Here is a 142,903-nt window from a genome sequence, read left to right as displayed (position 1 = left end):
CAACTTGAAGATATAAAAGTATAGGGGCGAAGTCTAGCCTGGCAACCAGGTCAAAGTCTGATGATACCTCCTGGTGGGCGTGGCCTTCTCGTAAGGAGGATCCTGGGAACTTCCTCCCTCTCTCTGTCTTCACCTTCTTGCCAGCGAGTCATGCTGGGGCCTGTGCAAGCCCTGGAGATGCGTCCACCACCACTGGATCCACAAGACCACTGGCCTGCCATCTTCCTGTGTCATTGCACGTGGCTTCGTGAGTCTGAAGAGGGATTTATAGACTTGAGTTGGACTTAGGGACTTGAGTGGGACTGGGCTGGGGTGTTTTCCTCATACACAATTACTCCTTGATATAAAGCTCTTTCTTGTACATATAGGAGTGCTAGTGAATTTGTTTTTCTGGTCAACCTGGCCTATCACACCCCTGAAGATGGTGACCGGGGTCATCACTGAGAAGTATTACACACGCCTGGGCAACGATTCCATTGCAACAATCCAATCACAGATACAAAGAAATCACCGTTCCTCTCAGCAAGAAGCTTTGCACTGAGATAGCAGGCTGCATCACACAGATGATGAAGCAGACTCAGAGGCTCCTGGAGAGGTAACTCCCTCAAGCTGCAGGAAGAGGAGAGAGAACGGAGATAGTTATGTTCCTGAGGTCTCAACCTGGAGCAGGAAATTGTTAAAATTGTTCCAGACCCTACAGAAACGGAGTGCTCTTCGTCTTGGGCAGTCTGTCCAACCTGCAAGTCACTCAGGCCACAGCTGGAATGAATTTTAAAATACCACATGGAGCCATTTGAATTATTCCACGATGTTTTAATAGTTTCAATAAACCTGGAACACCCCCCAAAATAGAACAATCAGTAAAGTCCATGTGATGGTGAAGGTTTTGTGACAACTTGGCTGGGACCGAATTCTCAGTGGTTTGGCAGTTAAGACTGTGTAACCCCTACCTCATAGCTCCCCACTAGGAGCCCTGGTGGCAGAGTGATTATAAATTGGGCTACTAACTGATGTCTGAAGTTCCAAGCTGCCAGCCGCTCCTCCGAGGAAAGATGGGACTTTCTAGTCCTGTGAAGAGCTACAGTCTCAGAAACCCACAGTGGCAGTTCCACCCTATCCTATAGGGTCTATGTGTATCTATGAGTCTGTAAGTCTCTGTGACTCGATGGCAGCGAGTTTGGTTTTTGGTCATCCCTTACTAATTGCCCTAATATAATGGTATCCCCTCCATAATGGGATCTGCTGTGAGCAGCTAATCAGTTGTAAGAAGATTATGGTGGGAAATAGCACCCCAATTCAGATCAGAGCCCTGATGCAATCAATTGAAAGTACGTTTCCTCAGGGGTGTGGCGTGCTTTCAATATAAATGGGCTCTGTGGAAAATCTTATTTGCTTTTCCAGGGTCTGAATCCTGCACCTGGACCATCAACCTCCAATTCTTGGGATTTGAGCCAATGGTCTGCCACATTGCCTGTCAATCCTGGGAGCAGTCAGCAGCCTGCCATCTGTCCAGCTAGCCTTGAATTCATTTGACTCTGCAGCCACAAGCCTGGCCTGCTGACCTTGGATTCATTCACCTTTGTAATCACCAGTCTTCCACCTTCCAGATGATCCAGGGTTCACCTCCCACGCTACCTGAGAGGCCTCCAGCCTAACATCTGACCCATGGACTTGGGACCTGCCCCGTACTTTCCCACTTCGATAACTGGGGGGAGTCCTTTTCTTGATATAAATTTATCTATCTAGAAACAAATAAGCAGAGCAAAAATGAAACACTGCCTGATCATGCACCATCCTCACCCTTGTTGCCATGTTTGACCCCATTGTTGCAGCCACTGTGCTGATCCACCCCATGGAGGTCTTCCCCTTTCTCACTGCCCCCCACATTACCAGGCATTATCCCTTTCCAAGGGACTGTTTTTTCCTGATAACATGTCCTAAGGATGTTAGGCAAAGTCTTGCCATCCTCTCCCCTAAGAAACGTTTCAGCTATATTTCCAAGACTGTTCTACGACAGTTCACAGTACTTTCAGTACTCTTTGACAGCACCATAATTCCAACGCCTGGATTCTTCTTGGGTCTTCCTGGCTCAATTTCTCACTTGCGCATGCAAATGAAGCCATTAAAAATGTGCAATGACTAGGCTCAGGTGTGCCTTAGTACTCAAAGGATATCCTTGCTCTTCAACACTTTAAAGAGCTCTGGTGCAGCAGATTCCCCAATGCAATGCGCTGTTTGATTTCTTGACTGCTGCCTCCGTGAACATTAATTGTGGATCAACGTAAGATCCAATCTTTGAGAACGTCAACCTTTTCCCCATTTATCATCATGTACCTGCTGGATCAGTTGTGAAGATTTTCATTTTCTTTACATTGAGTTGTGATCCACACTGAAGGTGAAATCCTTCATCTTCATCAGCAAGTCCCTCATGTCCTCATCACTTTTTCAGCAAGCGCAGTTGTGCCATCTGCGTTGTTGTGAGTTCAAGTAAAGGATGACCACAATAGTGTCCAGCAAAAAATGGAAGCCTTTTATTAGGCTAGCCATTGCAGAGAATTAAGGCATTCTCCTAAACTGCAGTCCCCAAAGCAGTTGCAAGCAAGTTTATAAAGACTAAAACCACATTCCGGTTGGCTCGCTCATTAGGGACTTTCTGGTTAAGTGAGCAGGTTTTACAGAAGCAAGAATTGCAAGATTAACTATACCATCCAGAAGCCACAATAGCAAGATTGATTATAACGTTCTGGTTGTGGCTACATATGGTACATTTTGGGAACAACAGCCAGTAGGGCTGTCCCAGTGTGAGGGAAAGGAGAGCAGGTCGTCTAGCAGTCAACAAAATGGAGTTAAAGTAGCGAGTTTGCCTCAGCATTCCAAAGATTATTAATGAGCCTTCCTCCGATCCTGATTCTGCATTCTTCTTCACAGAGTACAGCTTCTTGGATTATCTGGCTCAGCATACAGATTGAATAAGGATGGTGGAGGGATGCCTCCCTGATGCACACCTTGCCTGATTTTAGACCATTCAGCAGTCTTTTGTTCTGTTTGAACAGCTGCCCCTTGGTCCGTGTACCGGCTCCAAATGAGCACAGCGACGTGTCTAGGAATCCCATAGTTTGGAGTGATCCAAACAGTCGCATGACTTGGCATAGTCGGTAAAACACAAGTAAAGATTTTTCTGATATTTTCCACTTGAATCAAGACCCATCTGACATCAGCAATGATAGCCCTCTGGCCACATTCTCTTCTGAATCCAGCTTGAATTTCTGGCAACTCCCTGTCTATGTACTGCAACTCTTCTCCAATGACCTTCAACAGAACTTTACTTGCATGTGATATTCATGATATTGTTCGAAATTTTCTGTATTCTGTTGAGTCACTTTTCTTTTGTGTGGGTACAACTATGGCTCTCTTCCAGTTGGTTGACCAGGTAGCTGTCTTCCACACTTTTGGGTATGGGGGAGTGTTTCCAATGTTTCTTGAGCTCGCTGAAACATTTCAGCTGGTATTCCATCCATTCCTAGAACCTTGTATTCGGCGGATGCCTTCAGCGCAGGCTGGTCTCCCCCTCCCAGTACCACTGGTTCTTGACCACATGCAACCTCTTGGAGCAGTTGGCTGGCAGCTAGTTCTTTTTGATGCAGTAATGCTGTGTATCCTTCCATCTTCTGTTAATGCCACCTGCATCGTTCAATATTTTATCCATAGACTCTTTCGATGTTATCATTTGAGGCTTGAATTTTTTTCTTCAGTAGCCCTAGGAAATTAATACACACCTGACCACGGTTTGTTTGGGTTTTTTTTTTTCAATCACCTCATATGCAGGTGAAAGTTGGCCATTGAATAAGGAAGACCGAAGAAATATCGATGCATTTGAACTATAGTGAAGGCAAGGGATATTGAAAGCACCACGGAGAGCCAAAAGAACCAACAGGTCTCTCTTGGAAGAAGGACGGCCAGAGTGCTTCTTAGAGGCAAGAGTGGCTAGACTTCGTCTCATGCACTTTGGACATGTTATCAGGAGAGACTAGTCCCTGAAGAAGGACATCATGCTTGGAAAAGTGGAGGACTGGGAAAAAGAAAAACTCTCCATCGCATGGTGGCTGCAACAATGGGCTCAACAAAGGCACAGGATCGGATGGTGTTCTGCTCCGTTGTACACAGGGTCACTGTGAGTCTGAACCAACTCTATGGCCCCTAACAACAACAACAACTCCTGGGACCGTTGAAAATATTGGATTGATTAGTAGCCTCAGTCCTCGTGTCTCCATCTGAATTCTAAAAAGTTACAAACCAGTTCCTTGCTATTGGTTGAGCATCTACAGTATGATGATGCTGAGGACATATGAGGGGGTACGCCCCCCCAAAAAACAGAATTGTGCTCAGTGGAGCAGATCTTTCATAGTACGCATTTTCCCCACTAGCTGAGCACCAAGCAACTCACTCTGAGTTAGTGGTGCGCCCAGAGGAAGAGGGGGAGGGGGCAGAAAGCCCATGTTCTACTAATCAACATTCGCAGGTGTCATCCTGGGTATGTGGCCAGACACGTCTTCTACTGGGACATTGCTCTATGGATATCTTTGGGCTTGATCCTTTATGAGAAGCCACATCTGAACCACTCTAAGTTGAAATTTAAGAGTGAAAGATGTTGGTAAATCCAGATTACTTATATTTTTAATCTGATTTGTATCAAGTACCATGTTAGGGCTTGAATGGTATCTCCTCAAAACGTGTTGAAAGGAGTCTTGGTGGTGCAATGGTTAAGTGCTTGACCGGTAACTGCAAAGTCGATAGTTGAAATCCGCACGAGGCTCCGAGGGAGAAAGGGCTGGCCACCCACTTCCATCCACATCACAGCTCAGGAAACCCTACGGGCGGTTCCTGCCTTTCTCGTGGAGCGTGTCAGAATTTGACTCCAGGGTACACTGGAAGAGCAAAATAAGTGATCGGGGTCCTAACTCCTGGTCCCTGTGGGTGTCATTCCAGTCGAAGGTCAGGTTTTCTTTGTCAGGCTAATGGAGCCCTGTCGGGGGAGGGGAGTGTTTCAAACCTGGTCACTTTTGAGATATCAACAAGAGCACATGAGATGCGGGGATAAGCAAGCATAAATGGTGGGAGACGGACTCCACGTGGAGCGTGCCCAGCCACGAGGCACGCCGGGGACACCGAAATTGAAGGAAGGACTTTCCCCGGAGCCAACAGAGAGCCTTCTGCTGCAGCTGGGGCCCCCTGCCTTTGGACTTCAGCCTCCCTGATCTGCACATTGTTTATTTGTTTGCTTGTTACCTAACCATCCACGTGTGGTACTTCTATGACAGCTGCAGAGGGAGCTAAGACACGGGGGTCTGTTGACCACCATGTGATGTGAGTGGTTTACCAAGGCCCTCATCCCAAGGCCTCTCCTTCTGGCTCTGAGCCCAGAAGGAAGTGTTGGCGAGTGACATGTGTGTGGAATCCCAGTGGAGTGTGCCCTGAGGGAAGGTCCTGACATCTTATAAGTTCTGGGTAAGTGGCATCTAGCGGGGTGGCCTCTCTCATAGTACCCTGTACCTCCTTCCCTATGCAGTGGTACCGTCCTGGCTCTTTATGGGCACCTGCCATCCACACCTCCCGGAGTGTCCTGCCCCTTTATCTCAAAGTCGTTCCTGTTGCAGGTGTGGAAACAAAGGAGAAGTGGATGACAGACGACCTCCACGTCTAATTGCTTCCTGTCCCAACAACCCTATGCCCATAAGGCCTGGAGGTTCTTGTCCTGAGGAAGGATCTCTCCCACCTGGAAACACAGCACGGAGTCCAATGAACCTGCAGCTGAGAATGCCCCCTGGCCACTTTGGGTTCCTCATGCCTTTGGGTCAACAGGTCAGGAAAGGTGTCACTGTACTGAGTGGTGTGACTGATAATAATTACCAAGGAGAAATTGGACTGGGGCTACGTAATGGAGGTCAAGAAGAATATGTCTGGAATCCAGGAGATCCCATAGGCCGTCTCTTAGTACTACTGCCATGCCCTGTGATTAAAGTAAATGGTAAACTATAGCAACCCAATCCTGACAGGACTTATAATGACCCAGACTCCTCAGGAATGAAGGTCTGGGTCACCCCACCAGGCAAAGAAGCACAGCCAGCTGAGGTGCTGACCAAGGACAAAGGTCATACAGAATAGGGAGTAGTAGAAGGTAGTTCTACCTATCAGTTACGACTACTTGATCAATTGCAAAAGTGAGGTTTGTGATTGTCAGTTTATCCTCTATATGTGCTTATTGAATATTTTTCCTTTGTTCATATACTATGTATTAGATACCATTAGATTAGATTCAGTGTGTTTCATTTATATGTATGATAGATATGCTGCTAAGTGTAAATGTGATTTCATTAATGTCTAGAAATTATAGATGGCTAAAAACAATTGTGTACAGGTGCCAAGTTGGCAAGGGATGGACTGTGATCAGTAGGTTTATTGTGCCAATCTGGCCATTAGGAACATGTGGGGATTAATCAGGTCGTAATTTGATTGGAAGGTAAAGAGATAAATGGCCTTCCCTCTCTCTTACTCTCTGGTGATTGGAGCGTGCTGGAGCGTGCTTGCTGCTGCTATAGCTAGTTCTCTGCCCCAACCTGTGAGCGACACTACCTGTGGGCCAGGCCAACCCATGGATCGTGTCACTAGAGCTTGAGGATCCTCCAAGAGCTGCTTCGCCACACTGCCGGGTGCGTGCATCGCTTGAGCTTGAGGCTGGTGGATTCCGTTGCCTTGCATTGCTTTTGTTTGATATCCCATCCAATCCTGCTTCACTAAGCTAATGAGCTACAGACTGCTGCTGACCCACCTGCTGCCTGTTGCCTGTGGGCAGACTCTGCTTGTCTTTCCCAAGGGAGAACTCTGCTGTCTGCTTCCCTGACCTTGGACCCAGCAGCCCATGTGAGTTGAAGGACTTCCAGTAAATTAAATGTTCCACAGAAGTAAGTTGAACTGAACTCTCTGTACTGCTGTGTGGACTAATTAGCTTTTATATTCCTTCTTGCTGTATAAACCTATCCTATTATATATACTGTTTCCCCTAAAGTAAGACATCCCCCGAAAATAAGACCTACTTACAGTTTTGCCTTTCCCCGAAATATAAGGCATCCCCCCGAAAATAAGGCCTCCCTGAAAATAAGGCCCCACAAAGCTACCATGACTCTGGATTTTGGACCTAGTGGTGGGGGCTGCTGTGCAGCTCATTGTTGGCCGCAGTGCAGCTGGAGCAGACAGGAAGTGCGAGGTCTCTTTTAATAAAACAACAAACAATAAATGTGTACCGTATTCTTCTTCATGGAAAAATAAGACATCCCCTGAAAATAAGACCTAGCGCATCTTTGGGAACAAAAATTAATATAAGACACTGTCTTATTTGGGGAAACAGGGTATATAAAATCATAAGTGTCCTGGTTTCGTTTCTTGAGTGAACCCTGCCTAACACACGCCGAATGCAGGAAGATCACAGGCCAGTGGGTGGAAATCTTGTGGGTCCAGTGGTGGTTGAAGCATCTCAACATTGGCAGGGGTCTCCACGTGGCTCCTCCAGCTCCAGGCCTCTAGCTCCATCAGCGTAGCTCCATGTGGCTTGTCAACAAAAATGTCTCTGAGAGAGAGTATGTGTCTGGCCTCCAGTGAGCTATTTATCTCCTTAGAGCCTCCAAGTGAGGTCATCAAGCTGCTAGCCGATTGACACGCTGGACTCCACCCCTTCCTCAAGTTGACAGTAGATTATGTAACTGCCACCCTATGACATTATCCTTGATGGCCCAGCTTGAACTCAACCTATTCCAGCTGGTGTTTTTTGGCTCATGGACACATCCTTCAGATGTTTGCTTTCACGTGGCTGCCTTTGCTCTGTGTCTCTCTTCTCTCTTTTATAAGGTAGGACTTACCTTACTTCAGTATGACCTTTTGTTAATTTAAATGATAATATCTTCAAAGACTGGATCCCAAGGAGAGTCATGTTCACAGGTTCCAGAGCTACGCCTTCACCATATCTTTTTTGAAGAACACATCCAATCTTCAACAGATGGGGTTGCTATATGGTTGCTTTGTTGGCTTGTATCGACATTGTCCAGAGAATGGAACCAGCCTTCCCAGCCTGGTACCATTTTGAAGAACTTGTCATTACATCAGGCACTTGCTTAGTAAAGAACTTAGTAAAGAATCCGCATGGGTTTATAAAGTCTGCCCATTGCTGTACTGAGGAGCAGTGTACTTCTTACAGCTTAATGTAGGTTCTTCATGTGTGTGTGTGTGTGTGTGTGTGTATGTGTGTGTGTGAGATCTTCTTGTCTAGATTGTGCATTCATGAGTGTGAAGACTACGAGGGGGTACTCCCCCAAAATTAATTTTTTTCAAAGCTATGCATTTAATATGTTTTTAACAAAACAACCTTATCACCTGCAAAGTACTCTCCATTACACTTAATACATTTTTCAAATCTGCGATTCCATTCTTTTTTTTTTTCTTCTCTGTGATTCCATTCTTGGAAATATTTTCAAACTCATCTGATGGATGACTGACAGCACCGCCTTCATTTTTTTCTTGACCTCTTCTACTTTGTCAAATTGCTGTCCTTTCGTGTCCCTTTTCATGCGTGGAAACAAAAAAAAGTTGCACGTAGTGAAGTCAGGTGAGTAAGGTGTGTGGGGGCAAGAGAGGCATGCTGTTTTTGCCAAAAATTGGCACACCAAGATGGCTGTGTGAGCAGGTGCATTGTCGGGGTTGCAAAACCAGTCCCCCGTCTGCCACAAATCAGGCCCTTTGTGTCTCATGCTGTGATGCAATCTTTTCAGAACCTCTAAATAGCAAGCTTGACTAATAGTCTGACCTGGCGGAACGAACTCCCGGAGCACTACAACTTGACCTTTTCATCCTTTTGGGAAGTCGGCGGATGTCCAGAACGAGGCTGGTCATCAATTGACATTTCACCTGTTTTGATACAGAAAACCACTTGTACACTTGAGTTTTTCCCATGGTGCCCTCCTTATCATCTGTGTTCAACATCACAACAGCTTTCCTGAGCAGGAACCAACATTTCATAGCTGCGTGGTGTTCTCTTAACTCGGCCATCACACGCAAAGAAGAGGTTTGAGCGAAACTGCTTTTACGGAAAAAATTCACTGTGACCAATGAGAATCTTCCTTGGGAATCACAGGCGTCTAAGCCCTAAATCAGAAGTCTCAGACTGGGAGGGTCATTTCTGTCAACTGCCCTGCCTTACCCCTTTGCCAATGTTCCTTCGTCACTCCCTGTCTGATACATGAGGAAGGAAATGGGTCAGATCTTGGCACATCTTGTTTCCGAAGACGGCCAACCACTCTGTTAATAGAATCCAGTCCACCTCTGAAACTCTCCCTCAGGCAACCCCCAAGGTATTTGCATTACAGTGCAGCTTGCTTTCTTCAAAAGTGATTAGAGTACATTTGCTCGTGAGGGGAAGATGAAGAAGGAGACAGAATCGTCTAGATATCTTGGGCACCTCCCTTGAGAGGTAATTAGCGTTTCTTGGAAATCATTCATTTTCAACTCTGTCATAATTTTCAGCAGCGGGTTAAGTCGCTCCCCTATTAATTAGTGCAAAGATTCATCAACTGATGATGAGAGGAGATGGGAGGAAATCAGAGTGGGGAACTGAAAGGATGGATTAACTCCAGACATTGATTCCCGCTGTGGCTGTCTACGGCTGGTTTGGTTGACGTTTAAAGGAGAGATTATCTTTGACCGGTGACTTGGTTGGGGCTGTGAGAACAAGACTCACTGCCACACATCGGTCAATGGCAGGGTGAAATCTCCCCCTGCTGTGTGAGGTCTTCCCAAACCGGCCCAGGTAAGAGTCGCTTCTTTTTTTCTTGGTGTTCTGAGAGCTGTCGCTTGTAAGTTCGTCCCTCGTGTCTGGTCTGGGGACATAGCTATGGGGTTGCCTGTGTCTTTGCTGTCTTTTACTCTTTTAATCTTCTCAGGGAGAATATAAGCTTAGAATGGAGATCAGAGGCATTCCACACATGCCGAGAACTGAATATTAATTTTAATCAAGTGATTTAAGAGATCATTACTTCTGTCTTCTCTTGGATGGAGGATTTTTTTTTTTTTGGTGTCTTCTTTGGTTGTCATTGTTGAATTATTTTTGTGCATGATTTTCTTTATATGAAACCTTTATGTCGATAGAGATAGTAACTAGATTAATAGTTATGGCAGGGGAGTTTGGGGGAAATGGGGAGCTAATAAGAATGGGTACAAGAATGAAGACATGTTCTAAAATGGATGGCGATGATGACCACACAACTCTTTTTGAGATATGTAAGCCATTGAATGGCATGGCATGTGAAGTCGATGGCCATGAAACTGTTAGAAATAAATAAATAAAAGGAGGGGGCATCACTCTTTTTGTTACTGGCGCAAGTGTCCAATGGAAAGTTCTTTCCCTACTCAGTCAGGATGACGAAGCAGGGAACCAAGCTTATCATGCACGTTCAAAGAGAACTACCTTGCGAGGGGGAGACATGGAGGGGCCTGTGTGAGTCGGTGTTGACTAGAGAAACAAATTCAGACACTCATATGTGTTTAAGAGAGAATTTTATATCAAAGAGCAAATGTACATTAAGAACACATCCCATCCAGTCCAGATCAAGTCTATAAGTCTGAAATTAGCTCATATATCGATACTAGTCCATACACTCCTCTTTAGACTCATGCAACCATGCAATGATGCAGAATGCAGGAAGATCACAGGCCAGTGGGTAGGAAATCTTGTGGATCCAGTAGTGTTGGAAGCGTCTCCGTGCTGGCATGAGTCTTGAAGTGGCTTCTCCAGCTCCAGGGCTCTGGCTCTATCAGTGTGGCTTCATGTGGCTTGTAAACAGAAATATCTCGCCGGGAGTGTCTGTATCTGGCCTCCAGTCAGCTATTGATCTCCTTAGCGCCTCCAAATGAAGTCATCAAACTGCAACCTGATTGACAGGCTAGACTCCACCTTTTGCAAGCTGACAGAAGATTATGTACCTGCCACAGGGCCTAAGGCAATGCAGCCCAAGTCTCCCTGAACAACAACAACAAAAAGAAATATTTTTAAGGGAGTTTAGTCCAGAAGAACATTCTGTATATTCATGAAAGGAGGTGGAGAATTCTGGAGACTGAGTCCCAATACGTGGGTTTACGGTAACTGGGTTTGCAACCTGTGATTAAAATGGGGGCAGGGCTAAGGCTTCTGGATGGGGTGTCATCACTGATGATGGGATGTTGTGCACATGTTGGACAGCCAGCCCTTTGGGTCAGAGTCCTCTTCTCAGGCATTCTTTACTCTTGGGTTTAACTCCAGGCCACAGGTGTATGGTCTGCTTTTCCATTCCGTCTGAGCTGGCCAAACGCTGAATGATGCAGACCAAGGAGTGCAATACAAACATGTAGCTTTTTAAAAAAAAACAACATTTTATTAGGGACTCATAAAACTCTTATCACAATCCATATATACATCAATTGTGTAAAGCACATCTGTACATTCTTTGCCCTCATCATTTTCAAAGCATTTGCTCTCCACTTAAGCCCTTTGCATCAGGTCCTCTTTTCCACCTCCCCCCCCACTCCCCACTCCCCACTCCCTCATGAGCCCTTGATAATTTATAAATTATTATTTTGTCATATCTTGACCTGTCTGGCGTCTCCCTTCACCCCCTTTTCTGTTGTCCGTCCCCCAGGAAGGAGGTCACATGTAGATCCTTGTAAGCGGTTCCCTCTTTCCAACCCACTCTCACTCGACTCTCCCAGTATCGCCCCTCACACCCCTGGTCCTGAAGTTATCTTCCGCCCTGGATTCCCTGTGCCTCCAGCTCCTATATGCACCAGTGTACATCCTCTGCTCTATCCAGACTTGCAAGGTAGAATTTGGATCATGGTAGTTGGGGGGGAGGAAGCATTTAGGAACTAGAGGAAAGCTATATTCATCATCGGTGCTACATCGCACCCTGACTGACTCATCTCCTCCCCTAGACCCCTCTGGGAGGGGATCTCCAGCGGCCGACAAATGGGCTTTGGGTCTCCATTCTGCACTTCCCCCTTTATTCACTATGGTAAGATTTTTTTTTCTGATGATGCCTTATACCTGATCCCTTCAACACCTTGTGATCGCAGAGGCTGGTGTACTTCTTCCATGTGGGCTTTGTTGCTTCTGAGCTAGATGGCCACTTGTTTACCTTCAAGCCTTTAAGACCCCAGAAGCTCTCTTTTGATAGCCGGGCACCATCAGCTTTCTTCACCACACTTGCTTGTTCGCCCGCTTTGGCTTCAACGGTTGTGTCGGGAGAGTGAGCATCATAGAATGAAAATTTAATAGAAGGAAGTATTCATGCATTGAGGGAGTGCTTGAGTAGAGGCCCAAGGTCCTTCCGCCACCTTAATACTAAACCTATGAATATAGACACATAGATCTATTTCCCCATCCTCCTATATATATTTGCACATGTACATGTCTTTGTCTAGACCTCTATAAATGCCCTTTGCCTCCTAGCATTTTCCTCTATTTCCCTTTACTTTCCTCCTGCCCCACTATCATGCTCTGTCCCCACCTGCGTTACAGCTATACCTCTTCGTTACCTTACCCTTGATCATTCCCTACTAGGCCTGTCACTCCCACCTCACCACCAATTTGGATCCCTTGTTGTTCCCTTGCCCCTGGGTTTGTTAACACTACTTCCTTACTCCCCACCTACCCCTATCCCAAGTCCCCCCAAAACTGTCAGTCCCATTGTTTTTTCTCCAGATAGTTCATCCAGCCTATCTTATTTAGACAGACCTGTGGGGATAATAACATGCACAAAAACAAGACAGAGGAAAACAAAGCAACAGTATACAACAAACCACTGACAAAGAACAACAACAACAAAAAAAACACATCAAGAAAGAAAAGCTTGTAGTTAGTTCAAGGATCGTTTGTTGGCCTTTAGGAGTGTTTTCCAGTTCAGTCTGTTGGGGTACCACGCCCTGGCCCCAAAGTCCACTTTCAGCATTTCCTGGGGACCTTGCCGCTCCATTCCCTTGCTGTTCCGCTGCACTCCCCCAGTGCTTTGCCTCGGTGTGGGATCAGGTCAGGCGCAATTCCCACCCTGTGTCTCTGATGCTGTCCCCTGTAGCGCCATGGGTCAGTGAGGGGCATCATGTCTCACAGTGGGGCTAGCCAGCAAACATGTAGCTTTTACAGGGGAGGACACACATCAGTTTTTCAAGGGCAAAGAGGAGTTGAAACTGATGGGGCCTCTTGTGCTGTGCCACACATTTAAAGGTTAACAGGGTGCAGGACCTGATGGGGCCCATAGGCATGGGCAAACCCCTCAAAGTCACCTGAACTCCAGAGCGTGTTGCTGTGAACCAAGGCATGGGATTGCCTGTCGCTGTGGCCTTCAAAGCCAAAGACCACATTAATTTGGGGGACCCTAAGATTATTCTACAAGCACAAAACAGCAGGAAAGAGAAGTGGGGTTTGCTACCTCCACAGTCCTCCAAGAATCCAGTGAAAGTTTTTTAAAATCCAGCAAGTTATTTATGCCCTTAACTATGTGACCAAAAATATAAGATGGTTGACAATGATCACAGGAATTAGTTGACACCCCAAATATTGTGACCAGAAGGAGACTTCACAATGATCACAGGAAATAAGGATCTATACCCACATTTCTCCAATGTTTTCCAGCCTCTGCCCCTGAGGCCTCGTGCTCCATTGTCTTACTAAATAGGGGTTGCTTTGTGCCTGGCTACTGATCTTAATCGCTTTGCTTATGGGCCTTCCTGAGTTAGAACATCTTGACGGATTGAGCTGAAAAGTCATTTTACTGTAAAGGAAGGGGCTGTTACATTTTGGATTTCTGTCAGAGTACTAGCCCTAACACATCATCACAGGTCCGGTAGGCGCAGTTGTACAGCAATAATAAGTAAAGATTCTAGTACAGTCATAGAGAGCGTGAGATACAGAGGAGAGATTGAAATAATAGAGTCAGACACATTTCATGGTAGCATGCTCACCTCAGCCTCACTTGGTGGTCCACATGGAGAGAGAGAGAGAGAGAGAGATCTTTATTGCTAACCAAGGTTTTTATATTCTCTGGGGACGTGCAAGCCCCCTCATTACAGGGGAGGACATACGTCACAGGGAAGGGTCTGCTATAGGTAATAGAGTAATGGGAAGTGGGTGATCTAGGGCTATCCACATAAAAGGAAGAGGGGGGACTGGGGGTACATATGTGACAAGATGGGCGGACCCTAGATTCAGGGAGGCAGCCTGGCTTTGGATGTCACTGAGTCGGTTTGACCTGTTCTCTGGCTCACTACAGAGACCATTATCAGCAGGAACCAAAGGATGACTGAAAGCCATTGGGGAGAAGTAGCCCGTTGTCCTTTAACAGCAGGGAGCGGGGCCTACCTGTGGTGGGACCAAGGCAACTGACTGCCTTCAGGGAGGATGTCTCTAAGCATCTGACCTCCCACCATGTGCTGGCAAATAACCTCTAATGTTTGGGATGTCTTTGGGGGAGACAAAGCTGGGGGGAAGTCTCTTTATAATCCCACAGCATTTCCAACACACCAAGCTGTAAACTATGTTATATTGCTAGTATTTTGGTTAACACGGAGCTCACCTGTTCACCTCTCCGGCAACATGGGGGTGGAAGAACCCAGCTCTTCCATAACCTGTCTCACCTTGAGGACTGTGCCACCTTCGTGAAGGAGACATAGCGACCAGGCTGGCTGGAAACGTATGTGATGGCAGGAGGCGGACAGCTGAAGCTGTGATAGGTCAGCCAACCTGTAGATGGAGAGGAGGACTCTAGGCTCATGGCTCAAGTATTTCTCTCTTGCTCCAGGACAGAACTGTCTTCTGTGACCTTTAAAATACTGTTGGTCTCTTCTTTCTTACTCTTTATTTTAATTTTTAAATCTTTATATTATTACTATCTTCTTTCTGCTTTTTATTTTTGACTGTTTCTGTTAAGTTTCCCAGTTTGTGAAGCTCAGAAGGAGTGGATGCAGAGAGGCGATAACTGATGCAGGGGTTTATGGGGACGGGGCGGCAAGGGGAGGGGAATTGGGAGGAAATAATGAATACAGGAGGGGGGAGGGAGCACTAGAACCGATTGTGATGATGTATATACAGCTCTCTTAAAGAGCGATTTAGCTATGGAAATGTATGCTATGTGAATATTATATCAAGAAAACTACTAAAAAATATAAAAGAAACCAGATTTGACCAGTGGTTACCATGAAGGAGGAAGAGTTTTTCCTTAGGGGGCACTGAGTGTATGTTAATGGCAGTGGAATAATTTAAGGATATTGACATGGATGGTTGCACAACATGAAGCGTCTAACCAATGATGTAGAATTATACACACAGAAGTTGTGGCATTGGAGATGTTGTGTATATATTTTTAATAACAGTTAAAAATAAATTAACACTAATAGCAATGAGTACAAGGTAAAAGCAAGTGCTCTAAAATTGATGGGGGTCATGATTGTATAACTCTTCTTGATATGATTGAACTACTGACTTGTGTGCTATGTGGATGAAGTGCCAATACAGCCGTTCACTTGTTGGTTGGTTTGTAAAGATGGGCAGGCTTCGGTGCAGGCTCTGTCTGGAGCAGGGAGGGGCTACTGGGCAGAAAGGAGGAGGAGAGGAACAAATGACTCAAAGATCATGCTGACCTCTGAGTGGCCTGAGAAAGTCCGCAGAAGCACACAGGGAACGTGGCCAATCACTGGGCTGCGCTTTCCCTCCCGGGTTCCGGCTAAGGAGGTGCGGAAGCTGGAGGGTTCTCTGGAACCGCCCACCCACCCACGCCCACTTAGGGCGCTGTTGATCATTGTGTTCCTTGGTTCAAAGACATTGTCTTTATTTAGTTACAGTGTGTTTTGGTACATTATACTTGTTGACGTGACACATTGTATTGATTGATGCGGGGATGGGGGTGGTCAAGGTGAATGTAATCTTGCTAGACTAGTCACTTAAAAATGTTTGAAAATGTGAGTGAGTGCAGAGTGGAGACTCAAAGCCCATTGGTAGCCAACCAGACACCCCTTACTGAAGGGTTGTGGGGAGGAGATGAGCCAGTCAGGGTGCAGGGTAGCAACAATGAAACATATAACTTTCCTCTAGTTCTTAAATGCTTCCTCCCCCCCCCCCCACTATGATGATCCCAATTCTACCTTGCAAATCTGGCTAGACCAGAGGATGTACGGTACAGATAGGAACTGGAAACACAGGAAATCCAGGACAGATGACTCCTTCAGGACCAGTGGGTGAGAGTGGCGATGCCTGGAGGGTGGAGAGAATGTGGGGTAGAAAGGGGGAACTGATTACTAGAATCTACGCATAGCCTCCTCCCTGGGGGAGGGACAGCAGAGAAGAAGACAGGGGGAGACTTCGGACAGTGTAACATATGACAAAATAATAATAATTTATGAATGATGAAAGGTTCATGAGGTAGGGGGGAGTGGGGAGGGAGGGGGAAATGAGCAGCAGATATTAAGGGCTCAAGTAGAAAGCAAATGTTTTGAGAATGATGATGGCAACAAATGTCCATATGTTCTTGTCACAATGGATGTATGTATGGATTGTGATAAGAATTGTATGAGCCCCCAATAAAAGGATAAAAAAGAATAAATTAATTGGCAAATAGAAAGCTAAGAAAATAAAATAAATACACGATTCTAAGGGGAAAAATGTTACAACAAAGGAAATTACTTCCAGTGATTGCAAAGGTGCTGAAGTTTAAATGTCTCTTTCCTTGTCCCAGGAGGAGGGAGAGGGAGAATTTAAGACACTGGCTTTAGGCGCATCCATTAAACAAGGATCTCTGCCCTATGAATTTTCCCCAAAGATGCTTCCTGTGACTCAGCAAGCGAGCTCCCAACACATACTCTGCTTCACCCACCCCACCCCCGACTCTGACAGGTATTAGCTTTGTGCTCTGAGCTACTCATTGAGGTGGAAGAATTTTAACTAAATAGCATATGTGACACTTCTTTGGGGGGAAGCCAAGAGCATAGCAGAGGGAGGTAGCTGTTTGAAGCAAATCCTATATACCAGCCAGAGACATCAGACTGTCTGTGTGGTGCTTAGGGTTTACTCACTGCAACAAGAGTTGTACGTGTACACAGGGACAAAGCTTCAAACTCCCCACACACATTAATGGTGGAGATACTGCCCCCAGGGAGGCCTCCACTTAGCTCCCAAATCAGAAGAGCACCTTTAAATCTCATAAGCAATGAAGCAAATATTAAGCAAAACAGTCAATGCTACCAGTCTGGGGAAGATGCTGTGTCAGCATCTTGGGAGGAAGATGAGCGGCTTTCAAGGAAGGCCGTTGGTTCTGGGTGCCGTGGTCAGCGGCGTTCCCTTCAGCTAAGGGACCCTGTCAGTATGCGGCTTGGCCCTGAATGCGTAATGGTCACCAAGTACAGGGAGGTGCCGGCATGTCCCCTCACGCTGAGAGCCTTCAGTCGCCTCATAGGCACGTGACAGTTGGACACTGAATAAGGAAAATCAAAAAATGAACCGATGCGTTTCCATTGTAGTCTGGCAAAGAACGGTGAAAACACCACGGACGGCTGAAAGGACAAAGCCATCAGTCTTGGAAGAAAGATGTCCAGAGTGCTCCTTAGAGGCCAGGATGGGGAGACTTCGTCCTATGTCCTTTGAACATGGTGTCAGGAGAGGCCACTCCCTGGAGAAGCAGCTAAAAAGAGCAAGGCCCGCAGGGAGATGGGCTGACGCAGCGGCTGCACCCTGGGCTCAGACCCAGGAACCATTGTCCGGATGGCGCCGGGCCTGGTAGGGTGTTGTCCCGTTGTGCACCGGGTCGCCATGGGTCTGATCCGACTCAGCAGCACCTAACACACATATGTATACATGTACACACATATATGTATACATATGTGTGCATATATATACATAGATACACACACATACATACATACCACAAGCCACTGGTGGTTGGCTACTGAGATAATTATCTGAGCAATTAGGAATGTTCTTTGGGCAACTTCCTTCTTTAGGACACAGCCGTTACAGGGCTCCAGGGGTCAAACTCTCAGGTTACATGTGACAGACTGTTGTGATTAGCTACTGTCAAGTCAGCCACCATGGGGACTTGGGGACCGCAGGCACATGGAGTAAAGCCCTGCCCCGACCCGCACCATCCCAGAGCAGCACCCTCCCCGATACCAGTTCCAGCTCAGACGTGGTGACCCAGATATTTTTATTGGCAAGTTTTCAGTAATCGCCGTTTTCCTTCCTGGTCTGTGTTCTTCTGGAAGCTCTGGCAAGCCTTCCCTGACTCCACACGAGCAGCATCAGGCGGGAACTGAACCCCGGTCTCCTGGGTGGAAGCAGAGACCGCTCCAGCTGAGCCGCCTTTTTAGCGTAGCTATGATTGTGAGCATCATCATGTGCAATGCCTGGGCATCGACGGATGAAGGGAAACCAGAGACGCGCCCCCTCCCCCTCCCCCCCCCCCCCCCCGTGCACAGTGACGTGGGCAGGGCGCCATGCTGTCCTCCGATGTCCACTCAGCTTTGGTCTAACAAACCCAAGGGTCTGCTTCTAAAGCATCTCCCGCCTGGGCTTCAAGGGTCCAAAAAGGAGGATGAATTGAAAGATAGATGTGCAAAATGGTGTGTCAGATGAATTGAGAGAGAGCAGCATTCTGAGAACTCCTTAAAATTCTTGGAAATTTGGTGGGGGGGGGGGACGGGACTGTGGGGTGAGGTCAGACACTTAAAGACATCCTCCCCAAGGGCAGTTAGTCACCAGACTACAGGGTTGGCCTCTAGGGCAGTTAGTCACCAGACTATATGGCAGGCCTCACTCCCTGCTACTGGGGACAATAAATGATTCCTCCCTGAGGCCTGTGACCAAGCTGTTCTCACCCCACCAATGACGATCTCTATCAGTTGAGTGAGGGAACAGGCCAAACTGACTGTGACATCCAAAGTTAAGTTATCCGCCCATCTTATCACATGTATACCCCGAATCCCTCCTCTTACTATTGCATGTACGTCCCTAGACCACCCCCTCTCATTACTGTATTACCTATAGCACAACCCCTCCCTGTGACATATGTCCTCACCTGTAATTAGGGGGCTTGCATGTCCCCGGAGAATATAAAAAGCCTGGGCTAGCATTAAAGATCTCTCCCTCCCTCCACGTGGACCATCAGGCGGGGCTGAGGTGAGCATGCTACCATGAATCGTGTCTGACTCCATTTATTTCAATACTTCTATCTCTCATGCTCTCTATAACTTTACTATGATCTTTACTTATTATCGCTGTACAATTGCGCCTACCGGACCCGTAATGATGTGTTAGGGGCTGGCTTCCCCTGACAGGGGACTGTCTCCTAGAGCCGTGGTGGTTAAGTTCTGGGTTACAAATCAGAAGGCCAGAAGTTCCAACCCACGAGCCACTCTGCAGAAAAAGAGATGTGTCCATCTTTCCATGAAGGTTCGCAGCCGTGGAAACCCTGTGGGGCAGTCCTCCTTTGTCCTGTCGGGCCACTATGAGTCAGAACCAGGCCTGGAGCCGAACTCACCCCTGTGGGTGAGCTTTCAGCCAAATGGCAGCCATAAGGTGGACAATAACACGAGGAAGGTCCTCACTCTTAGAACAACCGCCTCGGGAGATTGAAAGGGCAGCACTTGTCCAAGGAGAAAGCTTTGAAGGCAGGAAGAGATAGGAAAGAACTACAAATGGGAATTGTGGGTCCTGGTATGTGGGAAGAGTGCTGTCCTGCTGTAGGGGCTGCAGCCCTGTCAGGAAACACAATTTGTAGGAATTGTTGAAGAAAAAGCTAACTTGCTCTGTAAACTTCCAACTAAACAAAAGATGTTAATGAGATCGTGCAGGACAGGGTGAGCCCTAAACCTAGTCACTGCTGAGAAGTGTTGTGGTAGTTATATAATCCGTGTCAACTTCAGACTATTAAGAGTGAAGGGGTGGAGTTTAGCCTGTCAATCAGATCGCAGCTTGATTACCTCATTTAGAAGCGCTAGGGAGTTAAATAGCTCATGGGAGACCAGACCCACACTCTCTGCTACACATTTCTGTTGACAAGCCACATGGAGACACAATGATGGAGCCAGAGCCCTGGAGCTGGAAGAGCCACTTGGAGACCCATGCCAGCATTGGCATGCTTCTACTGCCACTGGATCCACTAGACTTTCCACCACAGGCTTGTGGTCTTCCTGCACTCAACCTCATTGCCTGGGTTGTGTGAGTCTGGAGAGGAATTTATAGATTGGTATCAGACATGTGGGCTAATATCGGACTTATGGACTTGATCTGGAGTGGGCTGGGATGTTTTCTCCATATTCAATTGCTCTTGTATATAAAGATCTTTCTCATACACATGTGTCTCCCCAGACTTGTTTCTTTAGTTCACTCTAACACAGTACTTTGTACTTCATACTTTACTTTATTCAATTTACTTTCTCATTGCAAAACTCCTGGATTTTCCATTTGCAGGTTTGCCAGAGTGAGCTGCCAAGCCTTTGAAAATCTCACCTCACCTCCAGCAACTAATTCCCTAAATGATTCTGCGGCCTCTTGTCCAGGGAGTCCATCATTTGGCCCTGCCCATCACCTGTTGGGGAGGGCCGAGACGGACTGCCCCCTTACTCTCTTCCAGGGAGCATCCAGGCCCCAGGTGGGCGGAGTGAGCGGGGTGCTTTGCAGGAGGATGACAGAGCAACTTGCCCAGAGCTGCGGGGACACTTTCGGCACCGGGCTCATTCCCTTGCTTACTTAAATATACAAGTGACAGCAATTATTCCGGGAAATAAGGAGGCGTGATGCGTGGCTGTTCTCAGAGGATAATAAGCCCACTGCTCTGTCATCCTCACACCGCACGGCGTGCTGGCAACCGTGCCAAACGCGGCTCCCAGGCTGCTCTGGGGGAAAGGCAGCCGGCAAAGGACGGCTGTCCAGAGGTCGTGAACAAGTACGTCTTCGTCCCTTTATTCACACGATGGGTCTTCAGGGAACTGGTAAGCGTACAAACAACGGGAGAGGTGTTGTATTGACCCAAGAAGATTTGATGCATTTGAATGGCGGTGCTGGAGTAGACCCATGAAAGCACTCTGGACGGCTAAAAGGACAAACCAACCGGTCTTGGATGAAGCAGGGAAACAGGGGGAGGCCCACACCTGCCACACTGGCCTCGAACGTAAGAGCCATTGTGAGGACAGCACAGGACCGGGCGGTGTTTTGCTCTGTTGTGTGAAAGGTTGGGGCCAACTGGATGGCAGCTAGCAGCGGGAACAACATTGTTTGGACCAATAAGAAAGGACAGAAGCTTCTAAAATATTTTCTGATGGTTTAATCTGCCTGTAAGTCCCCTACTTCAAGCAACAAGTTTTATGACTTGTGAATCCCGTACTCAACCACAGGGTCCCCCTGGACACGCTAGAGTCAGTCAACAAGCACAGCTGTGAAATCGCAGGAGCTGTTGTTACATTTAAAAATCTCCAACTGTGCAAGGTTGTGTCATGCATGACACATCCTCCATCTGTCTCTAGACACTTCGGGTGGTGATGTTTGCGGCTCTCTCTCTGGCCTTCCCCCTCAAGACTTCTGTGCTCCTCCGTGGAGACCAAGCAAACGACAGTGCCAGCAGCCTCGGGGACTCCAGTTGGTTCCTTTTCTGTTTCCTTGTGTTCGGGGAACTAGCAAAGCAGCAGAAGGGGCAAGATCAGGACCATAGGGTGGACAGGGTAAAGTTTCCCAACCAACATCCGGTAGGAAGCCCTTGCTGCCCTTGAAGAGTGAGCAGGTGCATTGTCGTCGGGGAAAGCAATTCCCCACAGCACCCTCCCTGGCCTTTTTCTCACCAATTCCATTTTCAATTTTCTTCTGCCTTCTTCAGAATAAGCGCCCCGAGTCTGTGAGTAACAATTGTTACCAACGCAGGTCTCCTTCTGCTCTGCTGAGAGACGAACAGAGACTGGGTGACAGTGACTTGGGAGCATGACTTGGTGGAGCGAGCAAGGAGCAAGTCAGGACTAGAGCAGCCAAGACAAGCTCTTCCCCCAAAAATGGGTTTACAGTTTTCATATCTGGACACCAGGAAGCCAATCGAGGGGGCTCATGAATATGTAACAGATTTCTCAGAGTAGTATTGAATATGCATTAGGGCAGGGTTGTTAGTCTTAACAGGCTGTGGCTTGTCAGAACCCCTCACCTTCAAAGGTTTTACGGTCGGTCTGGTGACATCTTTCCGGTGACTTTTTGGTTCCTTGACCTAAGTACTTCCGGGTGACCTGAAGGAAGTGTTTTTCCATCGTGGCTAGACCTGGCCTGGCTGTAGTTCATACTCATCTGCTATGATGGGATACTTTCCTGAGAGGAAATGACTTCAAAAGAGACAGGATATTGTTAGGTGGGGGCAGGAGGGAATCACTGCCATGGAGTTAATTCCGGGGGGTGGGGTGTTGGGGGAGGTTTCCAAAGCTGCAGCTCTTTATAGGAACGGAAAGCCTCGTCATTCTCCTGAGGAGCAGCTAGTGGTTTTGAACTGCTGATCTGTGGTTAGCATTCCAATACGTAACCCACTATAAAAAAAAACTCCAAACTCCCTGCCCTCAAGTTGATGCTGACTCATAGGGACCCTGTAAGAGAGAGGGTCTGCCCCTCTGGGTTTCCGAGTCTGTAGCTCTCTGTGGGAGTAGAAAGCCTCTTCTTTTTCCTGAGTGGCTGGTGGTTTCAAACTGCTGAACTTGCAGCAAGCAGTCCACTACATAACCACTGCAAGCCACCGGGTTAATCATGAGAAATGTATAACGTACCTATCCCAACATCCTGGGGCAACATCTCGTTAGCCTAAGCATGGGTTCCTTGTTTGAGCTGTGGAGTTGGCAGCGTGACACAGGGCTGAACAGGTTAGGGAGTGGTCTCATTACAAAGAGTATCCCCTAGGGCTCCCCACAAGCAATCACCCTAAGCTCCTGCACTGCACGCTCTGCCTTGAATGGAAGTGACCCACAGGCCCCTGGTTTGATTGGACAAGTAGATGTTTGAGAGACCGCATCTGCATCCGCCGATCACAGAGATGTGGTTAGGCATGGTTTGCTTTGGATAAACCTGTGTGTGCACGAACTGGAGCCCGAGGGCGCTATTGACCCTGGTACACAAAGAGTCCATTAAAAAATCCATCAAACAGACAACTCGGCCCCCCAGTCCACCTAGAACACAATCGAGTTACAATCGACCAGTTTCCCCCACACACAGACAGAAACAAGTACCAGTCAGTGTCCGCGAGAAGGAAGCCTCCGCGCTTGAACTAATTTCTGACATTCGCGAAGTGAGGTGGGTGTGTTCATCTTTCCCTCTTTCTATGTGTCCAGAAAGGAGCCCTTGTGGCTTCGTGGTTATGTGTTGGGCTGTTAACTGCAAGGTCGGCAGTTCAAAACCACCATTTGCTCCGAGGGAGAAAGACAAGGCTGTCTACTCCCATAAAGCGTACCCGTCTCGGAAACCCACAGAGGCAGTTCTACCCTGTCCTATAGGGTTTCTCTGAGTCAGAATCGACTCGTGGCGGGGAGGAGTGTGAGTTTTGTTTCGTTTTGCCCAGAAAGGGCAGTTGTTGGCTGTAATGAGGAAGGTGGTCATAAAAGAAGGTTTGACATGAGAAGGGAGCTGAGATTCGCTTCCTTGTGGTGCCTTACAGGGATGGTGTGGGGCATTGACACCCTCCGGTTCAAAATGCTTGCAATCAGAGAGGAAATAGAAAAGGCAGCCTTGCCCATGCTTGGCTGGGCTAGAAAAGTAAACGCTAAGGCGCCGGAAACAAAGGGGGAGCAGGATGGACAGGAAGTCAGCAGCTGCCAGGCATCCTCGGCCACTATGCGAAGAAGAGCTTGGGCCCGGAGGAGACAGGGCTCTGGACCACCCGGAAGAGGCACTGTCTACCAGGAAGGGTTGACTAGGAGGACAAACTGCCCTGCCAGTGGTCAGGAAGCCAGTCCTGCTCAGCTGTAACTCTGAGTGAAGGGGCGGTGGGGGCTCTCCCAAAGAGTGTTCATCACACACCAGGCCTCAGGTTGCATTTTAACAGCACTTAGCAGACCAGAAGCTGCTCTGCCCAAAATTGTGATTTGCTGGAGTACTGTGTTGGTGGTTCTCGAAGACCGAAGAAGAATCAGTGCATTGAATGGTGGTTCTGGAGGAGCATTTTGAAAGTACCAGAGACTGCTCAAAGGGAGAGCAAATTGGTCTTGGAAGAGGTGCAGCCAGAGTGCTCCTCAGGGACACAGATGGCGGGACTTCATGGACATGTTGTCAGGAGAGACCAGACCCTGGAGAAGGACATCGTGCTTGAGAAAGCGGAGGGTCAGCGAAAAAGAGGAAGACTCTTGATGAGATGGACGGACACAGAGGCTGAAACAATGGGATCGAACACAGGAACAATTGTGAGGATGGTGTGGGGCCTGTCAGTGTTTCACTCAGTTGTACACGAGGACACTGTGAGTTGGAACTGAGTTGACGGCACATAACAGCCACATGGTGGTGGTACCGCAGGAGCCCACCAGAAATCACCTGTGTGTAACCAGTGACACTGACTTCTGTGTAAGAAAGAGGTTGATATCAATAAGTAATTTTATATCAAGAAGGCAGCCCAGCCCGGCTCAAGTCCATGGGCCCGAGGCCAGCAGAGCCCTCTTCAGACCCACATTGCTGCAGGCCAATGAAACAGAAAGAGGAAGTAGGAAACAGGGAGCTTACAAGGTAGTGGGTGCAGAGGTGGCATGGCAGGGTGCTGACAGCCCCACGTGGGGCCACCCCCAGAGGAAGACACAGGATCCAAGCAAAGAAAACGGTGAAATGCCAGGGAGACACAGAGAGAGGTTCCTGGTGTCTGTCTTATAAACAGGCCATACCCCCAAGAGAGCATCATCGGGTTGTGATCTGATTGATGGGTAGGATGCCACCCTTACCCTTGCATCCTGGTATAAGTGGACCTAAATTCTAACCAATTCACACCAAGTAAGACCGTCACCCCCAAGCATGTCAGCAGAGAATCCACACCTGACAAAGCTCCAAGCAGCATGGGCTTTCCATCAGAATGCACACCAACATGAATAAGGACATCTCCATGAATAACAGTGAACAAAAAACACCATATAGTAGAGAAACAAAGACTCCAGGATTTTTTTACATGATCAGATATGAAACATAAAATAAATGTGATAATGTGTTTTAATAAAAAGAGAATGAAAGCCAAGTATAGAGAAGAACAAGAAATTATCAAGAAAAGGGCCACATGGATTTGAAAAAGAACCCATTAGAAGTTGTGGGAATAAAAAACATAAACACAGCTTAACATTACAAACCCCATGAGTATGTTAAACAGCTGGTTAGACAGAGCTGAAGAATTAGTGAGCTAGAAGATAGAACCAAAGAACTTGGAATGCAGTAAAGTTAGAAATTGACTTCGTCTGTGGGAAGAGATAACAGAGAAGCTCAATATCATCAGTTAGAACAAACCCAGGGGCCAGCTGCAGAACAGACCACCAAGTGCTCCCATGCAAGTTGAAGTTGAAGCTTAAGCCAAGTAAACAAATCCATGAAAGCCAAGAATGGCCTTGAGTATATCCCACTCAAATGTAGAGACCACCACACAAATAGATTTGACACGTGGAACACTAATGACCGAAGACCAGAGGACTTAGAGCAAGGACATCAGATTCCAAAAAAGCGAAGGGGTCATTTAAAAGACGGGAAAAAAAGAAAAGTCTAAACCGGATGTCATACGAGACTCTAAAATTTGCTCTTGAGTATAAAAGAGCTAAAGTGAATGGGGGAAATGATGAAGTAGTAAAAAAACAAACAACAACAAAAGAATTACAATGAAAGGTGCCTGGACTTACTGCTAGAAAATCCAAAGGGAAGAACATCCTTGGCATTTCTCAACCTGAAAGAACGAAGGAACAATTCCAGCCTTGAGTTGCAGTACTGAAGGATTCTATGAGGGGGATAAAAGAATTGAAAGACGGTGTTGTTTTTCGTTGCCATTGAGTGGGTCTCAACTCATAGGGACCCCATGTACAACAGGACAAACACCCCTAGTCCTGTGGCATCCTCACGGTTGTTATGTTCAAGCCCACTGGGGCAGCCACTGTGTCCGTCCAGCGCACTGAGGGCCTTCGCTCTTTGGCTGCCCCTCTTCTCTTCCAAGCATGATGTCCTTCTCCAGGGACTGAGCTCTCCTGACAATCTGTGAGCAAAAGCCTTGCCACCCTCGCTTCCAAAGAGCTTTCTGACTGGACTTCTTCAAAGACAGGTATGTTTGTTCTTTTGGCAGTCCGTGGCAAGTTCGATATTCTTTGCCAGCACCATCATTTAAATGCATTGATTCTTCTTCGGGCTTCTTTATTCAATGTCTACTTTCACGTGCATAGAAGGTGACTGAAACTAACATGGGTTGAGTTAGGCGCACCTTAGTACAGTTATTTTTAATACAATGGTTGTGTGTTCCTTCATCTTCTTTCATGATGCTTGCATGGTATGGGAAGCATGGAAAAAGATGAAGGAATGCACAAACACTGCCCTAGAAAGAACTGGTTGACATTCACCCATGTCCACAGGTGGCATGTGATCAAGAACGAATGGTACTGAGGATGAAGGCCAAGCTGCACCGAAGTCACTGATGGAAAACAAGGCCTGCAAAATTGTCATAGTGCCAACTGAAATGTTTCAATAAAATGATGCCGCTGGAAGCACTCGGTACTTTATGCCAAGAAATTTGGAACATGGCTACCTGGCCAACTGACTGGAAGAGATCCATATCTGTGCCCATTCCAAAGAAAAGGGGCCAAACAGGGTATGGGAAATATCAAACAATATTATTAAAATCAGATGCAAGCAAACTTTTGCTAAAGATAATTCCAAAAATGGTTGCCGCAGTACATGGACAGGGAGCTGCCAGAAATCCAAGCTGGATTCAGAAGAGGAGGTGGAACAATGGATATCATTGCTGTTGCCAAATGGACCTCGGCTAAAAGCAGAGGATACCAGAAAGAAGTTTGCCTGTGTTTTACTGACTGTGCAAAGGCGTCCATTCAAGCGTGTGGGTCCTAGCGAGTCATGGCTATCATTGTGACGGAGAGAATTCCAGGACCTGAATTGGGCGCCTGTGGAACCTGTGCATAAAACACGAGACAGTCATTCAAACAGAACCAGGGATATACCGCATGGCTTCACATAAGGAAAGCTCTGTGTCGGGTTGGATGCTTCCACTGTAAGTATTCGATCAGTAGGCTGATTATATGAAAAATAAAACAATATCCGAGTTGGTGGAAGGGGCATTGCCCATTGCTCTACGTAGGTGGCACAGTTTTGCTTGCTGAGAGGGAAAAAGGGTCATGCACGTCCTGATGAAGACCAAAGACTACAGTGTTCAGAATGGATTACACCTCAACATAAAGAAAGCAAAATCCTCAGGACTGAAGCAATAAGCAGCGTGGATAAAACAAATGGATATAAAAGAGGGACGTTGTCAAGGATTTCATTTTCCTTGGATCTACAATCAGCGCCCAGGAAGCAGCAGTCAAGAAATCGAATGACACATTGTATTGGGAAAATCAGTGGCAAAAGACCTCTTTGCAGTTTTACAAAAGCAAAGATGCCCCTTTGAGGACTGAGGTTGTCTGACCCACATCCAAGGTCTTTGCCATCTCCGCATTTCCATGCAAAGGCTGGACAGCGAATGAGGAAGACTTCAGAAAGATGGATGCCTTCGCATGGTGGTCTTGGTGATGAATATTGGCTATACCACTATAGTGTAGTGAGTTACTCACTATGGCCCTTCTAGCTACATAGTCTGTAACTCCCACCAAACTCGGTGTGACTATGCAAATGAGGATTTCTGGCCCACCAAGGAATTGGATAGCTTGCCAATAATGTAAATTAAGGGCGTGGCACACTTATTGAGGTGGGGCCATGCAAATAAGGTATATGAAACCTTAATGAAGGACTGGGCCGTTTTGCCATTCCACCAGTAGGTCCTCAATCCCATCAAGAAAGAGAGCCAGGAGTATACGGATCCATTGGACTCAGGATTCTTGTGCCAAGAACTTTCTGGATGGAGGAGACAGAGAGCTATTCTACCAGAGACAGCAAGAAGCAGTGGCAGAGAAAACAGCAGCAGAACCAGGAAGCTTACTGGTAGAATGGAAAGTCTCTGGTTTCCAAGAACCCCACCTAGAGCATTAGAATGCTGGTGTTGTGTTGTGTTGTCAGGTGCTATTGAGTTGGTGCTGACTCACAGTGATCCTATGGACAATAAAAGAAACCCTGCCCTGTCCAGCACCATTCTCACAAGTGCTCCTATGTGAGAGCCCATTGTCGCAGTCACTGTGTCTGTCCATCCATCCTGTCAAGGGCCTTCCTCTCTGTAAGGAATTTTGGGGTGTGAAACAGAACCAAAGATCCAATCGGCAAAATTTAGAAGCAGGCTTTATTGGGAGGCTTGCGGGCGGATTCAGCAACTCAGGGGATTGAGCCTTTGAAACCACACTTTGGGAAATTTGGGCTGCGTCTTTATACCCCTGCTGGCAGGCACAGCTGGGAAGGGTCCAAGCTGGGGAGGATCTGTGCACACAGGTGCTTCAGAAGGGAGAAGGTCTTTGACCTTATCTATATGCCAAGGACTGCTAGAGTGGAGTGTGCATATCTTCAGAAAACATTCTGGCTCCGGGAGGAGCCGGCTCCAGGAATTTGAAGGTTGAGCAGGGGAGGGGGAGATCAGTGAGAGAGGGAGGTCAGTGAAAGGGAGGTCTATGAGAGGTGAATTCTGAGAGACAAGCTGAAGGCACCAGACTCAAAATGGAGTCCCTGTTGCCAAGACCAGGCATACCCAACTCTGCCTTATAGTGAAAAGGGGCGGCATCAGTCTCTTCTGTAACTCCTTCCTGCGGACATAAGGAAGACGAACTCATACCAAGGAGGGGATTTGGGGCAGAGTACTGGAATGCCTGGCCTGGCACAGGGTGGAGAGGCTGGTATTGCTGCAGCAGCATCTGGTGGACTGCTATACGGGTGATCTCGCGGAGCCGGTTTTGCAGGAGCTGGATGAGACAAGGGGCAATTAAGAGCAAAATTATAACTAAAATTATGGGTCCTAGTATGGGGCTAGGAAGGAGGACAGAGAGGAGCTCCACCAGGAAGAGGATCCGTCTGTTCTGAATCTGGTGTTTTGCAGCTTACGGTTTAGCTTGTTGAGGGTCTGGACTCTAGTTTCCACAATTCCCCACTCATTGATGTAATAACAGCATTCCTCCTGGAGGAAGAGACAAGTTCCTCCTTTTTCAGTCGTGATGAGATCTAAAGCGTGGCGGTCCTGCAAGGCAACTTGGGCAAGAGAGGTTATTTGTCTCTGCAGGGAGGCTAAAGACTCGGCAGAGGCATCGACTGCCAGCTGGAAGCATGCGGATAACTTGTCTGCTGTGATGATAGAGTGTCCAAGGGCCCCGCCGCTGAGTCCTACTGCACCTGCTGCTGAGGCTAAGGAGATGCCCACTGCTATCGGGAGAAAAACTGCTCTTTTAGTACGGCGACTGTATACCTGGATGTATTTGTCCTGGAACTCAGCCGGAGTGTGTGTAGTGAGCTGCGGAACCAGAGTGACGGGCAGGCGCAAAGGGGTAGAGGTAGAACTGATGTTCAAATGCTTAGTGAGTGTATGGTTGCACCAAAGAAAAGTCCTTCTGGGGCTGTTAGTGGTTTGGAAGGGATTCGGGTGACATTACATGTCTGTGCAGACGCATTGGAGTAGCAAAAGGGCACTTGAGTGTTTTCTGGTTGGAGTCTAAGAAGGTTGCGGAGCAAGGACAAGTATGGAAGGTACGAAGCTAGCGGAGGGCAATCAGTTGCAGGAAGAGGTGAGAAAAGGAAAGGTCCTCCGTAGAGTATTTCGAAAGGACTGAGGCCGGACGGCTCCCGAGGGGCTGTGCGAAGGCGAGTAAGAGCAAGAGGTAATAGTTGAGGCCAGGACAGCCGAAGTTCAAGTGAGAGTTTGGTGAGCTGTTGTTTTATGAGACCGTTAGCTCGCTCAACCTCACCAGAAGACTGGGGTGGTAGGCTGCGTGGAGTTTCCAGCAGATGCCCAGTGAGGCGCTAACTGCCTGCTGCACCTTAAATAGGAAGGCTGGGCCATTGTCCGACTGGATTGAAGCAGGCTGGCCAAAACGAGGATTGGTGTTTTGAAGAAGGTGAGCGGTGATGATGCTTGCACTCTCAGAGGAGATGGGAAAGGCTTTGATCCATCCTGAAAATGTGTCAATCATAGTGAGGAGATATTTAAACCTCTTATGCTTTGGCATGTGGGTAAAATCTATCTGCTAGTCCTGTCCCGGTAGGTGCCCTCGCATCTGGTGGAACTGTTTACGAGGGTGTTGAGCTCCCTGGCTATTGGAGAGGGCACAGATGTTGCATTTTGCATGCTCTGTGTTGATAGTGCCCCATAGTCCAGTGGGGTGAAATATGGGGGTTAGAAACTTGCAGAGAGTTTTTGGTCTGATGTATAGAGATTGTGAATATCAGTGATGATTATTTCCTGTTGTAACTTTGGGAGAATGCATAAGTTACATTTGTGTACCCACTCTTTTCGTTGAGGAAGAGAGCAATACTGGGTGTTTTCCTGATCAGTGTAAGTTGGAATGTAAGTAGGCGATAAAAAGCATACTGAGCTAGGAGTGGGAAAGTTGTTGGGCTAAGTCAGTAACAGGATTATGCTACGTGAGTGCAAATAGGAACTGGGAGTCTGGGTGAATAGGAATAGTAAAGAGAGCATTTTGAGATGCAGGAAGGTAAAGTGGGTGGTGCTGGCAGGGATTTGGGACAGGAGAGTGTAGGGGTTAGAGACCACAGGGGTGATGGGGACCACTGCAGCATTGATCAGGCGGAGATCCTGCATCAGGCGATATTGTCCACTAGGTTTCTGTACTGGCAAAACAGGGGTGTTACATGGTGAGTTTACAGGGGTGAGCAGACTTCGTTTTAATAATTTGCCTATTATGGGCTTTTTACATTTTGCCTGAGGATTGTGGGTGGTGTGTAGTGTGGAGTTTTCACTTACTGCTAAGCGAAGTGGCAACCTGAAGAAAAAGAGTGGCCAGTGGATCGATGATCCAAAGGCCAATTTTATTTCCAAAGTACAGCTTTATATATGAATGAGGCGAGGGTCTATAGCTTGCATAGTGTAACAACAGCATCCTGATAAAATTGCTCTAAGCACAAACAATTTCGTGGGACCGATTTTATTTTAACAAGGGCAGCTGTATTCTCAGTTTACTTAATGTATTTTAGAACATGGGAAAACATAAAGACACAGTGTCTTAAGAGAGTTACCAATACACTTCAGTTAAAACTGTGATTCTCTATAATTTCCCCTTTTTTTATTTTATAGCTAACACTGAAGAGTTAAAAGGCAGTTATCTGCTGAAGCTGTAGTTTTCCCAAAAAGCTGCAGGGCACAGAAGCAGAACATTTGGTTAAACTGAACTTTATGCAAGGTTGGGATCATCCTGCTTTTTTCTGTGTTTATTGCAAACCTAGACCAGTTTTTACCCAGAACAATCGCACCTTCCTTACCACCTAGAACATCCTCAATTTCGTTATCACTCAGAACAATTTCAACTTCTTTATCACCTTCTCCATCACATCACATCCTCATCACATCCTTATCACATACTCTGTCACATTTCATCACACTCTCTTTCGCTGCCCCTCTACTTTACCAAGCACGATGGCCTTCTCTCCTAACAACGTGTCCAAAGAACGTGAGACGAAGTCTTGCCATCCTGGCCTCTGGAATAGACATGAGTGTAAAGGATGGAAAAAGATACACAGTGAACCCATTCGAAAGCTGGCTAGCCCCTGTGTACAGCAGAAACCCGTCGGGAAGGGGAGACTGGGGTGCAGGACCAAAAGGAAGCTGGTGTCTTAATTCACCAAAGAGGAGACCTTTCACTTAAAATATAAACATATTCACTCAAAACACTGCCATGGAGTCGATACTGACTCGGTGACCCTGGAGGTCGGGGGAGAAACTTCCCCTGTGAGTTCCCAAGACTGTAAGTCTGCATGGGCACGGCAAGGCCCGTGTCTACTGGAGGGTTGAACTGCTGACCTTGCAGACTGCAACCCATTGTGTAACCGTCATGGCACCAGGGCTCCTAACATATTCACAGCAACGGATCGATCCTAGGAGTTGAAAAACTATCTTCTTGCGTGCATCCATTCGAGCAGTCTGGTAATACAGGAAGCAAAAAGGGGGGAGGGGAAAGTGTAGCATCACACGGAGAAATCCACCAACCCCTCCTTGCCTTTGGGGGGGTTCTGGTGAGCCTTTTCCAGCCCAGGCATCACAGCCCTACGGACTTGGAACTGACTCAACAGCGATGAGAGTCTGCACCTCTTTTCCCCGTGACTTATCAGTTGTGGAATAAGCAAAGAAAAACCCCAGGAGAGATCATATATTTGAAAAACAAATCTAATGACCTTGAACTAATGGCCATGTAGAGAGCCTTGGAAACAGCTACAGAGCACGCTCTCGTGTGCACGGGAATGAAACCATTTTGCACACGCCAAAGGAACGTGCTTGAAAGACGATAATAACAGCGCCCGCTAGAATGGCCAGGTGAGTCCCTTTTTTCTCCCGGAAGGATAGAAGTGTATCCACGCACCGCTGCATGACTCTCCACTTCTTCATAGCTCGTATCTGAAATGCCGTGTTCCATTCATTCAAAACCAGACAGATTTTTTTTAAACCATACTTTACAGTTCTTCACAGAACACAACCTTGGAAAGCTGGTTGATTCTAAGCCATAAGCATCCTGAAAGCAAGGACGTGCTCACGCACAAAAGGATGGGGCGTGTCCAAGGGACCGGGAGCCAATGGAAAGTGTTCCCACTGGCTAAAGCCACTTGGACAACACAATAAATCATACAGTTCTGGGTGATAGCAGAGAGTATCTAATAAATACACACGAGTTCATACTGACATAAATAATTTAGTAAGGGGGAAGAAGAGGCCAATCTTCTTCCTTATAGACAGATTCCATGTTGTATAGGTAGATATCCCCATTCCAGGAGGTGGAGCACAATTTCCCAGCGGCCACCCCCTTGACTTTGAGCTGGATGGAGTAACTCATCTCCAAAGGATGGAGTAGTGAAGGGGGGAAATGAATGCTTCACAGGCAACCCCAGTTCGTAGAAGGCTATGGATGACAGTGAACGCCCCCAACCCATTTGCAGGACCTGCCCTTGAATCCCCTCTGCCCACGGACCAGAGATGTAAACTGCCTTGCTATCAGATGCCAGGAAGCTTTGGGAAGTGAACGAATACAGCTGTAATTAGGTTAAAATGTAACACTTTATTACTTTTGTCTCCTTCTTATGGGAATAGAAAGCCCGGTCTTTCTGCCACAGAGCAGCTGGTGGTTTTGAACAGCTGACCTAGCAGTTAACAGCCCAACTCATAACCACTACCCCACCAGGGCTCCTTTGGGTCTTTTCTTTCGACCCATTTAAAATGTGTTCTGGTATTATTCTTTTTCTGTTATCCGTTTTTCTGTTTTCCATTGAAGTTTTCCCTCTTTTATTTTGTCATGGTGGTTGCGTTTATTTCTCGTTTTTTGCTTTTATATGTCTTTCTTCATATGAAATCCTCTGCCTGCCATCAAGTCAACGCTGACTCAGAGCAAACCCCCCACCCACCCACCCTGTGAGTTTCTGAGACGGTAACTATTTATGGGAGTAGAAAATCCCATCTTTCTCCCTAGGAGCGGCTGGTGATTTCAAACTGCTGACCTTTCAGATCTCAAACCAAAGGACAACCACCACACCACCAAATCCAGGATCCATAAATCTAGAGAGACAGGAACTGGGTTAACAGTTTGTTGGCGTTATGGCTGGAGAGGGGTGAGGAATGAGGAGCTAACAACCATCTGCGCAAGAAAGAAGAAAACTTTCTAAAAGTGATGGTGGTGACAATTGCGCAACTCCTTTGAGTCCAGGTGGACCACTGGGCGCACGGTATGTGGATTACATGCCGATCACAAAGGTTTAAACTGGAGTGTGTGTGTAGGGGATTAACAGAGAAAGTATTGCTGCCAGATTCATAAACCTCCCTTGCATGCATGTAACCAGACAAATGAGTGAAGCAGTCATGTCCATGGTCAACCCCGATGCGCACTGCTTAGATCACTGTTTAATGTACCAAGGGGCTTGCTGCCTGCTTACAGCTGCCGTTCATCTTCCATCTGGCAAATCCCTACACAGCCTCAGGTTCAGCCTGGCGTCTTTCACTGATGTATTAGAGATTTAGGAGGTTTTGACCATCATCCGGACAGAAATAAAGTGACTTGGGCCAAGGCGATGGCTGGGATGGTACCAAGTGACTTTATTCTGATCATTGAAAAAAATTTTTTTAGAGAGTCAGTGGGTTCCTCAAGAGCCCTCGTGGCCTAGTGGTGAAAAAAGGTTGTCAGGTCAAATCCACCCTGCGGCTCCTTGGGATCGGCCTCTGTAAAGATGAGCGCCTAGGACAGCCCAGGGGACAGGTCTGCTCTGTTACATGGGTCACCGTGCCGTCAATAACGAACAGCGCTGGACAGTGACAGCAACGGGCCCCTGGGCGGGTTGGCCGAGGGGTTCTATCCCAAGCATGTAGAGGGAAGGAGGTGCCTTTCCTTCAGACAGGGGACTGCAGGCGATGAAGGCAAGGAGAGTAGAATTGGGGAGTGGTGGTGAGGGAGGGTTCAGACTCTGACATTTGCGGTGCCTGTTAGACAACCAAATGAGATACTTGAGTGTGAGCCAGGTGCTCAGGGGAAGAGTTCAGGGGGACGCTACCCACTTCCGTCGCCTTCTCTGGTATTCCTAAGCCAGAACACAGGCTTGGAGCCCCAGTTGGGGGAGTTGGGAATGAGCATCCCTAGAGGTAGGCTGAGAAGCGGGGAGCTGGCACGCGGGCTGGACCACGAAGGATGAGCAGCAGCGTGCCAGCCGAGGATGTGCCCGAGGGGAAGCCGATGAGCTGCCTCTGTGGAAAAGACGGAGCGGCGTTCCCGTGGGACTGCCCTGGAGGCCGGCCGGCCATTTTCTGGTTCACCGTGTTGTGGTGACAAGTCCAGCCTCCAAGGCCACCTTTCTGTCTTTAGTTCCAGTCCCACGGACTCTTCTAAGCTTGCGCAGGTACATTAATTTCCATGAGTCAAAAACCAAAGCAAAACTTCCTGCCATAAGTCAATGCCAACTCAGAGGGACCCTGGAGGCCTCCTTTCCGAGTGTAGGTAGAACTGCCCTGCGGGTGTCCATGACTGTCACTCTTTACAGGACTAGAACGGCCTTTCTCCCTCAGAGGGGCTGGTGGTTTCGAACTGCCGACCTTGCAGCTAGCAGCCCAACGTGTAACAAGTATGACAAATGGTGCTTCCCATCTCTGGGGGTTGTTGTGGGAGCCATTGGGGTTAGCTGTGGATGGGTTAGTCACCAACTCAAGAGACCCCAGAAACCATGAAACAAAATGTCACCGGGTCCTGATGGTCCCCAGGCTCGGGGGCAGATCTGCTGTGATGCACAGGGTTTTTCACTGTCTGGATCATCAGGCCTTTCTTCCTAGTCTGTCTTAGCCTTAAAGCTTGGCTGAAGCCAACCAACACTCTAGTATCATGCAAGCCTTCGGTGACTAGTGAGCGGTGGCTGTGCGTGAGGTACAGTGGCCAGGAATGGATCTCAGCTCCTCTGCAAAGTTGTCCCACCTGCATTTCCTTCAAAATAGACTCAAACTCACTGCCATCAAGGAGATGCTGACTCATAGTGGCCCCACCGCACAGGGGAGAAGTGCCCCTGGGTTTCTGAGACTACAAATCTTTGCAGGAGTAGAAAGCCCGGTCTTTCTCCTGCAGAGTGGCTGGTGATCTTAAACTGCTGACCTTGAGGGCTGTAGCCCAACACATAGGCACCACGGCACCATGACTCCTTCAAGTACCCCAGCAGCCCACAAATCCTTGTCTCTGGACGAGAGCACTGATGCCTGTCCAGCTGAGGACAGTCTGCATACAGCTCTGTTCAGGTGCCTCTTGAAAGGAGCTTCATGTGTTTTCTGTTTCTGAACAGGGTCAATCGCAGGGACTGGAACATGAACCAGCAAAAGAGGATGCATCCTGGCGGATACTTTCCACTGGTTGGAGCAGAGAACAATGCATGTCCTTTTGCTGGACCTGCTCTGGTGTGATCGTTATATAACTGTCAATTTGAGGCTTAAGAGTGTAGGGGTGATTGGAAATGAGGGTGAGTGCAGAGTGGAGACCCAAAATCCATCTGTAGGCAACTGGACACCCCCTTACAGAAGGGTTGCAGGGAGGAGATGAGCCAGTCAGGGTGCAGGGTAGCAACGATGAAACATACAACTTTGCTCTAGTTCTTAAATGCTTCCTCCCCCCACTATCATGATCTCAATTCTACCTTACAAATCTGGCTAGAGCAGAGGATATACATTGGTACAGAAAACAACTGGAAACACAGGTCATCCAGGACAGATGATCCCTTCAGGACCAGTGATGAGAGTGGCGATACCTGGAACGTGGAGGAAAGGTGGGGTGGGGAGGGGGAATCTATTACAAGGATCTACATATAACCTCCTCCCTGGGGGATGGACAACAGAAAAGTGGGTGAAGGGAGATGTCAGACAGTGTAAGATATGACAAAATAATAATTTATGAATTATGAAGGGTTCATGAGGGAGGGGTGCAGAGAGGGAGGGAGGGGGAAAAGGGCTCAAGTAGAAAGCAAATGTTTTAAGAATGATGATGGCAGCAAATGTACAAATGTACTTGACACGATGGATATATGTACGGATTGTGATAAGAATTGTATGAGCCCCCAATAAAATGTTTTGTTTTTTTTAAGAATGTAGAGGTGGAGTCTAATCTGTCAATCAGATCATAGCCAATGAGGCCTCTGTGGGGCCTGGCCTTCCCTTGAGGATTCTGGGAAAACTCTGGGATTTCCTCCTTGGAGGGAAGGCACACTCTCTCTCAACCCTTGGAGACTCACTACTGACAAGATTGACTCCCTGTGAGACATCCCTGAGGAGAAGCCACATGGACCTACCCTGATGCAGCCCTGGGTGCTGGAGAAGACACATGGAGACCCCTGCCAGCACTGTGATGCTTATAACGAACACCACTGGATCCAAAGCCTTTCTAACCACTGGCCTTTATAGACTGGTATCGGACATATGGGTTAATACCAGATTTATGAGCTTGAACTGGACTGGGTTGGGATGCTTTCTTAATGTACAATTACCCTTTCTATAAAACTCTCTCTTATACACTTAGGAGTGTCTATGGATTTGTTTCTCTAGTCTACCCAGACTCACACATTTGGCTTCCAAATGTTTCTGTGTTTGGGGTTTGTAGTACAGTGTCTCTCAGAGGTGTTATGTCAATGGAGGTCACCCTCTTGAAGCTGTGTTGTACTCTTTTCGGTTTTTCAGTATATGAAACCCAGGAGTGATGAACCTATAGAGACATCAAGTATAATAAGGGGGAGAGGGGGGAGAGAAGTGGGGGGAAAGGGAGACGAAGTCAAGAGTCTGCATAGAAAAAGAATGGTTGGAAACCGAATGTGTAGCAAATGTAAAATTCTGCTTGACATGACTAAAATATGGAATGAAGTGTTTTATGTATTAAATCCCCACTAATTACCCTCCAGTTCCCTTTCCCATCGGATCAAAACACTGGTCTGGGTGGTCGTAAAAGGAGGAAAAGAAACATTGAAGCCTGCCCCTCAGTGCTCTTGGAGCCTGGGCTAGTTTCAGACAGGGTAAAAAAATAAAAAAATAAAAAAAATAAATCCCCACTAATTAATTAATTATCCTTTTATGCACCGTGTTGTTCAACAGAGGGGCAGTTTGCTTTAAAACAAACAAACCTGCTAAGCTAAATTAAATGTCTTGATTTTAAAACACAGTCTACATGTTTTCATGATGTAGATGCATTGAAGACTTGGTTACCATGCCCATATGTGATTGAGCGAATCTAAATATAGAGGTAAAGGACTTCAGCCCTGGTATGGGATGGCCCTGGAGTGCCAGGTTGGTGCCAATGGATAAGGTGCGTAGATATTAACGGAAAGAGTGGAGGTCCAAGGGCACCCAGAAGTGCCTCATGAGACAAGCCCACCCATGACTTCTGAAAGGGCGTCTCCTGAAACTCCGAGGAGCACAACTCCACTGGGAGGCACAGACGGTCGTCAGGAAGCAGGATCAACTCGATGACTGTGTTAGCAGGGTTGTCTGCCAAAGCAGTCCGCGATGCTCAAATGTGCGTAAGAAAGCACTCTACATCAAGAGGCCACCTGATACCGAGAAGCTATCCAGCCCAGTCCAACCCAAGTCCACAGTCCGATGCTAGCCAGAGCCCTCCTCAGACCCGCAGAGCTGCAGGCCCAGGAGGCAGGCAGGTGAAATGGGAGGCAAGAGGATCATAGGCCAGTATATGCAAAGTCCCAGAGATTCAAGGTCAGTGGAAACATGGTGGGACATCCACAGCTCTCAGGGTCGGATGGCCCACATGGGACCGCCCCTAGAGGTAGGCACAGAGTCCCAGCAAACAGGAAGGTGACAGGGCAGAGAGAACAGGGTGGGGGTCCCCATTGTCTCTCTTATAAAAAGACCATACATCCCAGGAGGTATCACCAGGCAGTGACTTGATTGGCAGGTTGGACTTCACCTTGGCACAAATGCAAGTTGACAGAAAATCGAACTGCCACAAAGACCATGGTTATCAGATTAACCTGGGTTTGACGCCCAGCTCCTTCCATGAACTGACTCTGGCACAATGTAATCTGAAAAGGAAGACGAGGATGTTTGTCAACAACAGCAATAGACGTTTAAGAAAAATGAAATCATATCAGCAGAAGTGCTGAGAAAAATAAATACACTTTCCATTGGGATGCCTTTCGGAGATAAATGGAGGACGAGATTTTCATTGTTAGAGGCCTGAAAGAATGCCTCTGTGAAGCTGCTCACTGCAAGAAATGCTACAGGGGCCCATTCAGAACGAGGTGAATTGAACCCAAAAGGAAAGAGAGAGCTGAGAGAAACAGCAGTGAGCCAGGGAAGGGAAGTGGAGTGGGCGAACCTAAATAAGCAAGGACAGTGCAAAAACAACCACCATCATTTGGAGAACACAAAGGTCAAGAAGAGCATGACACATACAATGGAAGGGAGAATTCCAATGAAAGCCTTTTACGGTTTGGTTTTATTCCCGATAGAAGGTGGAACACCTTTGTGTCTGGGAGAAGTATGCCAGCATGCGCCTGAGAAGTGAGGCTGGCGAGACCTGGTGTCATGTTTCTTGCACAGGTCATCAGGAGGGACCCACGCCTGGAGAAAGACATGATACATGGTAAAGTAGAGGAGCCGTGGAAAAGAGGAAGCTCCTTCACAAGATGGACTGCCCTCTGGTGCCTGCCGATCCTGAGAATTGTTAGCAGCCTTCCATCTTACCGCTGACCTTGAATTCATGTATAGCTGCAGCCAGCAGCCTGTCCTCTGACTTGCTGAGCTTGTGTTCCTCTGTCCCTGCAGTTGCACAAGTCAAGGGAAGCCTCCAGCCTAACATCTGATCCATGGACTTGAAACTTGCCCACCTCTACCACTGGGTGAGCCATTTCTTTTAAATAATCTCCCCCATCCCTTCTATCTTCTCCGACAAGGTTTCGGTGCTATCCATGGGTTTTCAGTGGCTACTTCCTCTGAAGTGGAGAGCCTATGCCTTCTTCCTAGTCTGTTCGTAGTCTGGAAGCGCCGCTGAAACCTGTTCACTTTGGGGACTCCGCTGGCCTTTGAAGGACCAGTGACATAGACATAGCATCACAGCACCACACAAAGCTCCCCAGTACAATGCATTACATTGAGTAAGTCTATGCACAAGATATCTTCAAAGTGTTGAAAAGCAAGAGGGTCACTTTAAGGATAAGGTGTGCCTGATTTAAGCCATGGTGTTTTCAATCACCTCTTATGCACGTGAAAGCCGGACATTGAATAAGGAAGACTGAAGAAGAATCCAGGCATGTGGGCTGTGGTGTTGACAAAGAATCTTGAAAAGTACCGTGGACTGCCAATAGAACAAACAGATCTGTCTTGGGAAAAGTACAGCTAGAATGCTCCTTAGAGGCAACGATGACAAGATCTTGTCACACAGACTTTGGACATGTTGTCAGGAGAGACTAGCCCCTGGAAAAGGACATTGTGTTAGCCTGGGTTGACTGGAGACACAGATCCAGAGATACTTATATATGTGTAAGAGAGAACTTTATGTTAAGAAGTAGTTATATATCAGGAAAACATCCCAGCCAGTCCAGATCAAGTCCATAAGTCCGATACTATTCCATAAATCCCTCTTCGACCTCATGCAGCTACATGCAATGATGAAGAATGCAAGAAGATCACAGGCCAATAGTGGGTGCAGAGTCTTGTGGATCCAGTGGCAGTGGGAGCATCATCAGGGCTCTGGTGTCCATCAGTGAGACTCAATGTGGCTTGTCAACAGGAAGGTGAAGCAGAGAGAGAGGAAGTTCCCAGAATCCTGATCAAAGGGTCATGCCTACAAAGAGGCATCATCAGGCTGTGACCTAATTGACAGGCTAGACTTCACCCCCACACTTATTTGTCAAGTGGACATGAAATCACATAGCTACCCCAGACAGCATGCTGTGTAAAGTGGAAGATCAGTGAAAAAGAGGCCGGTCCTCGGTGAGAGAGATGGACACAGTGGCTACTCAAACACAAGAACAACTGTGAGGATGGTGCAGGACTGGGTGGGGTTTCATTCTGTTGTAGGTCACGATGAGTCAGAGCCAGCTCTATGACACCTAACAATAGTAACAATCAATGCTGGGATGAGCTGTCCCAGATGAACAGACCACCAATGGCTCATATGTAAGTTGAAGTTGAAGGGATGTAAAACAAGTCCACAAGAGCCAAAACACCGTCGTGAGTACATCCCACGCGAATTTCAAGATCAGATTAGACTCATTGAACACTAACGGCAGAAGCCATGAGGAATTACGGTATGACGTCAAGAACATCCTATGTAACAAAAGGAAACGTTCATCTCAATGTTCAGCTCAAGAAGGCAAGATAAAGTAGATGAAACATGCAAGGACGTGGAGTTAGAAAATAAACAAGGAAGAGCACACCCATCAGATCTCAAGCTGAACGAATTGAAGACATTTCTCAGGTCTCGGGTGGTGATGTTGAATGATTCGATGGGCAAGATATTCAATGACACAGAAAGTGTCAAAAGATGATGGAATTCACAGTGTCACTCCATCAGAAGTAACGGGCCCGTTTCCAATCATTTCAAGAGACAGTATATGATCAAGAGCCAATGACAATGAAGGAAGGCGTCTAAGCCACACTGAAGGCACTAGTGAAAAGCAAAACTCCAGGAACTGAGAGGATGCCACGTGAAATGTTTCAACAGGCTGGCAGAGCGCTGGAAGCACTTGCTCACAGATGCTGAGGAATTTGGAAGGCAGCTACCTGCCCAACACACCTGGAGAAGGCTGTACTTACGCACATTCCCAAGAAAGATAACCCAATAGAAAACAGACATTATAGAACAATATCATAGTGGAGCCCTGGTGACACGGTGGGTTACTTGTTTGGCTGTAAACCAGTGCAAAACCACCAGCTGCTCCTCGGGAGAGAGAGAGATGAAGCGTTCCACACCCAAACAGAGTTCCAATCACAGCAACACACATGGGCAGTTCCACCCTGTCTAGAGGATTGATGGCAATGAGTTTGAGTTTTGTTTTGTTAATATTACTATCACATGCTGTGGGAAGCAGAGGAATGGGAAGAGCGTGTATGCGGAGAAATTCTTTATTCGCATATTTAAGACGCCTGGAAGGGTAGGGTTCTGGGTGAAGGGAGGCCTTCACAACTTTGAATTAGGGATTAGTTCCAACCATATTCCCATAATTAATATTAATCCTCACAATAGCCTCCCATCCAAGCGCTACCTTAAAGTTACCTCTTACAAGCACGTGGCTGATTGCTATCTGGCCGGCAGCTTTAACTACAGGAGCAGACATGTTACAATTGTTCTCCCTGCTGAGCAGACAGTCACTCCCCCTTACCTGCCCCCAGGGTGAGGATACAGCCCACTGCATTGTGTATGTGTTATGTATATGGTTATCTGTACAGGAGGGGCTTGCATGTCCCAAGACTATATAAGTTGATGTTAAGAATGCATTATCTCTCGCTCCTGCTCAGATCTGGTGCCATGGTGGAGGGGAGCACCCCAACACTTTTGTCTGTCTCTTACTTTCTTCCCTTCAATGACGCAACCATCCCTTAGGACCCATCCGGATGTAGGCCTGGATCTCACAGCATGCACGTAAAATTTTGCTAAAGATAATTCACCAATAGTTTCGGCAGTCCACCTGCAGGAAGGTGCCAGAAATTCAAGCTGGGTTTAGAAGAGGGTGTGGCATGGGGGTGCCATTGCCTACCTCGGATGGACGTTATCTGAAAGCAGAGATTACCAGCAAGATGTTTAGTTGGGTGTTATGGACAATGAGAAGACACTCAACTGTGTGGATCATAATAAGCTATGGATAACATTAAGAAGAATGGGTATACCAGAACACCTTGTTGTGTTCAGGCAGAACTTGCACATGAGCCAAGAGGCAGTCGTTCCAATAGAACAAGACATGTGGTTTAAAGTCAAGGTGTGCCTCGGGTTGTGTCCTCACCATACGTATCCAATGTGTGGGTGGTAGTTATATAATCTCATGTCAACTTAAGGGTATTAAGAGTGAAGGGGTCGAACTGACTACCCAGAAATAAAATCATACAGACAACTGATCTTTGATGAGGGCCCAAAAATATCCAATGGGAAGCAGATGCCCTCTTTAACAAGTGGTGCTGGAAAAAATGGCTATTCACCTGCAGAAAAATGAAGGAAGACCCTTATCTCACTCCATGCACAAGAATAAACTCAAGGTCGATGCCAGACCTTCAACTTAAATCCCAAACTATTAGGGCCATCAATGAGGGAATTGGGACCAACTTGAGAACTTTGGCACAGGGAGTACATAGGCTACCAAAACTAGGGAGGGACACAAACACAGAGGAGGCACAAATTGACAAATGGGCTATACCGAAGATAAAACACCTGTGTACATCGAAAGAATTCATCAAGAGAGTAATAAGAGAGTGCATGGACTGGGAAAACATCTTTAGCAATGACACATCAGACAAAGGCCTTATTACTAAAATTGACAATACTCTGCTAGCTTCAAAAAAGAAAAAACTAATTGCCCTCTGAGGAGGTGGGCAAAGGACCTGAACAGAAGTTTCACAGGGCCAGAAATCCAAATGACCAACAAACATAGGAGAAAATGTTCCTGATCATTAACCATAAGAGAAATGCAAATTAAAACAACAATGAGATACTACCTAACACCCTCAAAGATAGCCCAATTCAAAAAATCAGAAAGTAACAATTGTTGGAGGAGCTGTGAGGAGACAGGAACTCTCATCCACTGCTGGTGGACCTGTAGGTATGTACAACCACTATGGAAATCGATCTGGCGATACCTAAAACAGATGGAAGTGGAGTTACCATACGATCCAGCAACCCCCCTACTGGGCATATACCCAGAAGAGGCAAGAAACAAACCACAGTCAGACATCTGTGCTCCAATGTTCATTGCAGCACAGTTCACAATCACCAGGAGTTGGAAACAACCCAAATTCCCATCAACTGATGAGTGGATTAAGAAGCTGTGGTACATACAATGGAGTACTATGAGTCGCTAAAAAGCAGTGATGAACGTATGAAGCACATCGCTGCGTGGGAAGAAGAACTGGAGGAAATCATGCTAAGCGAAGTAAATCAAACACAAAAGGACAAGTACAACATGAGTCCACTGGGGTAAGCTTTAAAAAATAAAAAAATGCAAAAGGGACATAGGGAAAAAGCTACGGCATACAAATATCCCTGGGGTGAGGACCAGGTAGTATGGCAGGGACCAGACCAAATACGGATACATATAGCAGACAACTAAAAAGGAGGTGGGAAAAGAAATAATAATAATAATAAAAAGAAATGGGTAGCAGGGGCACAGGGCACTAACCCACCCAAGGGGCGAGTATTGTTTATATCTCCAAAGGGAAAGATGAACCAGACATCAACCCAGTGCTCCAAGATGTGAATGCAACATGCCAACGTGGAGTAGGGAACCAGTGAAGAGGTCTGGGCGGCCAGCCCCAATCCCAACTACTACATGAACACCTTCCTCTCCCCTCAGAAGAATTTATTTCAAAGGACTGCACTGAATCTGCAGCTCCGGGAGAGGGACATATCTGATCGGAGCACACGGGAACAGATGAGGGGGAGGAGGAGAGAGTGGAGCATATCCTGGCCCACCAGGCCTTGAGGAAAATGTTCCCGATTAGAGCAGCCAGTCCACAGAGAGGACCACAGGGCTGGCCCTTCTATGAGACATGATGTCCCTCACTGACCCATAGCCCTACAGGGAACAACACAGGGGACATAGTGTGGGAATTGCACCCGATCTGATCCCGCCACACCGAGGCAAAACACTAAGGGGTGCAACAGAACAGCAAAGGAACAGAGTGGTGAGGTCTCCAGGGAATGCTGAAGGTGGACTTCAGGACCAGGGCATGGTGTCCCAACAGACTGGACTGGAAAACACTCCTAAAGGCCAATAAACAGTCCTTGAACTACAAGCTTTTCTTTCTTGTTGTGATTTGTTTGGGTTTCTTGTTATTGGTTTGTTGTTGTTTTGTTGCATATTGTTGCTTGGATTTGCTCTATCTTGTTTTTGTGCATGTTATTATCTCTGCAAGTCTGTCTAAATAAGATAGGTTACACGAACAATCTGGAGGAGAAAGCAATGGGACCGACAGTTCCGGGGAGACAGGGGAGAGGGGGAAGTGGGGGGAAAGGTAGTGGGGTTAATAAACCCAGGGACAAGGGAACAACAAGTGATTCAAATAGGTGGTAAGGAGGGTGTAGGAGGCTGGTGGGGCTTGATCAAGGGCAATGTAACCGAGAGGAATTACTGAAACCCAAATGAAGACTGAACATGATAGTGGGACAAGAGGAACATCATAGGAAATAGAGGAGAGAGCTGGGAGGCAGAGGGCATTGACAGAGGTCTAAATAAAGGCATGTACATATGCAAATACATTTATCTATGAGGATGGGGAAATAGATCTATGTGCATATATTTATAGGTTTAGTATTAAGGTAGCAGAAAGACGTTGGGCCTCCACTCAAGTACTCCCTCAATGCAAGAACACTTTCTTCTATTAAATTGGCATTCTATGATGCTTACCCTCCCGACACAACCGCTGAAGCTAAAGTGGGTGAACAAGCAAATGTGGTGAAGAAAGCTGATGGTGCCTGCCTATCAAAAGAGATAAGTTCTGGGTTCTTAAAGGCTTGAAGGTAAACAAGTGGCCATCTAGCTCAGAAGCAACAAAGCCCAAATGGAAGAAGCACACCAGCCTGTGTGATCACGAGGTGCCAAAGGGATCAGTTATCAAGCATCAAAGAACAAAAAAATCATATAATTGTGTGCTCACCTCCCTGATACAATTGCTGAAGACAAATGGGTACATGAGCGAATGTGGCAAAGAAAACTGATGATGACTCACCATCAAAAAATATAGCGTCTGGGGTCTTAAAGACTTGAAGGTAAACAAGCAGCCATCTAGCTCAGAAGCAACAAAGCCCACATGGAAGAAGCACACCAGCCTGTGCGTTCAAGAGGTGTTAAATGATCAGGTATCAGTCATCACCATAACAAAAAATCATATCATAGTGAATGAGGAGGGGAGTGTAGAGTGGAGACTCAAAGCCCATTTGTAGGCCACTGGAGATCCCCTTAGAGAAGGGTCTCAGGGAGGAAATGAGCCAGACAAGGTGTGATCTAACTATGATGAAACATACACCTTTCCTCTAGTTCCTAAATGCTTCCTCCTCCCCCACTATCATGATCCCAATTCTACCTTACAATTCTGACTAGACCAGAGGATGTACACTGGTACAGATATAAACTAGAAACACAGGGAATCCAGGGCGGATGATCCCTTCAGGAGCAGTGGTGTGAGTGGCGATACTGGGAGGGTGGAGGGAGGGTAGGGTAGAAAGGGGGAACCGATTACAAGGATCTACATATAACCTCCTCCCTGGGAGACGGACAACAGAAAAGTGGGTGCAGAGACACGTTGGACAGGGCAAGATATGACAAAATAATATTTATAAATTTTCAAGGGTTCATGAGGGAGCGGGGAGCAGGGAGGGAGGGGACAAAATGAGGAGCTGATGCCAGGGGCTTAGTTAGAGAGCAAATGTTTTGAGAATGATGAGGGCAACTAAATTACAAATGTGCTTGATACAATCGATGTATGTATAGATTGTGATAAGAGTTGTATGAGCCCCTAATAAAATGATTTAAACATTTTTTAATTTACCAATTTTAAAACACTGGACCAAATTAAAAAAAAAAAAAAGGTGAAGGGATCAAGTCTAGCCTGTCAATCAGGTCACAGCCTGAAAATGCTTCCTTGTGGGCATGGCCTTCTGTGTTCTTTCCTCTTCCTGTGAACAAGCATGTGAAGCTATGCTGAGACCTGAGCAAGCCATGCAGCAGAGACCTGCAGAGCCAGCACTGAGATGCTTCCACCTCCCCTGATCCACAAGACTTTTCACCCACCGGCCTGTGATCTTTCTGCACTCGGCATCATTGTATGTGCTGCACGAGTCTGAAGAGGAATGTATGACCTAGTATCGGACACATGGACTAATATCAGACTTACGGACTTGATCTGCACTGGGCGGGGATGTTTTCTCAATAGACAACTGCTCTTTGATATGAAGCTCTCTCTTACATACACAAGTGTCCTTGGATTTGTTTCTCTAGTTCACCCGGCCTAACACACTGTCTATTGAGAAAATAATCTAAGAAATGGGACTATATGGAGGAGAACTCGGCATTGGGATTGGAGGAAGGCTTGTGAACAACCTTCGATATGCAGGAGACACACCTTGCTGGCTGGAAATGAGGAGGACTGGATGGAAGGCCTTGCTGATGAAGACGAAGGACTGCAGCCTTCAGTACGTGTTGGGAGCCATCCCAGCCCTGCCGTCTAGCAAAGCTCCAGCCTGGTGGAGGGAGCATCTGCAGAGCAGACCTTCCCAGGGAGGGTTTCCAACATCCCTCAAATATTAACTGTTGTTAATTCCATTTTTGAGAAATTTGTGCGTTGTCATGTGTACCGTACCTGGAGTGGATGCGAGGGCAGTCTTGAGAAGTATGAATAAAACCAGATGTAAAACTTGCTTCAATATGATGGGGGTTTCCTTAACTGAGGCATTGGAGAGGCTTAGACAGCGAGACATCCTTGGGAATTCTGAGAAGGTTATGTGGGAATTGAGTGAGGAAAAAAACCCAAAGCTGAGGTCAGAGGAGAAAATGAAACCCACCGAAAAACCCTGGATTCCATTCAGATGAGGTAGTGGGAGACTCTTTTGGCCTCTCCGATTCAGAGGGCCTTATAGACTGCTTCCCCAAACTGACGCCCCTATACCTTGGACATAGAAGGAGAGAGGATGGTTCACATTAATAGAAAAGACATAAAAGGAGAAACAGTAAGTCTCTGACAAAGAACCAGTCGGTTTGGCCCCCATGGTGCTTCAGGAGTACAAGAAATAAGAGACATAAGTAGACTATGGAACAGTTACCATAAGAGAGCTTATAAAGGAAAATATTTGAGAAGCATTTAACTCTGCTTGTAGATATTTTTAGAATAAGGTAGGCTTTGAAGTAGCACATGAGGTAGTTTCATTGTGTTAAGTTACTCAACCAGGAAAGAAACAGTGTGAGCAAAAAATAGGGCAGCGAGTAGGATATGCGTCTAACCACATTTCTGAAACACCTCCATCAAGAACAGTGTGTGGTGTATGAGACAAACAGTACAGGAAGAGGACAGAATGTGACAGAAAAGAGTACAGACCGTATATGGTCTTTTACCAGGTTTTAGTGGAAACAATAAGGGTGACTTTGGAGTTAATCATAAGGCATTGTTTTTAGGTAGTGGTCTGCGAAACTTTTCATGGCATAAATAAAGCTGTTTGGAAGAACTCAGCAGAGATTGCTTCCTCCAGCACATCGCTCGTGTCTGTCTTGTCTGTGTTCGCCGACTCCACCCCTCCTTCAGGCATCCAGTTCAACCCTCCCGGAGCTGGCCTCTGGCAAGTATGGCTTATGAGTCAGTGTAAAGAAACTCAAATCCTCACAACTGAACCCACGGACCACACCATGATGAACAGAAAAGGCGAAAATGGTCAAGGGTATCATCTTGCTTGGATCCATCATCAATGGTCATGGGAGAAGCAGTTGAGAAGTCAAACAATTATGCAAATGTGGAAGTGAGTTCAAATCGGGAACCAGGATCTGAGGGGAGTATCCAAAATCCACTGCACTCCTCTTTGCCTAAAACAAGTGGTGTGAAACTGGACTCTTTAAAAGTACTCTTTACAACAGCTGCCAAGGGTGTAAGGCACCTAGGGGTAAATTCATCTAAGTAGGTGGGAAATCCTTGCGTGAAAATGATGAGCTTTTCTGAAGAACACAAATGGGTGAGAGATCCTGCCTTGTACATCTGAGAATTCTTCCTTAAGCAATTAAATGCGAATGTTGTTCTCTCTCGTTAAGTGCCATCGAGTCGGCTCTGACCCATGGCGACCTTATTGTGCACAGCAGAATGAAACACTGCCCAGTCCTGCGCCGTCCTCACGATTGCTCCTGTGTCCGAGCCCATTGTTGCGGCCACTGTGTCCGTCCATCTCGTTGAGGGCCTCCCTCCTTTTCACCATCCCTCCACTTTACCAAGCATGGTGTCCTTCTCCAGGGACTGGTCGCTCCTGACAACGTGGCCAAAGCATGTAACATGAAGTCTTACCATTCTTGCCTCCAAGGAGCAATCTGGCCTTACTTCTTCCAGGACAGATCGGCGTATCCTTTTGTCCGTCTGTCGTACTTTCAGTGTTCTTCTCCAGCACCGCCATTCAAATGTTACTACTGAATGCAATTCCAAGCAAACTCGGCCTTTGAAGAACTTGTAAGTGGGTTCCAAAACGTCTACTGCTGCTGTTGTCTTGTTAGGTGCCGCCCAGTCGGTTCTGACTCCTAGAGCACAACAGAACAGAACACTTCCCCGTCCTTTGCCATCCTCACAACTGTTGTGTTTCAGTTCAAAGTGTAAATGTCAGAACCCAAAGCCAAGCACAGTGAAGGACATTTGAATATGGCCCAGGGAGGGGGAGGGGAAGAGACTTGTCTGTCAGTTGCCTGGACTTATTATGAAGATATTGTCATGGAGACATTGGTGTGGAGATAAATATACTGTGAATTAGAAATGGGAACACCAATATAGATTCCTTGCACATATAAAAACACACAATGTGCGAAGATGGCATTACGAAGGGATGACTAACAGGGCCTTGGGGCATGTTATGCCAATGCACCAAGGTCCTGATGTATGTGTTGCTTACATCTTTATTGCTGGAGCTTAGTAGTGAAAAGAAAAGAGACCCTCCCACCGCACATCAAACTCCAACTTCTACACACCCAACTGGCTTTAAAATAGCCCAGATACGTTGGGCGTTAGCCACTTAGAGCTGCCTGTAAAACTGTGCCCACCATCTGCGAGGCCTAGATAAGACGGAGTCCTGGCATTGGAGAACCCGGCTGCTGCTTTCCCTCGGACCTCTCTGACCCAGAGACGCCCTGCCACACAGCTGCTGTAGGAAAACACCGAGAAGGAGCACAGATGTGCCCTTGCCCTCCCACTGGATCCTGCCCCTTTGTGCCAGGAAGACCTCCTGCTGTGGAGGTCCTCCCACGAGTTCCACGCTCCAATCCAATGGACAGTTTGGTGTGGAATGCTGGTAACCTCATGGTGACGTCTTTTTTCCTTGGTCAGCGTTTATCCTCAAAAAGAACATTTCAAGATCTATCATCATCATCATCATCATGATTCGTTAGGTGGGTGGTTTATGTTTCAGACCCTCAACTCTGTATTCCACAATTCAAACCCCTCATCAACCACCCACCCCCACCCCAATTACTCTTTTCCCTCTTGTGGACCTCCACCCCCCTTTTCACCCAAGTGAACCCATCACCCCTCTAGCCCATTGCTTCCTATTCTCTCCCTTGACTACCCGCGCCCCCTCCACTCAGTGAGCTGCAGTCTGTTCCCTTTGGTATGAAAGTCTTTGTCTTTGCTTTTATCCTCATGGTTGTCCTTTTGGGATTGGCTAATTGCACTCGGCATAATGTTCTCCAGGTCCATCCATGCTATGAGCGGCCTCGCCCTTGTTTTTCAGCAATGCATCTACCATATTGTGTTGTGTGTATGCACCAAAGTCCCTGTCTTAAATTACAAATGCTGTCTGTGATAAGAAAATATCTCTATGCCTACACGGCCATATAGAGAATCCAGTTAATACAACTGTTTTCACATTATGCACCAACCACTAGAATCAGTCGTGAGGAAGTTAAATAATTCCACCAACTTCTTCATCTGAAAACAATCAAGTGTGCCCTCAAGCTTCCTACAAGACAACTGGTTCGCCATATGAAAAAAATTAAACTGTAATCCCTTTCTAATCCTCTCCACAAAATACATTCCAGGTGGATTAAAGACTTAAAGGGGAGAACAAAACTTGAAAATGTTCAGAGAAAAAAAATGAGAGGCCAGTTTTCTGGTCTCAGGGAAAGAAAATCTTTGTATTCAAAAGACCCAAAGCATAAAGGGAAAGGTTGATTACGTGAAAAATTAGAACCTAGCCACAGCTGTGAGTATGTTACAGTCATTCTGATTGTAAGTCAGCTATTTGTAAGCATAATTGATTTTGCTGAGGGCTTCAGATCACTGGCTGTGGTATTTTAAGGTGTGGTCAGCTATTTCCCTAGAGGCCCATCAGCAGTTTAGAATGTTGCTTACCTCTCAGATCGTTCCTGTGTTAGTCTGGGTTGAATAGAGAAAGAAATTCAGAGACACTCACATGTGTATAAGAAAGAACTGCATGTACAAGAGCAATTGAATATTGAGAAAACATCCCAGCCCCATCCAGATCAAGTCCATAAGTCTGGCATTAGCCCATGTGTCTGATACCAATCTATAAATTCCTGTTCATACTCACAAAACACATGCAATGCTGCCAAATGTGGGGCAATCACAGGCCAGTGGATGGAAAGTCTTGTGGATCCAGTGGCCTTGTAAGCATCTCAGAACTGACAGGGGTTTCCGTGTGGCTTTTCCACATCCGAGGCTCTGGCTGCCATCAGCCAGTCTCTGTGTGGCTTGTCAACAAGAATGTCTCACAGAGACTGAGCCCGTGTCCTACCTCCAGCGAGCTATTTATCTCCTTATCATCTCCAAATGAAGTCATCAAGCTGCGGCCTGATTGACAGGCTAAACTCCACCCCTTCACTCTTAAGTGAGGTGATCAGATTTTAACATTGGTAAAGCGGGACACCAGCGGGACACCATTGATAAAACTCCTATCCTGGAGAAATAGCCACATGGCAGCCGAAAACCGTGTACCCTAGCTTGTTGTGCATTCTTTCCAAAAATCAGGACTTTTTAAACGCTGCGGGATGCCGGAAAAATTGTTAAAAATCGGGACTGTCCCACCAAAATCGGGATGTCTGGTCACCTTCCTCTTAAGTCTCAAACTGACAACAGATTATGTAACTACCACACTGCCCAAGGTAGACTTGAACCTTCAGTTTGCCTGATTATTGGATAAGGTATCATCTGGATGTAAGTTGTGAACAAGGCTTATAAGCAAGACTGCCTCGGCTGTGTTTCAGTGGAACCGATTCTGTTACACATGTATCATGGTAATGTCTCCTAGCGTTCAAAGAAGAATTTGGAATGTTGATGGCTGTTGAAACCCAGCTTGGGTTCAAATTGACTCCAGGTCAAAACCCCCAGAAGCAAGGTCATACAAAGCCGAATGCAAGGTCAACACTGGAAGAGGTCTCGTTAACAACTCCGGATAAGCATGGATGCAACCTTGCTTGCTGGAAGTGAGGCAGACTTGAAGCCCTTGCTGATGGAAATCAAAGATGCAGCCGTCAGTGTGGGTGACAACTCAATGAAAAGAAAACAAAAGTCCTAGCAGGTGGACCAGTAGGTCTAGCAGACAGACAGACCATCATGGTAATCTACGACAAATGAAAATTTTGCTGTCAAAAAACCTGAGCCTACAGCTCAAAACAGTGATGGAAACAACGTTGGATACTGGATGGGGCTGCTTTCTGCTATTCAAGATATCTGAAATTCACGAGTTCTGGAAAAGGTACCGATTATCATCATTGTGGTCTCCTTGGCTTATGTAGCTCCTTGCAAGAATTCTGCATATATAGTAATTGTGTAGCTATAGAATTCCAGATTGTCCTATTCCCGCTGTGTCCATGATTTTCAATATTCTACTTGTCTTTTTTTATTCAAGATATTTTTACTCAAATAGAAATCTCTGCCTGTAGCTCATGTCTAGACAGTGACTGGTGTTCATTAAATGGACCCTTGGAGCCTTCATTTCTTTCCAATCCGTTTAAGTCTGATTGACCCCACTTGGCTCAAGTTATGAAGGTGAATTGAGCATAAGTCTTTCTCTCTAGGCCTTCACAGTCCAGTGGAGAAGACAGTCATTCTGTGAAAATACAATGTAGGAAAGTCCAAAAGTAAGACCCAGGCCACGGCCATCAAGCTGACTGTGAGTCAGAGTGACCCTACAGGACAGAGGAACGTTGCTCCATGGAGCTGCAGAGGCTGGGAGTCTCTGTGGAAGCTCATGGCCTTGTCTTTCTCCCGAGGAGTATCTGGCGGGCTTGAACTCCCGACCATCCCGTTAGTAGCCCAACACTTAACCCGCTGCATTCTAATTCAGTCAAGGGGTCCTGGAAGACGCCACTCAGACACACATTTGAACAAGGTTTTCAAGGAGGTCAAACTAGGAGAGGCAGCGATGCAGGCCAGACAAACCTCAACAAGGACGTAAGAGACATGCCAGGGTAGAATGCACGAGGTGACTACTGGTAAGCTAGGGGGTGCAGGGCGCCTCCCAGGGAAGTCAGAGAGGGCAGGGGTGTGGCCCACACGACCCGGGAAGAAAGAGGTAAGGGGGAGATGCTCTCTAGAGATGTCGCTCCGCAGCGGGGACTGCTTCCTTGGCAGACATTAGCCATTTCTCCAACCTTAGAACTCAGGACAAATGTTGCCTTGACCTCTAATGGGCAGTCACTGCCTGTGATGTCTCCTGGCGGGTTGGTCAGCTCAGTCTTCCCAACCACCTTTGTTCCCAGAAAGGTGAAACGATATGTTAGCCTGGAGCCCACTGGCACCAAGTCCATTCCAACCATAGCAGTCCTACAGGACGGAGCAGAACTGCCCCCTCGGCTTTCGGAGCTGGAAAGGAGCCCCAGAGACAGACTGAACAATGCGTCAGACTGTAGTTCCAGCCCCCCAGCCATGGCGCAGGAGCAGGAGGAGGCTCTCTGCTGCTGGAAACCTCGTACAGCCTCAGAAACCCACGGGCCAGTTCTACTCTGTCCTACAGGGTCACGGAGTCAGCTCTAACTCAGTGGCAGTAGATTTGGAGATGGGGGTGGGCGGGTTCTTTGGAAACCTTTGTGGAAATAGTTGCCTCTGAAATCAAGAGAGCCGTGCGGACGACGCATATAGAGGTTATGTTGGCACCACACTGTCGTCGGCTATGAGTGTGCAATAGCGTGATGCAGATGCTTGAAAGATCTTCAAGGCAGGCATTCCCCAAGTGTGACCCAGACCATCCTTCTGTGCAGGTGGGTTCCAAGCACAGCCTTTTGGTCAGCAGGACCTGCCACACCACCAGGGCCCCGTGCATGCTGTATCATTCACAATAACACACACACACACACGCATACTGTGGACTCCTCTTGCTACTTCAATAAGCGACTAAATCCTAAGAGAAAATAAACACTAGCGCTGGAATGTTGTAAATGGTCGGAGACGCAGAGGACCGAGAGCTCGCGGAATGAATCTGTAAAACAGCAGAGGGCTACAGCTCGCTCAGGCACATAGCAAGGAACTGAGCTGTGTCTTCTCTGTGTACTCCTGCTCAAGTTTGGGAATACATGACTGGTTACATTTACTCAAATTGTTTCTAAGTCTAAAAAATGTCACTCTCAAAACTACATTACCTAAGAAAACAAGTCATCTGGTGCTGTAAAGATACAATCTATAAAGCAAAGAACAAGGACCAAACAAATTCCAGAAATCACACACTCACAAGGAATGTTTGCATTTCCTTGAGAATCAACGTGATCAGAACACGCTGACCTGAATGTTCATCCTTAAAGTCTTGATTTGTATCCAAGTTCTAGCCGTTTTCCGGCTACCCTGGAAAACTCGACTGTTGATATGCTTTGGCAGTGAAGCCTGAAATACTACAAGAGAAAAGGGTGTGGGGGCGGGGCGGGGGTACAAGATAAAAGTTGCAAACCGTTCCGAAGGCCTTGTATAAATCAAGATTTCTGAGCAAAACAAGCCCTGCTGAGCTCAAATCCTCAGGAGAATCTGGGACAGTCTCAGTTCAACCACAGACTCTTTGTTCCAGAGCCAAATGTGCCCAGATTGAGAAGGACCCAGTTTGGAATCTGTGAGCAGAACAGCGAGTCCCTGACCCCTGGGCAATCCTTCACAAAGCCTACTGGAGATCATAAATCTAATTCACCCTAAGACTTCCCCAGCCCAACACCCCAGATCTCTGCCTTGAGCCAGAATTACAGGAACTCTCAGAGATTATATTTGTTCCAGTGCAAAGGCCCAAAACGCAATCATTTTTTTATTACCAGTAAAAGAGGGTCCCTGAATTGTGATTTCACAAACAAAACAAGAACCCCATGATAAAAACTCAATACTCAGTCTTTGAGTCAATTCTGACTCACGGTGAGTCTCTAAGGCAGGGTAGGACTGTCCCTGTGGGTTTTTAAGCCTGTAACTCTTTATGGGAATAGAAAGCCTTGTTTTTTCTTCAACTGAACAGCTGATGGGTTTGAACATATAACCTGCGGTCAGCAGCCCAGTGCATAATCCACTAAGCCACAAGGGTTCCTTCCATTATAGATTTTTTTTTTAATTTTCATGATGCTTAAGGAAGGCGATAGTAGGAGCCCTTTTGGCATAGTGGCTACTAGTTGGGCTGCTAACCACAAGGTCAGTGGTTCAATACCACCAGCTGCTGCTTGGGAGAAAGGCAGGGCTTTCTACTCCTAGAAAGAGTTACAATCTCAGAAAGCCACAAGGACATCTCTACCCTGTCCTATGGGGTGGCTATTAGTCAGTCTGGACTCGATGGCAGAGATAAAACTCCAAGGGGTCCTTTAAAACCGGGGTCCCTTTCTTAGTACCAGCAATACTGTGCTTTGTCCCTAACACCCCATGTAAATAATACACACGTGCAGACGACGTGCATGACGCTCACAGGAACTGAATATGGGGGGGTTGGGTTGGTTGGAGAACTTGAAGAGCAGGCACAGGAAAACTCAGTCGATTGTTTATTGTTGTTTTTTTTCTCAGTCGATTGTTTATTGTGTCCTCTTCGGCCGGACTTTGCCTAAAGGTCCTCATGCAATCCGCACAGTTTAATGAAGGTGCTATTATGGCCTAGTGCAGGGGTCCTCGAACTTCTGAAACAGGGGGCCAGTTCACTGTCCCTCAGACCCGTTGGAGGGACGGAGTATAGTTAAAAAAACGACTATGAACAAAATCCTATGCACACTGCACATATCTTATTTTGTAGTAAAAAAATAAAAGAAGGAAAAACGCCCAGCGGGCCAGCTAAATGTCCTCGGCGGGCCGCAGTTTGAGGACCCCTGGCATAGTGGTTCAGTGCAGATCAGCAGTCCAAAACAACCAGTCTCTCCTCCAGAGATAGAAGCAAAATACCAAAACCCCACCACTGCCATTGAGTCCATTTCAACTCCTTTCAGCCATGTAGCCAGAGCCGGACTAACCGCTCCATAAGGGTTCCCAGGCTGTCATCACACGGCCTCATCTTTCAGCCACGTAGCAGCGGATGGGGTTGAAGCTCCAACCTTTCATTCAGTAGCCCAATGCTTAACCCATGGCATTACCGGGGCTCCTTCAGGGCTCCTCGGAGCTCCCCTGATCAGTTTCCAAAGCCCAGTTCCCAGGGTGGGAAAGACCCGCAAGTTTACTGGAGGATAGAGAAGCATTTTGCAAGTGGAGATGTGGAAGTTGCCTGAGGCAAAAGGAGATCGAGTCTCTCCAAACATGGAAGAAAGGGAGGAAGGAGTTCAGGGAGTTTGGGGTGGAAGGACATTATGTTTATTCGTGAAAGGAAGTGGGAATTCCAGGAACTGAGGCCACATGAGCAGGATCTGGTAAGAGGGTGCGTTTCACACAGGTGTTCAAAATGAGACTGCAGCAAAGGTGTCTAGGTTGGTGCCCCCACTTATTATGGGGTGGTGTGCATAGGCCAGGCTGCCAGGTCTTTGCGTTCCGGTCCTCTGCCTGAGTGTTCTTTGCTCTTGAGAACATGGGAGGAGGTTCTGCTCCTGCTTCTATAATTAGCCTCCGTTGGCCAAACCGGTAAATGCTGCAGAGCAAGGGTGTAGGACAAGACTACATTATTCTTGTAAGAGTCACTGCCATCGAGCCGATTCTGACCGATAGCGGCCCAATGGGACAGAGTAGACCGACCCTTGTGGGTTTCCGAGACTGTAACTCGTTCCAAGAGTAGATCGCCTCATCCTTTACCTGTGGAGTGGCTGGCGGTTTTGAACTACTGACCTTGTTGTTAGCAGAGTAACACATGACCACTAAGCCGCCCAGGGTCATTTTTGTAAAGGAAGAAAGAAGTTGAAAATTACCTACCTAGGCTAATTTTTCTATATGCCACATGCTTAAACAGCAAACGGATGTGGGGTGTGGTAAGATCCGAAGTGTTGACCTGGAGACATTTCTTAAAGTCATCCAAACTTAAAATATTTGGGTGGAAGAATCTAGCCTCTTTCCTAACCTAACTCAAGACCCATGACACACTGGTGGTTCCAGCACAAGCAACCCAGAGGAAGACGGGCTGATCTCCTGGGGAAACCACTGCCAATCAGGTAAAACAGGGACACCAACATGCAACAAGTCTACTTCATTTGGTTGCTGAATATGAATATGGCCCATCTTACCAACCACATGAAGTCCGTTGGCCCTCAGGTGTTAAGTAAACTGAGAGAGAAATGTGCATTTCAGGAAACGCAGGCTGACCCCTTCAGAGAACTTGTTCATTAAAGAGCCCCAGAGCCAGTCGAAGGGAAAAACTGATAGCAGAGATCTTGCCTCCATTGGGGGATTCTCTGACCTATGAAACCAAATATTCACTCTCAAGAAATCCTTGATCAAAATCATTCCACCTGCCATTTTTCCTTCACCCAACGATGCCAATATTTTCTTTGGCGCTAGACTTCAAAACCAAAACACCGAACTTGCTGCCTCTAACAAGTGTTTCAACCCTGGAGCAGCAGAGCCAATTCACTCACTCCGAATTAAAGAGAAAAAGAGAAGTTTATTAAAAAGCAACCTCAGTGGGGAGGCTGACAGGCTGTCCTGATGGCCTTTGTTTGAAATCAGAATACATGGAAATTATATGCCTTTTGATTTTGGAATTCACATGAACTCAGGTTTCAGAATAATTCTGGGATGTGATTGTTGACCTTGGGCAAGCAGTCTCAGGATGTCTCTATTGACTCACTGCCATAAAGTCGCTGCTGACTCATCGTGACCCTATAAGACAGGGTAGAACTGCCCCTGTGGGTTTCTGACACTGCACCACTTTACAGGAGTAGAAAGCCTCATTTTCTCCCAAGGAACGGTTGGTTTTTTTAACTACTGGCTTTGCTGTTAGCAGCCCAATATGTAACCACTATGCCACCAGGGATCCTTTGTTGCCTAGCCAGAGAGCAAAAATTAGCTTTTCTTGGGTGTATGTTCAGCATTACCTGGAAGCTCTTTTCAGGAAACATCATATTTACCCATGAGCCACACGATACATTATAAAAACTCCAAAGGAACTGAGATGAGGGACAAGGGAAACTAGGTGTGAGTTGGGCCAACTCATAGTTAAAGCTGAGCTACATAGTGTGGGACACAAATCCACAATATGGACTTGATTCCACGGAAAGGCTTATTAGCTTGAATCTCAAAACATAAGGCTGTGTGGAAGGGCAGAGGCTCTCTGGGGAAGCGATGCCCTTTGACCTTGGTAAAGGGGGTCAGACAAAGGCTCAATCCATCATGTGAACATCAGCCAGTGGGTGGTTTCCTCTGTTTCTCTTTTCCCTTTTGAAGCCCCATTGTCCTTAGCCGCTTCAAGGCACTTGCTTTTTCTGGAGTCAAAATGGTCTCCCCAGTATGAGGATGACTCAAAAACAGATTGTGGTGGCAATTGTACAATACTGCTTGATGTGATTGAACTATGGAACGATACCATATTTGTATTAGCTCTCAATAAAATGGGGTTTTTAGATGATACCTTATCTTAGCTCCCAATAAAATGGGTATGAGCCCCCAATAAATTGGGGTTTTTTTTGGGGGGGTGGAAGTTTGTGAAAGAATGGGATTGAGTGATAATGAAATTTCCCCACCAACTTTTTTGGAGTTCCCTCCTATGAATCCTGGTGGACAGTAGTTAAGCATTGGGCTTAACCTGCCCCTCCACCGGAGAAAGACAAGGCTGTCTGCTCCTATAAAGACTGGTAGCCTCAGGACCACCACAGAACAGTTCTACTCTGTCCTAGACACTTGCTGTGAGTCAGAATTGACTTGCAGCAATGGGTCAAGGGTTGGGGTGGGAGTGGCGTGTATATGCAAGTAAGGAGAGACCCATCTCTGGAGAAGGACATCATGCTGGGTCAAGAGGAGGGACATCGAAAGAGAAGAAGGCCCTCAATGAGATGGACTGACAGAGTGGGTGCAACAATGGGATCCGACGCAGGAACAATGGGGAGGGTGGAACGGACCTTGCAATGTGTGGTTCTGTTGTACACAGGACTGCTATGGGTCAGAACCAACCCCATGGCACCGCTCAACAGCAGCAGCAACAAGTTCTCAGAATAAACTTTCTGCTCAAATTTCAGTGAGTTTTGATGATTTTTAGCGAGCCTTGCTCACCAAACACAGTTCAGTTCAATGAGTGGGTGCCTGCCCACCACCTGCTTCTACTCTCTAAGATAGAGCCAGTTTTCAGTAAGCACCAGACAGAAGTGCAAGTCAGCTAATGTCGAGGACTTTGTTTGCATTAGTCAGGCATCCGTTGCCTCGTGCCGTGATGCATAGTTGAAGTAAGCGTGCTGCTTTGCTTAGTCTTATCATGGGTGGTGTTGGGTGTTCATGGCGACCCCATGTGACCGAGCAGAGCTGTCCTCATAGGATGTTCTAGGCCCTGATGACCACAAGGTCAGCAGTTAGAAATCACCAGCTGTTGCTCGGGCCAGAGATGAGGCTTTGTGCTCCCGTAAAGATGTAGTCTCGGAAACCCACAGGGGCCATTTTACCATTGTGCTGTCGGGTCACTGTGAGTCAGGATCAACTCCATGGCAGTGAGTCTATTTTATTGTAATCTTCAAGGGGGCAGAACAATAGATCTTGCTCCAACAGAGCAGCTGGGTGTGTTTGAACAGCCAACCTTGCCATTCACAGCTGAGCACTTAATTTTTGAGCACAGGGGACTATTTCTTACTGGCAAGAACAAAAGCTATGATTTCAACCAAGCTACCTTTCAAGGTGAGAAAGTCTCCCACCTCCAGAGCTGTCTACAACCCGACACGGTAACGAACTAAAGATTACACGGATTTGTCATGATACTCGAATGTTTAAAAAGCAAAACTTGAACTTGTCATTCAACTTAAAAGATGGCAACTTACACAGAAATAAAGGAGCTTCACACTCAAGAGTCAAACCCACTGCTGTGCAATTCCAGCTCAGAGTGACCCTATAGGATTGAATAGAATGGTTCCTGTGGGTTTCTGAGACTATAAATCTTTACAGGAATATAAAGCCTCTTCTTTCTGCCCAGGAACTGGCTAGTGGGTTCGAACTGCTGACCTTGCAATTAGCAACCCAATAAGCAACCTGCTTCACCACCTGGCCTCCTTAACTATGAAAATTTAAACCTACTAGTCATAAAGAACTCAGATCTTGCCTGGTATAATAATACGCCTCTCTGTGAAGAAAAGAAAGGGTCCATTCCTTTGGTAAAATTGTTTGCCCATCATGTACAGAGGACCGCGTGAGGTTCTCGAGATCTCAGGCTGCTAGTTGCCACCAGCTTGAATCCAAACGCATGGCAATGACATCAAGTGTGCTGACGTCAGTCAGGATGTCACTCTAAGGACTCAGGTGCGCCTGACTCGCACCATGGCATTGTCCATTTCCGTACACGTGTGTAAACGCTGGCACTTCACAGGGAAGACTGAAGAAGGATGGATGCATTCATCCGAGTGACGGTGCTGGGGAAGAACACGGAGAGAACCGTGGACTTCCAAAGAGCAAACGCATCTGACTTGGAAGTACGGTCAGCAAGCTCTTTAGAGGCAAGTGGCGATACTCCATCTCACACACTTCAGACACGTTCGGAGGAAAGACAAGTCCCTGGAGGAGCACACCATGCTGGGTGGAGGGACAGAAAAAAACAACCAGGAAGACCTTGGACGAGATGGATGGACACAGTGGCTGCAAGGATGGGCTCCAACCGAACAACCGTGAGGACAGTGCAGGGGCAGGCGCTGTGTCCTTCTGTTGCGCATCGGGCCACAGTGAGTCCAAACCGAATGACCGCTCCTAGCAGCAGGAACAAGGGTTTTCAATGGATGGGGTTTGGGGAAGCAGATCACTGGGCCTTTCTTCTGGGATGCCTCTGGGTGGACTCAAACCTCCCACCTTTCAGGTAGCATCAAAGCATCTGCAACCATCAGGTAGCATCAAAGCCATCTGCAGCACCCCAGCACCCCAGGACGCCTTGGGAATCTTCCAACCCAATAAAGCCACGCAGAGCCTGTAGAGGGTTTCTGAGATTGTCCATCATGACAGGAACAAACAGCCTGCCTCATCTTTCTCTCATGGAGTAGCTGGTGGGTTTGAACCTCCAACCTTGTGTTTATCAATCTTTTTTTTTGAGTTTATCACTCTTGATGATGGAAAATACAGGAGAGAAAGAATAATTAATGATGTTTATTATTAATAGATAGGAATAATTAATAAAATAGAATTCCAGCAAAACATCGTTTCCAGCTTTAGGAGGGAATGAAATAGATGTCGGACAAAGATGAGGTGGCAGGTTTGAGGGAAGAGCCACTCAAGTTCATGACTGCCCTTTTTCTATGAAGGAAGAGGTGAGGCTGTCTGCTGTATGGGGCCTCAGAGAGAGGGAAAAGGGAGGTCTCCATTGCCAAGAGGACGATTGCAAGCCTGCAGGACAGAGCAGAACTGCCCCCATAGGGCTTTCGAGGCTGCAATCTGGCGGAAGTAGAAGAGGTGGAAGTGGAGCAGCTGGTAAGTTAGTTCACCAACCTTTTTGGTTAGCAACCAAGTGCTTTAACCACATACCGCATGGAGCTTAAATTCTGAGCACCAGGAGCCCTGGAAGAACTCTCATGGTGTAATAGTGGCACATTAGGCTGCTAACTGCAAGGTCAGCAGTTTGAGGCCACCAGTCGTTCCCCAGGAGAAAGACTAGGCTCTCTACTTCCGAGAAGAGTCGCAGTCTCAGAAACTCACAGGGGCAGTGCTACCCTGTCCTATAGGGTCACTGTGAGCCCATATTGACTCGATGGCTGTGAGTTTGTGTTTTCTGACGAGCCCTGATCGCTCAGTTTGTTACAAGTTAGACTTCTAACTATAAGCAGTTTGAAACCACCAGTCACTCAGTGGGAGAGAGATGAGGCTCTGCACTCCCATAAAGAGTTACAGTCTCAGACAGTGTAAGACATGACAAAAATAATAATAATTTATAAATGATCAAGGATTCAGGAGGGAGGGACGAGTGGGGAGGGAGGGGGGAAAATGAGGAGCTGATACCAAGGCCTTAAGTGAAGAGCAAATGTTTTGAGAATGATGAGGGCAACGAATGTACAAAAGTGCTTGACACAATGGGTGTACGTATGGATTGTGATAAGAGTTGTATGAGCCCCCAATAAAATGATTAAAAAGTAAAAAGGTACCGTCTCAGAAATCCACAGCGCAGTTCTGCCCTGTCGTATAGGGTCCCTCTGAGTTGGAATCGAGTCGATGACAGTGAGGACGGCAGAAAGCGAGGGATAGTAGGGAAAGTGCAAAATTCATTTGCTGAGTACGCACACCGATGAAGCCTCCGCTGATTTCCTTCTGGCCATCAGCCAGGGATGGGAACGTCTTGCCTTCAGGCAGAACACATTTAAAGGTGGATTACCGGTGTGCAGCGGGGATCTCGGCAGCGGCTGCGACGAAAGAGTTTGGCACGATGTCTCACACCATTTTGTTGGTCCAGCCTACCAAGAGGCCAGAAGGTAGAACTTACGCCGACTACGAATCTGTGAATGAGTGCATGGAAGGTGTTTGTAAAATGTATGAAGAGCATCTGAAGAGGATGAACCCCAACAGTCCCTCGATTACATACGACACCAGCCAGTTGTTTGATTTTACTGATGAGCTGGCGGACCTCAGCTGTCCTGTTTACCGAGCTGATACCCAGACATACCAGCCTTACAACAAAGACTGGATTAAGGCGAAGATCTACGTGCTCCTTTGTCCGGCAGGCGCAACAGGCTGGGAAATAGTTGAGTTGGAAGCATCTGGGGCGGGGGGTGGTGGGGGGAGGAGGGTCTGGAACACAGCCGTGTACAGTGTGCTGTAGTGGGGGTTGTATTGCAGTAGTCCTGTGTCTGTCGTGTGGACACTGTAGCCAGGAGTGAATGTGTTCAACCTGAACTTCCTGTTGATTCCCTCACTTCCCCACCTTTTCTTTTTTCTTTCTTTTTTTTTTACTTAAACATTTTTACGATGGCTTACAAGAGAACTGTTCCTTGTCAGTTAATGTTAGTTCCGAATCTTCCACGGGTTCATATCCACTGTAGAACCTTCACTGTGTTAACCCTTCCGCAAGATGGTAGTGGGGGTGGGAGTGGTAACAACAGCTAGTTACATCCTCAAGATACAAATCCTAGCCAAAAATAAATGCTCTTTAGTTATATTTTCAAAAAAAAAAGAAAGTGGATTACCTCCACCCTTCTCCAGCCAATCCAGGGAGAGGCTGTCTTCCTGAGGGACTTGCCTGGGTGTGTCCTTGATGGATATTGCGGTGCTGGGGCTGAGGGCCCTGGACCAAATTTGTAATTTCTTCTTCTAACGTAACCTCGGTCCCGATCTGAGTTCCTCTCCCACTTCTGCAGTCCCACCTACAACCGTGGTGAAGGTACCTGTTGCCAACCATGCTTTTGCGCCCGTTTCCTTTGTTCTCCGTGTTCCATTTCAGTGACGGAGTGGCTGTGAATCCTTGGACTCCATTATGACCTCATGGTCTCCACCGTCTGAATCGTGTGTCTTTGTCTGTGTCCCCTTTAAGACTTACTAAATGCTCTTCTTAAGTCATATTTGAGATTTGGAGGTCTCCTTCATCCCCTAACACACTATGAAGATTTAAGTGATGAGCGTTAAGAGGGTTATTGTGAATTATGGGAAGCTTGACCAAGGACAGCTGGAAGAGATGAGGGCCCAGATGCAGCTGGGCACTGCAAACCGGGAGAAGAGTCAACAGTCGGCAGTTGTTGAAAAGGACTGTGGGAAGGGGCACCCGACCAGAGTAAGATCTGGACTCTCTCCCTCCCTCGCCCACGCTACAGCAGGAGAGCTTGCCAAGCCTTTCAAAGGTCGTCCTTCTCTTGTTGGTGATAAGAACAAAGGCAGTGAACTGGACAGAGTCAAGAACACAGCGTAGCACTACAGAACTCCCTCTTCACAGTGCACCGTTAGTCGGCCTTCTCTGCCTCCAATTCAATATTATTCCACTCCGTTCACATTCTCCCAATCCAACCTGCCAGGATGGTGTGAAAGATTTGTTGAAATGAAAATACAGTTTCCTAGCTGGCTGGATTTCCCCCCCTCCCTTTTTTTAATTTTCACATTTATCCTCAGATCAGAAAAAAAGAAAAAGAAGAAGAAACATCTGCTTTGAATTTCTTGCTAGGGGGTAGAGTAAGTAAATTTTGGCAGGGGATAAATTTGACTTTATTGTTAACTGTCAAAAAGCATCAAAGAAAAATCTCTGAATTTGTTGAAGCAGAAAAGAGAGCGTGTTTTACTGAGGTGGGGGTGGGGTGGGAGTGGGGGTACACAACTCTCGGCGGGCAGTACAAAGGAACAGTACACCAGGCTCTGATTGCCGAGCCACATGGCAGAGTTTATGTAACCCCCCCACAGCCCCCAAAAATGCAGCATGACCTAAACTACAATTCTCTCTCAAATGACTCCTTCCTCACATCAGTTCATCTCTTTTAAGGCGTACACTCCCTGACGGTGGTCTACGCAGCGGTGTCAGAGAACGTTGTTGTCGTGTGTGCTGGGACTGACTTCCTGAGAACTCCTCCTCCTTGTCTCTCCTCCCATTGGCTTCCTCAGTACCAAGTGGCTGGCCTTTATTTCCCTATTTGTTTTAACTGTATTACTCTTTTGGGTTAGTTGTTTCCAAGTGTCTCTTGATTTTCATCCTCTTCTTGCTTCCAAATGGGACCTTAGGTGGAGGCCACTCAGAAGCTTTTAAGGCCTCAGTAACTACACACCCAAGTAGGCTATAGAGCAGTGTCTCTGTGGACGATGTGAGGCCACTTGACCTTGGTGTCCACTGGAGACCTTGGCCTCAAAGCCTCCAGGCCCAGGGCCTCGAGCTGTTTATGTCTAACCAGTTTCCATAATTGGCCCGACTGTGTTTATTCATGGATATATTTGCATTATAGGTAAATACACACATAGAAAGAGCCTCCATTATAGGTAAACACGCACATAGAAAGAGTCAAACCTATGGGTATGTGGAAGAAGTATACCAGGCTGTGCAATCCAAGGATTGCAAATAATAAGATCCAAAACTGGAGGAGGGAACAACACCCGTGCCTAAATTCTGAACACCTGGTTTGTGGAAAGCTATGGTTGACAGCGGTACCCCCAAATACGTTTACCGAGTCCCTACATGGGGCGTCCCTGGTGAATCCCCCATGCACAACTTCTCTAATGTCAGACAAAAGGCACGTCAAGTGGATTTTGGCAGCTGTTATTTAGGCTGGACCATGACACGGTGTACTTTCATCTCCCTCTGGACCCGATGCAAACTTACTCTAAATCCTTAATAGTCTCTGCTTCTCTTAGATTGAGACCATCTTATATGTCACGGTTGCTGGGGTCCCGTTTATTGTTTGCCCGTGTATCTGTACAGGGAAACCGGGATGATGGAATTAGAGTAGCTGGATTGATGACTGGCTGGTTGTAATAGTGAAAGGCAATTAAAAAGAGCAGGCGTGGCGATCAGAATTAATATCCGCTAAGACAGATTTTATGTCAAAACCCACCATAAGAGATGAGGAAGGGCACTATATAATGATTAAAGGGTCGATCAAATAAAGGGCTTAGCAATAATAGATAGCTATGCTCCTAGTGAGAAAGCCTCAGCATACATATATCAAACTAACCACTGGGAAAAATAGACAATTCTATAATAATAGTAGGAAGCTTTATAGATCAATTTCAATGAAGGACAGAACAATTAGAAATTCAACAGAGCTAAGAGATAAACACAATCAACCAACTTTATATCATAGACATATATAGAACAACCTACCCAACCACAGCACAATATGCACTCTTTTCAAATGCTCATGGAACATTCTACAGAATCTAGACCCTGCGTTCGGTTGCACAAAAAGCCTTAATAAAAATTTGAAAATCCAAATACTACAAAGCATCTTCTCAGATCATAGTGCTATATAAAATTAGAAATCAAAAACAGACAAATCAAAGGGGAACAAAATACATGGAAACTGAATATTACTTTGCTTAAAAACTACTGGGTAACAGAATTAATGAAACTGCAAAATATAAAATCAAATGAGGTTCAAGACGGCATATCAAGACCATTGGGACACAGCAAAAGCAGTACTTTGAGGACAATTTTAGCAATAAGCACACACATCAGAAAATAAGAAAAAAATCAATACCTTCACCCAACATTTCCAATAATTAGAAAAGGAGCAGTAAAAGTCAGCCCTCGGTAACCAGAAGGAAAGAAGGGGGGAAAGAAAGCACTATATTGATGACTATGCTGATTGGACCCACTAAGGAGGATGTATCACAGACTCTAGATTCATTGGTACAATATCTGCGTACAAGAGGTTGGGAAATCAAACCAACAAAGATTCAGGCACTCTCCGCCTCAGTAAAATTTCTAGGGGCCCAGTGGTGTGGGGCCTGTTGAGGCATTCCTACTAAAGTGAAGAATAAGCTATCGCATCTGTCTCCCCCAACAACTAAACAGGAGGCACAATGCCTAGTGGGCCTCTTCAGATTTTGGAGGCAACATATCCCTCACTTGGGTGTTCTACTTCAACCTATTTATCAAGTGACATGAAAAACCCCCTATTTTGAGTGGGGCTCAGAACAAGAAAAGGCTCTTCAACAGGTTCAGGCTGCCGTGCAAGCTGCTTTGCCACTGGGACCATATGAGCCAGCTGACCCGATGCTGCTAAAGGTGTCAGTTGTAGATAAAGATGTAGTGTGGAGTCTTTGGCAGGCCCCTATTGGTGAATCACAGCGTAGACCGTTGGGATTTTGGAGTAAAGTCCTGCCATCCTCTGCAGACAACTACTCCCCCTTTGAAAAACAGCTGTTGGCCTGTTACTGGGCCTTGGTGGAGACTGAACCACCTCACCATGGGCCACCAAGTCACCATGAGGCCTGAACTATCCATCATGAACTGAGTATTGTCTGGCCCACAGAATCATAAAGTTGGACGTGCACAGCAACACTCCATTGGTAAATGGAAGTGGTATATACGAGATCGGGCCAAAGCAGGACCTGAAGGAACAAGTAAGCTGCATGAAGAAGTGGCCCAAATGCCCACAGTCTCCACTCCTGTCACATTAGCTTCTTTCTCCCAGTCTTCACCTATGGCCTCCTGGGGAGTTCCTTACCATACTTTAACTGAAGACCAAAAAAGTCATGCTTGGTTTACAGATGGCTCTGCACGATATGCAGGTGGCACTCATAAGTGGACAGCAGCAGCACTACAGCCGCTTTCTGGGATCTCCCTAAAGGACAGTGGTGAAGGGAAATCTTCCCAATGGGCAGAACTTCGAGCAGTGCGCCTAGCTGTTCAGTTTGCATATAAGGAAAAATGGCCAGATGTGAGACTGCATACTGATTCATGGGCTGTGGCTAATGGCTTGGCTGGATGGTTAGGGAATTGGAAGTACCATGATTGGAAAAATTTTGACAAGGAAGTGTGGGGAAGAGGTATGTGGATAGACCTCTTTGAATGGGCCAAGAAAGTAAAGGTAATTATATCTCAGATGAACGTTCACCAAAGGATTACCTCTGAAGAGGAGGACTTTAATAATCGAGTGGATAAGATGACACGCGCTGTGGAGACTGTTCCTCCTCTTTCCTCTGCCACCCCTGTTATTGCCCAATGGGTACATGAACAAAGTGGACATGGCGGCAGGGATGGAGGTTATGCATGGGCACAGCAACATGGACTTCCATTCACTAAGGCTGACTTGGCCACTGCCACTACTGAGTGCCCCATTTTCCAGCAGCAGAAACCAACATTATGTCCAAGATATGGGACAATTCCTCGGGGAGATCAACCAGCAACTTGGTGGCAGATTGATTACATAGGACCACTTCCATCATGGAGGGGGCAGCGTTTTGTTCTTACTGGAATAGACACCTACTCTGGATACGGATTTGCCTTCCCTGCATGCAATGCTTCTGCCAAAACTATTTGTGGACTTACAGAATGCCTCATTCACCGGCATGGCATCCCACATAGCATTGCTTCACTTCACAGCAAATGAAGTGCGGCAATGGGCCCATTCCCATGGAATCCAATGATCGTATCATGTTCCTCATCATCCTGAAGCTGCCGGCTTGCTAGAACGATGGAATGGGCTCCTAAAGACACAAAATTACGGCGCCAACTAGGTGGCAACAACTTGCGAGGCTGGGCAATGTTCTCCAGGAAGCTGTATACGCTCTAAACCAGCAGCCAATATATGGCGCTGTGTCTCCAATAGCTAGAATTCATGGGTCCAGGAACCAAGGGGTGGAAGCTGGAGTGGCACCACTCACTATTACTTCTAGTGATCCACTTGAATCATTTTTGCTTCCTGTCCCAGAAACCCTGTGTTCCTCAGGCCTGGAGGTCCTGGTCCCGAAGGAAAGAACTCTCCCACCCGGAAACGCAGCACGAATTCCACTGAACTGGCAGCTGAGAATGCCCCCTTGGCCACTTTGGGCTTCTCAAGCCTTTGAATCAACCGTTCAGGAAGGGTATCACTGTATTGAGTGGTGTGATTGATCCTGATTACCAAGGAGAAATTGGACTGGTGTTACATAATGGAGGTAACGAAGAATATGTCTGGAATCCAGGAGATTCCATGCCCTGTGATTAAATGGTAAGTTAACAGCAACCCAATCCTTATAGGATGTCTCATGACCCAGACTCCACAGAAATGAAGGTCTTGGTCACCCCACCAGGCAAAAAACCACAGTCAGCTGAGGTGCTTGCTGAGGGCAAAGGTAATACAGAATGGGTAGTAGAAGGTAGTTCTACCTATCAGTTACGACTACGTGATCAATTGCAAAAGCAAGGTTTGTAATTGTCAGTGTATTTTCTTTTTATGTACTTATTGCTTATCTTTCCTTTCTTCATGTATGATATATCAGATACAATTGGACTCAGTGTTTTCATTTATATGTATGATAGATGATTGATGATAAGTGATTTCATTAATGTCTGGAAATTACACAATTATATATGGCTAAAGAATTGTGTACAGGTGCCAAGTTGGCAAGGGGTGGCTTGAGGTAGTTTACTGTGCCAACCTGGCCAATAAACACATATGGGATTAATTGAAGGGCCTTTCTTGTCTCTTGCTCTTTGATCATCGGACCAGTGTACGGCTGCCTTGCTTGTTCTGTCTCAATTTACAAGCTACACTACCTGTGGGACACCTAACCATGGACTGTGTCACTGTAATTTGAGGTTCCTTCAAGACCTACTTTGCCACACAATTGGAATTTACATCTCTTGAGCTGGGGACTGTCAGACCCCGTCATCTGGCTGACTGTTGGTGACCTGCCTTGCTGTTTGCTGCCTGTGCCGGTATAGCCTGAATTGCTCTACAGAGGACTACCTGGTGTCCCTCAAGACTTGAAGGACTGCCAGCGTCTCACAACTGTCTCCCGGGAGTGAGTTGCACTGAGTCATTTGTACTGCTTTATAATTGAATTATTTCTTGTTATATATCTATCTGTATAAATATATATAAAATTATTAGCAATCTGGTTTTCTAGAGAACCCTAACACACCCAGTCTTTCATGGTTGTCTCTCAGTGCTGAGTGCCATAATCGCATGGATGCCCACATTTGGATTGGCTTAAAGACTACGGCATTGCTTCATAACCATGCAATACCTGATTTCGTTCTTTTTGAACCAAACCCATACTTCCAGTGAGAGATCTATTTTTTTTATTAAAAAAGACCTTAAATATATTCATCTATTCAATTGGAAAGTATCCAATAGTGGTCACTGATTTTCCAAATGATCTTTTGTGAGTTTATGCCAATTAAACAAAAACAAAGAATTAAAGTACCAATAGTTTACATAATGGGCTGAGGTCCCTGAAGGGGGCTCCCTGTATGCTCCACAAGCCTCAAATCGCTATCAATACAGAGTCACCAAGTAATACATCTTGAAACAACTCTTGGGTTTGTGGACATCGAGAGTCCAAATGACTGCTAGTGCTAAAGTCCAAATCTCCCTTTCTCAAGGGTCACAGCAGGCAATGCACCTTCCCAATCCTCCTGATACCAATCAATGTCTAATAACTTTTCACACTGTCAGAGTAGAAAAGATGATGCGTTTTATTGAAGGGATTACCCCACTCAAGTCGGGCAGCACAAAGTGAGAGTACTGGATTGCTGAGAAGGCAGCAATTGCTGATTGATAAAAATATTTCAGTTTATTGAAGGAATGACACCCAGCAGCACTTTGTGAGGATTCAAGGAGCCCTGGAGGTGTAGTGGTGACTCAGTGGGCCACTAACCGCAAGGCCAGCAGTTTTAAACCACCATCCAATCCACAGGAGAGATTTCTACTCCTGTAATAAGTGACTGTTTTGGAAACTCACAAACACCCCCTCCACTCTCCCGTTGGGAGGTGTGGTCGATGGTACTGGCTGGCCCCATTGGCTAAATTAAGCTCACTTGGCTCAGATTGGGGTCCACCTAGGTGTACTGCCCCTTCCTGGCGAGGAGCCTGAATTTGGAGCACGCTCAGTAGACAACCTGATCCCTATTCTGGCTACCTAACAGGATGTTTGGCCTGAGTCTACAATTTAGGTGGCTGCTCTCATCAATATAAAGGCCATTTGTTAGTTGCCTGTGTTGGGTCAGACACACGTTGGGGACATTAGGAACAGCCTGACCTGCCCTTATGGGACCAAGACAGCTAGCTTCAAAGGGCTCCAGGACAATGAGCCATCTCTTAGGTATCAGGCGGAAAGATCAAGACACCATCTTAAGGGAGATGGCTTAAGGCCCTACAGCTGCAGCTCCTGCCCCCTCTTCTTTTTTTTTTTTTTAAATGTTTTATTAGGGGCTCATACAACTCTGATCACAATCCATACATACATCAATTGTGTAAAGCACATATGTACATTCTTTGCCCTCATCATTTTCAAAGCATTTGCTCTCCACTTAAGTCCTTGGCATCAGGTCCTTTTCCTCTCCCTCATAAGCCCTTGATAATTTATAAATAATTATTTTGTCATATCCTGCCCTGTCCGGCGTCTCCCTGCACCCCCTTTTTTGTTGTCCGATCCCAGGGAGGAGGTCACATGCAGATCCTTGTAATCAGTTCCCTTTCCAACCCACTCTCCCTCTACCCTCCCAGTATCGCCACTCACACCCCTGGTCCTGAAGGTATCTATCATCTGCCCTGGATTCTCTGTGCCTCCAGCTCCTATCTGCACCAGTGTACAACCTCTGCTCTATCAAGATTTGCAAGGTAGAATTTGGATCATGGTGGGGGGGGGGGAGGAAGCATTTAGGAACTGGAGGAAAGCTGTATTCTTCATCAGTGCTACATGGCACCCTGACTGACTCATCTCCTCCCCTACACCCCTTTGCAAGGGGATCTCCAGTGGCCGACAAATGGGCTTTGGGTCTCCACTCTGCACTTCCCCCTTCATTCACTATGGTAAGATTTTTTGTTCTGATGATGCCTTATACCTGATCCCTTCAACACCTCTATACCTGATCCCTTCAACACCTCATGATCGCACAGGCTGGTGTGCTTCTTCCATGTGGGCTTGTTGCTCCTGAGCTAGATGGCCACTTGTTTACCTTCAAGCCTTTAAGACCCCAGATGCTATACCTTTTGATAGCCAGGCACCATCAGCTTCTTTCACATTTGCTTACGCACCCGTTTGTCCTCAGTGATCGTCTCATGGAGGTGTGTACCCAATGATATGATATTTTGTTCTTTGATGCCTGATCCCTTCAGAACCTTGTGATCACACAGGCTGGTGTGCTTCTTCCATGTGGGCTTTGTTGCTTCTGAGCTAGATAGCCACTTGTTTACCTTCAAGCCTTTAAGACCCCAGACGCTATATCTTTTGATTGCCGGGCACCATCAGCTTTCTTCACATTTGCTTATTCACCAGCTTTGTCTTCAGCGGTTGGGTCAGGAGGCCCCTCCCTTCTTGTTTACCCTCCTGAGCAGCTTAAAAACTTGCTCTTCACCACAGATAGGTGCGACTTCTCGGGTCCCACCACGTCCAGGAGGAGCTCAGGGCTCCTATCTCTTTCTCTGCTCTCTCCTCCCAGGCCGCGCAACTTCACTGGCTCCTTGCTGGAACCAGTGAACCCACCCCCCACCCCCAGGAGCTCAGAATAAACTCCTCCTCCTCTCTCACCTGGCCTGTTTATCTTTGCAATCAGCCTAATCGCAGGTGTAGTGGTTATGAGTTGGGTTGTAATCACATGGTTGACAGTACGAAACCACCAGCAGCTCCAAAGATTGACTGGGATTTATTCTCCCAAAACAGTCTCTGAAACCCAGAGGGTCACTGTGAATCAGCACTGATTAGACGGAAGTGAGCACACGTAATCGACTCTTTAGATGGGGAATCTTCACCCCAGGGGTCCCTGGATGAGCTGTGAAACAGGGTTCATAAGCTCCCTGAAATTGGACTAACTGAATTTTCACATGCCTGTTTGCACAAACTTCCTATAGCTTTTTAAAGGACATCCATATCAAACCCCTCCCAATCACGAATCATAAGTTATTTTCTTATGCAAATCTCCTATTAGTTCATAAAGGGCCAAATGCCTTTTAACCTTTAACCTAGGGCTACTCTCTTTAACCTTTACGTAAGGAAAGTTGGGCAAAACGGCCCTGTGCTTTTTCCTCTATGGCTGTACTGTCCGAAAATGCAGGATTCCAGCCAAAGCACAAGAAGTCCTGGCACTGCGCACGTCCATCGGGTCCAGGTTTGGAAGCACGTCGGCAGACTCCATCTTCGCGGATAACCGATTGCACGATTTGGGGCAAGTGAAATTCACTTCTTGAGCACGGAAGGCAATTTAAATCGCCCAGCGCGGCTTTCATCTCCGGGTAAGGCGGAGCTCCCAGAGTCCAGACCTTTGTGATTCACTCCGCAGACACGCAGGTTGGGCCACCTTCCAGCTGGCCCACTTCCGGAGGCGACGGTCTGACATTAAATTACTCTCAGCTCACTTCGCGCGTGGCATGAGGAAAGGTGGCATTCTCGTGGGCCACGGACTATCAGCCCTCCGGCACCCCACACGGGAGCATCTTCTCAGAAGTCTCCAACCCCATCCGCCCTCCCTCAAGAGCGTTTCGCGCCCAAACCCTACAAACGCTGACGGTCTCCACCACGTGACTAGTGCGCCTAAAACGCCAACGCCCACCGGGAGCCCAGGATCTCCCCGCCCCTCCTGGCTCAGGCCCACGCGTCCTTGCGCATGGGTGCGGGAGATGCGCATGCGTGCGGCGGTCGCGCGCCACCCAGTTCCCTTTGGCCGTCTTCCCGCGACGGTTTCCTAGCACTCGACGCATGCGCCGCCCGTCGCCACGCCCCGTGGAAGGAGGTGCTGCCGGCGAAGCCTCCGTCGCGCCTGCGCAGTAGCTGAACGCGGGCGTTTTTTTCCTTTTTTTTTTTTTTCTTCCCGGAGTTGGTTTTGAGGGGTTGAGTCGAGTTACAAAATGGCCGCCCGGAGTGTCTAGAACGCTGTTGCCCCGGCGGCGTTTGACGGAACGGCCAGCCTTCCTCTCACCCCCGAGCGCAGAGGCGAGCCCCCGGGGGTCATGGTATTTGGGACTTCGGGCTTGGCAACGACGACGTTCTTCGAGGCCCTCCACACACCGGAAGCGACCGAGCTCCCTCGGCCAGGAGACCCGCAGCCGCCTCAGCCCCGGGCGCCGAGACCCCAGGCCTGCCGTGTCCGCGCCCAGGGCCCAGCAAGTGCGACGACCGGCGAGGTGAGGGGCGACGGGGGGACGGGGGGGCGGGGCGCTGCCACGCAAGCCTGCTGTTTGTGAAGCCGGCGGCCGAGCGGCCGACCGCGGTGTCCGGCGTGGCCCGGCGCGGGACCCCGGCGGGCCAGCGGAGGTGGGAGGGCGAGGACAGGCGCCGGGCCCGCGCGGCCGCCTCCTGGGGTTGCCCCTGTACCCGTGCCCCTGCCAGCCCTTTCTGAGCCCCGTGCCCCCTTCCTCCGCCCCGGTCCCGGTCCCGGCTCTCTGAGGGGTTTTCCTCCGCCCGGCGCTGGCGTGTTCGGTCACCGGCCTGCGGGCACCTCACTTATCGTCGTTGGTTCCTTCTGGTGGATTCCGACTCCCAGCAACCCTACCGGTCATAGAGGACGGCCCCTGGGGACTCCGAGGCTGTAAACAGCCGCACCTTTGTCCCGCCGATCGGCGGGTGGATTTGAACCGCCGGTCTTCCCGTGAGCAGCTCAGCGCCCGAACCTCCCACCGCAGTCGCGTGCTTTCCGACCCACAGTGACCCCAAAGGACAGAGTGGACCCGCCCCGCAGGCTTTCCAAGACCGATCTTTCTGGAAGCGCGAGCGGCCACCTCTTCCTCTCGCGCTCGGAGCGGCTGGGCGTGTGGAACCTTGTGGTTGCCAGCCTGGCCCCTGATGCCGCTTCTGAGTTCACCCCAGGGGTGGGTCCATCCCAGAGACCAAGTGGCCTCAAAATCAAAACTCAGTCCGGCTCAGAGCGACACCGTAGGACAATAGAACTGTCCCTGTGGGTTTCAGAGACTGGGATGGAGTAGAAGGAAGGCCCAGCTTTCTCCTGTGCAGGGAGGTAGTGTGGTTGCTGGCTTCAAACTGCCTCCAAGACTCCCAAGTAACTTACAAAAAAGTTTTCTTTCCTTTGAGGTTCACTTTTCCTGCCATGTTACTTTTGTTCTTTGGGATCATTCAATAACTTGCTACTTTTTTTTTTTTTGGTACTCAGTTAAGCTCAAAGTTACCCTCATAGCAAGCACCTGGCAGTTGCTACGGACCAGGCCTTGTTCCGAGTACTTTTCCGAAGAGATCATTTTTCCCTTCCTGGGTAAAAAGAATTTTATTGCCCACCGCGTCTTGCTCTGAGCAGCCCTGGTGTCGTGGTGGATTACATGTTTGGCTGCTAACTGCAAGGTCCACACTTCAAAACCACCAGATTACACATTAAGAATACATGAGATGGAGTCTTGCCGTGTTCCTTATAAGGAGCGTTCTACTGGCTATACTTCTTCCAAGACAGATTTGCTTGTTCTGTTAGTCCATGGTACATTCATATTCATCAACACCGTAATTCAAACCCTTCAGTTCTGTGGTCTTCCTTGTTTTACATTCACTGCCTTCCAGTCATTCCTGACTCCCAGCAACCCTATCTGTAAGGCAGGGTAGAATGCCCCTTGTAGGTTTCTAAGGCCTTAAATCTTGACAAGAGCAGAAAGTCATCTTTCTCCTCTGAAGCCCCTGGTGCCTTCCAATTGCTCAGGGCTCCTTTCTTATTCATGTAACCTCCAACCAAACACACTGACTCGGAGCAACCTTATAGGACAAGGTAGAACTGCCCCTGTGGGTTTCCAAAACTAACTCATTAAAGAGAACGGGAGTAGAAAGCCTTATCTCCCCCCCCCCTGAACTGTTTCCAAGTCTTGATTCATACCTCAACTTTAATCTCTGCCCTATATTTTAAGTTCTGGCAGAAAAGTCATCTTTGATAGGCATTGCTTCTAGCAAACTTGTTTCTTAACTAATAACATTGATTAGACTCCTCCCGTGTGCTAGGCACGCTTCTAAACTAAGCTCTTTCCCTTTATCTCATTCATTTTATTGATCTCTGTCCATTTACAGACCAGAGGCTGTGGCACAGGTACTGTGTAACTTTGCCTCAGGTAATAAGGGGCCCATCGGATGAGTGAGTGGGGGCATTGCATGTTTACCTCTAAATAGATATACTTACTTGTGTGAGAAAGGAAGTGTGTAATACCCCAGCTTACCTACTCAACTGCTGGTCAAGCACTTACCTTGAGTGTTTGGAATAGATCAGTAAACAAAGCAGAAGTTCCTGCCCTCAGATTATAGGCTGATTCAGCACATTTACTCTAGAAGATTTTGCAATGCCAGCTATCTCTTCAGTTGGAAGTAAAACTCAGAAACCAACACCATAACCATCAAGACTCATAGTGACCCTATAGGAGAGAGTCGAGCTGGCCCTGTGGGTTTCCCAGGCTGCAAATCTTTCTGGAACACACAGATTGATTTCTCAGGTAGAGCCATTCATTGATGGTTTTGAACTGTCAAAACACACAATCCACTATGCTATTGGGACTTAATTGAGGATAAATGTTCAAAAGGATAAGTTCATATTTTATTCCTGCTGCTCTTTTGCACTTTCAGCCCTTTTGTAGCTACAGTTAATCTCAAATAACAGTAATGGCCATTTCAACTCCTCATCATTTCTGCCCTCTGGTGGAGATCGTGAATAAACTGAGAAATGGCGGGAAGAACCCGCAGAGTCCTAGCCTAGCAGATCAGTATTAGTTGCAAAGGATCCTGTCCTGAAGTACCTTGTTCATTTTTGTTAGGATTCCGAAGGTTGATAGCAAAAGTTGACTGATGTTATAGATTCTTGGATAATGGCTGAAAAATACATGTGTTTAATCTAGTGCTTTGTGTTTTAGACCTTGGACTATACAGTAGTTCATTCTATTTTCAGATAAAGAGAACATACTTATAAAAAGAAACATTCAAATATTAAGGTGTTGTTAAGGAACACTAGTGGCACAGTGAGTTATTTGTTGGGCTACGAATTGCAGTCAGTCATTTGAACCAGCTCCAGGGAAGAAGTTGAAAGCTGGCTGTTTTAATGAAGATTAACAGCCTTGGAAACAGGGAGCATTCGGGCTCTGTCGTAGCGGGCCTCTGATTTGGAATGGACTGGAGACGGCAGTGGGTTTGGGCTGGAATTTTTGTTTTATTCTGTTGTTTCAAGTTGAAAGACCCTGTGTAACCAATCTACAGGGGACCAGATTTGCAAGGCTTTTGGAATGCCAGCATTGGGATTTTATTACCTAGATACTAGACAGCAATGGGTAGTATGTGAGCTCTTTATCACCTTGAGACTCCAAGAAAATTTTTTGTTGACTGGTGGTACTGAAGGCAGAGAAGGAGGGACACAGTTTTCAGGAATTAAATGTTCAATTTTAGAAAGCCTGTTTTCCCATCAACAAACTTTAGACTTTGCACAACATGAAAGGAAGGGCTTTCTTATTGTGAATGTATTTCCAGTAGTTTATTAACTTCTTTAGAGGCATTCTGATTGCGCTGTTGAGTAAGCATTGGAATACTAACCACAGAGTCAGTGGTTCAAATCCAGCAGGTAGTCCTTGCGAGAAAGATGAGGTGGTCTACTCGTGAAAATGTGTAGCCTTGAAAGCCCAAATAGGGTGGCTCTGAGCTGGAATCAAACCAACAGCATTGGATATTAGTTTCATTAATAGGCTATCTTAAAGAGAATTTTTAATGTGAAAAGTGTTTTGTCTGTAAGATTAAGACTTGGCCTCAAGACTTTGAAGGTTGACATTGTGTTAAGCAATTGTTGAGGTCATATCATACTTTAGGTTTAAGATTTTTAAAAATGATTATTTCCTTTTTTGATTTTTAAAAATATTCTAATTTTGGTTAGTGTATTAAAAGCAAAACATACCCTTATTCAGTAAGTTTTACATGTTCACCTCTGCATTTAGAATGGTTACTGTCTATACATGTCATCCTTCTCCCTGTGTCTAGTGAAATTATGGTTGTTCTGAATCATAGCGACTCTGTATCCAACATAGTGACACACTGCCCTATTTTGAGCAATCTTCACAATTGGTCTCCTTTTCCCTTTTTTGATGGAGCTGTTGGGCAGAGGGAGGACCCATGCTGCTTGGGTGTTTTCCTGCTACCTCCTAGCACCAGCCCACCTAAAATTGATGGTGCAGGAGCCAAGCGCATCCCCTCCCCTCCCACTTGCACAGAGTTCTCACTACAGCCATTTCCCTTGGTAGCAGAAGGGTTTGGGTTGCATTTCATGAAGGAATTGATTTTTAAGTTTTTTTATAGGAGAGATGTCTTGATCTGGAAAACTTAAGCTGTTTCCTTTTACTTTTTTGTGTCGGGTTTAGAAAAATGGCCAAACGAATCGCTGAGAAGGAGCTGACAGACAGGAATTGGGATCAAGAAGACGAAGCAGAAGAGGTAAGAGTTGTATGCGTTCTTGCTGCTCAGATCACATTCATTTTGAGGTTCCTCATGAAATTATGAGGATAAAAATTAAAGGGCCCTTTAAGTGCATCTGAATGGTAAGTACTGTGGTTCCTTATAATTTAGCATAGAAAGTCACTAATTACATGGGGGTGGGCTTTTCCACTAATAGCTACATAACTTCTCCTTTTTAGAAGTAGCTTTTTCCTGAGTTTCATAAACTTGCCCTGTTCTGAAGGTTATGTGATCTGGGGTCACTGATGTTTTCTCGGTGCTGGCACATAGCTTTGAAAAGCAGGTCACTGACACCCTCTCCTGCTGCCAGGTCCTCGGCTTTAACTGCTAGGAGCTGGAAGTTGCCACCCTCGTTCTGTGCTCCTTAGAGTGGATCTGAGATCCCCCCAGAGCAACGATTGGTTACTGTAATACCGTGTGTCTTTGGGTTGTCCTCTACTTCTTGAGAAAGCCTTCTGATTTTCCTTCCGTAAAGAATAGGGCATGACCTATTTCTAGTGCCCTCTCAACAGTCTTAGCCTCCAAGGCTACACAAGTTGGCCTTTCAGATTATTAGAATAAAACCAGAAAACCAAGGCCTTATTGCCATGAAGTCTAGGCTGATTACTAGCGACCCCGTGTAGGGGTCCCCAGACTAAATCTACCTGAGCAGACAGCGTCGTCTTTCTTCTCGTTAAATTACTGACCAAGCAGTTAGCCCAGCACCCAACTCATCGCCAAAGTTTCCAAACAAAACTTGTAACCATGTTTCCAAGATTGTTTTTAGATGGCTGTCTTCTGTTTTTTTAATCTTCTGGTTGTCTTGCACCTCAATAGTGCCTATTCAAACAACATCGGACTATAAAGGCCCAGAATCCCATATTCGTTATAATAGCATTCAAAAATCCTGACAACTAAACATAGCAAGCAGCACGTACATCTCATGGCCCTTCTGTGCAAAACTGCCAGGCGGGTACTGGCACAGTGTACATGTAACCTGCAATACATGACTTGGTGGTCATAATAAATGCCTGTGTTGCTGGCTTATGTGTGTGCTGTGTTGTACTTTCTGACTGAAAGGCTTTGACACCTGGCCAAGCAGCATTCCACTTAGGGTCTGGCACTTGGAGTATGGTAGCATCGTCTGTTTAATTTTCATTTGACAATATCACCATCAAGTGTATCGTGGCTCCCAAACACAGAGCCAATGCTGGTAACGACAGCAGGAGGCAGAGTTGAGGTATCCATTTGGAAGCGAAGGAAACGTTCATTACACGACATAAGGTGGAAAACTCATGGCCATTAATGTTGGCGGTTTAGGTGTGGCTCATTCAGCAACCATGGCGATCCTCAAAAACAAAATCTCCCAACTGAAAGGATTCTCTAAGGAAAGCCACTAGCCCAATGAAAATCCCAGAGGGGCCTGTGTCTGTTACGGAGAAATAGCAGGTGGTGGTTCTGTGGGGAAGCACTTAGCTAATCACAGTTCAAATCTGCTCCACCGGAGAACCTTTACAGCCATGGTGCAGTGCTTCTCTGTCTGTCAGAATTAAGACCTCATGGCAGTGGGTTTTGCTTTTTTTGTTTTGAGGATCAAACAAAAGGGAATCCCTCTCAGCACCTTGACAGTCACTATGTGAAGCCTTGAAGCTTATTTGAAAGGCTTAAAGAAAGAGCAGGACCAGACTACAATAAGATGTTGAGGCAACAACAATTCATATAGTGTGCTGTTCACAGGAAGTATCTGTCGTGGACATTAGGCAGTGCATGACTCGGATGTTTTCCTTTATGAGTATATGGGTGACAGAGTTATTAATGTGTTGACAGGGCTTCTAACATTTCTGACTGATTTGGCATAGTAAATCTTAGGTTGTGGGTGTTTGGGGCTGTTTTATAAAGGGTTGCTGGGAGGTGGAACTGACTTGACAGCAGCAGCCTTTTGGAATGCCAGCATTGGGATTTTATTACCTAGCTACTAGACAGCAATGGATAGCATGTGAGCTCTTTATGACCTTGAGGCGCCAAGAAAATTTTCTGTTGACTGGTAGTGCTGAAGGCAGAGGGGGAGGGACACAGTTTTCAGGAATTAAATGTTCAACTTTAGAAAGCCTGTTTTCCCATCAATTAACTTTAGACTTTTCACAACATGAAAAAAAAATTTGTTTCCTGCTCTGGAAAAAAAATGCGGCAGAATCAACTGTGGTGTTGAACACTGCTTAAAAGGACAGTGCTCTGGGAACAGACTCGTTCTGGACGTATGGACAGATGACATTGTCTGCTCGTAGTGCACGTGGAGTTCATTCCACCGGGTCAGACTTTTCATCAAAAGCTTGCTATTTAGAGGTTCTGAGGAGATTGCAGAACAGTGTGTGACAAAAGCCTGATTTGTGGCAGACGGACTGGTTTTGCCACCACGACACCACCTACTATTGCAGCCATCTGTGTGCCAGTTTAGGGCAAAAACAGCATGCTACTCTAGCCCCACGCACCTTACTCACCTGACCTCGCTCCATGCAAGTTCTGTTTCCACGAATGAAGAGGGATATGAAAGGATAGCAATTTGACGACATAGAAGAAGAGGTGAAGAAAAAAGAGGGAGGTGCTGTCAGCCATCCAGACAGATGAACTTGACAAATGTTTCCAAGAATGGAATCTCAGATTTGACAAATGTATTAAGTGTAAGGGAGAGTACTTTGAAGATGATAGGTGTTTTGTTTAAAAAAAATTCATAGCTTGGGGAGAGGGTTCGTGTGTGCGCGCACCCCCTCATGTATGAAGTGATTGAATGTACCATGTCTTTGGTCAGGTGCATGTTACTGTTCAAAGTGACATCTTTGCTTTTCAGTACTTTAAAAAGAGGTCTTGTACAGCAGATTTATCCAATGTATTATGTCTTAATTTTCTTGATTGCCTCTCTCAGGAGTGTTAATGGTAGATCCAAGTAATATCAAATCCATTAATATTTTCTGCATTTCTCATATTATTGGTCCAGTTGTGAGGATTTCTCTTTTTATTTTTTTAAAGATCATTTTATTGGGGGCTCTTTCAGCTCTTTGAACAATCCACACACATCATTTGTATCTAGCATATTTATTTGTACATATGTTGCCATCATTATTTTCTAAATGTTTACTTTCTATTTGAGTCCTTGGTACCAGCTCCTCTTTTTCCCTGTCCTTACGGCCCCCTCACACCCTCATGACCCCTTGATAAATTGTAAATATTATTTTCTGATCTTACACCAATCACTGTCTCCCTTCCCCCACAGTTTCTGTTGTTCCTCCCCCAAGGATGTGTGTGGTTATGTGTCAGTCATTGTGATTGGTTCCCCTATCCTAATTATTATTTTTAAAACTATAAACCAAACCCACTACTATTGAGTCGATTCCAGCTCAATCCCTCTACGACAGAGTAGACCGCCCCTGTAGGTTTCCAAGAAATGTAAATTTTTATGGGAGCGGAAAGCCTCATCTTTGTCTGTGGAACAACTGATGGTCTCAAACCACCAACCTTGTGGTTATCAGCCCAACACTTAACCCCCTGCGCCACCAGGGCTCCTCATGCTTATTGCCATCGAGTCACTGCCGACTCATAGGGACTCTTTAGTAGAACTGCCCTGTAGGTTTTTGAGCCTGCCACTACTTACAAGTATTTTCAAACGATAGAAGGTTTCCAAGGTTGTGAACTTTAAGGGCTCAACTCTCTTTGGAGTTAGCAGACCAGCGTTTCCCCAACAGTGCCATCCACTTGCTGCCAGCAAGTTAATACAAACTCATAGCAACCCATAGGACAGGGTAGAGCTGCCCATGTGAGTTTTCCAGACTAACTCTATGAGAGTAGAAAGCTGCCTCTTTGTCCTCTGGATCGGCTGGTGGTTTTGAACTGCTGAACTTACAGATTGTGGTTCAGCACATAACCACAAGGCACCAGACCCCTAACAGTACACAGGGCTCCCTTTAACTGAAGGTCTTGAATGTTTTGTGCCTATTGTACAGGGTGAACGAATGCGCGCATGCATGCGTGTATGTGTGCACATACGTCTCTGGAGACTGATTTGAAGCCTAGGTGTGTGTAGACTGGGACATTGCTGATGCGCCTAATTAGAATTGAAAGCTAGATAAGAAGTTAACCTCCCTCCTCTGTCATCTTTGTTGTATGTTAGCAGTATTTGAAAACCAGTTTCTATGGAAGTGTGTTCTAGCTTTTTTGCTCACTTTTGGCCTTAAATCCTATTTATCTGTGCACTCCTGCAGGTGGGAACGTTCTCAGTGGCCAGTGAAGAAGTCTTGAAGAATAGAGCCATCAAAAAGGCAAAACGTCGAAGCGTTGGATTTGAAGTGAGTGCTTTTCGTGTCAGGTGTGTGTGTTGAGTCCTGGTGAGATTGGGGTCTGAGCTGCAGAGTGTGTCTACCTCCAGGACAGATGGGCCAACCGAGATATCCCAGAGCATGGGCGCTCTCATGCAAGTCCTTGCTAGGGGCCTGAGGGATGTAGCTTTACCAACTGTGACTTCTGTGCCTTCAAAGGGGCGTTCTTATGATTGAGGAAATGTTCTAGACAGGTGACATCTTTTCTGAGGAAAAGCTAGTGTAACAGTACAAATCACTGAGATGCTGGACTGTGTACTTGTTTCCCAAAGAGCAAATTTATTGATAAAAGTCAGCATATCTGTACAACACTGGGACCTGCCTTATGAATGAAACATTTGGGGAGGGGTTGATGGGGGAGACACACCTAGGGTGTAGGGAGCCCGCCCTGCTAGGGAGCCAGACTGGAGCACCTCTCCATCAGTAGGGACTCTTCATTTTTAAGGTCACCCATTGTTGCTTTTGTTAAACCAGTTTGTACATTCTGTGATGGTTCTAGAGCCAAGTTGCTGTCAGAAGTTCCCCAAGTAGTGATAAATTGCCACGTGGCTGTAAAGTCTGTTACGCTGTTGTTAGATGCCATTGAGTCGGTTCTGTTCGGTAGTGACTGCAACAGAACATGCCATGCTCACAACTGTTTCTGTGCCTGAGCCCATTGTTGGAGCCTCGTGTCTGTCCATCTTCTTCAGGGCCTTCCTCTTTTTCACTGCCTCTCAACTTTACCAAGCATGATGTCCTTCTCCTAAGGACTGGTCTCTCCTGAGACCAGAGTAGGTAAGGTGAAGTCTTGGCATATCTGGCTCTAAGGAGTACTCTAGGTGTGCTCCTTCCAGTACAGATTAGTGTACCCTTTCGCAGTCCATGGTACTTTGAATCTTCTTCTCCAGCACCACCATTCAAATGCATCGACTCTTGGGCCACCTCACAGCTCATCCATGCATCATGGCTTCCCAGTGATGGCTGTCTCCTTCTTTGTGGTGGGTTTTAAGTCACCTAAAGTCAAACAACCCTCAGAATCTACCTTGATTTGTTACCTGCATTAAGAGGCCATGCACACCGACGTCCTGCTTCTGAGATACCGCCATCAATGTCCACCCAAAGCCAGTAGCCCCTCACATGCGATGTGATTGAGATGTCTCACTTTGTGGAGCAAAACATCGACAGTAAACGAGCTCCCCATGTAGACAATGGAGAAGTTCTTGTGTCGGTCATTTGGGTGAAATCGTGACTGAGTGCTTTATGCATCTGTGGAACCCATACCCCTCCTCAGAGGGCCTTGGGGGCTCGGGAGTACTTTGTGCAGTACTAGTAGAGTAGCCAGGGGACTGTGGTCCCGGAAGCAGATGCATGCCCCTGCCAGGGGCTGCGGGCACCTTGAGGGCTTCAGTAGGGATGCCCAGCCTTTCCAGAGCTGCTTAGGTAGGTTGTGAATGAGCAGGAGGCCCTGGCAGGTGGCTTCTGGAAACAAATAAGGCTTGTTAAAGAAGTCCAGTTTTGAGAAGGGTTGAGGATCCCTGGGGCTGACAGCTGCAGAGACGGTTCTCAGAAAATGTGTACTTTCACTTGACTGTGGATTTTACAACTTCTCAGCAGGTGATCTTGGATAAGTACTATTACATTGGACAAGTGTGGAAAGTCTGTTGGGGTTTAGTTGTATTGAGAACATGCTTAGATTCTTTTTCTGGCTGGGTGGTGAGTACATGGGTTTATGGCCTAGTTCTGTATTTCTTTGTTCATATTAAGGGTGCACCCTGCACTTGAAAAGGCATCCCACATCCAAGTTGGCTAGCATTTCTGACTGTCTCAGTTTGGTTCTGTGGGACCAGCAACTTCCTTGTCATGTGGGTATGTAGGGATTCAGGGTGCTGCTGGGCACTGTCTAACGTGCACCCTTTCTTTCTATTCCAGTCTGACAGTGGAGGGGCTTTTAAAGGTTTTAAAGGTTTGGTCACACCTCCTGGAGGAGGAAGCGGGTTTTCTGGCTTTGGGAATCTCTCGGACGTGAAGCCATTAGGACTATCCAATGGAAACAGTGTGGCCAGCACCCCCATCTTCACCAGCACAAAGGAAACAGCAGAGACCAAGGCCAACTTTGGTAAGCAGTTTCCTTTGTTTTTTTCCTTCCTTCCTTTTTTTAAATCTTTTTATTAGGGACTCATACAACTCTTACCACAATCCGTACATACATCAATTGTGTAAAGCACATTTGTACATTCATTGCCCTCATCATTCTCAAAATATTTGCTCTCCACTTAAGCCCCTGGCATCAGCTCCTCATTTTTCCTCCTCCTCGCTTCCCCCTCCCTCATGAACCCTTGATAATTTATAAATTACTATTTTGTCATATCTTGCTCTGTCTGATGTCTCCCTTCACCCACTTTTCTGTTGTCCAACCCCCAGGGAGGAGGTCAAATATAGCTCCTTGTAATCGGTTCCACCTTTCCAACCCACCCTCCCTCTACCCTCCCAGTATAGCCACTCACACCACTGGTCCTGAAGAGATCATCCGCCCTGGATTCCCTGTGTTTCTAGTTCCTATCTGTGCCGGTGTACATCCTCTGGTCTAGCCAGACTTGCAAGGTAGAATTGGGATCATGATAGTAGCGGTGGAGTATTTAGGAACCAGAGGAAAGTTGTATTTATCATCGTTGCTCCATCGCACCCTGACTGGCTCGTCTGATCCCCGATAGGTACACAGTTTCCTTTCTGCATCACATCCAGTTATGTGTGACTGAGAACTGTACACGACTGTTCTTATAATGATTTATCTTGCTACTGGGGCTCTGAGCAAACTCAGGGTGATATCAGAAAGCAGGAAGATGGTGACTGTTGGCAATGGTTTACACAGCTAGAGGGGAGATTAGGGGCTTCTGTCCTCAGCCCTTCAGTGACTAGCTGTGGCCATGGTAAATCCCTTTGAGCTCAGAATCCTCCACTCTAAAGGCTTTCGTTCCCATCTGTCCATCTAGGGCCTCCCATGACCTTTGACCACACTGTCCCTTGGTTGCTGACCTGCTTTGAGGACAGGGGTCAAGAACCCTTAGAACTGGCAATAGAATTGAATTGACACCATTGAGCCCATTCCAAATCACGGCAGCCTTACAGGGCAGAGTCAAACTGCCTCCCCAGGATTTTTGAGATGGTAAATCTCTATATGGAGCAGCTGTTGGGTTTGAACTATGGACTTGGATGTTAACAGCCCAGAGCATGGCCCACTATGATATGAAGACAGCTGATGATCTTGATGCATTGTGCAGTTCCATTTGAATCCACGTCACCGACGTCAGCACTCTGCTCTCAAGGTGCTGACTACTCTGAATCTCTCTCACTCAAGCCAAGTATGCGCGATTGGACATGCCCTGACATAAGCTCTCCTCTGACCTGGCATGGTCGTGTTGTGCCAGGACCGGTGTAGCCGCGGACATGGAAATTGCCCTGACATTTTTGTTTGGGAGTGGGCACCTGGAGTGTGGGGGGACCAGGGGTGTTTGTGAATTTTCTCAACTCAGTGCCCAATGTATGATGGAATCTCAGGACAGTTTAATTGGCTCTTTGGAAACCCTCTTTCCTGAGGTTGCACTTCATTCTTAAAGTGGGGTTGAAATGACATGAAAGCTGAAAGGATGCAGTATTACAGAAACCTAGAGTTTTTTATCAAGCCAATGCTTGCTAAGCACCTTTTCACTTCCTCCAGGTTCTGTGACTTCCAACGGCCCCAGCTCCTTGGTGGAGGCCAAGATGTCCAATTCCAGGGCGAATGGCAGCAGTCCGCAGCCCTCGTCAGGCTTCTCAGCCAGCTCTGTGTGCCCCAGGAGCGCCTATCACAAACAGTTAGCGGCCCTGAACTGCTCTGTCCGAGACTGGATCGCCAAGCATGTGAACACCAACCCACTCTGTGACCTGACACCCATCTTCAGAGACTACGAGCAGCACCTCGCCAGCATCGAGCAGAACCACGGCCCCGGGGGCAGTGGCAGTAGACCAGAAGCGCAGCCGCCGCCGCTATGTGGGCCTACAAAGTTACAGCAGGAGTCACCTTTCCTGTTCTCCAGCAATAAGACTGAGGCTCCGTCGGAGAAGGCAACTGAGATCGGGTCTGAGACAAAGAAAGACCCGGCCCTGGGAACCACAAGTGCCTCATTCAGCTTTGGCAAGAAAGTAGACAGCGCGGTCTTGGGCTCACTGAGCTCTGGGTCCCTGACTGGGTTCTCATTCCCCTCTGGAAATACCAGCTTGTTTGGCAAAGATGCTGCCCAGAACACACCAGGGGACTCACCCTTCACCACCAAGGCGCCCAAGAGCCAGACAGAAGGCAGCAACGAATGTAAAGGTAATGAGGAAGCAGTGGTGGCTGATCTCAGGTGTGGTTGGCTCCTGTCTGGTAGGAACAGGTCAGGTGGGCTGGGTTCAGATAACGGCTTTGGCACCTGGTCTCCGTGCGCTGCCTTATACTGCTTCTACAGAACAGACCTGATCTATGGGCTGGTTGTGATGGCCTTGTCTTTGTCTTTAGTGAGATAAAAGGAGCCCTGGTGGCCCTGCAGGCTTAGGCTGCTGACAGCAAGGTCAGGGGTTCAGGCTCCCCGGCTGCTCCCAGGGTGAACAAGCCCAGCTGTTCACATAAAGATGGATAGCCTTGGAAACTTTCTAGAAGGATGCCAGGAGTCAGGATGACCTCGCTGGCAGTAGGCTGGTTTTGATGGTTAGTGAGAGAAAAACATCTTTTGACACTGTTTTTGTGAAAATAAAGGTGCTTAAGGAAACCTTGACCCCTTTAACCTGACCCCTCTGAAGGACAGAGGCAGGCCTGTCCTAGCCCAAAGGGCGCTAAGGCACTGTGTTCCCAGGAGGGAGCTGCCCAAGTTTCCAGAGACAGTTCGGGGCCTCTGGCTCTGGCTCTTGTCTGTCTGCAGGGATTTGTCCCAGTGGGCGGCCAGAAAGAAAACGGCTGTTTTCCTGGTCCACAGGGCGGAATCATCTCACTTGAATGTGGGTCTTTGCAATGGTGACTACACAGCCCCACATACATCCTTTTGGAGTGCATATGAACAGCACAGAGGCGCCCTGCTGGCACTGTGGGTTAAACAGTTCAAACGTACCTGCTGCTCTTGAGATACTCAGCAGCAGAGACCCTGGGGAGCAGCCTCCTCTATCTTGTACAGCAGCTAAGAGCTGCAGTTGCCTCTGGGGGTGGGTGGCACCAGCAGGGGAAGGGCAGTGGTGGCCTGCTACCTGGGAGCTGGCAGGAGTGAGTACTCTTGCGCATCAAGCCCTGTAGCGTCTCAGCTCTGACTTTGCAAGCCCCAGTGTAAAAGGGAAGTTGAATTTGAACTCTCAGCCTCAGGGTGGCAGTTAATTTTCTAAGGCAGTGGATCTCAACCTTCCTAATGCTGCAACCCTTTAATACAGCTCATTGTATTGTGGTAATCCTCTGGGCCATAAATTTACTTTAGTTGCTACTTCATAACTGTAGTTTTGCTACTGTTATCAATCAGACAACCCCTGTGAAAGGGTCGTTTGATCCCCAAAGGGGTTGTGACCCACAGGTTGAGAACCGTTTTAAAAGATTGGCACATGGTGCCCCAGACGACTTGAAGGCTTATGAGCTGGGGACTCTCCAAGAGCCTCACCTCTTGGGCCTGGGGACAGTTTAGGTGGCCTGGGAACTGCTTTTAACAAATGCCCAAGGAGATGCTCAGATACAGTGGTCTGAGAATGGGGGCCTTCTCCATACCTTCTGGTGTGTCTTGACTTTCTCTGTATTGTGCATAGTTTCTGGCATGCTCAGAAGTAGACTGGGCTCAATGCCAGGGTCACCAGCAGTGTCTTCTTCGGGTCAGTCTTGGGGCTTGGCTCAGAGCAGAAGTTTCCAACCTCGAAGTGACTCTTGTCACACGGTGGTTTGGATCCCAGTGGTGTGGACATTGTGCTGTTGCATGATCAACGTGTTTGGAACATGGTGAGAGTGACTGACTGGAGCCCCTAGACTCCCTCAGCAAGGGTGCCACAGACCTTCCCTTTGTGAACTGGGTGCCAGCGGCCCTGGGAAGTAGGGTTCCAGCACTGGCAGTCTCTGTCTAAATCTAGTGACCCACTAGGGACGGTGGTGGCATTCATACAGATCTTCAATGTCATACTTAGATTCGCCTTTGAAGTGATTTCTTTGACAATGTCCCCCATTTAAAAAAAAAGGCTTGTCCTGTTTTCCTTAGCCCTTGCTTATATTTGTTCATTTTTGGTGTGGCGTGGCCTTGGCCGCAGGCTGGCTGCGGGAGGCACTGTGTGGGTGGGGTTCATTCCAGGAGAAGGGTGCTGCCCCAAACTGGATCTTGTTAGAGACTGCCCACTGCCGTGTGCGCGTAGATTGAGGTGCGGGGCTCATTTTCACACTGCTGAGTGGTGTTCCTCGCTTTCTGTAAAAGGTGGAGATGAAGAGACTGACGAGCCACCTAAAGTAGTAGTCACTGAAGTCAAGGAAGACGATGCTTTTTATTCTAAAAAGTAAGTATAGACCGGGAGCTGCCCTGCTCGGCGTTCCTGCTCCCCCTGTTGGCTTTGGCGCTCAGCTGCCCGTTTGAGAAGAAAGCCCCTGGACTTGGAGGGCCCGCTGTATCTTTTGCAGAGGAGGCCGGCCACCTCAGATGCTTCCTGGGACAGGTTTCTAGGAAAAGTCGATTAGCATGAGGGATCTGAAGAGACTAGCACTTTGTTTCTCTTGTTTTTATGTTTACGGTGGTTATAGGTAACACGGAGGCAGGGCTCTGACTGAAAGCAAATTTTCTAGTCACAATGAAGCAAAGGAGCCATCCAACTGTGGGGTGTGGTTAGTGCCTAGAGGAGAGGCTTGAGGTGAGCATATGGCCCTGCCCTGCCAGGGCTGCTTTATTTCCCGCTAACCTCAACACAGATGGTGAGACTCCTGAGGAGAGTGTCAGAGGAAGAGGGAATGGGGTGGGCGAAGTCCTCACATCACAAACAGGGAGGGCAGGCAGGGGCTCTGCTGTGATTGATTGATTTATCTTTCTACTTAAGAAAATACAATTTTGGGTGGTGGTATTAGAAAGTTTTATAAGGACCACTAGTTAATTTTTTTTTTCATTGAGGAGGGGTTTTGGAATATTTTCTCAGGATCTGGAATATTTTCTCAGGCTTTGTGCTTTTTGGCCTTGTCAGTCAGGATCAGTCAAAGATTGCTCTTAATGCTTTGGGGGGTATTTATCTGCCTTCTCATTTGGGGGTATTTGTCTTAACTATTCATTGGGAAGGGGGATGAAGGCTTACATGACAGACCATGGGTTTTCCATAGCATCTGTCAGCCCCTCTCGTGCACTGCCGTGCCCACCGTGAAACATCACTCACCCATGTGCATCCGTCTTCCCTGGCCGGTCCGATTACATTCCTGCCTGCCTCACACTTCTAAGCTTTGTCCTTGGGTCAGGGCTGCTGCCACTTTCATCTCAGCTGGCGGACTATCCTAAGGACTTCTGGGGTTCGTGTCTCCCTAGTGCTATAGTGCTGTTGTTCATCTTAAGCTAGTCTGTTACTTGGGAAGATTGGTGACGGGGGATGTTAGCACAGGTTAGCCCACCACATGCATCACTTGTTGGAATGTTGTGGTCTGACTTGGGGCCTGGAACCTACTCACACCTGCTGTTTCTTTACCACAGGTGCAAACTGTTTTACAAGAAGGACAATGAGTTTAAAGAGAAGGGTGTAGGCACGCTGCACCTAAAGCCCACCACAAACCACAAGACCCAGCTTCTCGTGCGGGCAGACACTAACCTAGGTGGGTATTCTGCCAGGTGTATGGTGGCCGCAGGCCCATGGCTGCACTTAGTTGCAGGCCGTTTTCACATGTGATCACTGGAGTATGTTTGGGCCACATGGCCTCTGAGATGTCTGAGTGCCGGCAGATGCAAGCCAAGCATCATAGCCTAAGTGGGTTTGGTTGCTCTCTATAGGCAGAAAGGTTGGTTTGATTCTCCTCTATATGGCAGGAAAGGTGCTAAACATGCTGGGGGTTGGGGCGGTTTACTGAACAGAGGCTGGTGACCATTTAGTGCAGTCCTCTGGCCTATTGGTGTGCCCTGGTGGTGCCATGGGCTAAGCATGTCACTAAGCAGAGAGTTGGCATTTCAAGACCACCATCTGCTTTTCAGGACACAGATGGGGCTCTCTGCTCCCATAAGATTTACGGACTCGGGCACCAGTTCCTTTAATTATCAGAACTCACTCCACACAGTGAGTTTGGATTTGTGTTTTGACAGCATCGATCCGTCCATTCAGGAGAGAGGAAGGCCTTGCTCCAGGCAGAAGGAGCCAGTTCTGAGGGTTGGCCCAGAGCTGTGCCACAATAAGAAGGGCAGGGGCCATTGCTGGTCCTGGCAGTGATGTCACAGTCCAGGGGAGACGCCAGGTTACCTCGGCTTGTTGCTCCTCAAACACAGACTTTTCCTGGTTCAGAGGATGGAACATTCTGGAAGAATTCTGCAGGTGTAATTGTAAGAGTCTAGGGAAGGTCAAAGGGCGGAGTCAGCAGAGCCTTCCTGAGCCCCAGGTGTGAACCCAGGGGGTCTAAATGGTGTCACTAGGTAACGGGCAGTGTGTTGAAGGCTCTGGTGTGTGTAACGAGAGTGTCTCTTCTCGGTCTCTGCAGGCAACATACTGCTGAATGTCCTGGTCTCACCCAGTATGCCCTGCTCCCGGACCGGCAAGAACAACGTGCTGATTGTCTGCGTTCCAAATCCACCTGTCGACGAGAAGAACGCCACCATCCCCGTGACCATGTTAATTCGGGTCAAAACCAGCGAGGATGCTGATGAGCTGCACAAGATTTTGCTGGAAAGGAAGGAAGCCTGAGGCTGCCAGGAATGGGTGCCTCACCACCGCTCCCTCGCCTGCCACTGTGGGCATTCTGTTCTCCTCTTCTGCTTTGACGTTCTAGGAACTTCGAGATAACGTAAAACGTCAGTGAGGAAAACAAGTATGGCCAATAAAACCTTTGAATGTTAAGTGTCAAGAAACTGTATTCGCCCTTCTTAGGAACTGTCCAGCGAGGACCATGTATTTGGACAAAACCTTTTGGAAGATTTTTTTAAGTTCATTTGTTCCTTTAACCGGAAGTGATTACTTAGCGGACTGCAATCAGGGTAGCAATGCAATTTCCCAAAGGCGTCCCTCAGTGGTCACCCTCTGTACCCACTGACTGGGCTACCCCCAGCAGTGTCCTCCCACAGGCGCTGTTCCCACCAGGTGACAGAGTTGGACTTGCTTTGCTGTGTTTCATGAAGAGTTTTTCTGGTTAATCAGCCTGTTTTGTATGTACCGACAGTGGTCTTTGACCCACTGGGTGGCTATTCGTGTGAACTGCCAGGAGCAGGTTGGGGCCGGGCCCTGTGTCTTTTGAGTTTATGGATATCTCTTGAGTGCGGCTCCTCCTGTGTCCCCCCAAAAGGCAGTTGGGATCAAGGGGGATTGAACAGAAATTGGTTTTTAAAGCACAGTGTCAAGCGGGTGCCTTCTGGAGAGGGAAGTAAACCCTTGTAGAAAGTGCAGGCGGATAGAGAGGTGTGGGTGTTCTCAGTGGACCCTCTGGACTGACACTTGTGTTCTCTGGGTGACGTCCGGAGGAGCCTCGTGCACCCTTGTGCTGTGTGTGCACCTGGAGACGCCAGGAGATGTGTGACTTTTGCTTTGCCTTTAACTTGAGACAGCAGTACATTCATCAACCTGCAGTCTTTACTTTCTGAAGGGTCAGGTATGGCTGTGTCCTTTCCCAGGGAACCAGGGTCAGTTGGGTGCAGGAACACACCTGTCTTGTCGGGCCAGGGCAGTCCACTCTGCACCTTCTCAAGCCCCCTGGCATGAGGATTTGGTGTACATTTGACTAGACACCCCTAGTCGCTCATTTCTTCCTGCCGATCACCTTCTGTGATTGAGCCTCGGGTCTGGGCCGGGCCTGGCTCCTACACTGGTGTCTGGGACATTGCAGAGTTTGGCTTGGAAGCACAAGTCAGTGGAGTGACTGGATGGTACTGTTGCTGTGAAAATGACGGGCTGCCATCGAGTGTAAGGTGTGGAAGCCCATTTCATAGCTAAGTACTTGAACACTGAGAGGCCTGAGGTGAGGTGCCAGCCAGTGGTCATGTGCTCCCCACTTCATTCTGGATGCCCTCGGGGGTGAGGCCCCACCGTGACTGGCACGGGCCAAAGGAAGGGTGCATAGGCACGCCTTTTCCTTTTGCAGTGCGAAAGCTCCAGAGGCCTGCTTGCCCACCTATTAGGTCAGCAGGTGGTGGTGGTGGGACCCAGCCCCACTTGGAGCAGCTGGGTTCAGTGGCTAGAAGGGCAGGTAGGACTCCATGTGGTGCCTGATGGTGCACTTGGTCGTGATCACCACTCCCCTGTGCTCTGAAAAGAGCAGGAGGAAGGGATCTCGTACGCCGGCAGAAATGAGTAGGTGGGTGTGACCTTCCTTTTCCCCTCTAACATTCCCAGCAATGTTCTGCTGCTAAAAGACTGTCACTGTTCGTGAAAATTACAGGGAAAATGTGCTCTGTCCCATGGCTCCTAATGGGACATCACCTCCAATCAGAGCCCTTTCTGTTCTGGGGGCCGTGCTGGTCTGTGGCCCTGAACCATGAGATCCTCCACTCTGGGGGTGACGTGGTAGGTGGCTGCCCCTGTCCGGGGCTGGCCGAGCTGTGCTTTTCTTAACTCTGGTCTTTCCTGCTAAGCCCTGACCCTTGGTCCTTTTAGTTGGCTGTTTATCTTGAAAAGGAAGCTTTTACATCAGCCACTTCCATGAGGGAACCTGGGCAACTGTACCCTCTAGAATGTCTCTGGTCTTGTTCTCCGATCGATCGGATTGTTCTGTGCCTGTCTTCACGGGTGCTGGCTGTCCGCAGAGCTGCCTCTGCTGTGAGAACAGCGGCTAAAAGCCAGTGTCCCGTCCCTGAGGCCAAGGGGGCTGCTTTCCACAGGAGGGCCAGCCTGGCTGCTTGTGCACAGACCTACTTTCTGTAAAAGGGACGGTTTTACAACTTCCCTGTAAATCATACTTTCCATATGCTGCATGCCAAAAAGAAAAGCAACAAACCCCCTACCTGTTGTGGGTCTAGGAGAAGAAAGCCTGGCCTATTCCCCAGACTCCTCCGACCATGGCCTTCACACAGAAAGCCTCTGCTTCAAGGCAAACAAGCTGAGCTCTGTTTGTGGCTTTGCTGTTGAAACATGTTAGCAACTGTTAGATCTGGAAGCTTTGCAAACAAAAGGCTCTGGCGCTGCCCGCCTGCGTTTCCCCCGCCCCCCCCCCCCCATTTCTCAAATGCTGGAAGTGGGGCTTTTAAAGAGGGGGTGTGCTCCCTGGGGCCAGGAGGTGTCTCCACAGCCAGTCCCTGGTTACGCCAAGAACAGAGGACCACCTCAGCCGGCACCTCCCCCCACAGTCAAATGGAGAAACTGTTTTTATTTCAAATATGAAATTATTTTCTAAAACAAGCTACTTGAACTGTGCAGCAATGTAATCTCAATCTGTACGACTGTGTGGCTGCCCTGCTGGGGACATGTCACAACCCATGAAATGTGAATAAAGGACATAAACAACCTGATGTGTGACACACTCCTGTCCCTCTGTGGGACACTGACAATGCCGAATGGGAAGGGCAGCAGGAGGCCAGGGAGAGGCAGCTTAGATTGACAATCAGAGCTCCTGGATTACAGTGGGTCCCCTTTCTGACCAGTCCCCTGCAAACCTCAGAAGAGCTCAGGGAGTCATACCCCGGTGAGATGTCTATCCAGGCCTCTGGTCCCAAACCTGGGCTCCACAAAGCCATTGTGAGGCAGAGTAAAGTGATAGGGAGTTCCGTGACTCTGAGCCTGTGTCTGACTAATGCAGGGGTGACCCTAGTCAGGTCCCCGTTGAGTTTCTAGGTTATTTTGCAGGGATCAGGCTCCTGTGTGCCCCATAAGGCACCTGCCTTAAAGATGCCCCTAAACCATTAACACCCAGTGGGAACTATTGAGGTGGCATTCACCTGGCATGATCAAACACGGAGGTATTCCCTGGGGGTTGCAGTCAACACTCAGCTACTAACTGAAAGGCTGGAGATTGAAGTCCACCAAGAGGCACCTTGGTAGAAAGGCCTGGCGATCTTGGGGGGCAACACATGCAATGCTATGGAGGGAGCCGGGCCAAGGGGCCTACGAGTTGGAGTCTGCTCGAGTGCCCCAAAAGAGAAGGAAGCTGCCCAAACAGCCCCACCCGGTTTTCATCCCTGGTTGCATGGCTGGGGGGTGGAGGGGGACCCATGGTTCTGATTCCCCAGCAGTGAATGAAGCATGGGAGCTTGGCCCACTCTGGGTGTGGGAGGCTCCCAGAGCTCCCTGGGCCGCTCCATCAGTCATGGTTCACAGGCACAGCACTCACCCCTCTATTGTAGTCCAGTGCCTTGTAATCTCAGGATGGTCCTTGCACCTTGCTGAAGGACGGCAGCACGTGAGGATGGTGATGGGAGTTTCAGGACTGGGCCAGCTGCTCCCTGGTGCTTCCTTACAGTTAAGGGTAGTCCCCTGTGCCTGGTGCCCTCAGCACCACTTAAACACACTTGCCATTGAGTCGATGCTGACTCCGTGACCCTACAGGACCGGGTAGAACTGCCCCTCTGGGTTTCTGAGACTATCACGCTTTATGGGAGTAGAACACCCCACAAGGAGTAGCTGGTGGTTTCTGACAGCAGACCTGAATCACAGCCCAGTGCATAACCAGGAGGGCATAAAGGTGCCCCCGTAAGTGGTGCAATCCGATTAGCCACAATCTTACAAAAACTGTTTAACGTTCACTCAAGGCCAAGGTTAACGGCGGATGGGGCAGCCTGTTTGGTTTAGGCAAGTCACATTCTGAGGTGGGAGATCTTGACCTCAGGAGTGGGGAGGAAAGCCCTTGTTTAGCCAGGTGTTTTGTATGGGGGTTGGGTCAAGGGCCATGCCAATGAAGGCACAGGGGAAAAAAAGACCACCTGACCATCTGGTTTGTCATCCCCAGAAACAACGTCTCGTCATTTAAGCACTCGTGCACAAGGGGCAGCATGACCCACGAGTGTGTAAACGATGAACTCGGTTGCTGTCGGGGGACATTACTGTGCCTCTGCTTCCTCTCGGTGCCCTGAGGGCTTCTCCGGGGACAGCACTGTTCTAAACTGGGCATTGACACTGCTCCCACACCTTTTGTTTAGCTCAGGTTGGCGGACTGGATGGGCAGTTGCGTGCTGCTTCTGGGTAGACTTTCTCTCCAAGGTCACCCTTTCAGGGGGTTAGGGACATTTATGCATTAGACTGGGAACTACAAGATCTGCTGTTCAAAACCACCAGCCGCTCTGGCTTTTACTCTCCTAGAGAGTTCGTGTTGGAAGCCCACGAGGCCCTATAGGGTCACTGAATTGGCATCGACTCCTGGCGATGAATTTTGAGTTTTTGAGAGGGACTGCCTAATAATTGAGAAGCAGAGTCATCTGGCAAGAGAGGCTTTGTCCTTAACCTGTGGGGCCTACTTCCTTTTGAGCTCGGCCAACTTGGTTCAGATGTTTCTCCTCCGGTGACCGTCCAAGAGCTGTCACTTGACAGGAAGTCCCTCACTGTATTGCTGACCTTACGTATGTTCACCTCTGGGCTCCCGCCACCCCACCCCTGCCCCCACTTCCTCATTTTCACCCATGTTCCACAGTGTCTGAGAATTCACCAGGAAAAGTGTGAGCCTGCCAGCACGGGCTTGTTTGTATTGTCTTGCAAAGCAAGTGAGACCAGCCGTTGCCCCACCCACCTTCCAGAAGACCCGGTCACTTGTCAAGAGTAGGGTCCGAACCCGAACTTCTGGCTTGGGACCTTCTGTCCCGGGTGATTTGTACATCTGGGAGGGATTTCTAGAATATTCCCTAGGTAAAGCTCAGGTTCGTACCGTACAACCACAAGAGAGGACACTGTTTTACGTATGGGTCTAAGGGCTGAACCCCAAACACAGCTCTGGAACTTAATGACACAGCTCATTCATCAAGCTGAGCTTCATACAGTGAAGCGTGCCAGGGGCCGATCGGCGGCAGCATCCCCCACAGGTGGATGTGGGATATTGTCAAACATGTTCAAGTCACTTGGGTCAAACCTCGGACAAAGCCTCCCCTCTGAGGCACATGGAGACGGAGTCTAGGGTCCTGGCCAGACCGTCTTCTCTACTGCAGCACAGTAGAGTATTCTTCAGTCCCAAATGCCTCGGGGGCATTTCCGGGGAGGACACCGGAGGGGGGAAAGTCCATGGTAACAGGCAGAGCCACCTTTCAAAAGAAACACAGCTGAGAGCCCCAAACACTGATGAGAAACCGGCGCTGTGGGCAGTGAGGCTTGGTGAGGCCAGCTGTGGTGAAGGTTTGTGGAGCTACCACTAGCCATTAGTCTACGCTCAACCTAGTCCCCCTTTGCCAGCAGGGATGCAGTTGCAGCATATTTGGTGAAAGCACCAGGGAAGCCCTCAACCCAAACCGCACTGACTGCCATCGAGTGGACGCCGCACGTAGCCCACTAGGGCAGGGTGGAACAGCCTCGGTGGGGTGCCAGGATTGTAACTTTCCAGGAGTAGAAAGCCTGGTCTCTCTCCAGTGGAGAGGCTGGTGGGTTCAAACTGCCGGCCTTGCGGCTTGCAGCCCGAGGCATAGCCACGGTGCCACCAGGGCACCTCCTACAGAGGCCATGAACCGGGGGCAGGGAACAGCCTGTCCAGGGACCACGCAAGGTCCGAGAAGTGGACACCAACTGACATCGCGCGCCCCACCAGAGCAGCCCAGTTCCAGCCCCTGCGCTTAGGGTCAGCCCACTAAAGGTGTGACCGGCATGGCCCAAGAAAGATGTTATAAATGCCCAAATGGCCCTTGGCAGAAAAAAAGGGTTCCCCACCCTTGCCAAATGGCCGCCACGGGCACTAAGTCCAGCTGCCATTGGGCGAAGGGCATGGGCTGAGAAGGTCATTTGGTCAGGGACTGGTGTGGAATCTGAAACTCGGGGCTGGAAGGGAACCACCACAGTGCCCAGGAGCCTCTGGCAGAGAAGGCTGTAGGGACCCGTGGCATTGCTCTCAGGGGTACGGGGCACATGGGGGCACCAAGACTAATATGTCTATAAAAACGCTGTGCAGCGTGTGAGCAGCAGAGTACATTGTATGAAGACATCCCTGTAGTTCAGTGGTTCTCAACCCCTTTCACAGGGGTCCCCGATTCATAACAGTAGAAAATGACAAGGATTAATTAGCAACAAAAAGAATGTCATGGTCGGGGTCACCACCACATGAGGAACTGTATGAAAGTAGGAAAGTGAGAACCACTGCAGTAGTTAGCTATGACCGTAGACGCACATTTTGTAAACCTAGCTTCCGGGAGTCAGTGTCACCGACGGGGCAGGAAAAACCCCTCCTTGACTTAGTGACGCTCCTAAAGCGCTCAGGGCAGCGCTGTCATCACACACGACCGCGCTTCCAGTCCCACAGCCTTCTCCGCGGGTGTTCTTGTCACCGCCGGTTTTAACAGACTTTCTGGTGTTTGGGCTACAATATTGTCGTTATTGTTATTGGTCATTTGTGAGCCTACATCCCAAACGGTTTGTTTTTGGAGAAGGAAATGTGAATTAAAGGAGACAGCTGTATTTTTTAAAAATGCCTGCTCAGTCATGGATCATGTTGTAATTAATGTTATAATTCAATGTAGAAAGGTTTTACAAAAACAATTTTCGCCGTATTCATGTACATTTCAGCAAGTTACAACTTGATCACACAGTAGTCGATGAGGAAAATCACTGAAGGACATGACGGAAGACGCTGTGCGGTCTGGTACAGGAGGGCCAGGGGCCCGTGGGGAATGGAGGTGGGGGATGTGAATGATGACCCCCATGATCACCCCACGGGTGAACACAAACCCTTCCCGGTGTCACAGCCACCAGTGAGCCCTCACCCCAGCCCTCGGGGTGCCAAGCGGATTCCTGTCTGTCTGGGATATCCCAGGCGTCTCCTCCAGTGGTGATTGCCTCCAGGGATGCAGGAGGCCTTTTGCCACAGAGGATGTGAGAACCCGTGAACAAAGGGGAAACGAGGGGCAGCATGTCCCCGCCCCAACCCCTCAAGTCCTCTCCAGAGAAGGCAGGGCTGGACCGTGACCACCTGCCCCCCACCATGGACCACCCCAGCTCTGAGCACAGGTGCGTGCAGTACTCCTCCCTGAAGGTGACTGCTGATGTTTTCCTCAGAGATGTGATTCTGCTTTCTGATTCAGTGCTGGGAGGAAGCCTGCCCAGGGAAGAATCCCGGGTCATGGCCCATGTGACTTGGTCTTAGGAAATGCATATAAAACTCCAGCCCAATGGAAACCTGCTGAGAACAAATATCCCAGTGAAACCCATTACCGTCTGACTCACAGTTGACAGGTAGGTGTTGAGTATGTAAAGCCTGTAGAAGGATTTGAGCCAACCAGTCTCTCACAGGACCCTGGGCCTTGCCCACAGCCTTAAATAGTTCCCTTCAGGAATGTTGGCTCATGGGAGGAGAGGGTGGGGTGGGTGGCGTTCTCACTTGCCCTCAAGCCTTCTCCTCACCAGTACGGCTGAGATTAACTGCACACGGGTCCTCGTTTGATTCTCGTGAAGACTGATTCTTCGAGCATCGCAAGCCTCGTGCCCGCTCTCCTTACCCCGGGCAGATTTCTTGTTTGTCCCCAAATAGGGTGATAATTACTTGGCTCCTGGGGAGACCCGAGCTGTCTCCAAGTGGACTAGGCTATAGGAAGCTCTTGCTCGCTGTGCCTCACGTTTTAAACAAGATGCTTTGGGCATCATGAACCGGTGCCAGGCTTGTTTATGGGCGCCGACGCAGGCTCGTCCCGGAAGTTCGGGGTAAGAGACTGAGCACTGACTGAGCATTTGGGTGTGGACAGACTGTCAGAGGGGACGGACGGTTTGTGACCTGTCAGTCAAGGACCATGGCATTCCTTGAAAGGGAGAAAAAGTAGGAAGGTCACGGCTTCGTAAGGTCCTGAAACACACCCAGGCGTCCTCTAGGGGGACCCGTTCACTCCCTGTCATGGTGTGGATTCTGACTCAGTCACCCTGTAGGTCAGGGAGAACTGTGGGTTACCAAGACTCAACTTTTTATGGCAATAGGAAGCCTCGTCTTTCTCCTGAGGAGAGGCATCAAACTGCTGACCCGATGGTTTGCAGCCCTCCTGTAAGCACTATGCCACAAGGGGTACTGAGTGCACTTGAATCCCAGCTCCCTGTTGAGATGTATGGGGCCAGGCCCTGTGTCCTCACAGGAAGTGGGCATGTATAGACACCAGGGCGTTTGGTGTCCTGGTGCATGCTGCCTCATGCCTTCCGATACTCATGGCGGGGGTTCGCTGTGAGGCCTGCCCTCACTCACAGCTTGCGGCCCAGCTCTCTCATCGTGCGGTGGCCCAGGTCAGGGGCCGCCTCTGGGGAGTTTTTCATCTAATGCTGGGCCATATGTCCCTGTGGCCTGAGTGGGGACCTCTGGCAGTGCCCTTCCTTCATGTTCAACCTCCGATGGGTGGCTAGTCCCAGGGCTGGGGCAGGGGCTCCCTGCACATGGCAGGGGCCATCAGTGGTCAGGTGGGAAACGGCCAGCCCCACACACTGCTGTCCCCTCCCACGTTCATGTGACTCAGCAGAATGTGGAGTTAGCTGTCTGCTCTTGCCCCTGGCGCCTGAAGGCAGCAGAAGGGTGGGACATTTCTGCACCCCTGGGCCCCCTGCCCCCAATCCGAGTCTCAGCAATCTGGACCCCAGAATGACTACCCTGCTCCACCTCTGGGGGTGTGGCCTGCTCTGGCAAGGGGGACACCGAACCCCAGTCCATTACCACTTTCCAGGACATAGTTGACAAGGCGGGGTGTGGGGAGGGGGTTGCAGGCACCCCAACAGCATCACCCTTGACCCCGTGTGCCCTGAACCCTGCCCACAGACATTCAGTGAGGTAGCTGTTACAGGGGGTCACACGAGACAGGAGAAAATGCAACAGCTCGCATTTAATAACAGCATACAAAACCCGGAGGTGGACCCCGGGGTCGCCCTGTCACTGAGCACAAGCCCGCCAGAGGCTGCGGGCCAGGACCGGGGGCACAGCCTGTCCTCTTCCTCAGTCCCCTGGAGGACCTGCACACGCACCCCACCCAGAAACAGCCCCCGAGAGACCCCTGCTTCCTTTATTCCTGGGGGACAGGGGCTTATGGCTGGAGACCAATGTAGGCTGCACTGTCCCAGATGGAAACACCTTTGGCCAGTGGGGGCAGGCTGCCCAGCCCTTCCTGTCCTCAGCCTCTGGGAGCAGGTCCGAAATGGGGGCCGATCAGTTGGCACGCGCAGTTCCAGCAGGAAGCCCCAGGAGACCAGGGAGCAGCACACCACCTCCTCCCCCGGCTACCCAGAACCTTCCCCGGGCAGGGGTCCCACTCTCCTCCGGCCCTGCCCTCAGGTCCAGGCTCAGTGGCCCCTCAAGGAGACCCCTGCAGGAGGTGGGGGTGGGGGCTGCAGGTGTATGAGTTGGCGGTGTTCTTTGGCTGGAAGCAGAAGGCCATTCTGGCGGGGGTCAGGGCCGCTCTGGAACTGGGTGTGGGGGGAGGTATTCCCAGCCCAGACAAAACCATCCTTTAGGGCCCCTCCCGTGGTGGCCCGCCAGTGACCGAAGGGTAAACCTGGGCGGGTTGGCGTTCATGGGCAGGGTGTGGACGATCTCCCGGAGTGCTCCAGCCAGGGTCTACTGCTGCCCGCTGGACATGCTCCAGGGTTCTCTCTCTCTCTCTCAGGGCCTCCTGGAGACGCAGGTCCCCGCAGGGCCAGTGGTGGGCTGTGGGCTGGGGCAGGTGCAGAGCCAGCAGGGGAAGGAAGAGGCACTTCAGTTTGGGCTGGTGTTGGTGGAGTTGGGCCCACTCGGGCCGGGCCCAGCACTGGCTGTCACAGAACCCAGGGCGGTGGCACAGGTAGGCACTTGGCAGCACTCCCAGGGCTGGGCAGGCCAGTGGCGCTGCTGGGGCTTGGCGCCGCTAGGTCATCAGGATGGGCTTCTGCCGGACTTCCAGGATGTCTGGGCGGGTGGGAGTAGGGAGACAGGAGGAGCGGGTTCGGCCTGCCGAGCCTTCAAGGCGGTTCCCAGGCCGTGTCCGTGCCCACCCAGGAGTTCACATGCACTTCCACCTGGGCCTGCTGGGACCACCCAATGACAGAGGGGACCAGGCCAGGTCCAGGGGACCGGGGCAGCCACTCGGAAAGAGCAGGTGGGGTACGAAGGGGTGGGTGACGGAGGCCTTTGGCACCCACAGACCCCCTACTCCAGACCCTGGACGCCTGGACTCTGACACAGGAGCCACCGGGTGGGCCTGGCCCAAAGGCTGCAGCAGGGGCCCTCCGACTACAAGTGCAGTCGGCACATGAAGGAGCCTGCCTGTGGGCTGCTACCTGTTAGGATCCGGTGCAGCGGCAGCGTGACGTAGGTCAAGTGTGCATAGAGAAGGAAGTTCCCGTCTGCTCGGTTCAGCTTCAGCCAGGACCCCACCAGGGACCGCCCCGTGCCGGACAGGGATTTCGAGCGTAGGTTGGTGGCGTTGTGCAGGTCAGCTGAAGCGGGGAAGGCCAGGTGAGGGCTGAGGTCTGGGTGGGACCGCCCCGCACCGCACCCTCCCTGCCCTCTCAGTGCTCCTTCCCTGGGCTACCTCCAGTCAGGCTTGGGGGCGCCAGAGGGGCCGCCTCCCTCCACCTGGGCACATCTCTGCTCCCACCTCTCCTCAGGCCCCCCCCCCCCGCACCTTTTATACCCAGAAGTCTGGGCGGGGGGTTCTGGCACGTACAAAGAATGGGTCTGCAGCACATGGGGAGTGAGGCCACACCTTATGATCCAATGTGTGTAGACTGCACCCCTAGCAGGTGGGGGGCAGACTGGGGCAGTAACCAGTACTTTCTTACTGCTGTGGAGTAGAGGAGGGGTGCCCTGTGATCACACTCATTACATGCAAAGTCAGCCGGAAGGGGGAATGGGGAGTGACTCTTGAGCCTGGGAGGGGTCTCAACTCCAAGCCCTGTCCCCTGCCCATGGACTGAGGTCTCCCCAACTGCCCGCTGTGTGCCCACTCAGCACACGTGTCTGACACTTGCCGGGCTGCTGGGGCCTCCGCACCTGGCTGCAAACATGCACCCCCACCACTACCCCCACCCTCATCCAGACTCCCATGGGCAGCAGGCGGTCACCTCCACCGTCGTCCTCCCTGAAGAACTCCTCGCTGTCGTTGGCCGAGTGAGACTTCTTCATCTCGGCCATCAGGCTCCGGGGCACCTTCCTCTTGAGGGATGGCGAGAAGAAGGTGGGCCGGCTGTTCCGCTCCGGGGTGGGGGGCGTGCTGAAGGAGGTCACCTGGGGACAAGGGGCCTCTGTCACGGCAGCAGCCAGAGCTGCTCGGGGGAGTGCATGGCTGGAGCAGGAGGTGACAAGTGGGTCTGGGCAACCCCAGAAGACGCTCAGGGGTCAGCTTCTGCTCAGAGTCCAGTGGGAGGACCAGGACACAGCCCACCCCCAAGTGACAGATGCCCTTCCTCCAGGACTCAAGCGATGGTGGGTGACCGTTCACTGTTCAATAAATCTGCCACCCACACTGGTAGTGACGTAATTCATGCAACGCGAAGATGTATAAAAGTGAGGGGGTGGATTCAACCTGTGCGTCAGGTCACAGCCTCATGGGGGCTCCTTGTGGGCGTGGCCTTCTCAATAAGGAGGGTCCTGGGACCCTTCCCCTATCTCTCTGCCTTCACCTTCCTGCTGGCCGACCCTGACAGCGGCCAGAGCCCCCGCCACTGAATCCACAGGACTCTGCACCCGCATTCTGCCTCACTGCGTGTCCCTGCCTGAGTCTGAAGGGGGCTTACGGGCTAGCATCGGACTAGGGAACTGAGGTAGACTAGGTTGGGATGTTTCCTTAATATGCAATTATTTCTTGATATAAAGCTCTTTCTTACACATGTGTGTTAACAGATGTATTTCTTCAGCCAACACAACCTAACATAGACACCCCACCCCCACCCCACCCCCACCCCATCCCACCACTTCAGGATATCACTCACACACACACACACACACACACACACACACACACACACACAACCACACCCTCCCAAGACCAAATTAGTGCTTGCCCATTTGATACCTGGGGAAAAGAGGGTGGGGTCCCCTGCCTTGGCTCCTCCCTAGATGCCGCAGCCCATGCCTCCAATCAGGCCACACTGCTCACAAAACCCTGCCCTCAGCTCACCCCTTGCTTACTCACTACCCACCCATAGAGCTCCCCACATGCCCTCCTCAATACCCCCTTCAGCTTAGCGCACACGCACATGCACACAACTGAGTCAGAAGGGTGCCAGGGCAGACAGTACATTGCACTGGTCCCTGCCCTCAAGGCACTGATGGACTTGGGCCACGGCAGCCCCCATGAAGAGGCAGCTGTCAAGATGAACAGAGGAGGGCGCCGGACACGGGCAGAACTAAGGCGAGAGGGGATCCAAGGCGGCTTCCTGGAGGAGGAGGTGCGGCTCAAGCTGGGTCTCGAAGGACGAGTAGGAGTTCGCCAGGTGAAGAAGGGGGGGAAGGGCGTTCCAGGAAGAGGGAACTTGGCCCATCTCCTCCCTCCTCCCCATGCAAACAAGAATCTGTAGAACAAGGTGCGCTGGCTGCCAAGTCTTGGAGATGGCCAGGTCAGAGCTCCGGCTCCCACTAAAGTCCCGATGGCCGCTGGGCTGCAGGTGGTCCACACTCCAGAAACCCCAGATGAAGTCTGCCCTGGTCACGAGCTGGCCACAGTGGGTCCTCCAAAGGAGAAGGACAGGCTACAGCTCACACAGAGGTTGAGGCCCAGGCTGTCCCCAGTAGCGGGGTCGGGCCTACCACTGCCCACTCCTACCCCAGGGTTCCAGAGCTTTTACACACACACACACACACACACACACACACACACACACACACTCCAACCCCACCCCCGGGCAGGGGGGTCACCACTCCCACAAGACAGACTAGAAAACCAAGGTCCTGGTAAGCACATGGTGGTCCCAGGAAACATGTTTTTGCCCACCAGCCCCACCCCCTCCCAGCCAGCGTCCAGCTGCACCTCCTGCACTTCCTATGCATGTCAGGATGACACAGGCCAAGCCTGCTTCACGGGCCCAGTGCTCATCTCTCACAAGCTAACCCTAACACCGAAACCAGAGTCTCCACCACCCCCACCCCGCCTCCTAGTCTTTCTGAGTGCAAGGTGGCTGCTTGCACAATACATTCACTGAGTGGGGAAAGCCCCCAAAAGGGAGAGATGTGGGGAGAGGAGCCCATGTGCCCTGCCCCTTCCACAGCTCGGACAGCAGAGCAGAGCCCTGCCCACGCTGGCCTGGCCTCGGATGAGCGAGAGTCCTGGTGGCCACTGCTGGCAGTCGGCAGAAGCATTCTCAGAGGAAGAGGTGCCTGCCCACCCACACCGGCTCCCCGTCACACCCATCACCCGAGATCCCCCAACTCTGGACAGCCCAGGAGGGGCAACTGGGCCAAGGGATCCTGTGGAGACAGAGCTGCACTGACCAGGTGGCCGGGCAGGGTGGGAGCAGTTATCTGCAGAGTTGCAGTGGCTGTATGGCTGGGTCTGGCCTGCAGCTGGGAGCCTCGCAGCAGTGAAGCCAGGGCCCTACGTCCTGTCCCTTCCAGATGCCTGGCCTGCCCTAGCTGTGTGACCATGGGCCAGCCGCAGCTGTCTCTGTGCCTTGGCCTCCTCACATATGGACAGTGGGGACCAGGGAGGCGTGAACAGAGTCTGAGGGCCCAGCTCTCCCCACCGACAGCCCTTACCCGCTCATGCATGGGCGAGGCGGGGCTGGAGTCCTCGGTGCCACAGGGGGACGTGTCCCCGGTAGGCACGCGGCTGACAGCCATCTCGGCATGGCCCTTGCCCTGGGGCCCCTTCATGCGCACGAATTCCATGTTGTTGTACTTGTAGAAGCCGAAGGACATCTTCTGAGCCATGCGGGCAGCCACGCTCACCTGCGGATGGAGGACACACAGAGTCAGTGCAGCAGGCAGGGCAACCACCACCATTGTCCCCACTAGCCTGGGGTGGTCAGCACGGGATGTCTTCTGACTGCCAGTCCCCAAGCTTTGCTGTCCAAGCCCCAGCAGTGGGGGAAGGGGAGGGGTAAAGGGGTGTCTGTCATAGCAGCAGCATTTAAGTGACAAAGGCAGGGGTCCCCTACCCCCCCACTGCTTATGGAAGGAAGTCTAATCATGAAGAAGGGACCGGAAGGGTGGCTGTTTGGGGTGGGGGTAGCTAGAGAACCGTGATGCTGGACGGGGGTCGTCATGTCACGGGGGGGTGTATGTGTGTGTGAAGGAGCAGGTGCACACACTATAGACAGTGAGCTGGGCAGTCAGAGCAGAGGTGGACCCTCGGACGCTGGGCTGGGGCAGCTGGAGAACCGAGAGGGCCCTGCAGATGCTGGGCTGGAGCAGCTAGAGCTGGTGGGGTGGTGAGGGTGAGGGTGGAGGGGCAGCTGCTGGGCTGGGCCTGGGTGAGCATGAGGCATGCTGGGAGTGTCAACGCGGCAGGAGCAGAAGGGGCGGGCAGGGCCCCGGGCAGCAAGCACTCACTCGGTTGTCATACACCTTCTTGAGCGCCTCGTAGCGGATGGAGCCCTGAAAGATGACCCCCTGGAACGTGTTGGTTTTGTCACTGGCCACCAGCTCCACGCAGACCATCTCTCCTTCCCCCACGGTCATGTCACTGAACACCTGGGGCAGGGGGCAAAGGGGCATCAGCCTCCTCACCCCTCCCCCCCAGCCACAGCCCGCCCACCCTTCTCTCGCCATAGATGGTTTAGAAAAGACATTCACATGAAGGCACGCGGAGTCATAACTGCAGAGCCATTGTCCAGGGTCACCTAGCTCTCCCACCGCAGGTTGGGCGCAGCTGGCGGGAGATGGGCTAGGCTCAGAGGGGCAGCTCCGGCGGGCCTTCTACCGGCACTGCCTCATGGTCCCGGGGTGTCGAGCCGTTTTCTGTGCGCTCCCTGTGTGCACCCCTGGGAGACGCCTGGATGTATGCGTCAGGGCCATGCATCAAGGCCAATGTGGGCCTGCCTGGCTCTGTAGTCTGGCAATAGACCCAGGGCCCAGGGAAGGTGCCTACTGCCCCTGACTTCCACCATCCCTGATCTCCACTGCCCTTGATCTCTACTGTCCCTGACCTCCAGACGCTTCAGGTCAACATCCCACCAATCATGACACCACCAGTCAGAAGAGACCTGAACACACCTGGTGTTTTCTCCCAGTTGCTGGCTCTTGTGTTTGGTTTTGTCTCCTACATATTTTTACCTGGATTGCGTGAAGGTCTACAGCCCCAAAGACACTTCTTGCCTTCACCACCAGGCCACCGCAGGGGGTAGGCAGACCACATATGGGGCTAAACAAGGTCTCCTCCCTGCTCCTGCCCATGTCCATATGTCACCAGGCAAGTTACCTTCAGCCTAGGCCCCCATCCTCCCTCCCAGGCCCAGATAATGCCTGGAGTCCCACACTCTGCCATGCTGGGACCCCGAGTTGGCGACTGACGCCGTACTCGTAATTTACAAGCAGGAAATGGAACCCGCCTGCTTGCCAGGCACTTTTAAAGGGCTTACGTTGAGTCTGCCCACTCAGGTTTCCTGTGATCTTCAAGCACTCTGGGGTAAATGGGGCAGTGCCTGAGGTGAGCTCATTTTACAGGTGAAGAGACTGAGGGTGGGCCAATGCGCCCACCCCAGTCCAAGCCGCTGGTGTGGCTCCAGTCCCAGCCGGCCTTCGAGAAAGGCCAGGGAGCTCTCACCTCCTCAAAGCTGTCGATCATGAAGAAGATGTTGGGGTAGCTGATCTGGGACTCCTCCCCCTTGCTGTCCATGGGGTGCTTGCTGGGTGAGGCGAACACTTGCTGAGAGAAAGGAGAGTTTGAGGACTTAGCGAGCCCCCCTCCTCGAACACCCCCAGGCCCATCCACAGTGTCACATTGCTCTCAGCCAGCAGTTCTCAATCTGTGGGTCGAAACCCCTTTTGGGGTCAAATGACCCTTTCACAGGGGTCACCCGATTCATAACAGTAGCAAAATTACAGTTACGAAGTAGCAACAAAAAGAATTTTATGGTTGTGGGGGTCACCACAACATTAGGAACTGTATTAAAGGGTCTCCTCATTAGGAAGGTTGAGAACCACTGCCAAGGAGAACCACCTGAGCCTGATGCTGTGTTTGGGGACAGGGAATGCACAGGGGCAGCCAGAACTGGGCCCTGCCTGGGAAGGAGTGGGGGGTTCAGGGCTTGGTGCTCACCTGGGATTTCTTCCTGTGGATGTGAATGTCACCCCCATCGGAGCGCGTGCACACTGCACAGGTGACCAAGTAGTCCAGCTGGGGAAAAGGGGCGGCCAGCCATGAGGTGGGGTGGTCCCTAGAGCCCCCTCTCCACCTTCAGCCCACCCCTTGCCGCATCTCCCAGCACCTTCTGCAGGATGAGGTTCAGGCAGACGCTCTCCTCCCAGTCAATGTCGGGGTCGCCCAGGCCCGGCAGCTTCTTGGAGTCCCGCCTGTACACCTCCACTTCCACCTCGGGCTCCAGCTCTGCCAGCTGCTGGGTAGACACGGAGGTGAGCGCCCTCTGCACCCAGCTCCTCGCCTCCCCACCAGATCCCGGTCCTGCACCTTGATTTTCCAGCTACACGATTCTCTGGTGCCTCAGTTTCCTCATCTGCATAAGGGGCCAACAGCGGTGGTCATTGATTGAGACCTTGCTCAAGCTCTTGGTGGCCATCGAGTTTATATTTGAATTGCAAATGATGCCATTCATTACAATTAGCAGTTAATTCCTAACTACTCAGAGGGACAGGCTGTCTGCTTCGATAGGATCGCTGCAAGTCGGAATGGGTGGACCGGCAGTGGCAAGTGGGCTCGAACTCATAGCCTTTTGCTTCGTAGCCAAGCACTTACATACCGCGCCTTGAGGAGGCCGGTTTTAAAAGGTGCTGCGGATCAAATACACATACGCTGAAGAAAAACCCCAAGTAAACTCACTGCGACCGAGTCGGTCCGACTCACAGCGCCCCTGTAAGGGCAGGGAGAGCAACCCCTGGAGTTTCTGCCACTATCTCCCACACTGTAGGGAAACCAGAGGTTGCCCCCAGACCCTCCGACTCTCCCGGGAGCAGGAATCCAAAGCAGCTGAGGCTGCCACCTGTCTTGCCCTCCACCCATCCCCTGAACGCAGGGAGTCCCTCCCTAGGACTCCTGGGTTTCCCCCCCGCGGGGACCCCAGCATCTTGCAGCCCCACCTTTCCCTGGAGCCCCTCACCCAGCTCCAGCTCCGTCCGCGGCGACGCCACAGCCCAGGCTGGTTACTATGGAAACGGGGCACCAGCTCCGCCCAGAAGAGGGCCAGGGCTTGCTGCAGAGGGCTCACAGTGCGCAGGCGCCTGAGGGGGGGCGGGGGCTGGGAACCCCCTCTCCTCTATCAGCCTCCCCCTCAGGTACCCACCCCTATCCCAGGGCGGGGTCTAAGGAGAGGCGGAACTGGGGTGGCTTCCATGTCCACGCTGCTGGTATACGTCCTGTCCCTGTCTTGGAGAAAGCCTGTCCCCACCTGCGTCCACACAGCCAGCTGACCTGGGATGTGTCCCCAGCCCTCCTGCCTCTGCAGCAAGGGTCCCTCCATGTGGGGGCCATATCGCTGCTGCTTCGCCCACCCCCACCCCACCCCAGCCCTGCCCTTGCTGCCACCCCGACTGGACTGATAACCACTGGCACAGCGCACTCCATGGGTGGGTGGGGCCACAGGGACACCAGGAGTTTGCACACACAAAGAACTGAAGTCGGCATGGAGGGAGGGGTCCAGCGGGTAGTTTAGGCTGAGTTTCAGCTTCCTGTGGGGGGGCGTGCCTGCATTGGGGCTGTCACCCCCACCTGGGGCCCCATTCACCCCTCATGCTAAGCCTCCAGGGGTCCTTAGCAAGGGAGCCCCCAGCTACAAAAGGCCCAGAAAGGGGTGGGTCTGTCAAGGTCCCCACCAGCTCTGGCGGCCATGCAGCCAAGAGCTGAGCAGCGTTGACTGAGCTCAGCTCAAGGGGTCCCCCAACACCTGCCACCTAGGACCCCCCGCCGATGCTTCTCTGTAGCCAGCTGTGGGCCCTGAGAGACTGAGACACTCTCCCCTTGAAGGCCAGGCTTCCTCTTTGCCCGCCCCCCTGGCCCCCACCTCTCCGGCTGGACCCTCAAGGCCCCCTAGCTCATGACTCTGCCCCAGCCCCCCATCAACACCCCATAACCCCTGATCACTGCCTACACCTCTAGCTGCTCAGCAGTTCAGACAGACAAACAGCCAATGATCATTGTTGTCTGATGGGCTCCGCCTCCTTCACCTCCACCATTCCTGACTGAGCACCAGCAAGGGGATATCTGCGCCCCCCCCCCGCCCCCAACCAGGTCTGGCTTAGCTCTAGGCTGGTGCCCCACACCCCATTGTGCCGTGGTGTCCTGTGGGTCACAGGCTGGATGGAGCTCCTGGGTCCTCGCCGCCTCGAGTGGCATCCTGTGGCTCAGGTATACTTCTTCCAGCCCTTCCTCTCCACCCCTCCCTCCTCTCCCTGCCTGGCCAGCAGCCCTGGCCAGTCTCCTGCTTCCTGGAAACCCCCTCCGGCCCTCCTCCCACCTGCTGGGAAGGTCTTAAGAGGCCCTTCCTCCACTGGCTTGGTGCCTGCTTCCCAGGGGTGGGCCCATGACCTGATCCTTAGCGCCTCCCTTGACCCATCTTACTGTGGCCCCCACACCAAGCAGGGCCACAGCTGACTGGGGTCTTTCTTGACTTTGGGGCCCCTCTGCTGGGCCATACTTTCCGCTCCTGCCCCTCGCCTCACCCAGAGGCCTCTGTTGCCCTGCCCAGAGGGACGGCTCCAGGGACTCGCTTCTGTGTTGGTGGCCCCTGCTCCCTGAGGGTCAGGGGCTCCTAGTGTCTCACTAGTCACAGGGGCCAGCCCCTGGGGCTTCTTGAGGGTCACACAGCTGAGTCATGCCAGCCGTGAGGCTTCCAGGCCCAGAGACCAGTAGGGCAGGTGGTCACAGTCACAGTCTCTCAGGGGACACCCTGAGGTGCAGCACTTAAGTGCTGCTAACTGAAAGGTGGGAGGCTGACGTCCAAGGACACCAGGGAAGAAGCGACCAGGTGAGGTAGCTCTGTAAAGACCGGCAGCCTTGGAAACCCCATGGTGGACGCTCGGGCAGTTCTGGTCTACCTACAGGGTGGCCATGAGTAGGAACCGCGCGGACAGCAGCCAGTTTGGTTAGGGGTCTCCTGTACCGGTCTGGGACAGAAGAACAGGCACACGGCATGGATGGCTCTGAGCCTCCAGGGTGCAGCCACAGCTGAGGAGCCCCCACCGGCTCCCCACCCTGACCGGATCCCCCTCACAGGTTGTCTAATTGAACACCGGAGAACTGCTCCCACTGCTGAAGAGCGTAGGACACAAGGCAGGCTCTTTACCACATCCTCTGGCCAGCACCTCCTCTCCCCAGGCCCCCAGGTTCCTCACTAGTAAAAATGGGGTCACCACAGTCGGCCTGGGAGCTGACGAACAAAACGGGCTTACAAAGTGGGGGCCTGAACACTGGGTGTGGTGGACAAGAATGGCGGCCGTTTGTACCATCATCCTGAGTAATCCTCCTCACCATCCGGCACCATGCTGTCCAGTTGGTTGCCCCTGCCCATGGTCAGGGAAGACACAGCCTGCCCTGCCCACTGCTGTCCAGTGGACTCTGACTCACAGCCACCCTATAGGGAGACCTCAGGGTTCCCAAGCTGTATAAACTGAGGGCCTCGTCTATCTTCTGGCTAGGGGACTGACCCGCCCACCTTTACCTGCCCAGTGCTTTCCCCACTGTGACCCTTCTGGGCTCTTCCCTAATCTGAAGTCAAACAATGCTGTCTTGGAAGAAGTACAGCCAGAGTGCTCCTTAGAGGCAAGGAGCGGAGCCTTCGACTCATGTACTTTGGACCTGTTGTCAGGAGAGACCAGTCCCAGGAGAAGGAGGTCATGCTTGGTCAAGTGGAGAGGCAGCGAGAAAGAGAGGAAGGCCCTCGACAAGATGGACAGAAGGACACGTGGCTACAACCATGGGCTCACACACGGAAATAACAGCGAGGGCCTAGGAATCGGAACCCAACCAGGGCTGTGGTCAACAACTAGGGCTCAGCAGTCCCGAAGCTGAAAGCGTGGGCCTGGTGGAGGTGGAGATGCCCCACAGAAAGTCCCCACATGGCCCCCTAATGGCAGGGGGTAACTGGTTAATGCCCTGTGAGTGGGCTGTGCACCAGGCCCCGCCCCCGCAGGCCACCCACCTTGCTGCCCTCAGGGGTGCCGCTCTCACTGCCACCTGGGAAGGTCCGCTTCCGGCGGCGCACGTAGAAGAGCAGGTCGTCCTGCTGCGGGGCCCAGCTCTCCATGAAGTAGGTGGAGAACATCCACGTCCAGAAGACGATGCGGTCGTCCTTGAAGCACCCTGAGGACGCGCGCGGGCCGGGACAGGGGCGTGAGAAGCTTCGGGCTGGGGGGGGTGTGTTGCACCCCCTTCCACCAGGGTCCTGGAGATGTCCTCCCTACTCCTTCCACCCCGTGGGCGTCCAGACAGGCTGAAGGACTCCGCCGGTGTCCTCCCGGAGGACCCACTTCCTCGGGGCGGCCTGCGGATGAATCAGCAGCTTCCGGAAGAAGGGACCTGCGGCCTCATGTTCATGGTCACCGCCGGGGGAAGGCTCCGCAGCGGGAGCTCCTCCGCTGCCTCCCTCCTCCCCCAAGCATCCCCATCCCTACCCCCAGGCTCCCTCCTCGATCCCGCCCACCTACCCAGGTACCCCCTCCCCCAGGTTCCCGCCTCCCAGGCATCTACCCACAGAATCCAGGCTCCCAGACCTCACCCCCCACCCCACCCCCAACCCTCCTACTAGCAGTGGCAGCTCCGAGTGGGGAATGGATTTAAAGGGGCAGCATCGGGAGCTGCCTGCCTGGGCTTCCACGCCCCTGATTTCCACAGCCCTTCACCTCCAAGGGCACCTCCGCGGTGCGGTGCGTGCTCAACCTCTCCCTCCACCTGCCACCAACATGCCAAAGCTCACGAAGATGAGATGAGGTCCCGCCCTCCCCAGGACCCTGTCTTGTTCATAAAAGCCTCCAGAGAGTGGGGCTGGATCACACCTCAGGGCCCACAGTATCAGCCCTGGAAAGCCCTGGACGCTGTGTCCTTAGGCACCCCTTGACTACGCACTGCCCCTTTCGTCAGAGGAACCAGCACGCTCCAGTACCCACAAGGTGCTGGTCTTTGAGCAGGCGGCCTCCTGGGGCCAAGGAACTGGCTGAGAAACACAAACTGCTCCCCAGGCAGCTGGCAGTCCCAGGAGGTCGCTGAATCTAGCTCAGGAGCTGGCTAGGCACATTGGCCAGCATCCCCAAGTCCCCACTCTGATGGTGGGACAGCATTACCCTGGCTAATGAGCAGTGACTGTCTCAGGCACAGAGTCAGTCATGGGACCCAGATGTCCACGTGGGTTCTTGGATGGGGACAGGGCACATGTCCAGGGAGCTGGGCCCAGTGCTGTCCCTGACCATCAAGATTCAGAGATTGTGTTTGAAGGAAAGGTCAAACACCCCTGCCCACCCAAGCCAGCCTCCTTTCCCAGGGACGTAACAGCCCAGGGAGCCGCCCTTGCCCTCCACACACAGGAGGGTGGGTCTTATGAAATCAGAAACAAGGTGTTCCCCTGCCCCTATGTCGAACCCCACCCAAAAAAACCACTGCCATCGAGTCGATTCCAATGTAGAACTGCCCCTGTGGTTTTCTGAGATTGTCAAACTTCATGGGAGTAGAAAGCCTCATCTTTCTCCCTCTGAGCAGCTGGGGGTTTTGAACTGCCGACTTTGTGGTTTGCAGGACAACACATAATCCACTACGCCACCATCATAAAATCTAAAGACCATTTCAAATTCACCCCCCCACACACTTCTCCAGTCCCTCCAAGGGGCACGACCTCACTCCTCTACCCTCGCAGACCCCTCCAACCCTGCTCACAACCCACAGAGGTTCCCATGTCTGCACTGGCTGTTCAGCGTCACAAGGTGGGGACAGTGTCCAGATCATCATCCTCCCCAGGCCATGCCTGGCACACCAGGCACTCAGTAAGTGCTGCGTGACTGGGTGCCCCTGCAATAGCAGCAAACGCTCAGAGAGCTGGGCGGCTGACAAGGGGGCCCTGGCAGGCCATGGGTCACCAAGCTTGTGGCCATCACTGGAATCTGTCACCTCCTTCCAGCCAGAGCCCCAGCCCTAAGGGACCTCTTCCATGTGCCGCAGCAGCAAGCAAGGTGGTGCTGTCAGGTAAGCTTTGGACTAACTGTAAGAACACTGGTTCCAACCCACCAGCCACTCTGAGGGAGCAGGATGAGGCTGGCTGCTCCACAAATGTTGTATGGTCTCAGAAGCCGTACACAGCATAGGTCCTCAAACGGACTTGTCCAACTGCCTTCTTTCCAGGCCAAAAAAACTTACTCAGCACCCTCCTCACAATTAAAACACGTCAGGCTATGGCCCAGAATCCACAATAAGATGTAAGTATCTCTTTTGCAAGGAGCCCTGGTTGTGTAGCAGTTACGAGTTAGGCTGATGACCGCAAGGTTAGCAGTTCAAAACCACCAGAGGCAACTTGGCAGAGCGAGGAGGCTTTCGACTCCCATAGAGTGACAGTCTGGGAAACCTACAGGAACCCCTTCTACTCTGACCTGTAAGGTTGCTGTGAGTCGGAATCCACTGATATCAGTGGTTTGGGATCTGCTTTTGTGGCCCCCCACACCCACCCCAGGTCGTTCCAGTGTCCCTGCCCATGGGGTGGCATCGCCCACTTTGGAAACACTGCTATAAAGAGTCACTGAGTCAGAATTGACTTGGAGGGGAGCGGGGAAGTTGGGGGTGGGAGTGGGGGAAGAGTCCAGAGAACCAAACCCCCTGCCCTGCCTGGCTCTCCCAAGGCTCAGAGCAGTGACTCCACCATGGTGGAAAGGGCCAGGTGGGTCCAGCAGGTGACCTTGAGAAAGTGGACCTAGGTGGACCAATGCACATGGGAGCAGCAGTCAAGGAATCAAAGGACATGTCGCACGGGGCCAATCTGCCGCACAAGACCTCCTTAGAGAATGAAGAAGCCACGGTGCCACTTGGAGGACTAAAGAGTGCCCAATTCAAGTTAGGGGACATGAAAGCCAGACAATAACTCGGAGGCCGACGAAGGATGGATTGCCTGTGAATGACGGTATTGGCAAGAATGCTCCAGATACCACGGGCTGCCAGCAGAATCAACAAATCCATCCTGGAAGAAGTACGGCCAGAATGCTCCTTAGAAACGAGGCTGGCGAGGCTTGGTCTCACATACTTTGGACACGTGACCAGGAAGGACTAGTCCCTGGAGGACATCCTGCTTAGTAAAGCAGCGAGCTGGTGAAAGAGAGATTGCACACAGTCGTTGCACCCGTGGGTTCCAATCTGGCGAAGCTTGGGAGGCCGGCCCAAGACTGCGGGGGTTCATTCCGTTGGCTGCGCGGTTGCTCTGTGTTGGGATGGGCCCAATAGCACCTGACAGCGACCAGCAGCAGTCCTGGCCGAAAACATAAAGAACAGCAAGGACCACCCATGGGCGCCCCAGTTTACAGACTCCTGTTACAGGCTTTTGCAGCAAAGATGGGAGGTGGGAAGACGGTCTTGGGTTTAAAGAAAAGGCCGCCAAGGCTTGTGAATGCGGTGACCAAGTGGCGTTCGGAGGAACTGACAGGCAGAAGCCGGGATTCAAGCCTGCCTTCTCCACCGGCAGCCCTCCTTCTTCCTAAGCCCCACGCAGGGCCCTTGTGCCCACCTTACAGATGGGGACCTGAGGTCTCCTGTGGTCTTAGGCCTTCCCATACCCTGCTACCCTCCTGAGCCCCTGCCTGGCTCTGCCCACCCCTTACAGCGGGGTAGACGGGGCCATTCAGAGACTCAATGTTTCTCAGGGTTGTCTGTGACCTCGAGGGCAGGCAGATGTGAGTCACTCACTTGCCAGGGGCGTGGCCCTCCATTTCCCAACTGAGAGGCGATTCACGAGGGAGAGAACTTTAAGGATGTTCATGTTAACATGACCACGGGATGGCGTTGGAGGAGGCCTTTGTCGGACGAGGCTCTAAGAGAGGGCTCGATTCACATGCGTGACCCGCGGCTGCCTGTTGAACTCTTCACCGGTGGGATTGGGAGAGGGCAGGGTCCCTCCCGGGGTCCCTCCCATGGTTGCAATGGGGAGTCGGAGGGATGGGACAAGTGGATGGCGCAGTGATAACTAACCCTAAGCTGACCCCACTGTAGATAGTCTCCGTAATTTGGAATGATTTTCCAGGAACCAGGCCTTTGGCACAATCATGGATGGAAGCTTAGGAGGCATTCCTTCAAACCAGCTCCAACCCTCTTTTAGCAAAATATAGTAGAGCCCTAATTAAAATAGGTCACAGCCCCCAGGAGGACTTGCTGATGAAGATCAAGGATTGCAGCCTTCAGGATGGATTGCGATTCATTGTGAACAAGACCAAAATCTTCACAGCTGGACCAGTAGGCGACATCATGATCACCAGAGGAAAGATCGACGTCAGGGGTTTCATGGATTGGCAGGTGTGGTGGTTACATAATCTGGTGTTAATTTGAAAATTAAGAGTGAAGGGGTGGAGTCTAGTCTGTCAATCAGGTCATAGCCAATGAGGCCTCTGTGTGGGCATGGCCTTCTCCTGAGGATTCTGGAAACTTCGGGATTTTCCTCCCTAGAGACAGGAGACACGCTCTCACACTACTACTCCCTTGGAGAGTCTCTACTGACAAGACTCAAGACTCACTCCCTGAGAGACGCTCTATTGACAAGACACATGCATGGCACTATGTAGACAGACCCTGTGCCCTGGGAACTGGAGGAGCCAAGTGGAGACCCCTGCCAGCGCTGAGATGCTTCTCCCACCACTGGATTCACAAGACTTTGCACCCACTGACCTGTGATCTTCTTGCATTCAGCGTCATTGCATGTGCTCTGTGAGTCTGAAGAGAACTTTATAGATTGATATCGGACATATGGACTAATACCGGATTTATGGACTTGATCTGGACTGAACTGGGATATTGTCTCAATATTCAATTGCTGTGGTATATAAAGCTCTTTCTTATATACATATGAGTGTCTACGAATTTCTCTAGTCTACCAAACTAACATAGCAGGTTTTTGCTGTGTAGGTTATATATTCAGAAACTCAAGGATGCATGGAAACAATTAGTCTGAAGGACTAAGGGACCACACAAGCCCAAGTCTCCATGACCCTGAGACCAGAAGTAGATGTAACCTGCCACTACCAGCTACTCAAAAATGGGGCCCCACTGGAGGTCCTGGACACCATGGGAGGAAAATGCAGTCATCAGAGAGACTGGGCGGCCTGGTCTGCCTCAGCTGATGGAACTGCAGTCACCCTGCAGGCTTGGAACTGAATTTACTCCTGAGGCTCAGTGCTCAGCTAACAATAGACAGTCCTGTAGGGTGAACAGTAACACTGGGGAGGTATGTACTTTTTACATCAGACAATCATACAAGGTCAAAGGGTAGGGCTTACCCCAGGATAAAGCTCAGGAGGTAGAAAGATGATCCGGCTAGACCGGAGCATGGGCACTGGTACAGATGTGGGCTCTCGACACATGGAATCCAGGACAGAAAAAGCCCCCAGGAACAGTAATGGGAATAATGATACTATGAGGGTAGGGGAGAAGGGGGAGAAATGGGGAAACATCTAAAATGATCAATGTATAACCCACCCCCCCAGGGGGACAAACAGAAACGTGGGCGAAGGGAGACAGTGGATAGTGTAAGCTATGAAAATCATAATAATTTATCATTTATCAACGGTCCATGAGAGTGGGAGGGAGGGAAAACGAGGAGCCACTCTCCCAGGGCTCAAGCAGAAAGGAAATATTTTGAAAATGATGACAACCTATGTACAAATGAGTTTAATACCATTGAGGTATGGATTTTTTAAGAGCTGTGAGAGCCCTCAATAGAGTGATTTATTTTTTTAAATTATAAATCTTAGAAGTATAAAAAAAGGGGAAGATGAATGGTAGTGGGAAGCATAAGGATGTCTCTTTCCTTTGGTATTTAAAGAAACACACTATACACATTGACACAGCCCACCTCAATAAATCAAAGTATTCAATTAAGCCTTCCATATGTGTACTTTTTCCTACCTGCGCACCCTCAACCCTGCATCTTTCCTCTCTCTGTTCCCACCCCTGTCCCTGGCCTCTTTGTGGTCAGCAAAGCCTTGTCTATTGGTGTATAAAACACGATTGGTTCTCCTTGCTTTTCTTTATAATGGTGATATTAAATATTGATCTTTACAAGACTGAGTTTGCTAAGCATAATGTTCTCTAGTTCTGTCCACGCCTTGCAGTGTTGAAGAGAGTTGGCCTTTTTCGTGGATGCATAGTATTCCATAGTAAGAATGTCCCAGAAATGGTTTACCCGTTCCTCTATAATTGGGGACTTCGGTTGCCTCCACGTTTTTGCTATTATAGACTTTTCTGCAATAAACACAGGTGTGCATGTGCTGTTCGTGCTGTATTCGTGATTTCTTTAAGGTCTGTGCCCAGTGGAGAGCTGGCTGGATCCTAAGGTACCTGTGTCTGCATTTGTGTAAGGAAGTGCCACACTGATTCCCATAGTGGTGTCCCACCCGCAATGTCAAAGTGTGCCCATCTCTCCGCATCCTCTCCAGCATTTTTTTGTTTTATGGAATTTTGCCAAAAGTGCCGGTGTGATGTGATATCTCACTGTTGCCTTGAGTTGGATTTCTCTTCTTGCTAATGATTATGAACATTTCTTCATATGGTTGTTGGCCGCCTGTATGTCATCACTGGTAAATTGCCTACTCATGTCATGTGCCCGTTGTTTACTGGGTTATTTGTATGTTCCTTGTCAATAGTTAGTCTTCTATAGATTTTGGACATTAATCCTGTATCTGATGTATTCTACTGAGTATTTCCCCCAATCTGTGGGACTCTTGATGAAGTCCCGTTGCTTGGCGTAATGGATTATTTTTTCTTGCATGCTGTATTTTAGTAGGTCCTAGTTCCCTATTTTGTTTCCTGGGGTGTGAACATGCTCACCGTGCTCCAGTGTTTCTGCTTTGTATTCGGCTTCTTAAGTTGATCTCTATTTTTCCACTGAAGGTCTTTACAGCTGTGCGATTTACGGTCAGGCCTCGGGTCACTCTGTTCACTTTTGTCCACAGTGAAAGGTCTGGGTCCGGTTTCATTGTTTAGCAGGTGAAGATCCAGATTTTCCATCATCATGTGTTGTATACGCAATCTCTTACCCATAGAATGTTTTAGTCCTTAATAAAAAATTAGCTGCCTATAGGTACTTGGTTGTATTTCTGTCATTCTAATCCGTGCGTCTTCATAGCTATCACTGTCCACGTACCAGGCTGTTTTGACTACCGTGGCTATTGAGTAGGTTTCAAGGTCTGGGAGTGAGAGACCTCCGACTTTGTTTTTATTTTTTTAATAGTATTTTTCCTAGGTTTCTTCCCATTCCATATGAAGTTGGTGGTTAGCTTTTCCATTTCTTGGAAGGCTCGCGGTTGGCTTTGGATCGTAAGTGCACTGACTTTGTAAAGTAGATTTGGTAATACTGCCATTTTCACAGTGTTTACTCTGCCTACCCAGGAATATGGAACTCATTCCACTGTGTAAGGTTCTTTGGGTTTCTTAAAGGAGGATTTTGTAGTTTTCCTTGCATATGTTTTTTTTTTATTTCTCTGGTAAGATTTATTCCTAGACATGTTATCTTGGTGTAAATGGTATTATTCTTTCGATATCTTTTTTCGGTGTCATCCTTAATCTCCAAGAATCCAACTGATTTCTGTATGTTGATCTCACAGCCTGCTACGATGCCAAATTTTTCAGTTCGTTTGACCAATTGTTTAATTGAACTTTGGGGTTTTCCTATATATAGGGTTGTGTCATCTGCAAACAAAGAGATTTTTCTTTCTTCTGTGCCTAGGTGGTACCTTTAATATCGTTCTGATGTCTTACGGCTGCTGCTAAGCTTCCACGCCCATCGCAAGTACAAGTGGTCCTAAAGGGCAAACCCGTCTAGTTCCCATGCGAAGAGAAAATGATTCCAATATCTTCCCAATACGTGAGATGCAAGCTATTGGTGTCACATACGGGGATTTTATTACGTTGAGAAATGTCCCTTCTATACCTATTGGTTGAGTATTTTCATCAGGAATGAATGTTGAATCTTAGAAATGGCCTTTTCTGCATCAATTGATAGAATCATATGGTTCTTCTCTGTTTGTGCCATGAATTACATTGTTTTTCTAATGGCAAATCATCCTCATATGTTTGATGTGAATCCCACTTGATTGTTACCTATTGTTTGGTGTTCTTTTTCGTTCACTTGGTTAGGAGTTCATTGAAGAGTTTGGCATCTATATGCATTAGAGATACCAGTCTGTATTTTTCAATTCTGGTGATGTCTGCCTGGTTTCGATATCAGAGTTATAGTTGCTTCATAAAATGAGTTTGGTAGTATATTGCCCATTTGTACATTGTAGAATAGCTTACATAAAATTGGTATTGTCTTCTCTAAATGTTTGATGGAATTCTCCAGGGAAACCATGAGAACTCAGACTTCTCATAACTCAATCTATATCTTCTCAGGTTAGGGGCTTATTGAGATTTTCCACATCATTCTGTGGCAATTTAGGTAAATTAATGCATTTCTAAAAATCTATCCATTTCTTAGAGGTTTTAAAAAGTGTTGGAATATAATTTTTCATCATACTGCGTGATTGTGTTTTTTTGTTTGTTTTTTATTGTGTTTTTTAACCCATCTGGGTCTGTTGCACCAGCATACATTTCATTTCTTATACATAGAACTTGCTTTTTCCCATTCTCTTCCTTCATTCAGTTTGCCAGTGGCTTACCAATTTTGTTAGTTGAGGGAGTTAGTTTATTGTGCCAACCTGGCCGATAAACACATGTGAGATTAATTGAAGGGCAGAGAGAGAAATGGCTCAGTGAGCCTCATCTTTCAAGTTCTCGGGTCACTTGCTCTGTGATAGTCGGATCAGGGTGGAGCTGCCTTAGCCAGTTCCCTGGTTCAGCTGGCAAGGCTCACTTCCTGCAAGACATCCCCAAGGAGAAGCTGCATGGATCTACCCCGATGCAGCTCTGGGTGCTGGAGCAGCCGTGTGGAGACCCCTGCCAGCGCTGAGATGCTTACACGTTCACTGACTCGGCTTTCCTCCTGCAGTCAACATCACAGTGTGTGTTTTGTGAGATGGAGGAGGACTTTGTGGATCAGTGTTGGACATATGAGTTAATGTTGGACTTGTGGGCCTGGGCAGCTCTGGATTGGGATGTTTTCTTGATGTGCACTTAACCTTTATATAAAACTCTCTCTTATACATGAGTTTCTGTGGATTTGTTTCTCTAAAGTACCCAGACTAATACATTAGTCTTCTCAAGAACTAACTTCTTGTCTTATGAATTTTGTCTATAGTTTTAACATTTTCTGATTCATCGATTTCTGCCTGAACCTTTATTTCTTCTTCTCGCCCAGCATATGAGTGTGTCTTGCTGCACGTATTGTAGAAGATGCTGTGAGGAGTTTATTTTCATTCTCACTGCTTTGTTGATGTGGGCAGTTATTGCCGGACCCTGCCCTCTGAACCCGGCCGTGGCTGTGTCGTGGGGACGGGGAACGAAGAGCAAAGAGTGGTGGGACGGCAGCCAACGTCACGGATCAAACTGTGGGAACGGTTGGAAGGAGAACCAATTTGCCCTGTATCCTTTCACCAAAACCAAAACAAAAAGGTGGCTGTTGTTTTTTTTAATTACATGCGGTTTGTTTGTTTACAGATGTATCTGTCTACTTTTGGTGTTTTCCGACCACGTGGGCTAATAACTGTTTTCTGTGAGATCCTGATACTACGTGTTTTGGTGTGGGAGTGGGCATCAGGTCCACTCTCAACTGTGAATTCGAGCTTGGCCGGGACCAGTCAGTGAGGGCTTACAAGGACAGGTGGCTGGCTGGCTATGATCCGTGGCCACAGTTGGCCACCTCCCTGTCCTACTGGAAGTAGGCCCAATGGCTGTCTTCACAGAAACCTGCCTACGAGGTCAAACTCTAAACCAAACTGCCATCGAGTCGCTGCCGACTCACAGCGACCCTCCAGGGCAGGGTAGAACTGCCCCGTGGGTTCCTGAGACTCACTTTTTTTTTTTTTTTTAAGACTGTAACTCTTTACGGGAGCAGAGAGCCCCCTCTCTCTCCTGTGGAGCAGCTGGTGGTTACGAACTGTTGACCTAGTTGTTAGTAGACCAGTGTGCAACCAGGACGGCCTCCGGGCTCCTGACTGCCCAGAAGGTCAGCACCATCAAAAGGGTGCTTCTTAGATTATTCTGTCCACTTAGCCTCGAGCCCCAGGCCTGGAATCTAGGGCACAGGACGCATTTGCCAATTGAGTGAAGAAATGAAATGAATGAGCGATTCGCGAGAGTAAGGAAGGACTGGTGTGTGACAGGCGGCATTAATGGAGCCAAAACACACGGCGGTTTCATTGACCTGAGACACCGTCTCGGTCAGAAGGATGAAGAAGGGTCAGTCAGCAAAGGGTCTTGGGACAACTGGCTTGGGGGGAGGGGTAAAGAAAGGAGAAATATGGATTCCTCCTTGTGCCAAAACTAATTCCAAATAAGATAAAAAGGAAAAAAAGATCTAAATGTTAACAATAAGACCACAGACACCTGAAATGACCCATGACTAGTTTTTTTTATTCTCTCAGGGTTAGAAAAGCCTTCCTAATTAAAGCACAAAAGCTATCAGAGGAAATAATGGTAACGGGACCTACATAAAGATTACAGGTTTTTACGAGGTGAACACATACCAACCATAATACACACCCAATAGACACACACACACACAATAGGCACACACACCTAATACACACACACAATACACACACCAACCATGATACCAACCATAATACACACCACTATACACACACATACCTAGTACACATACATCATAATACTTACATACACACCAACTATAATACATACACATCTCAGAATACAGAAACACGCACACCATAATATCTATATACCCCTCCATAATCCACACACACACAGATGTATCATGCCAAAATACTCCCACCAACCATAATATGCACACACACTAGAATACGCACACATAGACACGCACCATAACATACACTCCTCCAAAATGCACATGCACCATATAATACACACATATACACAGCAAGACACATACCCCATAATTACACATACATCAACAATGTACACATACCATGACATGGACACACACACATCATAACATACATACACATGCCATAATATTCACACACAAACACAACCCATACACACCAGATGCAAAGGCAGAACACACACCAGTTGGGGGGCAAAAACCACCCTGGGGCTCTGAAACGAAGGCCGGATTCCTTAACAGCTGGAAGGTTTCACACATCAGACACACCAGGAAACCAACAGGAGGGAAGGGGGACTTCGCTCCTGGGACACATGCAGTGAGCACGGGAGGGAGAGGTCAGCGAGAAGGCGGCAGGACCAGGAGATATTGGGGCAAGCTTCCTGGCACTCTGGGCATGAGTGGAGTGCTTCTGGGCACTTTGCCCACAGAGCTAGAGCACCAAGCCTAACTTACTAGCAGTGTGAGGTGCCCGAGGCACTTGGTGGCGGAGGTAGAGCTTTGTGACATTTGCCCAGGCAGGGGCCAGAGACGGCCATACCGAGGGCAGAGCTGAGAAGAGGCGGTCTTGACTGAAGACCTGTATCCTGGGTCTTTCCTGATCCTGCTACGTCTCTAAGAAACGACACCATCCTGAGTGGGGTCTGAGTTTGACGTGATCGATCCAAAGGACTGTCCAACCCAGCACAGAGGGAAGGGTGCCGTGGGCAGGGCGGCTGGTCCTGTGCGTTTCCAAGACTATTCCTTTAAGGAAATACAAAGCCTTCTCTTTCTCCCTTGGAGCAGTTCATGGTTTCCAACTGCTGACCTTGCGGCTAGCAGCCCAAAGCACAACCACTAGGCCACCAAGGGTTCCTTGTACCTGGCCATTCCCGACGCGCCATGTTTACGATGACTCATACGCTCCCTATGCAAAGCACCAAGAGGGGTCCCAGCCGCCTGCGTGGGTCCAATCTCAGCTCCTTGGGGGACTGGCAGGGGGACTCGGGCCAGTGTCAAACCTCTTGGTGCCTGGGCTTCCTGGCTTGTCAGTGGTGTTGACCACAGTTCACACCTGTTCACATGGACCCCCCTGGAACCAGGCCCGATGAAGCACCCAGGACATGATCAGGGAGCAACGTGTGATCCCTGAGTGCAGCATCTGGAGAGTCCGAGGGGAGGGGGGGTCGGGGGGGAACGGGAAGAGGTGGGGAGACTGAGCCTTTTCATTACCAATCTTCTCACACCTTTTGTATTGGATACCCTGCGCTTGTGTGTCTCTTGAGAAAGCAAGAAGAGGGCTTTTTAATAACGATGCAGGCTGGGGGGAGAAAAAGCCGATGGCAGGAAACAGAACAAGAAAACAAAACCGGCTACGGAACTGCACACACAGCAAAACTTGGAAGAAAGGAAACTGCTTTTAGGAAAATCCTGAACAAACCCCCAGCCGTGGAGCCCACCCACCGTGCGTGGGGCAGGGGATATGGGAAACATCGTTCAAGGGCCATGCTGTTCAAACGTGTCATGAACTCAGCGCCTGTGCGCTGGCTGGGACCGCTTTTCTCTGGTGAGGCGTGTGACATGAGCCCTCTGCCCCTGCTCTAGAGGGTTTCCCAGACTAAATCTTAACGGGAGCAGACAGCCTCATTTTGCTCCTGCAGAGCGGCTGGTGGGTTTGAACCGCTGGTCCTGTGGCCAGCAGTTCATGGCTAACCTGACAGTGCCACCAGGGCTCATTACGCCAAGGGAGGATGGCTGGAAGGCAGGCTAGCAACGTGCCTACCGGGGCCAGTGTGGCGGAATCGAGGTCGCTGGGGTGCTAGCAGAAACAGCTGAATCAGCGCATGGTTGGCTGTGTTTATTTTCAACAAGAATGTTTTTTAAAAAAACCAGAAGGGAGCGGTGAGATTCCTTTCCTCCTGCTTCCCCGCGGCTTGGCGGGTATCCACAAGCACACACGGTGTGATTACAGGACACTGAGGACGCACTGTGTGCTCGAGACCATGCGCTCACAGGTCCGGCAGGCCTGAGCAGGAGGGGCCCGCCGTCCACACTTCACGTGTCCTGGGAGACACGTGCTGGGCACCGTCTGCTCAGCTGAGGGCGGCCAAGAGAGGACCCTGCAGAGTCCCTGCCTCTTGGCAACAGGGAGGGGCAGAGCCACCCATGAGAATGGGGACAGAGGCGCACTGACCGCCAGGACACCCACAGGGAGGGCTGGCTAGGCTCGGGCTGACTGACGCTGCTTCTGAATGGGCGCTGGGTGTACTCAGGGTGCCGTGGGGTCCATGAGAATCCAGAGTTAAGTGGGCCATGGGCGGGGGGTGGGGGGGGGACACCAGCACTGAGACGGAGTGGGCAGCCTGGCAAGGGCCGGCTGTGGGGACAGGTCTAGGGCCCTGAGGGGCGACACTGTGGGGACCACAGCTGGGAGGGCCTATCCTCTCCGGACCCCGAAGTGCGTGGTATGTGACAACTACTGAGCTCTACTGTAGGAGAAGGGCCAGCAGTCACCAGGACCAGCACATGACGCTTAGGCCGTGGGCTCTGTGCGGCCTGGCGACCTCCCAAGATGGCAGGTCAGCCGGGGCCTCAGGGGAGTGTCCGAGGAAGGCCCCACCGAGGCAGTCACGAGGGGTGAATGAATGGGCCTCTGTGGTCCTCAATGGGTCCTTTCATCACTCGTGCCTCTCGGTGCCTCCCCTGGGGACCGATAGCCATCTCTGGGCCACAGGACAAAGCCAGAGGAGGTCCTTGGAGGGAGAAGTGGTCAGGAGGCTCCTAGAGGACGCAGTCTTGGCCTAGCCTCAGCCATGAGGCGAGCCTGTGGCCCCGTGGCTTGTGCATCCTAGGAGCACTGTTATCTCCTACTGAGAAGCCCGCTCATGAGCTTCCTGCACCCACAAAGCCACGTTTCCGTCACGCCGTCCCGCTTTGCGGGCATGTCTGGCGCAGCACGCTCATTGAATAAGGACGGTGAAAGGCAAAAACCCTGACGGGCACCTTTCCTGATTTTAAACCACTCGGCGCCCCTTGTTCTGTTCCAACAGCTGCCTCGTGGTCCACGGACTGGCGCATGAGCAGCCTGAAGGCTCCCCGTTCTTCCCAAGGCTCCCCGTGGTTTGTTAGGACGTCTTTGCAGAGCTCACTGCAGACTCATCAATGACCTGGGGCACACACGGAGGGCACGGCCTTGCTTGCTGAGGACACTTAACTGACGGAGATCCAAGATGACAGCCTTCGGCAACGGGCGATGCCGCAGCGTAAGGGAGACAGAACCGCTCACAGCGGGAGCAGCCAGCAACGTCACAAGGGAAGGAGAAGAGACTGGCGTGGGCAAGGTCATTATCCGTGGCTCCACCGTCAAGGCCCACAGAAGAGCAGCAGGAAATCAGACGGCACATGCGTTGGAAAACCTACCATGGCAGAGAGCCCAGATGTCCCTGAAGGACGACTGAGGGGAGCCTCACTTAAGCCAGGTTACTTTCAGTCCTGGGACAACTGGACAGCGGAGAAGGGAGACCAAAGAAGATCCGATGCCTTGGAAGGATGGGGTTGGTGACAAGTACTGAACAGACCACGGGCCGCCAGGGAAAAGGTGGAGCCAGAAAGCTCCTTAGCTGCGAGGATGGTGAGACTTCAGCTCACGTATTTTGGAACTGTTATTGGGAGGGATCAGTCCCTGGATGTCAGGCTTGCTCCAGGAAGAAGGTCAATGAGAGAGACGCTGATGCTCAAGGAGGTAGGTTGACACAGTGGCTATGGCCATGGACTCAAAGATCGAATCCCTGCAAGGAGAGCGCAGCTCCAGGCAGTGTTCACTTCCTGGGCGAGTGGGTCTGGGGTCCACCTAAGAGCAACAACACTTAGAAGGAGCCTAGTGCTTCTCGAGACCGACCTACTGCTGACAAAACTAACAGGAAAGTCAGGATCCCACAGTCCTGTGGCTTGGTGACTCAGTGTCCTGTGAGGCTGGAGGCCCAGCTCCTGGAAGGGGAGGCGGGGCAGGCTCAGCTGCAGGAAGTCCATGGGCAGAGCCTTCTGGTCTACGGTCTCCATGAGGCCTGGTGGGGGTCCAGGACGAGCTTGGGGTCCTTGCCTGGTTCCCTGTCCTGATCAGGACCGAGTCCAGCTCATTGGCCACGCTTCCAGCTCTGGAGTGGCTGCCTAACCCACCTTTCATCCTCCAACGGAACTCACAGAAGTGACTCCCAGCTCACCCCACTCCTCACCTGGGTCCCCCCCGGTCTCCACCTTGGGGTCCTGGGCCCATTCCCCCTAGCTCATTCTCTATCCAGGAGCGTCTTGCCACCCCACTAAGCCTTCCCTGACCCTTGCAGGGGGAGGTTCCACAAGCCCCGCCCCCAGCACCCTCACCGAGATCCAGTGCCCATTTACCCGATGAGCAAACAGAGGTCTCAGCGCTTGGACAGCTTGTCGGATGGCAGGCTGCTGGCCCTTGGCCAGCGACACCCCAGCCCGGCCCCAAAGACGCACTCTCTGCTGTGGGTTCCTGCCCATCCAGGGCTCGTGATGACCGGAGAAGCCCTCACCCAGCAAGACAGGGGACAGCTTTCAAGTACCCTGCACAGGATAGGCACCCGACAGGTAGTCAGTGGTTATTGAACACACACACACACAAATCCACTGCCACCAGTGAGATCCCCACTCACAGCGACACTCTGAGATGGAGCAGCACTGTTCCTTGGAGTCTCCAAGTCTGTAAATCTTTAGAGGAACAGACAGCTTCATCTTCCTCCCTTGGAAGCGACTGGCAGGTTTGAGCAGTTAGCAACTCCAAGCCTCACCCAGAGCACCATGGGCGTTCCCTACTAAACACACGGGGGCTTCAGGAAAAGAAATGGAGAGATCATGGAGTTTGTTTCTCCCCCCCCCCCAAGCTTTTTGAAGGCCCCTCATGTGAGACTCTGGGGTACCCAGTTGTCAGCATACGCAGAGAACACCAGTGCACCAGAAGGGCACGGGCCCTTTTCCGTCTGTGCAGACTGCCACGCGTGCAGGCTTCCAGTCACAGCTGTGGCCGCCCTGGCGACCCAAGTCACAGATAAGGGAACAGAGGCCCTTAGGCCCAGTAGGTTCATAAAGGGAGCCAAGTTCAGTCGACGCCCATGCCCGGGGCCTGCTCCATCTAGGTGCTGTCTCCTAAGGGTCCCTTTCAGGGAGAGGGGCTGCTTCTCCAGGGGGAGCTTCTGAAACACAATCCCCCCTGCTCCTCTGAAGCAGCTCTGCTTGCAAAACCGCTCCCTGGCACCCACCACTGCCACCACCTCACTCCCACCCACTGTTCCCAAGTCCTGTCAGTCTTCCCGGGAGGCTGCAGCACCCAGCTCCTGCCTCCTCCACAGGCCCCCCTCTGCAGTGGGAATCACTGGGTGCTGGGAGCGGGGGTTGGTATGCAGGTGAAAACCAGGAACCAGGACCCAAGGCCCCTGCACGCAGCGTGGCCTTCAGCAAGCTGCCGGGTGTCTGAGTCATGTTGATGCGACCTCAGACTCCCACACAAGACGCCACGGGTTGTGCCCTGGCCAGCTAGGTGACCGCCCTGTCACTGACTGCCTCCACTCACCTCCTCCCGCCTTTACCCTGCTGGGCTGCCCCAGGGCGGGGCAGCATCCCTGACTCCAGAGTCGGAGAAGATGGGCAGCGTCCACCGGTCCCAGCCACCTCGCTCTACTCTCGATCGTCCGTTGTAAAGTCCACTCCGTGCCCAGAGTGCTGCCCAGTCCTGTGCCATCTTCTCGGTGGCCGAGGGATACGGGGGCCACCCCTGCAGTCACTGTGCATTTTGAGCACCTAATAAGTGTGTCCGGGGGGAGGGGCTGCCTCTTCCAGCAGCTCTGTGATCCACGGGCTTTTCACCCCGGATCACCGAGCCTTTCTTCCTGGTCTTAGGCTAGTCCGCTTAGGCTGCTCTACTCTGCTGGCATTTCAAACCCTGGTGGTGTAGCTTCCAGCCTCACGGCTGCACTCTGACAACCCACAGACGGAAGACACAGTGACAGGTGGGCAGTGGCTTTATCAGCGGACACGAACACCCAAGGAAGAGGTGCTCGGGTCACGTGGGTTCACTCACCCACCACTTCACACTTCGCTTGGCAAGCGAGGCTCAGAGTGGGGAAGCCAGCAGCTCCCTGGGACACCCCTGCACCCAGCCTCCAGCTGAGGTCAATGGACCCTGCAGCCTTCTGGCTCCCTCCCTCCTCGCTCTCTGCTGAGTCTGGGCCCCTGGCTCCCCGCACGACACAGAGTAGCTACAAGCTGCACAAAACCTGGGCACATGGTCCAGGGCAGCTGCCAGTAAATGGCACCCTTTGGTTTTCGTCCTTAATGGCATCTGGCCTGCTCCCTCAGGACCCCTGACGACGTGGCACCACACAGCCAGCCCATGCCAGGTGTCCAGCTTCCTGCTCCGTCCAACTCCTTTGCATGCCCCATTGCTGTGGCCCTCTCCTTTTCATGTCCCTCCTTCACGCTCACTTCTAGTCGCCAAACCCCTCCAGCGACACACTCAGAAACAGCGGCGCCCAGCTCAAAAGCAGTGGCAATAGTCCAGCCTCTCGTGCTAGCTCCCAAAAGGGCTCCCCAAACCCTCCTGAGTCTCCCCTTGCGGGGTGCTTCCAGTCCTCATTGGCATTCCGGTACACCCACGTTTGACAGGCTCAGGCCTGTCCTAGCTTTTCTGCATCAGCAGAAGCTGAACCAGTTCGCAGTGGTTGAAGACCTGGCAGGACACAGCAGAGCCAGCCAAGAAACCAGGGCCAAGTAGTGGCCCTGTGAGGTGCGTGTATGTGGAGACAGCCAGCCACAGCCTCCAGCCTCCATGTACCTGACTGCCAGAGGCCCCTGAGTGGGACTGGCCCCCCTGCACCAGCAGAGGTGACATGACCCATCCCACCCCCTGCCCAGAGGCAGTGATGTTGGTCTGGCTCTAAGCCCCTCCTGGGAGGCCTGGAGCATCTGTGGCAGCCACTAAATAAAGATGACCTCATCAGGGCCGCCCTGCAGGCTGGCACAGGGTGCCCTGCAGGGATACCGCTCCCAGGGCGTAGCCGCCATGGATGGGAATGGGGGACCCTGAGGATGCAGCACCCCAGGGGCCAGTAAGCGGGGCTGCTGCCTCTTGCAGACAGTCGTGTGTGTGTGTGTGTGTGTGTGTGTGTTTTCCAACCCTGCACCCTGAGTCCATGAACACCCACACACTGCGTCGCTGCTGGTGGGTGCTGGCCAGTCAGTGTGACTGCAGTTTCCAAGGCTGTCACCTTGACGGGACCACGGCCAGGTCTTTCCTCCCCTGAGTCGCTGTGCTTGCTGTCGTCAGGTGCCATGCATTGGTTCCAACCTGTGGAGACCCGACACACCCCGCAAGGAAGCACATACACCACCCGGTCCTGGCAGTTAGCCGGCCGCCAAGGCTCTGTAACACAGGCTTTGGGGGAGGGGACACTCAGAAACTGCAGAGACCTAATCGGGCAGCCAGGTGGGGGTGAGGGACAGGTTACCTTAAGGGCGGACTGCCATCAAGACCCAGAAGACGGCTGCCCTCTGCCCGTGTGCCTTGCCACACACAGACACATGCACGTAGGTGCATAAACACAGGCCCCCTCCCACACAGACACCCCACACACATACCATACATACAAACACACACGTACACACGAACACACAGAGGCCTGTCTCTGTTTTCCTATCCCCATCCTACACACAGTCCCTTGGGCAGAAACAGCCGTTTCCAAGATTCGAAAGAACATCCAAACGTAAGGGAGTTTACACCTTATGTTTACACCTCCACCAACAGGGTGGAAATAAAAATGCAAAACCCCTGCTTCTCTCCTTTTCACGGCGCCCTTAACATCTCCCAAGACCCCACTGGGCTTCCAACTGAGGCAAAAAATGCTACTACTAATAAACAATAGTATATTTATTCATTTATTGACATGTTTTAACAGACTATTGCTAGCCGTAAGAGAAACCCAGTCCTGGTGCATGTAGCATGTGATGGCCCTGAACATAGCGTGCTCTAGGAAATGTATGTGAGACACGGAAGGATGGGGTTGTGGGACCCCGCGAACACATGTCTAGAGCTGGTCGGTCGGAGAGGGACTGGGAAGTAACTGGCAGGGAGGAGAGCCAGGCCACTCGGCACAAGAAGGCTGGGGGCAGGGACCAGACCAAGGTGACTGTCTGTAACATGGGGGTGAGGCATAGGGGTAGTAATTGGTCAGCTGGTGCGGTTACTCAGGGGAAAGCAGCATGAGAAGGGGCGCGGGAAGCTGGGACTGAAGTCCCAAGTGACCCGGACATGGCTCCAAATGAGAATGGCCACTGCCCAGTCCACTGCCCGGGCTCAGCAGCCTTCCTGGACGGCTTCAGGGAGCAGGAGGGCCGTGGGGAAGGGCTCAGTTACATAGGGGGGGGGCACATGCACACCACCCTGGCAGCAGAGGCCCGGGAGCAGGAGGCCGAGGACACCTTTGGGTTGATCACACCTTGTGGCAAAACAGCCCCTGGCAACTTCCTCCTGAGGACCCCTGGGTTGACTTCAGCACATCAGGGGACACTGGCAGCTGTGTCCCAGAAAGAGGGTCTCCCAGTAGATATCAAAATGTAGAAACATTATGTTTACAGTGTACTGCAGTGTACTGAGCGTGCACTAGCCCAGTGGGAAAGTCTGGAGTATGGTCGTCTTTATCGAACCTCGCCCCAGAGACACGCGGTGAGCACAATGGGGGCTAGCTGCTGGACTCCATGGCGTAAAGCTGCCGCAAACCTTCCATGTGTTTGTAAACACACAGCACACCAACGAGGCGCAATGAGACCAAGCCCACCTGTGTGGTCACCACGCTGAATCAGAGTGGGGTGAGGATACAATGAAATGAGAGCATACAGAGAGGCCCCCTGGCTGCCAGGCCCCTGGAGTGCAAACCTTCAATCTGTAAAAACTCCTGTCTCAGGGCAAGGCAGCAGAACGGGGTCCCCCGGATGAGTGGGGAGCCATGGGGCCTCTGGGCTCCCCGTTCAGTGGGCAAGTTCTAAGTCCTGTCCCAGAGAGAGAGCTCTCCAGCGGGAAAGCAAGCCAGGCCAGGGCTTGATGGGGCCCCAGTCCAAAGTCTCCTCATGGCTGGCTCCTTGAGAGTGGGGGTGGGAGCGGGTAACCGGACAGAAACAGTCGGGTGCCCTCTGCTCTGTACCCTCTGGGTAAGTTTCTCCTCCAGGTGGGTAAGGAGTCCCTGGGTGCTGCAAACAGCAGCACAGCTGCTAACCAGGAGGTTGGAGGTTTCAAGTCTACCCAGCGCACCTCAGAAGAAAGGCCTGGCAATCCACTTCTGGAAAAAACTAGCCTTTGGGCCCCTTGCAGAGCCCGGTTCTGCACCGTCACAGGGGCTGCAGGAGCCAGAATTGACTGTTTTTATTCTTTGTTCTTTGAGCTGTCACTTTGAGCGCAGCCTGAGACCCAATGGAGGTATTTTCAACGGCCTCTCGAGACGGCCAATCAGGAAGATAGCAGACTGGTGTACTTGAATTGCAGTGCTGGTGAAGATCACTGAATGCACACGCCACGGACTGCCAGGACACGCAGGTCTGTCTTAGCAGAAGTACGGCCAGCGTGCTCCTTAGAAGCGAGGATGGTGAGGCCTCATCTCACGTACTTTCGAGCGCAAGTTATGTGGAGAGACAGGACGACCTCACACTGGGTCAAGCAGAGGGTCCGTAAAGACGAGGGAGACCCTCAAGGGGAGGACGGGTGGCAATGACATGACGGCGCGGGTGGCCGGCGCATTGTTCGGCTGCCCGTACCAGCTCAGGACCAGCTCGATGGCTCCTCACTAAGCATCAGCCCCCAAGAGGCCCCGATGGTGCAGCGGCTAAGCACTCTGCTGCTCTCCAAAAGGTCAGTGGTTCGAGCCCACCAGCTGCTCCGAGGGAGAAAAACGCAGCACTCTGCCATGGAAACCCACTGGGGCAGCTCTACTCTGCCCGCGTGAGTGGCTGAGTCCGCATGGACTTGATGCCCTGGTGTTTGGTTTGCTTTGGGACTTTGAGCACCGGATTCTTCCCGTCTGCCCCTGCCATCCACCCGTGGTTGCTGGATCAGCCGGTCAGCTGGAGAGCAAGTCTGTCCCACTGGTGCTGACAACAGAACCCAAACCCTGAGGCCTCTTCACGTCAGGTGGCCTGTCACCCATGACCCCCTAACAGGAGAGGGGACCCCAGCAAAGTGCCCAGCCTCATGAGACCACCCAGTCAGTCACGCCCTCCCAGACCCTGCCCCATTTTACAGAACATTGACGGTTTCAGCAACAGGGAAACGGTTTGTGGAATTCGCAGGAAAAAAGCGGCAGGAACCATTTTCCATAGGACATCAGGCATCGGTGGAAACTGCCTCGCGGAGACGGGGACGCCTTGAGGGCGCCTCTCTGGGCAGCGGGGAGGGTGGGTGGCGTTTTCTTCCCTCTCCCCGTACTTCCTAGTTTTCAGTGATGCGCCTGCGCTCACTCTGGCATTGGAATGGGTGGGGGTGGGGGGGGGGGGTTCTGGATGATTTTTTACAGGAAGTGACTCTGCCCGGGGAACTTGGGCCTGGCCTGGTCCAAGGATGAAGAAGGAGTTCTGGTCCTGGAGGTCACGGCCGGCCGGCCTCTAGCCCCGAGGGGGACAGAATCTACCTGCTCTACAGGGTGTCTCAGGCTGCCTGCTTTCCGGGCGAGTGCGTGTGGGGCTGCGGGCTGGGCGTCGGGCTGCTAACCACAAGGTCGTGGTTCAAGTCCACCAGCCAATCTGAGGGCAAACGCGGACCCCGGCTGGGTCTGTTTACAGACTAGGCAGGCTCGACTCTGTCCCAGACGGGGGCGCTTGGAGCTGGGATCAACTGGATGGCAGTGGGTCTGCTTCTGTTGTGCTGAATGGCAGGAGCCTTAGTGGTGCTGTGAGGTATGGGTTGGGGTGCTCACTGAAATACTGGTGCTTCAAGACCACCAGCAGGGGGGTGGGCAGGGGGGGGGAGATAGGGCCGCTGCTCCTGCAACGGTGTGCAGTCTCAGAAACGCTATACGCTGTCGCTGTATGTTGGCTCGACTTTATGGTATGTGTTTGGCTTTGCGCTTAATCCTTACAGAGGCCAGGCCTGTTTTTCTCCCCAGGAGGAGTTGCTAGTGGGTTTGAACTGCCAACCTCCTGGTCTACAGCGGAGTCCTAGACTGCTGTTCTACCAACTAGGCCTGCTTTATAAATAAGGCCGGGAGCTCAACACATGGTAATCTAAGCCCTGGGCAGAGGAAGGTTGGGGTGGGGTGGGGATATGAACCCCACAAAGCTGCTCAGACCGACCAGTCCCTCCTGGTCCTTCAGGGCACCGCGACCAGGTTCCTCGGGACAGGCTGCCAGCTGGCCTCGAGCTGCCCCAGCCCCTCTGTTGGACGGAGGCTGAAACCAGCCTTTAAAAATAGACCCAGGAACCGAAAGTGCCACCGCTCCTAACGGTCACACTTCCTCCTGGTAGCTCTGGCCCAGGGCAGCCCTGCCAGCCTGCAGGCTGAGGGCCCATCAAGGCTCCCACAAGACTCACTCGTGGAGTGACATCGGGGGCAGGCCAGTCTCCTTCCCAACCAGTGAGGCGGCCAGCTGCACCCTGCTCTGTGCCAGGTCTCAGACACCCCCCACCTCTAGCCGCCATGTCAGGGGGCATTGCCCACCCACAACTCATAAGAGCTAGCGATGTCTTCCCAACCAGTGACTTCTCTCACACAGACCCCCACAGTGCCAGGGAGCCAGCCCTGTTTTTCCACCCACCCTGCTGTGCGACCCTCGCACCACCCTGTAGACGCTGGTGACAGTAAGTACTCAGCACACAGTAAGTACTCAGCACGGGCAAAGGCTGTGGGGAGTGCCATCCACCCTCCCTTCCAACCTGAGACCTCCGTCCAGGGTGGCACCTGAGAGGCCTCAGCTGGGAGTCCAGCTTGGTCACTTGGCCTACTCACCCAAGCTGGTCATAGACAGTGGCCTCTGGGCAAGTCCTCCAACTGGGCCACTCAAGAGGCAGCACCACACCCAGCCGCTCTGGCCTAGCCTCCCAGCTTCCCATGAGTCCTGTGGGTCCCTCACTGTCCCCATCTTCCTCTGCCCAGCCTGGGGTCCTTCACACAGTTTCGTTCTCTGTGTCCTGCACCTCCCCCCACCCCATACTCCAGGCAGCCAAGCACACCTGGGATTTGCAGGGCAACCTGCACAGGGTGGGGAGGGCAGGCCTGGGTCAGGGCCAAGCAAGCGCCTGGTCTGCAGCCTCTGCCCAGCCCAGCCAGCTGTGTGAAGGGCACGTGACTTCCTCTCCAACCTTCCCAGTAGCTGATCCCTGTCTTCTGGTGGGGTGAGGAGTCCCAAGGCAGAAGGAAACCAGGAAGATCATACAGTCCTGCTCCCACCTTCCCACTCCAACCCAGCCCCAGAGGGGAACCCTATGATTGCTGCCCAGTGTTGTCTCCTCTTTGTTCCGACTCATAGCAGCCCTGCCTGTAACTGAGGGCACAGGACCCCGCCTGGCCCCCGCACCGTCCTCACAGTCACCATCGCCCAGGTCGGACGGAGCCCAGGCTGCAGCCACTGTGCCAGTCCACCTCAGAGGGTCTTCGACTTTATCAGGGGCCTTGACTATACTGAGCATGATGTCCTTCTTCAGGGCTGGTCTCTGTTGGCGGCACGTCCAGATGCATGAGACCAAGTCTCTCCATCCTGGCTTCTGAGCAGCAGCCTGGCTGTCGGTCCATCTGGACAGGTGGATTTATTCTGTCTGGTACAGGTTTGGTGCTGTGGCCCTTGGGAGATGCCGGCAAGTTTGTTCCAACCCACTGCAACTCACGGAGGAAACACCGCCCAAACCGTCCTCATAGTGGCTCCTGGGTTGGGGCCCTCTGGTGGTCTGCGGTGTACCCCAGACTCACACCAGCACCCTCTTTGGAAGACATCTTTTCTGCTTGGCTCTTCCTTACAGCGCCTCATTCACTGGACCCGTGTGGGAGACGTTTAATCATGCTCCTCAAGGCAGAGTGTAGGAGACAGGCCTTCCACCCTCCAGGGCCCAGAAAGCCCAAGCCTGGGAGGTGGGGCTCCTTATCCACTGTAATTCCAGGCCACTGGGCTCCCCCCACCCCCTTCCATGGGAAACAGAGAACAGGAAGACAGTGTAAAGGATCCATCCTTTATTCTCAAATATTAAGAAGCCTGGCAGGCTGGGTTTCTGGGGTGGAGAGAGGCCTTCACCCTTGTGAGTTGGAGGTGAGTCCCAATCACATTCTCATAGTTAATATCGTTCCCCACTATATCCTCCCGTAATAGTGCTTCTTAAAGTTACCTCTCACAAGCGCATGGCTGATTGCGATGCAGCCGGCAGCTCTAACTACAGGAGCAGATACTTGCTATTGCTCTCTAGGCTCTGAGGGCAGTCACTCCCCCTTATCTGCCCCCAGCACTGGTGTTAGGGTACTCCTCCAATGAGCTCAGGGATCTTCAGGGTTAGGGTACAGCCCACTTTGCTACATAAGTGGTTACCTGGAATTAGGGGGACATTCACGCTCTACGAGTTTATAAGGCTTTGCTGGAAATATATTCTCTCTGCTCGGACGTGGCTACAGAAGTCATGGCAGCGGAGGTGAGCCCTTGAATGCTTTATTTTGTCTGATGTCTCTTTACTTTACTCCTCAATTACACAACCACCCCCTTGGACCCATTCAACTGTGGGTGCTGTTACTCCCCACCCCTCAGCCCCACCCCGGGGTCACAGGCCACCCGATATTACAGCAACTTCAAGTGATGACACTCTAGGGTCCTGCCAGGGGTAGCCACCACCCCTGTAGTTCTAAGTCAGTTTTACTTTCTCTAACAATTACCTCTAAAGAGCCCTGGCTACACATTGGGCTGTTAACTGCAAGGTCAGCAGTTTGAAACCACCAACCGCTCCTCAGGAGGAAGACGAGGCTTTCCACTCCCATAGAGTTATAGTCTCGGAAACCCACAGGGACAGTTCTACCCTGTCCTACAGGGTCACTGTGAGTCAGAATCCACCTGATGGCAGGGAGTTTGGTTTGGAACAGGCACCTGTGGGTGGCCATACAACGAACTTTATCCACAGTTCAAACTCACCAAGTGACCCTAGCAGGGCCTCAGGGGAGGAGGCTGCTGGCAGTTGATTCTGAGAAGTTTCTGACAGGTGACAAGCTAAAGGGTTGTGCACCCTTGTGGACACCAGAGCCCCATGTTGGGGGGCCCCTGGTACTAGCCCTTTGTGCCTCCCCTCCTGGGTATCCTCTTGGCTGTCATGACACAGTGCTCCGGAGTCTACTCGTGGCTATAAAGAATTCTTGAACCTGGCAGAGCAGTGGGAACCAGCAGGTCCAAAAAGAAAGGGGGTTCAGGGAAGGCCTCCTGCTTGTCTGGCATCCCAAGTATGTGGTATTATGATTAGGAGCTGTCAAGTCAGTCCTGACTCACAGCCACCCCATGTACAATAGAAGGAAACGCTGCCTGGTCCTGTGCCGTACTCACCATGGTTCTTATATTTGAGCCCACTGTGGCCCCGCCACTCATCTGTCACCAGGTCCTATTGTGGTGGCTCATGTGTCGCTGTGATGCTGTGAAGCTATGTCACTGGCATTTCACATGCCAGCAGGAACACCCAGAGTTAACCAGTTTCAGCAGCGCTTACAGACTAGGAACAGACCATGAAGAAGCCTTGGCTCAATGGACACACTGTCAGATATTAAAAACCTAATGAGGAGGGCTAACAGGTCAGATGGGAAGGTGTTTCAGAGACCCCCGTTGCTTGAAGCTGGCATCTGAGCTCCAGGAAAAAATCAGGAGGGCTAGGCCCTTGAACTTGTGGGTTCCAGCCTGGCTAGGCCCTTGAACTTGGGGGTTCCAGAGGAGGCGGTGCTGCACGTACAGGTGGTGCCAGGAATAAACTGGAAGGATTGGCTCACTTGGGCACCTGGCTTCTCTCCCTTCTGTCCCCTCTCCCCACCACCCACCCCCACACCAGCTTTTACCCTCACACCAACATGGGCGGGCTCAGTGAAGGAAACAGCCTGTCCACTCAGGGCCCCTTGACACCTCAGGAGGGCCTTGGGGCACCAGAACGCCCAGCATGACCTGAGTTGTACTTCACCACCACCCACACCTCAGGAGCAGCATTAGTTCACAGGTGCAAGGGGTTGAGAACAGCAGGTGTCTCGGCTGCAAAGTGGCAATGTCTATGTGTGACCTAACCTGCATGGGGCTGGGTGGGTTCAGTGGCCACAGGTTTGGGGACCAGTCTTTGGGTCCCTAGTTAAGCTCTCTCCTCTCAGCGAATCAAGCTTCTCTCCCAATGAGATGGGTGTGGCAGCAACCAAGTCTTCCCGAGAGCCTGAACCCCAGCATCATTGGCCTTCAACACCCTCCACAGAACAAGAAATGAAATCTTCTCCACACTGGCTACATGTCAACTGGCCACCTGCTCTGTGCCAGGCCCGGACCCCAGACAGTGACCATGACACTATCGCCATAAGAGACAGTTGGCCTGTGGGTGGGGAGGTAGGCTCCCCCTCCCTCTCCAGGGCTGCTACAGGTGACTCTTCTTCCCAGGGAAAGGGGCGGGCTCAGCAAGGCAGGGAAGCTCAGGGTGGAGGGAGAAGGCTGGCTTGGCATCAGACTGACCACGGCCATCTCCACTGGGTCACTTCCCCACTGGTCATCCCTAGGGAAATCATTTGCCTCTTTGGACCCCAGGCTGCTCACTAGTGAAACAGAGAGAACATTCTAGCAAATACTAGGGCCCACCATGGCTCTGGTGGTGGACTGTGTGGTAGGCTGCCCACCGCAAGGTCCTCGGTTCAAAAGGACCAGCTGCTCCACAAGAGAAAGACAACGCTTTCTGAGCCCACAAAGAGTCACAGTCTCAAAACCCACAGGGGCAGATTCTCCCATGTCCTATCGGGGCCTCTATGTTCACTCAATGGCAGCGAGTTTTTAAGTGAGCCCATGGCTGGAGGTGACTGCAGAGTCAAGCAGGCAGCTGGAGCAGGTGGTCCCTCAGCCCCCTCCCCATCTCAGCCATCTGTGCCAGGTGACAGGTGGGCCTGCCTCATTGGCAGGCAGCCTGGCACACCATAGGCACTCCAAGAATGGCCGCGTGGATGAATGAATGAATGAATGAGGACCCTTAGAATTCTGCTCAAAACCAAGTGGTGACACCTTTTCAGACCAGAGTAGCCAGTTTTTATCCCACCCCACTTTGTAAGCAACACCGAGCCCCCATTTCAAGAAAGATCCACTTCAGGGACAGCCTGGGCTGAGACCTGGCCAGCAATAGGAAGTGTCCACTCCTCAATGGCCTCTTATAAAAAGGGACATTCCGATGCTGATGCTTGTGGTTCCCTAGGCCTGTGGGGCGGGGCCTGCTAAGGGCGGGGCAAGACTGACCCTGCTCCACGGGGGCAGGGGTGTAAGTGCCCTCTTCAGTTTACCCCCCATAGGGGTGAAGGCTGGGTGGGGGGCTGCCTCTTGGTGGCATCTCTATGGCTGGTGTTCACAGGGGAGGGGCACGGATAATGTGGTATGAAGTCATTCCGGTGGAGAAGGGAGGGGTCTTTTCACGGAGAAAATGATAAACCAGACTGCAGGGGAGGGGGCTCCGCCCACGCACGCATCAGTCAGGAACCATTACCTCACACCCAGCCAAGCCCAGACCCACCCCCACCTGCAGCCCAGCCCTCCCAACAATATGGGGAGATCCTTTTCCCACCCCCAGCTCCATCTGTGACTTGAGGCCTCTTGAGGTCGTAATCCCACCCACTCCGAGAAGGGCAGATTCAGGGGCACTAGGGCCCAACAGGTCCCCACTAGTCCATGGACTAGGGGTGCGAGGGCGGATGGATGGGTTCACGAGGACAAAGGCTTCCGCACCTGGGACGCCGGTTCCTGGTGAATCAGGCCCTGCCCCGCTGAGGTCGCCGGAATCCCAGCCCACGCTGCCTACAGGGGGGTGAGGGCCCCCAGGAGGGCTTCCTAGAGGCAGAGGGGGGCTGAAACCCGAGGAAGGGGACAGAGACCCAACGAGGCGTCTGGATTCACAGCCAGATGGGACACGGAGATGGGGACTGTGCGTGGCCCAGTAACAGTGACCCGCACGGTGACACACACTCAGCCGTGGAGGGCGCACCTTCTCAGCACCTTCCCGGCGAGGCTCGAGGCCGTGCGGATTCCGCCGGCCTGATTCACTAGATCCGAGCCGGGATTCACTGGCCCAGCGCAGCTCGCAGTCCCCAGAAAGCAGCCGAACCCCATCCGCGGAGCCCGCAGCCCCCGACCGGCCTCGCTCATTTTGTCTACAAACCTCAGACGACAGACCAACCACGAGTCCGCAGACCCCAAGCCCTGTCTGGTCCCAGTCACCGAGCCCGGGACCCCGGACCCCTCCACCGGCCGAGCCCGCGGACCCCGGTCCCCGCCCGGCTCCATTCACCGGCCGAGCCCCGCCGCACTCACCGAGCCCGCAGACCTCGCGGCGCAAGCTGAGTCGGCCGCGCTCCTCCGCTATGGCGCGCAGCATGTGCTGCAGCGAGCGCCCCTCGGCCTCGGCGCCGCCCGCAGGCTCAGGGGACGCGGCGGCAGCGGCGGCGAAGGCGGGCGGCGCTGCCCGGAGCCCCACGGGCGCGGACGACAAGGCGCAGGCCCGGCCCGGCGGCCGCGCAGAGGCCATGCCGGGCCCCGGCTCATCGCCCGCGCCGCGCCCGCGGGGGCTCCCGGCGCGCCCCGCCGCCCCCGGCCCGGCACCGCCCGCCGCGAGCACCAGTGAAGCCACAATCCGCCTTTGTGCGCGTCGCTGCCACAGCCGCCGTTGCCGCCGCCGCCGCCTGCCGAGCCGGCAGTAGGAGCGCACCTTCGGGCCGCCACCGCCCGCGCGCCTCCAGGCCGCCAGGCCCCGCCCCTAGACCGCCCGGACCGACAAGCCCCACCTCCGACCGGCAGGCCCCGCCCCCAAGCCGGCCCAGACCCACAGGCCCCGCCTCGGACCACCCCCACACTGTCAGGGACTGCCCTAGAATCGCTAGGTCCAATCCAAGGTTCCCAGGTCCCGCCCTCGGGGCCGCCCCCGGCCTTCCAGTATCCGCTCTCGGGACCACCCCGGTACTGTCAGGGACCGCCCCCTGACGTCTAAGCCCCGCCCCGAGCAGTCAGACCGCCTCTCGACCATCAGACCGCACCCTGGGACCATCAGGCTCCGCCCCCGAGACCGCCCCCTTACTGTCAGGGCCCGCCCACGGGCGCCGAGCTCCACTCCCACGCTCTGTTCCTGACCAAGCCGCCTGTCTCTCCCGCTCCTAGGCCGCGCAGGCCCCGCCCTTGGGACCGCCCCTGTACTGTCAGAAACCGCCCACGGGACCCAGGCTCTGCCCACCACCCCCTCCCTCTCGGGCCGCCGATCTCTTCCACCCCTAGGCCGGGCAGGCACCTCCCCTTCCCGCCCCTCTGGCCAGCCTTCAATGCCGGAAACCCAATCTGATCACTCAGGACAGGCCAGGATCGTCTGCTCGCGGTGGCCAGCCTCCTGCGGCATGGGGAGTCCACGGCCCTCCTCCAGGCCTAACTCTGCCCCGGAGCCCTTTCGGAGGAGACCTGGCTTCGAATCCCCTCCGCTCTGCTCCCTTACCGCCCCTACCCCACGCATGTCACCGGGCTCAGACCTCCCAGCCCCTTCTCCTCCAAGTGCAGAACGGCTGCTTCCTTCTGGAATCCCTCAGAACCCTGCAAGAGGTCACCGTCCCCCACTGGTGTTCCCGAGGGACACGGGAACAAAGCAAGGCCCTCACAGGGCCCCACTGGCCCCTATGTGTCCGGTACACCGCTGTGGACCCAGGGACCCTCCCCCCTCTGCTATAGGGTCACAGTGCCAAGGGGTGCAGAGGCTCCAAGCCACAGTTTCCTGTACAGCCAGAATGCTCCTTGGAAGCAAGGATGGCAAGACTATTTCATGTACTTTGGGCATGTCATCAGAAGAGACCAGTCCCTGGAGAAGGGCATCATGCCTACAAACAATTGTGGGGATGGCACAGGACCTGGCAGTGTTTCTTTCTGTTGTCCACAAGGTCACTATGAGTGGAACCAGCTTGACAGCACCTGACCACAACATGTCACCAAGTTTGCATCTATTTGTCACTCATTGAGGTAGTTTACTGTGCCAGTCTGGACGATAAACACAAGTGGGATAATTGAAGGGCGAAGAGATAAATGGCTCGGTGAGCCTCACCTTTCTTGTCTCTCGCTCTTTGATCATCGGACCAGTGTGCAGCTGCCTTGCTTGTTCTGTGCCTGAATTTGCAAGCTACACTACCTGTGAAACACCTAACCCATGAACTGTGTCGCTGTAATGTGATGTTCCTTCAAGACCTACTTCACCACACAATTGGAATGTACATCTCTTGAGCTGGGGAATGACTGTTAGTGACCTGGTTGACTGTTGGTGACCTGCCTTGCTGTTTGCTGCCTGTGTTGGTTTAGCTGGAATTCTCTCTACAGAGGACTACCTGGCGGCCCTCAAGACTTGAAGGACTGCCAGTGTCTCACAACTCTCTCACGGGAGTGAGTTGCACTGAGCCATTTGTACTGCTTTATAATTTAACTGTTCATTTCTTATATTATATATCTATCTATCTGTATATAATTTAACCATTCATTTCTTGTGTTATATATATATATATGTATAAATATATATATATATATATAATTATTAGCGATCTGGTTTTGTCTCTCTAGAGACCCCTGTCTAACACACTCATAGAGTAAGAAAACATGCCATGATTGGGA

The 142,903-nt window shown here is 50.4% G+C and overlaps 2 protein-coding genes, 1 non-coding gene and 1 pseudogene across 4 annotated transcripts; 3 read left to right on the top strand and 1 right to left on the bottom strand.

Annotated features, from left to right (window-relative positions):
• The first annotated feature begins 37,765 nt into the window (after positions 1-37,765).
• LOC142452219 (small nucleolar RNA SNORA61) lies at positions 37,766-37,886 on the top strand. The gene has a single exon (XR_012785246.1). It is a non-coding gene; the product is annotated as a small nucleolar RNA SNORA61 (small nucleolar RNA).
• Positions 37,887-62,633: 24,747 nt separating this feature from the next.
• Positions 62,634-62,992, top strand: LOC142450681 (enhancer of rudimentary homolog pseudogene; annotated as a pseudogene).
• Positions 62,993-73,668: 10,676 nt separating this feature from the next.
• NUP50 (nucleoporin 50) lies at positions 73,669-94,221 on the top strand. The gene is made up of 8 exons (XM_075553511.1): positions 73,669-73,987; positions 78,176-78,248; positions 82,502-82,585; positions 84,524-84,710; positions 86,310-86,945; positions 89,038-89,116; positions 90,283-90,401; positions 91,272-94,221. The coding sequence occupies exons 2-8, from the start codon at positions 78,180-78,182 to the stop codon at positions 91,472-91,474; spliced, it is 1,377 nt and encodes a 458-aa protein (XP_075409626.1). The 5' UTR covers positions 73,669-73,987; positions 78,176-78,179; the 3' UTR covers positions 91,475-94,221.
• A 6,442-nt stretch (positions 94,222-100,663) lies between these two features.
• On the bottom strand, positions 100,664-140,737 carry KIAA0930 (KIAA0930 ortholog). Of its 2 annotated transcripts, none has more exons than XM_075553508.1 (10): positions 140,585-140,737; positions 112,079-112,239; positions 108,197-108,325; positions 108,028-108,105; positions 107,533-107,634; positions 106,320-106,460; positions 105,525-105,716; positions 102,896-103,058; positions 102,110-102,268; positions 100,664-101,738 (listed from the first exon to the last, which is right to left on the bottom strand). In XM_075553508.1, exons 1-10 carry the CDS (start codon positions 140,646-140,648, stop codon positions 101,698-101,700), a joined length of 1,230 nt encoding a protein of 409 aa, XP_075409623.1. In that variant the 5' UTR covers positions 140,649-140,737; the 3' UTR covers positions 100,664-101,697. The 2 variants fall into 2 exon arrangements, with proteins under 2 accessions (XP_075409623.1, XP_075409624.1); XM_075553509.1 differs by having other exon boundaries at positions 108,197-108,322.
• Positions 140,738-142,903: the final 2,166 nt, after the last annotated feature.

The sequence above is a fragment of the Tenrec ecaudatus genome, chromosome 6 (genome assembly GCF_050624435.1).
Source record: "Tenrec ecaudatus isolate mTenEca1 chromosome 6, mTenEca1.hap1, whole genome shotgun sequence".
Classification (NCBI taxonomy): domain Eukaryota; kingdom Metazoa; phylum Chordata; class Mammalia; order Afrosoricida; family Tenrecidae; genus Tenrec; species Tenrec ecaudatus.
The sequence above is the reverse complement of the archived record's forward strand: the minus strand, read 5'-3'. Positions and strand labels throughout refer to the sequence as shown.

What these genes read in the sequence shown, in the direction of transcription:
- KIAA0930 (XM_075553508.1), bottom strand. Translation starts at nt 140,648, where the DNA reads ATGCTGCGCGCCATAGCGGAGGAGCGCGGCCGACTCAGCTTGCGCCGC. An exon ending in GCACCCCTGAGGGCAGCAAG is followed by an intron (nt 108,326 to 112,078) that starts GTGGGTGGCCTG and finishes GTGTCTACCCAG; the next exon opens with CAGCTGGCAGAGCTGGAGCC. An exon ending in CCTCGCCCATGCATGAGCGG is followed by an intron (nt 103,059 to 105,524) that starts GTAAGGGCTGTC and finishes CCTTGTCCCCAG; the next exon opens with GTGACCTCCTTCAGCACGCC.
- NUP50 (XM_075553511.1), top strand. Translation starts at nt 78,180, where the DNA reads ATGGCCAAACGAATCGCTGAGAAGGAGCTGACAGACAGGAATTGGGAT. An exon ending in AAGAAGACGAAGCAGAAGAG is followed by an intron (nt 78,249 to 82,501) that starts GTAAGAGTTGTA and finishes GCACTCCTGCAG; the next exon opens with GTGGGAACGTTCTCAGTGGC. An exon ending in GATGCTTTTTATTCTAAAAA is followed by an intron (nt 89,117 to 90,282) that starts GTAAGTATAGAC and finishes TCTTTACCACAG; the next exon opens with GTGCAAACTGTTTTACAAGA.